Below are 144,179 nucleotides of genomic sequence, written 5' to 3' on the forward strand. Positions count from 1 at the left end.
AGCATTGCAATACTCATTCAGTACTGCGCTGGAGTGGCAACGTTCATACAGTCATAGAATCTACTGCAGGGAAACAGGCTCTTTCGGCCCAAACTGGCCCATGCTGACCAAAATGCACATCCAAGCTAACCCCATTTGCCTGTATTTGGCCCACACTTCTCTAAATCTTTCTTATCCATGTCCAAATGCCCCTTAAATGTTGCCAATATTCCTGCTTCAACCACTTCCACATGACTTGTCTTCACAGAATATTACGCATTGTTGGCAAGACAAAGTACCAGACACTGAAGTTCTCTCTAGAACAAGTCTACCATCAATCCACACACTGCTGATGAGAGCGCAGACCCGGTGGGCAGGTCATGTCATCCGTATGTCAGACGAGAGCACATACCCAAGCAGCTCCTTTGTGGGGAACTCTCTGCTGGAAGACGCTCGCATGGAGGGCAGAAGGAACATTTCAAAGACACACCCAAAGCCTCCCTGAAGTCGCTTGACATTTACACGACCACCTGGGAAACGCTGGCACAAAACCGCCCTACCTGGCGCTGCCTCATCCACAAAGGTTGTCAAGCTCACGAAGTAAGGTGTATTGCTGAAGCACAACTTAAGCACGAGCTGCGCAGGTCCAGAACCACCAGCACAACAACTACAGTGTCTACACAAGTCTGTCCAATATGTGGCAGGACATTCCATGCCCGAATTGGCCTGATCAGTCATCCTCGGACACACTGCAACCAGCCTCAAAATGACTAATGGCGTCGAGGTCCTCATCGATGACGATGGATGAACAACTTCCTCTAGCAGTTCATTCCACATATATATCACCCTCTGTGTAAAAAAAGTTGCTCCTCAGGTTCCCATTAATTCTTTCCCCTCTTAACTTAAACCTATGCCCTCTAGTTCTCGATTCCCCAACTCTGGGAAAAAGACTGAGTGCATTCACCCTATCCATGCCTCTCATGATCTCATACACCCCTATAAAATCACCCCTCAGACTCCTACACTCCAAAGAGAAAGTGTTCTATCCTGTCCAATTTCTCCCTATAACTCATTCCCTTGAGTCCTGGCAACATCCTTGTAAATCTCTTCTGCACTCACTCCAGTTTAAGTTGGGCTGAATTTTTTGGTCCCACACACGGGTGGGATCACTCAGTTTCACTCGACTTTCACACCCCCCCACGGCAGATCCCAAAAATCCCAGCACTTTGACTTTTGTGCTGCACCTCTAGAATGGAACCTGAACATTGAAATGTTGTGACACAAAATCAGGGATGATGGTTGAAACTTTGGAGTAAATTTTCCGCGCCCACTGGCCGCAGGAGTTGTTATGGGCAGGATGGAAAATTTGGCAAATCGCTAACAGGTCTATTGACCTCGGGCAGGAGGTTCTAGTGCAAGGCAGGCACAACCAGAAAATCCCAACCTTTAATTGCCATACTTAAAAAAAAAATTCATGGCTCAACCAGCATTAATTGCCCATCCCTAATTGTCTTTGAACTGAGTGCATTGCAAGAGGCTTTCTAGACCATTTCAGAAGGGTAATTTAAGAGACAATCACATTTCTGTGGGTTTGGAATCACACGCAGGTCAAACTGGGCAAGGAAGGCAGATTTCTTTTCCTAAAGGACATTCGTTTTAAGTTTAAGTTTATTTAATAGTGTCACAAGTAGACTTATATTAACACTGCAATGAAGTTACTGCAAAAATCTCCTAGTCACCACACACTCTGGTGCCTATTCGGGTACACTGAGGGAGAATTTAGCCAATGCGCCCTAACCAGCACGTCTTTCGGACTATGGGAGGAAACTGGAGCATCTGGAGGAAACCCACGTAGACTCAGGGAGAACATGCAGACTCTGCACAGACAGTGACCCAGGCTGGAAATTGCACCTGGGTCACTGGCGCTGTGAGGAAACAGTGCTAACCACCGTGCCACTGTGCAGTTTTATGACAAAAAGCAATGCTTTGATAGTTCCATCATTAGACAATTAATTCCAGAATTTTACTCATTTCAAATTTCATCATCTGCCATGGTTGGATTTGAATTGAGGTCCCCAGAACATCATATTGAGTCTCTAGATTACTAAGTCCAGTGACAATACCATGGCACCACATCTCCCCGTCATGGAAGAGCACAATGTGGTTTAAGTTTGATTGTTTAATCCATTTAACGGTCAGATGTATTCCATGAAATTTGACAATAACATAACATGGGGACAATGGGTACATTTTTGCGTTTTACTTCCAATTTGCACCCATGGACACAACTTTAGACTAAATTATGCACTTGTATCTTCTGAAGATCACATAGAGAATAAAATTCTTATTTTGAACATCTCGTTGAGCAGTTGTTTCTGTTTATCTTATATACAAAGTACTGAAGAAAAGGTAGAAGATTTGAGACAATATTTTGGATACTAGTACAGCATGAACATTTATGTCTAGCTGCTTGTGCATAGGGGTCCTGCCTCCTTGACCAACCATTTGATCACCTGTTAGAACATGCCCTTCCAGCTGATGGCAAATTTAATCCAATAATGTTCCTTAGCTGACTTGGGAGGTTTTGCTGTGTTACAAAAAATGCAAGTTGTTGATAAAATCTGAAGGTCCTTGTACATGACAATTGTGCGACACCAGAAAAATGGTTAAGTGGGTAAATGAAAATATGACCATGTCATAGTGACGGTCACAATTTCCATCAAATTTGCAGCTGACTTGTTGCCCAGTGACATTTGGAATCTTCCATTTGAAAGTGTCGCCATCTAGTGATTAGATGCTGTCATTACATTCAGTCGTTTGCAAAAAGCAGCTGGAAAGAGCCTTCCTATTCACAGACAGCATGACCTCACACATGCAAGCTCAAACACGTAAAAAGGCAGGCTCGCACATTCTGTACCTCTTTCTCTTTCCTCTGTCTCTCACCTTTCACGAATGCCTTACTTTCATTTCTTGCCCTAAAAATGAAGAAGACTTGCACTTATATCATGCCTTTCATTCAGTACGTCCCATTGCACTTTACAACCATTCATTATACTTTTTTGAAGTGTATTCACTGTTGTAATGTCGGACACCCTGACTATGAAGATTACTACATCTGAAGTTTCCCATCAGTCATATTGTTTGTATCCTCGATGTTACTTAGCATTAATCCTCGCTTTTGTTTTTCTTTCCTTGCTTCCCCAAGCTCTTCCTCGAAACTTTTCTTGAACTTTGCTTTTCTTCACTGTTTTCTTGTCCTTTCTCTCCACCGGGGATTTTTTTCTGGAGTTCTTCCAATAAATTCAGTGGGAAGATTGACGGAAGCCTGGCAATATGCCAAAATTGGGTGTTCTCCTGGGTTATCACAGATCTTTTTTACTCAAATTAAGGAAAAACAGAGACAATTGCAGAAATTCTCTTCCTTTCCCTATCTGTCCCACCTCACTTTCCCCTGCCCCTAACCATTCCCTTTCCTCTTGCCCTGCTTTGCTCTTCCACAACTCACTGCCTCTCATGAACGTAGTCCTCCATTGTTGATTCATCAGTTTATACCTCTCTGCACTGGACCACAGCCATATAAACGAGTTACATAGGAGTTGCAGCATGGAACGAGGCCGTTGAGTTTAATCAGTTGATGCTGCAGTTTATCCTCCACATGATCAGGTATCCTAATTTCATGCACCAGCCTTCGAAAATCATAGAATCCCTACGGTGCAAAAGGAGGCCATTCAGCCCATCGAGTTTACACTGAGCGCACTCCCACCCAGGCCCTAGCCCCTTAACCCCATGCATTTAAAACCAAAAGAAAAAATGGTGGAAAATCTCAGCAGGTCTGGCTGCATCTATAAGGAGAAAAAAGAGCTGATGTTTTGAGTTCAGATGACCCTTTGTCCATTTTACCCCCATGCATTTACCCTAGCTAGTCTCCCTGAAGCTAAGGGGCAATTTAGCGTAGCCAATCCACCTAATCCACATATCTTTGGATTGCAGGAGGAAACAGGAGGAAAGCCACACAGACACAGAGAGAATATGCAAGCTCTGCAGAGACAATGACCCAAGCTGGGGATATGAACCCAGGTCCCTGGCGCTGTGAAGTAGCAGTGCTAACCATTGTGCCACTGTGCAATTCCAAGCCTTGAACCATCAACCAGCCCAATTTCTTCGATCAGCAAAATCATGTATTCTTAAATGCTGACATGTCTCTGTAGCAATCATTAATTCTGACAGAGCATTCCACAGCCTCACAAGAGTTTCTCCTGCCCTCTTTGATAAAGATTTATATTCAATCATATTAATCTTTTGTGTCAGCCGCAACTCAGGTAATAGTGCTCTTGACTCTTTTAAAAAAAATGTATTCTTTCATGGGCCCTGGGCACCGCTGGTAAGGATGTGGAGATGGCGGCATTGGACTGGGGTAAACACGGTAAGAAGTCTCACAACACCAGGTTAAAGTCCAACCAATTTATTTAATATAAACCCACAAGCTTTCGGGGGGCAAACCCCAAAAGCTTGTGGGTTTACTATCAAATAAATTGGTTGAACTTTAACCTGGTGTTGTGAGACTTCGCAATTGCCACAGCCCCATCATTTCACAGGATAGCTAAGAGTCAACCATGTTACTTTGGGTCTGGAGCCACATACCAGGTATGGACCCCAGATTTCCTAAAGGATATTCCAGAAGAGTTTTTATGACTATTGACAATAGTTTCATGGTCAACATTACTGAGACTAACTTTCAATTCCAGATTATTAATTGAATTGAAATTGAATCTTTGCCCCCCTGAACTTTAGCCTGGGCCTCTGGATAGCTAGTCCAGTGAAATTATTGCTACAATATCACCCTCCTCTTCCCTATATCACCATGAATCTGAGGTTAGGGGTTCAAGACCCATTCCACGGACTAAGCAATCTAGGATGATACTCCCCTGCAGAGCTGCAAGGGTATTGCATTGTCAGAGTTGCCATCATTTAGATGATACATTAAAGCAAGGTCTCATCCACCCTTCCACTTTATGTAAATAATCCCACAATATAATTTCAGAGCCAGAGAGTTTTGCCCCCAGTACTTTTGTTGCTCCAGAGTTTTTATCCCTCAAACAATGTCACAAAAAATTATCTAGTCATTATCTCATTGTTTTTTGGGACAGTTTCCTTGTACACTAGTTGCTCCATTCTATTTTTATTTATAGACTGTGGGTATTGCACCGCCAGCAATTCTTGCCCATCCCTAATTGTCCTTGAGAAGCTGGTGATGAGCTGCCTTCTTGAATCACCATAATTCAAATGGAGTTGGCGCACCTAGAGTGCTGTTAGGGAGGTAGTTCCAGGATTTTGACCAAGTGACTGTGCAGTAACACAATATATTTACAAATTAGGATAGTGAGTAGGTTTGAGGGGAACTTCCAGGTGATGGTGTTCCCATGTACCTGCTGCCTTTGCCCTTCTAAATAGTAGCAATCTAGGGTTTTGAACGAACAATTTTGGCCTCTACGTTTTAAGAAGGAAAATAGGAGGCAGTACAGTGAAAGTTCACTCGATTAGTTTTGTGATTAGAGTTGGGATTAGCTCGGGAGGGTTTTTGTTTATTTTGGCGCTCCGTAGCGGGAGATAGGCGCGGGGGCTGCTGGGAAGGGAGCGCGGGAGTATAAAAAGAAGGCCAGGGTAGATAGCGGGCAGCGTCGGGAGCGGGCAGCGGAGTGAGGCGGGAAGCAGAGTGAGAGGTAAAAGGGCTTAAACTCACTGGGCTTGGGCGAGCGCAGGCTCGGTAACAGGAATTAATAGGACACCTTAAAAGGGGGCAAACATAATGGCAGGGTCTAGGGTTACACGTGTTCACTGTGTTCGTTGTCATATGTGGACATTTCTGGAGACAGCACATCTCCCGAAAGCCCACATATGCGGGAAATGTCTAGAGGTGCAGAGATTAAGGGCCCGGGTGAGGCAGCTGGAACTGAGGCTGGAGGATATGTTTTTAGTTAGGGAAAATGAGGAAATAATGGATAGGGACAGTAACACTGAGCAGATACCAGGACCTAGGAGGAGAGATGGATGGGTTACAGTTAGGAAGAGCGAAAAGAAAAGGAGTCATGGCACTAGGACCGCCCCGGAGGAATTACCCCGGAATATCAAGGGTGGGGTGACAGCTGGGGTAGAGAAGGCAAGGGAGGGAGATCAGAATACCTCGGAGGAAGGGAAGAGTGCAGGGTGTGAGATAGTGGTGGGGGATGGGAGAGTCAAAGGGATTGACAGGCGGTTCTGTGGGCAAAAGCGGGACTCCAGGATGGTAGTCTGCCTCCCTGGAGCAGGGGTACAGGATGTTTCAGAAAGGGTAGAGGGAATTTTGAAGGGTGGAGGGACTGAGTCTGATGTGATAGTGCACGTAGGAGAGAAGGATGTAGGAACAAAGTGCAGGGGGGACAGACGTAGGCAGCTCAGGGAGTTGGGGGCTAGGCTGAAATGTAGGGCCTCCAGGGTGGCGTTCTCTGGGCTGCTGCCGGTGCCTGGGGCTAGCAGGGCTAGAAATAATGAGATACTCCAACTAAATGTGTGGTTGAAGGATTGGTGTAGGGCAGAGGGTTTTAGATTCGTAGACCACTGGGAAGTTTTTATGAAAGAGGGGCAAATATACAAGAGGGATGGGGTACAGTTAACTGGGAAGGGCATGCATATCTTAGCTGGAAGGTTAGCTGGAGTGTTTCGGCAGGGTTTAAACTAATATGGAGGGGGGGTGGGGAGGTGGACGGAACTGGGATTGGGGATAGGGTAAGCCCGGAGGGTAGGAAGAAGGATCGGATTGTTTCTGAGGGTCTTCGGTGCATGTGTTTCAATGCTAGGAGTGTGATTGGCAAAACAGATGAACTGAAGACATTAATGTTCGAAAGGAAGTTGGAAGTGGTGGCGGTGACAGAGACTTGGTTAAAGGAAGGGCAGGACTGGCAGTTGAATGTTCCTGGGTATAAGTGCTTCAGGCGTGATAGGGGTGGGTCGCTGAGAGGTGGGGGAGTGGCGTTGTTAGTTAAGGATTGCATCATAGCAGTGCAGAGGGAGGGAGGTATAGAGGATATAGGAATCGAGTCGCTTTGGGTGGAGTTGAGGAATAGGAAGGGAGATGTTACTATGTTGGGTGTGTACTACAGACCGCCCAACAGCCCGAGGGCTGTGGAAGAAGGGATAAGCAGGGACATTCTAGATAAGTGCAGGAAGAATAGGGTGGTGGTAGTGGGAGATTTTAATCTCCCCGGGGTAGATTGGAAGGTGCCGAGATCAGAGGGTGCTGACGGGGAGGAATTTGTACAGTGTGTAATGGAAGGATCCCTGGAACAGTATGTGGATAGCCCGACCAGAGAGGGGGCTATACTGGACTTGGTTCTGGGGAATGAGCCTGGGCAGGTGGTTGACGTTGAAGTAGGAGAGCATGTGGCTAACAGTGACCACAACTCTGTCTGGTTTAAGATATTAATGGATAAAGATGAAGCCTGTCCCAAGGGGAGGGTGTTAAACTGGGGGAGGGCTAGATACAACCGGATTAGGCAGGATCTTAAAGATACGGACTGGGGTAAGCTGTTTGATGGCAGGTCGACGCTGGGTATGTGGGAGTCTCTCAAGGGAAAACTAAAATCTTTGCAGGAAAGACATATGCCGGTCAAGAGGAAGGATGGGAAGGGTAGGATTAGAGAGCCGTGGGTAACTAGGGATATTGAGGACCTGGTCAGGAGGAAGAGGGAGGCGTACATTAGATCTAGGCATTTGAGGACAGAGATAGCGTTAGAAGAATACAGGGAATGTAGGAGAGAACTTAAAAGGGGCATCAGAAAGGCAAAAAGGGGCCACGAAATGGCTTTGGCAGGTAGGATTAAAGAAAATCCTAAGGCATTTTACTCCTATGTTAGAAACAAAAGGATGGTTAGAGGGAAGATTGGTCCTCTCAGGGACAGAGGAGGGGAACTATGCTTGGAGCCTGGGGGAATGGGGGAGATCTTGAATGAATACTTTGCGTCGGTATTCACGCAGGAGAGGGGCCTGATGTCTGGTGCTGTGCTTGAGGAGTTTGAGGATCTGTTGAGGGAAATAGTCATCACGAGGGAAGAGGTGTTGGGACTTTTAGACAGTATAAAGACGGATAAATCTCCGGGGCCTGATGGCATCTATCCCAGGCTGCTAAGGGAGGTGAGGGATGAAATTGCTGGGCCTCTGACGCAAATCTTTGTCTCTTCTTTGGACACAGGTGAGGTCCCAGAGGATTGGCGGATTGCAAATGTAGTACCGTTGTTTAAAAAGGGTCAGAGGGATAACCCAGGGAATTATAGGCCGGTGAGCTTGACTTCAGTTATAGGCAAGCTAATGGAGAGGATCCTCAAGGATAGGATGTATGAACATCTGGAGTGCTGCAATCTGATCAGGGATACGCAGCATGGCTTCGTTACAGGGAGGTCGTGCCTTATGAATCTAGTGGAATTTTTTGAAGAGGTGACAAAAACGGTTGACGAAGGACAAGCCGTTGATGTCGTCTATATGGATTTCAGTAAGGCGTTTGACAAGGTCCCTCATGGTAGGCTGATAGAAAAGGTGAAGGCTCATGGGATACAAGGCCAGGTATGTAGATGGGTGGAGAACTGGCTTGGGAGGAGGAGACAGCGGGTAGTAGTAGAAGGCTCCTTTTCCAATTGGAGGTCTGTCACCAGTGGTGTGCCGCAGGGCTCGATACTAGGACCTCTTCTATTTGTGGTATATATTAATGACTTGGAAGAGGGGGTAGGTGGTGTGATCAGCAAATTTGCTGATCACACTAAGATGGTTGGATTGGCAGGTACTGAGGAGCAGTGCCTGGCAATGCAACAGGACATAGACAGGCTGGTAGATTGGGCAGATAGATGGCAAATGGAATTTAATCCGGAGAAATGCGAGGTGATGCACTTTGGCCGGAATAATGTGGAGGGGAGTTATACGATAAAAGGTAGAACTATCCGGAGTATAGATACGCAGAGAGACCTGAGGGTGCAAGTGCACAAGTCCCTGAAGGTGTCGGTGCAGGTGCAGAATGTGATGAGGAAAGCGTATGGTATGTTAGCCTTCATAGGAAGGAGTATAGAATATAAGAGTAGGAGTCTGATGTTGCAGTTGTATAGAACGTTGGTTAGGCCTCACTTGGAGTACTGCGTCCAGTTCTGGTCGCCGTACTACCGGAAGGATGTAGAGATCCTGGAGAGAGTGCAGAGGAGATTTACCAGGATGCTGCCTGGTATGGAAGGGCTGTCTTATGAGGAAAGATTGAACGAACTTGGGCTGTTTTCCCTTGAGAGACGTCGGCTGAGGGGGGATCTAATAGAGGTTTATAAGATTATGAAGGGGATAGATAGAGTAAATGGTGGTAAGCTTTTTCCGCTATTAGAAATGGATAGAACGAGGGGTCACGGGCTTAGGGTGAGGGGGGCTAGGTATAAGACAAATATTAGAGGGCAGTTTTTCACGCAAAGGGTAGCGGGGGTGTGGAATGCACTGCCGAGTAAGGTGGTGGAAACAGGCACACTAGGGTTGTTTAAGAGTCACTTAGACAGCCACATGAGCGGGCTACATATAGGGGGATATAGCAGGCCTTACTAAACATTGTAGGCTTGGGATTACGTTTTTGCCTCAGGGATGTTACAGTCTTTGCCTGTTTAATAATGAATTTTTTTGTCTCCACAGGCATTTAAGTCCAGCAAGGGGCATGCATGCGGCAGGTTGTAGTGGGCTGCTCTTGGACGTTGCTTCGGGAGTTGCCTATTGCTTCATGTCGTTAGTGTGCTTAAACTGGACCATCTCGAGGGCAACATGACAGCTCAGAGACTATCTCTGTTGCTGTGCAGACACATGGATTTGGGCCTGTGTCTGTGGGAGTTTGCACGTTCTCCCCGTGGTTGCGTGGGTTTCCTCCGGGTACTCCGGTTTCCTCCCACATCCCAAAGATGTGCTTTTAGGCTGATTGATTGGGTAACAAATTGTCCCTATATTGGACCTCCCTGATCCTCGCACATTAGGCGTAGACTAAAATCATGAATAGGTCACTGAGACAGTGGGATGGCGGCGCGGGCTCGTTGGGCCGAAGGGCCTGTTTCCCGTGCTGTGTTGTTCTTTGTCCTTTGTCCTGTGATGTGAGGCTGAGTAAATTGCACTTATGCTTTCTGCAGTTCAGAAGAATGAGAGGTGATCTCATTGAAACATACAAGATTCTGAAAGAGTTTGACAAGATAAAAGCTGAGTCATTGTTTCCCCAGGATGGAGAATCAACAAATAGTGGAGCACAGTCTCAGAAAGGATTTACTAGGATGTGACTGGGTCTTGATGGTTTGAGTTATAAGAAGAAGCTGGATAGACTGGGACTTTTTTCTCTGGAGCATAGGAGGCTTAGAGATGATCTTATAGAGGTCCGTAAAATAATGAGGGGCATTGATAAGGTAAATAGTCAACATCTTTTCCCAAAAGTAGGGGAGTCTAAAACTAGAGGCCATAGGTTTAAGGTGAGAGGGGAAAGATACAAAAGGGTCCAGAGGAGCATTGTTTCACACAGAGAGTGGTGAGTGTCTCGAACAAGCTAGAAGTAGTAATAGAGGCGGGTACAATGTTGTCTTTTTAAAAATATTTAGGTAGTTACGTGGGTAAGATTGGTATAGTGGGATATGGGCCAAATGTGACCAATTAGGACTAGCTTAGTGGTTAAGAAAAAGGGTGGCATGGATAAGTTGGGCCGAAGGGCCTGTTTCCATGGTGTAAACCCTTATGACTCTAAAGTGGGGTTAATCATTTAGTGCTGAAATGAAGAGAGATTTCTTCTCTCCAAAGATCCAAAGATGTGTAGGTTAGGTTGATTTGCCATGCTAAAAATTGCCCTTAGTGTCCTGAGATGCATAGTTAGAGGGATTAGTGGGTGAATATGTAGGGCCTGGGTTGGATTGTGATCGGTGCAGACTCGATGGGCCGAATGGCCTCTTTCTGTCCTGTAGGGTTCTATGATTCTTCACTCAGAAGGCTGTGAATCTTTGAAAATTTATATACCAGAGGGTTGTGGATGCCCCATTGTTGAAGACATTTAAGGCTGAGGTTTTTTTTTACAATTTTTAGTGAATCAAGAGATATGGGAGTTTAGAAGAATGAGAGGAGATCTCATTGAGACGTATAAGATGATGAATGGGATGGATAGGATAGAGGTGGAAAGACTCTTCCCGCTCAAAAAAGACAATAGGACTAGGGGGCACAGCCTCAAGATAAAAGGGGGGCGGTTTAGAACGGAGTTGAGGAGGAACTTCTTCACTCAAAGGGTGGTGAATCTCTGGAATTCTCTGCCCGTTGAAGTGGTGGAGGCTGCCTCGCTAAATATTTTTAAGACGCGGGTTGATGGGTTTTTGATAGGAGAGGGGATTAAGGGTTATGGGGAGAGGGCGGGAAAGTGGAACTGAGCAGCGACAGATCAGCCATGATCTTATTGAATGGCGGGGCAGGCTCAAAGGGCTAGATGGCCTACTCCTGCTCCTATTTCTTATGTTCTTATGTTCTTATGGGAGGTGGGTGAGAAAGTGTAACCGAAGCTCCAACAGTGCTTGAATTGAATGACTGAGCAGCCTCGGGGCTGAATGCAAGTCTTTCTTAATGCATCTCTGTGACATTTCTCTTCGTATTTCTTCAGCAGAGGCATTAACTGTTGGTTTTAAATGGGTTAACGTTTCAGAGAAAAGACACTCAGGTACATCATGTGTCTATATGCCATCAGCCATGGTAGCTGATGGAATTTAAATTCAGTTAATTATCTGGAATTGGAAAATTAGCCTCAGTGATGGTGACGGTGACCAGGAAATCTAATACTGCAAACAGTGGTTTTGAGGTGAAAGGTTTGTCAGGTTGCTCCAACCTGTTGTTCACCTTCACTCTATCATTAATGCTGGATTAATAGACTCTTAATCATGCACTTTTCTGTTGCATACTTCAAACAACACATTGCATTCTGAAAGGATTAAGTTTGTGCAGATTTAAAATCGGATTTCCATTTTTGCCTGCTAAGCAGTTTCTCTGAATTTGGAATTCTTCAAATTGAATAAATAAATCAATCCTTCGCTTGGAAAACTTCTCAACACGATATGCAAATTCAAGCAGTGGGATGTCTAAAGCTTGAGTTGCGCTTTCAGATTTTATTCAACGTGATTTTAAACTGCGGACTACGGAGATTTCTTATCTTCAATGAGAATTGGCATTTTCCTCAGAAGAAGGGAACACAAGGTAAACAAAAGAGAAACAAAGAGCTTTTAACATACAATGGTGTTACTCCAGCAATGTAGATTAGTATCGATCGTGTGTGAAGTGACTGTGCTCAATGTTTTAATGTTCGTTCCTCGAAAAGTAAGTTTAGGTATGTTTTGTATTTCTCCAGCCGCAATGTTATGTTGGGAACTTCCATCCGTGATCTTAGCTCATTGGATTGTGTTGCATTTTTATTTATTAAAAGTTTTAACTCTTAGTATTGCAGTTAGAGGATGGCATGGTAGCATAGTGATTAGCACTGCTGCCTCACAGCGTCAGGGACCTGGGTTCAGTTCACTGGGGCCACTGGCTGTGTAGAGTCTGCATGTTCTCCCAGTATCAGTGTGGGTTTCCTTTGGGTGCTCCGGTTTGCTCTCGCAGTCTGAAAGATGTGCTGGTTAGGTGCATTGGCCGTGGTAAATTCTCCCTCAGTGTACCCAAGTAGGTGCCAGAGTGTGGTGACTAGGAGATTTTCACAGTAACTTCATTGCCATATTAATGTAAGCCTGCTTGTGACACTAATAAATAAACTTTAAACTTCTATACCCTTCTCATCTCTGTTTCCTTACAATGTTGAAATCAAGGATGAGCCATATAAGATGATGAATGGGATGGATAGGAGAGAGGTGGAGAGACTCTTCCCGCTCAGAAAGGACAGTAGGACTAGGGGGCATAGCCTCAAGATAAAGGGGGGACAGTTTAGAACGGAGTTGAGGAGGAACTTCTTCACTCAAAAGGTGGTGAATCTCTGGAATTCTCTGCCCGTTGAGGTGGTGGAGGCTGCCTCGCTAAATATTTTTAAGATGCGGGTGGATGGGTTTTTGATAAGCGAGGGGATTAAGGGTTATGGGGAGAGGGCGGGAATGTGGAACTGAGCCACGACAGATCAGCCATGATCTTATTGAATGGCGGGGCAGGCTCGAAGGGCTAGATGGCCTACTCCTGCTCCTATTTCTTATGTTCTTATGCTCACTCTCTTCTCTAACTTATCCAGGGAGCTATAATTGAGGGATTCTTTCCTTCCAGGCTTTCACGAAGCCAGGCCTCAGATTCCTAATCATTTTCTTCTGAGTGAATACATATCCTTGCTTCACTTCTTAACTTTAGTGATATCAATAGAGTTACGTTCTATAAGTGGAATACAGTCTCTCAAGCTTTCTCAATTTCAAAAAAAAAGTCGACAGCATAACACAACATTATATTTATATCCACACTGTTATTTGATTTGATTTATTATTGTCACATGTATTAACATCCGGTGAAAAGTATTGTTTCTTGCGCACTATACAGATAAACATACCATTCATTGAGAAGGAAACAAGAGAGTGCAGAATGTAGTATTACAGTCATGATAGCTAGGACAGAGAAAGATCAACTTAATGCAAGGTAAGTCCATTCAAAAGTCTGGCAACAGCAAAGAAGCTGTTCTTGAGTCTGTTGGTACATGACCTCAGACTTTTGTATCTTTTTCCCGATGGAAGAAGGTGGCAGAGAGAATGTCCAGGGTGCGTGGGGTTCTTAATTATGCTGGCTGCTTTGCCGAGGCAGTGGGTAGTGTAGACAGAGTCAATGGTTGGGAGGCTGGTTTGCATGATGGATTGGGCTACATTCATGACCTTTTTGCAGTTCCTTGCAGTCTTGGGCAGAGCAGGAGCCATGCCAAGTTGTGATACAACCAGAAAAAAATGCTTTCTATGGTGCATCTATAAAAGTTGGTGAGAGTCGTAGCTGATATGCCAAATTTCCTTAATCTTCTGAGAAAGTAGAGGCATTGGTGGGCTTTCTTAACTATAGTGTCAGCATGGGGAGACCAGGACAGATTGTTTTTGATCTGGACACATAAAAAGTTAAAGCTCTTGACCTTTCTACTTTGTCCCCGTTAACGAAGACAGAGTCATGTTCTCTTTTATGCTTCCTGAAGTCGATGACAATCTCCTTTATTATAATATTCCCTTAAACACCACAACCATAGTAGATTTTATTTACAGAATATAATAACTTCAATTACTAGCCTGTCCCATTTGGCATGTGCTTTTTAGTTAGAGTGTTATGGCATAAATCAGACCACTTGCTAAATGTTACAAAGATCACAACTTCCAGCCAGAAAATATTTTGGTAGGAATTGAAAGGCAGAAATACAATGGGTGCAAACCACACTAATTTAGCAGTGATAATCAGTATTCAATGTATGCAGGAGTTGAATCTGCTGCTGGATTAAGGGGAGTCATATTTTAAGTACATGGTGAGGAGCCTAAAATATATTGACGAGGTTGGCATGGACAGTATGGGCCAAGTGGCCCCCTTCTATGCTATATAATTTCTATGGTTCTAGGGGCCTAATGCCTGTTCAAGAACCCTGCCAAAAAATGATTAGTTTCTACTCCACTGTATTTGGTTTAACTCTAATCTCTGTTTATGCTTCAAGCACAATATTCCTCCAAAGCTGTGAAACGTACCCAGCCTACAGACAGACGTTGTCCTCTTGCCACACTCAGCTGCAACATACACAATTACAATTGTGTTACAACATACACAATTACATTCACAATCAGCTGCAACATACACAATTACAATTGTCCTGCCATTAGTTTTAATCAACAGAGCGTCATAGGATTAAGCTCATCTATCTGGCTCACAGACTGGCACCGTGGCAAAGTGGTTAGCACTGCTGCCTCACAACACCAGGGACCTGGGTTCAATTCTGGCCTCAGGTCACTGTCTGTGTAGAGTTTGTATGTTCTCCCTATGTCTTGCGTGGGTTTCCTCAGGGTACTCTGGTTTCCTCCCACAGTCCAAAGATGTGCGCGTTAGGTTGATTGGCTGTGCTAAATTGACCCTAGTGTCAGGGGGATTATCAAGATAAATAAGAGGAGTTGCGGGAATAGGGCCTTAATGGGATTGTGGTCGGCGCAGATTTGATGGGCCAAATGGCCTCCTTCTACACTATAGGGATTTTATGATTCTTTGATCCAGATTTCTATCACACATGGCTTCACAGTTCTGTAAAAATTTACAAAATAAAATTATAAAGCCAGTTATCTTCTATAGGATGGAATCCCTGGCACAGTCCGGCAGCCTCCTGAAGCATGAGGAGACTGAAGACTTTTACACAGATATCTTCTGCTTGAGATCCTTTAGTTCAGAGTACAAACAGATAACAAAGGATAAAATAGTTAACTGCAGTCACAAGAAACAATGGAGACAATGGGTAATTCTGCACACCTGACATCGAACAGAAACAATAACAAATCAGTTGGAGATGAAACATTTTATAATGATTAGAACCAAAGCAGAAACTGGACAAGATGCTATACAGCCTCCTCAGCTCTTGTAAGCAAAGTGTAGGGCGCATCTGGATTGTTGCTCAGCGCAATTTGACTGCAGATTTGACTGGGTGGCATAGTGGCACAGTGGTTAGCACTGCTGCCTCACAGCGCCAGGCACCCGGTTTGATTCCTGGCTTGGGTCACTGTCTGTGCGGAGTCTGCACATTCTCCCAGTGTTTGTGTGGGTTTCTTCCGGGTGCTCTGGTTTCCTCCCACAGTCTGAAAGATGTACTGGTCGGGTGCGTTGGCCATGCTAAATTCTCCCTCAGTGTACCCGAATGGGAGCTGGAGTGTGACGACTAGAGGATTTTCACAGTAACTTCATTTCAGTATTAAAATAAGCCTACTTGTGACTGATAAGTAAACTTTAAAAAAACTTTAGGTATCACAATCTGAGTGAACTCAGATAAGGTAGCAGTTGCCTTCACTGTTTTTAATTTTGGAAAGGAAACTTTAGTATTTCCACACCCATGATTGCTGCCTGTTGAGTCCTGATGGAAATTATGGGATGAATTTTAAGGCTCCCCCCTCTCTCCTCACCAATGGCAATTTTGAAAAGGGGGGGCTGGGTGATGCAGGCGTGTAAAGGGAAGTGGGTGGCCAGCCCACCTGCCACCTTCCCACCCATCCCTGACCCGCCCTCCACATTACCAGGGGGTGGGTAAGATGTCAGACAGTCCACCGACCCTTGGGCCCTATTGAAGAGAGTTATTGGACACTTAAGGGCCTCAATCCACTTTTACTCCACTTTTTCAGTCTGCAGGGACAAGGCGAGCAGTGTGGCCTGCTGCTGGGCAGGAAATGGGTACTTCCTTTGGGAGGGTTCCTGAGCTCAATCTGTGCACCCTCTTCCCAGGTCATAAGCCTCCCCCTCCCAACTCCCATTGCAGTCTCCCAGCCAGGTCAACCCAAAACACTTGAACGTACCTCGGGTTCAGGAGACATCTTGTCTTCTCTTCTTTGCAACAGTGGCCACTATTCTCTTCTGGTGCTTCTGGGACTATATTGCTGTGAACCAATCTGACTGGTTGGCCGCTATATAGAACCATGGAAACTAAAAGTTGGAGTAAGTCATTAGGTCCTTCGAGCCGGCTCCACCATTCATTATAATCACATAGAGTGGTTCTTCGTCTTTGATGAGGGTGGAAGTCACATTCTGTCCCTATTAAGACCACTCTCAGCGTAATATCACCGTAGGCCAGCCAGACTTCCGGCTGGTGAGGTGCCAACCGACATTTAGGTTGGGATGAGAGGAGATGTTGGCGGCAGATAATCCATCCAGAGTGACCAACTCTCAAACAAATGAAGGACATTTTGGCATGTGGGTGCTGGTGAAACGTGAGAAGGGGACAGTGGAAGGAGGGGAGCAGGGGAGGAGGCTTTTCTGGGGAGCCTGTGAGAATGGTAGTGTGGTGGGTGGAGGGATTCTGGTGTTCTGACACTGTTGCATCAGATCTAAACCCCAGATTCCCACAGAGAGGTCCTGACAATAAGTTGCGACCCTGCTGTACTTGACGTGTGTAGAAAGGAAGGACCTGCCCAGGCAATAGAATTCCAGAACTGAATGTATCCCAGGAAGGTCTGACTGGTTGAAAATCGGGATGGTTGATCATCCTGAATCCATCATCCTGAAAAATCCATTTCTGACCATAGGACTTTTATAGTTGTTGGTCTGACCAATGATTATTCAGTGAGGAATCATATGGTGCTTGGCATCCATGACAATGTCATTCAGCAAGAAGTCTGCAGCTCTTTCAGAAGAGGGGAGGGAGAGAGGGTACAACAGAGAGTGGAGGGGGGTGGTGGTCTGTAGGGTTGGCTGGAGATCTGGGTGCTCTTTAAAAAACTACCCTGATCTCTGAGGAGACAACCTTGCTGGCGTCTTCAGGTCTGGCACATCTCTCTCCTGGTGGGAATCACCTAAACTTCAAAAAAAATGTCCAGGCGTGGGTGGAACTGGATCATGTTGACCCTCCCAACGGGAATCACATCGCTTTTCCCTCCAGGGACGACATTTTGAATTTTCTTGGCAGAATTGTGCCCACTGTCATTCAGGTGAGGTGTTAAACCTTCTGCAGTGAACGTGAAAGATCCCATGGCACACTCTCTCAAAGAAAAGCATGGGAGTTCTCCCTGTGAGGTGTCATTGTCATTATTCATGTCTCAAACAATATCACAAAAACAGATTAGCTGATCATTAACATTGCTGCTTTGTGCAGTGATAAGCTGTTTACTCCTATGTCCCAGGTTAAAAGGTCAATGTTCTGCTCCTGGCCAGGAACCAGAATCTTTGGATGGGCATTTTCTCTTCCTAGACTTAGGATGCTTTAGCTAAATATTCTAATATCATCCGAGGGATTAGCAAACCTAACACGGAACAAATGCTGATTCAGAAACCTAAGCGGTCTTCTACATATTGCTAAATCTATTAGCAGTACAAATGCACATTTATGACAATTTGAATGACAATATTGGTCTTTGTTGATATTGGTTTTGTGTGATAATGTCAAACAGTGATCATTTAGTGGCCCTTTTTAAACCTCGCTTAATATCACTTTTCATTGAAGTTGAAGGTGTGAAACAGACTGGTGATTCGTATGTTGCCAGAGGTCATTTTAACCTTTTTATTCCTTGTACTTTGTCCATTTTGTTTGCTTCAGCTCTTCGGATCCCTGATTGGTGGGGGAGTCCAGAACCAGGGATCACAGTCTGAGAATTCGGAGTAGACCACTTAGGATTGAGGTGAGGAGATATTTCTTCACCCAACGAATGGTAAGCCTGTGGAATTCATTACCACAGAAAGTAGTTGATGCCAAAACATTGTATGCGTTCAAGAAGCAGCTAGATGCACTTGGGACGAATGGAATCAAAGATTACAGGGAGAAAGCAGGATTAGGCTATTGAGTTGGATGATCAGCCATGATCATAATGAATGGCGGAGTAGGCTTGAAGGGCCAAATGGCCTTCCTTAGCTCCTATTTTCTATATTTTAGAACATAAGAACATAAGAAATAGGAGCAGGAGTAGGCCATCTAGCCCTTCGAGCCTGCCCCGCCATTCAATAAGATCATGGCTGATCTGTGGTAGCTCAGTTCCACTTTCCCGCCCTCTCCCCATAACCCTTAATCCCCTCTCTTATCAAGAACCCATCGACCCGCTTCTTAAAAATATTTAGCGAGGCAGCCTCCACCACTTCAACGGGCAGAGAATTCCAGAGATTCACCACCCTTTGAGTGAAGAAGTTCCTCCTCAACTCTGTTCTAAACCGCCTCCCCTTTATCTTGAGGCTGTGCCCCCTAGTCCTACTGTCTTTTTTGAGCGGGAAGAGTCTCTCCACCTCTATCCTATCCATCCCATTCATCATCTTATACGTCTCAATGAGATCTCCCCTCATTCTTCTAAACTCTAACGAGTACATGGTTCTATGACTCTTATTGATAGTGTGCTTTGTCAAATCTTCACATTGCTCCACAATTGAATGAGAAAGTGCATAGTGGAAGATTTTCTGTGCATGTATGTAGTCAGGGGACAGTCCCATCCCCAAGAGGTATTACTGGGATGTGTTCATCATTTACTTCCTTTGGTTAGAACATCAAGGGTAACATGCTTTTGCGATTCATGGTCACAGCTGCCAGCCAGTGGCACAAATCAGAAAACTGTCCTTAAAATACAAACTTAGAATTCTGCACAACGTGTTTGATTGGTTGGTTAAGTGTTAAAGGGTTAGGTTGTTGAATAATTTATCCAATAAAGTCAAATAAGGATGTGATTGCAGTGAAGGGGGTGCGGAGGAGATTCACCAGGTTGCTGCCTGGGATGGAACATTTAAATTATGAAGGGAGGTTGGATAGGCTTGGTTTGTTTTCATTAGAGCAGAGAACACTGAGGGGACGACCTGATCGAGGCGATCATGAGGGACTTGGACGGAATAGGTAAGGAGTAGCTGTTCCCCTTAGTTGAAGGGCCAGTGATGAGGGGACATAAGTTCAAGGTGAGGGAGGGAGGTTTAAGGGGGGTGTGAGGAAAAAGCTTTTTACCCAGAGACTGGTGACAGTCTGGAATGTGTTGCCTGGGAGGGTGGTAGAGGCAGGTTGCCTCACAACCTTTAAAAAAGCACTTGGATGAGCACTTGGCACGTGATAACATTCAGGGTTCTGGGCCAAGTGTTGTCAGATGGGGTTAGGTGGGAATTCAGGTGTTTCTTATGTGTTAGTGCAGACTCGATGGGCTGAAGGGTCTCTTCTGCACTGTATAATTCCATGATTCTATGATTCCATGATTCTAAATCTAAATTTGTCCATCTGTTGACTCAAGTCAGCAACTGATTTTCACTCTTTAATCTGTCTTGGATGCAAACAGCAGTAAACATGCACTAATGAGGTAAATTATTTTTATCAGGTTTTCAAAATATGAGCTGTGATTTTATCCTGTGACATTTTAAGCAACTAAACCTCCTGGAGAAACGAGGTAAGTGATTCTCATTTTCACAGGGCTGTAATGTTGGGTACAGATTTTTTGGCACACTGAAGTCAGAATTTTCCTGGTTGTGAACTGCAGTTGTGAAGATTTCCTGTGGTATTCAGCATGAAGTCACTACAAATTTCACTCAATGCTCAACAGACAGGAAAGTATTGCAACAACACTGAAAATAACTCTACCCAAGGTGACATTATAACCCCAATAGTTCATTCCTCATGGCAATATCTTGATCAATCAGAATCAATCTGCCTGGTTTGAATGTAAACAAAAGTTTGGCAGTTAACTGTTCCGTGCTGCATTCTCTAGGACAACGCCTCTACCGATCAGAGTCCACTTGCTAATCAATCAGCACCCTCTTCTCTTGCAGTGTAAAATGTTGTTCTCTTTGAGATTTGATATTAATGTGAATCTGACCTGATGAGTACAAGACAAAAAGCTTTGACGGTCTATTTTTTTAAACCAATAACCCAAATACGTACTGTAATAATTTACTCAAATTATCCGATTTGCTTCAACGCAAATTAGACACAACTTGTACAAGAGAAGATAACATTTTAAGTATTGGAGTTTATTTCCAAGCAATACTGCCTGTGAAATTGAATAATGTTGCCATCACTTTTGGCTATGACTGTCTATTGAAAGTCTAATTTTATGCAATTATATTGTAAAGAAGCTTCAGTCCAGAGGACAATAACATTTTCTTGGGGTCTGCATTGGGCAAATCGGAAGAGATCAGTTTTGGTGGCTTTTAAATGGTTTGGATAATACAGTTTCCAGTGAATTGGGATAAAGTCTGTCAAATATTCCTGTATCCTTCAGATCATAGGGACATCATATTTGTTCTACCTATTGCTCTGCTTATTAATTCTGCTGAAGAAATCAAAAGCGAAGGGCCCAAATTGATGTGATTTGATTTATTATTGTCACATGCATTGGTTTACAATGGAAAGCATTGTTTCTTGCACGCTGTACAGACAAAGCATACCATTGATAGAGTACATAGGGGAGAAGGAAAGGAAAAGGTGCAGACTGTAGTGCTAGGGTGTAGAGAAAGATCAGCTTAATGCAAGGTAGGTCCATTCAAAAGTCTGAGGGCAACAGGGAAGAAACTGTTCATTAGTCAATTGGTACTTGATCTCAGACTTCTGTTTCTTTCTCCTGATGGAAAAAGGTGGAAGAGAGTATGTCCAGGGTGCATGGGTCCTTGATTATGCTGGCATTTTTTCCAATGCAGCGGGAAATGTAGAGGGAATCAATGGTTGGGAGGCTGATTTGCGTGATGGACTGGACTACGTTCACAACCCTTCGTTGTTTCTTGTGGTCTTGGTCAGAGCAAGAGTCATACCAAGCTGTGATACATCTGGAAAGGATACTTTCTATGGTGCATTTGTAAAAATTGGTGAGAGTCGTAGCAGACATGCTGAATTTCCTTAGCCTCCTGAGAATGTAGAGGCATTGGTGGACTTTCTTAACTATAGTGTTGGTGTGGTGGACAGGTTGCTGGTGATCTGGACACTTGGAAAGTTGAAGCTCTCGATAGCCAGGTGTAAGGAGTGAAATCAGAGAGTCCTTCCACACAACAAGGAAAATGAAAATATATTATGTCATGCTAACATACAAACATTCCACATGCTTTAAGTCACTTTTGCTATAGCTGCTAACTTATTTAAAATAAATAAGTTAAAATAATAGTAGGAGATATTTCAGATTAACGTGCCAAGTATTTACATTGTTTGACTCAATGTTACAATTGCAAAGCCAAAGAGTAAGATATGCATTTTGTAACAATTAAAGCATTGTGGAGCAGTGAAAAAAAAGTTCTGATATCTCGTACTTGACCAGGACAGCTGTGATTAAATCAACAAAAATGCTTTCATTTCCTGATATTTTCAGATCTTTACAGCTAAATGTTGTAACCTGATTAAGTTGTCAGAAAGTAGCACATAACTGACTTTGTCAGCAGATTCATGTATCGTGGCATTAGTTTTCACTTGCTTCATAATTCTTCCTTTTCTGTGTTGTTTTCTCACCAGGATGATTTCCTGTGCTCCAGTCCAATCATTTGCTCAATGCCTTGTTCGGAGAAAAGTAGTGACAGAGGATAGCACGCAAGAGACCAATCTCTGTCGCTGTTTATCGACAATTGACCTCATTGCCCTGGGTGTTGGTAGCACTCTGGGTGCTGGTGTATACGTGCTGGCTGGAGAAGTTGCCAAAACACAGTCTGGACCCAGCATTGTAATCTCTTTCCTAATTGCTGAACTTGCATCAGTGTTAGCAGGACTATGTTATGCAGAGTTTGGTGCAAGAGTACCGAAGACTGGATCAGCTTATCTCTACAGCTATGTAACCATTGGAGAGTTTTTGGCTTTCATTACTGGTTGGAATTTAATTCTCTCTTACATCATTGGCAAGTATCCACCTAATATCCTCTTCTTCTTACCTTTGTAGCAAGATGGTCCCTCAGCTGTTAATGGTGTGAATGGAATTTTGGTTGTTCTATAAACAGTTTTGGAGAGTCAACCCAGTAAATCTTTAACTGATTGACAGCCTGGATTGATAAAAGAACTTTTCAGCTCCTGGGGAAGATGTTTCATTAGTTCTTTGAAGTTTGGTGGATGGAGCTGTGCATATTTAGAGTAAGGACAAGCTAACAGATTCAGTGTTATCCATAGAAGGATATTCCTTGCTCTCCAACAGGACTAATGTCTGCAATAGAAATGTGCCTGGCATTGACTGACAACGTGACATATGAACATGACTCTGTGCTCAATGGATGTCCAGACTCAATGTAAACAATTACTATAAGGATTAGATGTCTAGTCATTATTCCACTGTCCAGGGCTCTTTCTGATATATTCCCATTTACTGTCACCTCAACTGAGTTTCTCACTATGCATTTTATGCTAATAAAAAGTTACATGTTTACAAATTGGATTTCAATGTGTCGATCACATTTCTGTCACAAGGGGATTTCTCTGATAAATGGGTAAGTGTATCCAATGAATAATTGAACCATAATAATTTGAAGGGTCCCAGAATCAGTTAGCTGATCTCCATGAGAGTAGTAAAGAGTATAGCACATCTGGATTATTGGAGGAGAAAATTAGCCAGGATATCTGCTTTCATTCCCTTTCTCTTGTTGCACATGTGGAATGGTGGACATTAGGAAAGGAGTGGACTGGATTTGGTAAATAATCACTGTCAAAGCTGCAGAATTATGTTGAAATTACAACATGGAGGCAGATATATCAGTCCACAGAGTCTGTATTGATGTATATCTTCCACCTGAATATTTATCCTAATCCCATGTACTCCAACACTTTTCCCATGCTCCTTTGATTCAGTTCAACGAGCTACCTAACACACAGTCTCTGCCTGGAATATTCAACCCCTGCCTCCCCCACACCCAGTCTCCCCAAGCCACCCCAAGACTGGATTGGCAGGAAGGGGATGGAAAATTAGGGAACAATCTGCTCATTTTCTACCCATCCCTGCTGGACTCTGATCACCAGGGGATATGGGGGAAAGAGGCGATAATGGCCACTTGTGGGCATCCTCCATTGCCAAAGGGATTTTAGCCACAGGAAGGAGATTGCAACATGTGACAACTGGTGGCCTTTTTAAGGCTTTGAAGGGAAGAGAGAATCATTCCTGCTTGGACATACTGCTCAAACAGATGCCCGCCAGAGAATATTTTCTCTTCTGGATTTCCTTCCTCCCTCGCCCACTGCTCTGTTGAACCTCGTTCCTGTCCACCTCCCTTACTGAGGCAGCCTAGTCCTGGTGAATCCCTGGATTTACCTTGAAGTCTGGGAACATGGCATATTTCCTTCAGTCACAGCAGTGACTACCGACATAGTGGGACTTGTTTAAAATTCATTTTAATGGGATCTAGGCGTTGCTGGCTAGGCCAGCATTTGTTCTCCATCCTATGAGAAGGTGGTGGTGCCTTCCTTAACCGCTGCAGTCCTTGTGGTGTTGATCCACCCATAGTACTGTTTGGAAGAGAGTTTCAGTATTTTGACACAGCGATAGTGAAGGAATGGTGATACATTTTCAAGTCAGATCGGTGAGTAACTTGGAGGGGAACCTTCAGGTGGTGGTGTTCCTAGGTAACTGCTGCTCTTGTCCTTCTACATGGTAATAGTTGTGGAAGGTGCTGCTGAAGGAGCCTTGGTGAGTTCTTGCCGTGTGTACCATCTTGTAGATGGTACACACGGGTGTCACTGTGCTTTGGTGGTGGGGGAGTAAATCTTTGTGGATGGAGTAGCAATCAAGCAGGGCTGCTTTGTCCTGATGGTGTCAAGCTGCTTGAGTGTTGTTGAAGTTGCACTCATCCAGGCAAGTAGAGTGTTCTATCACAATATTGACTTGTGCCATGTAGAGGGTGGACAGGATTTGTGGAGTGAGGAGATGAGTTACTGCAAGATTACTAGTCTCTGACCTGCTGTCCTAGCCAGAGCATTTATCTGGAAAGTCCAGCTCAGGTTCTGGTCAGTGTAACCCCAGGATGTTGACAGTGGGGTTTTCAGTGATGGTAATGCCCACTGAAAGTCAAGGGATGATGCTTAAACCCTCCCTGTCATGGAGGTGGTCATTGTCTGGCACTTGTGTGGCATTAATGTTACTTATCACTTGTTAGCCCAAGTTTAGATATTGTCCAGGTCTTGCTGCATTTGGATATGGACTTCTTAAGTATATGAGAAGCCGTGAATGGTGCTGAACATTGTGCAGCCATCAGCAAACATCCTCACTTCTGATCTTTTGATGTAGGGAACTCCTGCAATGATGTTCTGTAACTGAAATGATTGACCTCCAACCACTACTGCTCAGTGGCAGCATTGCTGATCAAGCTGGTTGGGTCCTAAAAGGTATAAGAACATAAGAACATAAGAAATAGGAGCAGGAGTAGGCCATCTAGCCCTTCGAGCCTGCCCCGCCATTCAATAAGATCATGGCTGATCTGTCGTGGCTCAGTTCCACATTCCCGCCCTCTCCCCATAACCCTTAATCCCCTCTCTTATCAAAAACCATAACTGATAGACTGGGTCTGCAATAGGTGGTGCAGGAACCAACAAGAGGGAAAAAACATACTTGACCTCATCCTTACCATTCTGCCGGCAGAAGATGCATCTGTACATGATAGTATTGGTAAAAGTGACCACCACACAGTCCTTGTGGAGATGAAGTCCCACCTTCACATTGAGAGTAACCTCAATCGTGATGTGTAGCACTATCACCATGCTAAATGGGACAGACTTCGAACCAATCCAGCAACTCGAGACTAGGCGAGGCACTGTGGACTACCAAAAGCAGCGGAATTGTACATCAGCACAATCTACAACCTCATGGTCTGGCATATCCCCCACTCAACCATTACCGTCAAGCTAAGGGATCAACCCTGGTTCAATGGAGAGTACAGGAGGTCATGCCAGGACCAGGCATACCTAAAAATGAGGTGTCAACCTGGTGAAGTTACCAAACAGGACTACTTGCATGCCAAATGGCAAGAACAGCAAGTGAGAGAGAGAGAGAGAGCTAAGGGATCCCACAACCAACCGATAAGATCTAAGCTCTGCAGCCCTGCCACATCCGGTCATGAATGGTGGTGGGCAATGAAACAATGGGCCCTGATAACATTCTGAAATAGTACTGAAGATTTGTGCTCCAGAATTTGCTGCTTCCGTAGCCAAGCTCTTCCAGTACAGTTACAACACTGGCATCTACCCAACAATGTGGAAAATTGCCCAGGTATGTCCTGTACAAAAAAAGCAGAACAAATCCAACCTGGCAAATTACCATCCAATCAGTCTACCCTCAATCATCTTAAAGTGATGGAAGGGGTCATCAACAGTGCTATCAAGCAGCATCTGCTCAGTGACACCCGGTTTGGGTTTTGCTCAGGGTCACTCAGCTCCTGACCTCAAACATGGACAAAGAGCTGAATTCCAGAGGCAAGGTAAGAGTGACAGCCCTTGACACTCTCCACCGAGTGTGGCATCAAGGAGCCTTAGTAAAACTGAAATCAGTGGGTATCAGGGGGCAAACTCTCAGCTGGCTGGAGTCACACCTGGTACATAGGAAGATGGTTGTGGTTGCGGAGGGTCAGTCAATCAGCTCCAGGACATCTCTGCAGGAGTCCCTCAGGGTGGTGTCCCCGGCACATCAGTCTTCAGCTGCTTCATCATTGACCTCACCTCCATCATAAGGTCAGAGGTGGGGATGTTCGCCGATGGTTTCACAATGCTCAGCACCATTCGCAATTCTGCAGATACTGAAGCAGTCCATGTTCAAATACAACAAGATCTAGACAACATCCAGGCTTGGGCTGACAGGTGGCATTCATGCCACACAAATGCCAGGCAATGATCACCACCAATAAGGGACACTCTAATCACTGCCCCTTAACATTCAATGGTGTCACCATCACTGAATCCCCCACTGTCAACATCCTCAGGGTTACCATTGACCAGAAACTCAACTGGACTCACCATATAAACACAATGGCTACAAAAGCAGGTCAGAGCTTGGAATACTGCGGCGAATAACTTCCCTCCTGACTCCGCAAAGCCTATCTACCATCTACAAGGCACAAGTCAGGAGTGTGATGGAATACTCCCCACTTGCATGGATGGGCGCAGCTCCAACAATACTTAAGAAGCTTGACACCATCCAGGACAAAGCAGCTCATTTGGTTGGCACCCCATCTACAAACATTCAATCCCTCCACCATCAGTGCTCAGTAGCAGCAACGTGTGTACTATCTACAAGATGCACTGCAGCAATCCACCAAAGATCCTTAGACAGCATTTTCTAATTGCATGACCACTTCCATTCAGAAAGACAGGGGCAGCAGATACATGGGACCACCACCACTGTAAGTTCACCTCCAAGCCACTCACCATCCCGACTTGGAAATATATCGCCATTCCTTCACTGTCACCCAGTCAAAATCCTGGAATTCCCTCCTTAATGGCATTGGATTAACCCACAGCACATGAACTGCAGCTATTCAAGAAGGTGGCTCACCACCACCTTCTCAAGGGATGGGCAATAAATGCTGGCCAGATAGTGACGCCCATATCCCAGGAACGAATAAAAAATAATCTTCCTTTGTGGCAGGTATCACTCCAACCAGCAGAGGGTGCTCTTCCTGTTGGGACTAGAAAGTTGCTGGCCAATCATATGGGTAAGGAGTCCTGCCTTGGAGCCAATTTCTAGTAACTGAGGGAATCCAGGACCAGCCACCACAGATTCCAAGGTTCAATGTAAGAGATTTAGAACAAAGGACAGGAGAAAACCATTTACAAAAGGAATCATAGAATCAAAGAATAATGGATTCCCTATCGCGCAGAAGGAGGCCATTGAGGTTTGCCCTGGACATTTGGAGGTGTAGGAGATGAGAGGTGGTGGGGGAAGACAAGGTCACAGCCTCCAGATAAAATTGCTGCCTCTATTTCAATCATAAAGTCTGGCATTGGATTCCATAGCATCACAGTCATTTATGTAAAAGAGGTTCTTCATCTGTCTGTCCTAAATCTCTTACATTTAATCTGATATCAATGCCCCCTTGCTCTAGGCCCCAGCAACTGCCACTTATATTTATCCTGTCACATCACTTCATAATTTTGAGGGAGCATCATAACACAGCTGTATCTATGTGATTCAAACGTCTGTTATCCACAATCTCCTGGTTTTTATTCCAAGTGTCTTCAATGGGAGGGAAAGTCAAGCAGTGTGCAAAATGGGCTACCAATCCATTATTCCCTATTTATATTATCAGCAAAAGTCAAAATAACTCTCAATTAGTTCCTGAAAAAGCTATACTTTTTTTCCTTGTTCTCCTTTTACCCTTGTTTTCCCGCTTCAGGTACTTCTAGTGTGGCGAGAGCGTGGAGTGGTACCTTTGATGAGCTGTTAGGCAAACGCATTGAGAATTTTCTCAGCAACAATGTCAGAATGGATGCCCCAGGATTGGCTGAATATCCCGATTTCTTTGCTGTATGTTTGATAATGTTATCGGCAGGTAACAGTCATTTATAATATCATTAATAATTTGGGTTCAGTTTCATATTTCTAGAAATATTTAGAAGTTCTAACGTGGAAACAGCCCATCTTGACCTAGCTGGTTGGTGTCACAATTTACCCTTAACAAAAGCAACTAATTCTAGTCGTATTTACCCACCCTGTTCCCATGTTTTTTCAAACCTTTTCTCGCCATGCATCTATCCAATTTAATCTTCAATGTTGACATTATTCCTACCTCAACCACTAATCATGGAAGTAAATAGAACAACCTCAGAATTCTTGGGTGGCACAGTGGTAGTCTCACAGTTGGCTCACAATGCCCGGGAATCAGTTCCAGCCTTGGGTGACTGTCTGTGCCAAATTTGCACCTTCTCCCTCTGTCTGTGTGGGTTCCCTTCTGGTGCTCCAGTTTCCTCTCACAGTCATAAGAACATAAGAAATAGGAGCAGGAGGAGGCCATCTAGCCCTTCGAGCCTGCCCCGCCATTCAATAAGATCATGGCTGATCTGTCGTGGCTCAGTTCCACATTCCCGCCCTCTCCCCATAACCCTTAATCCCCTCTCTTATCAAAAACCCATCAACCCGCGTCTTAAAAATATTTAGCGAGGCAGCCTCCACCACTTCAACGGGCAGAGAATTCTAGAGATTCACCACCCTTTGAGTGAAGAAGTTCCTCCTCAACTCCGTTCTAAACCGCCCCCCCTTTATCTTGAGGCTGTGCCCCCTAGTCCTACTATCCTTTCTGAGCGGGAAGAGTCTCTCCACCTCTATCCTATCCATCCCATTCATCATCTTATACGTCTCAATGAGATCTCCCCTCATTCTTCTAAATTCTAACGAGTACAAGCCTAGTTTATTCAGCCTCTCCTCATAGCTCAACCCCCTCAACTCCGGTATCAGCCTAGTAAACCTCCTCTGCACTCCCTCCAAGGCCAAAATATCCTTGTGTAATTATGGCGCCCAAAACTGCACACAGTACTCCAGCTGCAGCCTCACCAATGCCCTATACAGCCGCAGCAAGACCTCCCTACTTTTATATTCAATCCCCCTCGCTATGAAGGCCAGCATCCCATTCGCCTTCCTGACCACCTGCTGCACCTGCAGTCTGGGTTTTTGCGACTCATGCACAAGGACCCCAAGGTCCCTCTGCACCGTCGCCTGCTGCAGTTTTTCGCCACGTAAGTAATAATCCTTCCTACCATTATTCCTACCAAAGTGGATCACCTCAGTCCATGCTAAATTGCCCCTTAGTGTCCAAAGATGTGTAGGTTAGATGGCTTAGCCATGTTAAATGTGCGGGATTACAGGGTTAGGACAGTGTGGGATAGGCCTGGGTACGATGTTCTTTTAGAGATTTGGTGCAGACTTGATGGGCCAAATGGCCTCCTTCAGCACTGTAGGGAGTCTATTGTTCTTTGGTTCTATGGTTCTTTTTGTAAATAGTTTTCTCCTGTTCTTTGTTCTAAATGTCTTAAATCGAACCTTGTATCTGTGGTGCCTGGTTCTGGATTCCCTCAGTTACTGTAAACAGTCTGCTTCAACCTATCCTTTAACTTTGATAAGCACCAGTGAGGTACCTTCTTGAATTCTGTCTATCTTATATTTGTTACCTCCTAATGAATTCTGTGAGGTTTGCCATACTGGCTCCTTGTAACCTTTATTTAGATACATGACAGTTTAATATCAATTAAACCCTAAATCTTTCCTTTGCACAGATGTTAGGCTGATTGATTTGAATTCAGATTAATTGAGTAATTGCAATTCAAATGCTTAGTTAGCCAAGGAGTGTGTTGGGAAGATCTGAGGTTGTGAAAGGCGTTTTGTATATACAAGTCATATGAACATTGCTGATGGAAGCTCCATAAAGAATATCCATTTTCTTCCCAGAAAGTGTTGAAAATTTGGAACTTGCTGCCTCATGAAGTGGTTAAGATGAATAGGATAAACGTATTTAGAGGAAACTAGATAAATGCGAACATTGGATCACGGGAAATAGAAATGGGGTAGGCCATTCAGCCCCTCCAGTCTGCTCTACTATTAAACCTACTATCTCAATGCCATTTTTCTGCACTGTGTCCATTTCCCTTGGTATATTTAATATCTAGAAATCTATGCCTTGAACATACTCAGCGACAAAGCCCCCATAGCCCTTTAGGGTAGAGAATTCCAAAGCTCCACCACGCTCTGAATGAAGAAATTCCTCCTCACCTCAGTCCAAATTGGCCTACCTCTCACTCTGTGTCCCCAGGTTCTAGATATGCTAGACAGCGGAAATATCCTTCGTGCATCAACTCTGTCGAGTGCTGTAAGAATTTTGTAATCTTCAATACTTCTTCTGAAGTGTATGATTGAGAAAGGAATAGAAGGATATATTGATAGGGTGAGGTAAGGTGAGGTGGGCAATGGCATGTGTGGAACCTAAATACTGGCAGACGGAGGTTGGACCAAATAGCATTGATTCATCCCTGTAACAGTTTGGGTAATTTTATGTATCGAAGTGTCCTCATCAACAGATAATTGAAATGTTCATCCCACTCTCTCCTTTTTAGGTCTCCTGTCTTTTGGTGCAAAGGAGTCAACAACAGTGAATAAAATCTTTACAACCATTAATGGCCTTGTTCTTGTGTTTGTCATTATCGGAGGTTGCATCAAAGGAAACATTTATAACTGGCACATTCCGGCCGAGCTGCTGTTGAACATTACTGCAGAAACACGGTATGTATCAGCCTTCACCTGCTGGCCATTAGACATTGAAGGTTGTGGAATGAATGTTGGCCAAAGCAATGGGTCAACCTGTGAAGGTTAAAAAAACCCAATGCCTGGTGCTCTACTGACAAGCTCTTATCCTATTCCCTGTCACCTTCAATTAATCTTTGCCATTGCTTGAAAAACATTTCATAAAGTTTAAAGCTGATTTATTATTGTCACAAGTAAGCTTACATTAACACTGCAATGAAGTTACTGTGAAAATTCCCTAGTCACCACACTCCAGCGCCTATTTGGATACACTGAGGAAGAATTTAGCATGGTCGATGCTCCTAACCAGCACGTCTTTTAAACTGTGGGAGGAAACCAGAGCACCTGGAGGAAACCCACGCAGACACGGGGAGAACATGCAGATTCCAAGCTGGGAATTGAACCCGGGTCCCTGGCACTGCGAGGCAGCAATGCTCACCACTGTGCCCCTGTGCTGCCTCAGTTAGTATTTTCACAAATGTTAGCAAAAATTAACATAAGCTAAATAGTTAATAGGGAAAATTGTATTGGGCTACAGGGTTTGAGTTGGGGAAGGCGCATAACTGGATTGGTCTTTGAAAGAGCTAACATAGTCTCAATGGGCCAAATGGCTCCTTCTGTGTTGCATTATGCTATGATTCTATAACAATAGAAACATAGAAAATCGGAGCAGGAGTAGGCCATTTGACTCATCGAACATTCCAACATTCGACATGATCATGGCTGAACCTCTATCTCTGTGCCATGCTCCAGTGTTCTCCCCATCTCCCTCGACACGTTTAGATTATATGGGCGGGATTCTCTGATTTTGTTCATCCCTACCCTGCTGCCAGCGAGCATGGAAAATTTGGCACTTAGCCAAAGTTCCAGTCACCGCAGCAGCACCAGAAAATCACAGCCTCGGACGAGATCGGAATCTCCAATGTAGAAATCCCTCTATTTCCTTCTTAAATATATTCAGTGAGTTGGTCCCCACGGCCTTCTATGGTAGAGAATGCTCAGAATCGATGTAAATTTCCTTGGTTAATTCAGTTACTTCCCACTGAAAGAGCGAACTCTCTGACTGGAGAATTATACCAACTCCAACTGCCAATGACGTCATGGAGAAAAAGATGCCCAAAGTGGTCGGGGACATGATCAGGCTCAATCATGATAGTACCCATAGCTGAATAGCATGCTAATGCCCTCTGTCTGAATTCGTGGGCAAAGAATAGCCATTTCTTGATGTATTGGAGGGCTTCTATCACCTGTGAGACTATACCACAGTATTGGTCACAGGAGGGGGAGAACATGGGTAAAGAAAGGATGCTTTGATGTATATTGTGTGCTGATATTTTGTTTTATATTCTTTAGAAATCTGTCCTCAACTGTAAATATAACCAGTGATTACGGAGAAGGAGGGTTCATGCCATTTGGTTTCAGTGGTACCCTGACTGGTGCTGCCACTTGTTTCTATGCCTTTGTAGGATTTGATTGCATTGCGACCACAGGTAGGTTCTTTTGAAGCTGAAGAATAAGCTCTGAATACTGACTATCTGTAGTAAAAGCAGGTTGTTGAATATGCTGTCTTGTTCAGTAAAAGGCGTGTCATATTCTTAACTTTAAACATGAACTGTGCTTGTATGGAATCCTTTGGAAGAACCTTTATTTTAAAGTTAAAGTTTATTTATTTATTAATTGCAAGTAGTCTTACATTAACACTGCAATGAAGTTACTGTGAAAATCCCCCAGTTACCACACTCCAGTGCCTGTTTGGGTACACTGAGGATGAATTTGGCATGGCTAATTCATCTAACCAGCACATCTTTGGATTGTGAGACGAAATCAGAGCACCCGGAGGACACCAGGAGAATGTGCAAACTCCACACAGACAGTAACCCAAGTCAGGAATTAAACCCGGGTCCCTGGCACTGTGAGGCAGCAGTGCTAAGCACTATGCCACACCATTTATTTATAGTCACAACAGTCATGAGGCCTGACTTCATGACCCTCCTGTAGTAATCCTGATATTTGTCCGCAGCTTTCTGAACTTATCTGAGCTACAACTTAAGAATGCAGTAGACCTCCTGAAGCTGGCACCCTGGGCGCTCTGCCTCAGCCAGCTCCTCATGTGACTGTGATGTACCCTCACCACAGTACACTCCAGACTGAGCCAACACGCTGTAGCCCACTGACGTGCCTGTATCTGCACCAGCGCTTGGTTTAGAGAGCAGATGTGGCTTGATGGTTCCTCCTCAGATGTCAAGGGAAGGGGTTTCTGGGGTCAGCTGTACATTGTAAGGCTGGTGCTTCCAAGGAAGAAACAGAACGTTAGTTAAGAACATCATGACTAAAGATGTCTGTGCGAGCTTGTCAGTTGCTTGCCAACATGGACACATACCTCACTGAGGCCCTGTGAGTGGCCTAGCAATGAGTTGGCTGGTCTGATTCAAGCCCACACCTGCCTTAGCCCCTGCCCGCCCAGGCAATGAAGGTCATGCCTCTGTGGCCATTGTCTCCAGAGTCAGGTAGAACAAGCCAGGAGTTTTTCAAATTTTCACTTCCTACCTTGTGAATGAAAATTTAGATTTTAGCCTCCATATTTAAGAAGGAATGTGTCTGCATGTGGGGGGCGCTACATTGAAGTTGCTCCATGGTGATTCCTTGGATGAAAGGGCTGCCCAGTATGAGAGGCTGAGGAAATTGGGTTTTTACTTTACAGGCTTTAGAATAATGAGAGGGAACCTCAGTAAAACATAGAAGAATCAAAGGGGATTCCAAGACAATGAGAGGTTGTTTCCTTCTCTGGCTGATCTAAACCATGGAGGGGGTTTGTGGGTAGGGGTGGAGGGAGGTGGGGTGTGGGTGCGCACAGTCTCTGGATAAGGAATCATAGAATCATAGAAACGTGACAGTGCAGAAGAAGGCCATGGGGCCCATTAAGATGCATCGATAATAATCCCAGCCCAAGCCATATCCCCAGAATCCCACACATTTACCTCACTAATCCCTCTAACCGACACATCCCAGGACACTAAAGGACAATTTATCATGGGCAATCAACCTAACCTTCACATCTTTGGAGTGTGGGAGGAAACCGGAGCACCCAGAGGAAACCCACGCAGACACGAGGAAAATGTGCAAACTCCACACAGACGTGACTGAACTGAGGATTAAACCCAGGTCCCTGGAGCTGTGAGGCAGCAGCGCTAGCCACTGTGCCATCGTGCCACCAAAGTAGAAAATCCTTCACTGAGAGGGATGTAGATCTGTAGAATTGTCTAACCCAGAGGATTGTGGAAGCCCCATTATTGAATATACTTCTGGCTCAGGTGGACAGATGTTTAGTCTGTCTCAGGGAACTAAATGAATGGGTGCAATGTGGAGTTGAGCTGTGATCATATTGAATGGTGGAGCTTGCTTGAAGGATCAGTCCAGCAGATACTCCCCAGCCAGATTCTAGTCTTCTCACTAAAATTCAATATTTGATCTTGAATCCAGCCCCATGAAGTGTAATTGCGATTGGAAATTCAGTGGAATATGGGAGCAGAAGGTGGATTTTATCCATTTTAAATGCACATGCAATGAAACCATCTCACTGACCACACTGAAATAATTCTTTAAATTATTAATGGTAGACTCAGCTTTCACTATCGACGTTACATCATTTTTAAAGCTGTTATTTTGCTCTGATGGCCACATTAGAAAATAAAGTGAAATGATCATGGTTGTGCTCCATGGTAATTATTTGTGAGCACCGTTTAGTGTGTTTGTAATAAAAGCAAATTCCTGTGGATGCTGGAATCTGAAATTAAACGAGAAAATGCTGGAAAATCTCACCAGGTCTGGCAGCATCTGTAAGGAGAGAGAAGAGCTAACGTTTTGAGTCCAGGCGACCCTTTGTTAAAGCTAAAAGGCAGAGAAAGTGGGAGATGTTTATACTGCAGGGTAAGGGAATGAAAGATGAATGAAAGGCTCGGTACTTTACAGCTTTCCAGTCTCAACATTGAATTCAACAACTTTAGATGATTTGCTCTACCCCACCTCGGCCCCTTTGTTTTCATTCGATTTTATTTAATTTTTTACTGTTCTTTACCTTTTATTCCTTTATTGTCTTCCTTCATTTTTCTTCCCCCCTCCACTCTTTCCCCCTACTGTATCCCCCTCCCCTTCCCTTTCCTCCCCCTTTGCTTCTCCTTTTCTAAATCTTACCTCTTTCTCTCCCAGCTCCTCTGCTGTTTGGCCATTCACACCCTTTATCCTCTCTGTGGACAGCCATTAGCAGTCTTTTCCCCTGGTTTCTGTAGCTATGACTCATCTTTCATTCCCTCCTCCTGCAGTGTAAATATCTCCCACTTTCTATGCCTTTTATCTGTGACAAAGGGCCATCTGGACTCGAAACGTCAGCTCTTTTCTCTCCTTACAGAACTCCCAGCCACCTGATGAAGGGACAGGCTGTCCCGAAAGCTTGAGGCTTTTGCTACAAATAAACCTGTTTGGACTTTAAACTGGTGTTGTGGGATTTCTTTCTGTTTTACCCCAGTCCAACGCCGGCATCTCTACATCATTACAGATGCTGCCAAAACTGTTGAGATTTTTCAGCATTTTCTCTTTTGGTTAGTGTGTTTGTAATCTCAGACTGTAGATCTACATTTTGTTTGATAAGCTTGGGCTGGGGGAGAGTGTGGGGAGTGGGGAGAGGATGGGGGTCACAGTGCAGTCTATTGATTCTTCACCTGTTAATAGAAATGATTGGGGAAAAAGGTGTTGAAAAGAACTGGAAAGAATCTCATGCGATTTTCCTCTGATGTAATCTGATTCTTTGTCTCAATTATTTCCCCAGGTGAGGAGGTGCGAAATCCCCAGAAGTCCATCCCAATTGGGATTATTACCTCTCTTCTCATTTGTTTTTTGGCCTACTTTGGGGTTTCTGCTGCGCTTACACTTCTGATGCCTTACTACCTCCTCGATATTAAAAGCCCACTTCCTCGGGCCTTTGAATATGTTGAGTGGAGTGTTGCTAAATACTTCGTAGCTGTGGGCTCTCTGTGTGCCCTTTCAACAAGGTATTATATGAAGAGAATGCAAGCGACTTCACAATCCAACATCACTGTCAATTTGAACCATTACTTTTATACACAGCAAGTCCATTGCTCCTTCAAGTGCATTAACAGTCTATGTTGTTTCTTGCAATTCATATTCAAGAAATGCATTTATTACTTTACTTTATATACTACACATTTTGCTATGACAAAACTAGACAGACCCATATTATCCTCTTCACATAAAGTTACATGGTGGCACATTGCCTCACAGTTCCAGGGACATGAGTTCAATTCCGGCCTTGGCTGACTGTGTGGAGTTTGTACGTTCGCCCTGTGTCTGTATGGGTTCCCTCCGGCTGCCCCGGTTTTCTCCCACAGTCCAAAGATTCGCAGGTTAGGTGAATGGACCATACTAAATTGCGCCTTAGTGACCCAATATGAATAGGTTAGTTGGATTAGCCATGGTAGATTTGTGGGGTTACGTGGACAGGGCAGGGGAGAGGACCTGCTCTGTCAGGGAGTCAGTGCAGATTTGATGGGCTAAGTCGCCTGTTCTGCATTGAAGGAAAGCATGGGAAAAAGTGTGCAGAATGGAAACTACTATAAGTCTGTCCTTTCAGTTAACTTCCTCAGAGCTGCTTTATTAGTATTTTAAAACTTAGTTCTCCATATTTATAAACTGCCACTGTAGAAATATTACAAGATGAAGGGGAAATGTGTTATGAGCTGCTTGTTAATTTTACAATTGTACTTTTAGCACAGTAGCAGTTTATTCGTTCTTCAACATGGGCATCCTTTTGGGATCTGTTGCCCCTGAATGGATTCAGGGGACCTCTATGTATTAAATCAAAGTTTTTACATCAAATCGTTATTGGAAATCAAGTAAATTTGCAGTTCACATTTTATGCACGCACAGGGAAGTAGTGGGCCTGTTCGAGGCCCCTTATTCATGGAATAGATACCAGGTTAAAGTCCAACAGGTTTATTTGGAATCATGAGCTTTTGGAGTGCTGTGACTTCATCAAGAGAGTCCGAAAGCTCGAGATTCCAAATAAACCTGTCAGACTTTAACCTGGTGTTGTGAGACTTCCTACTGTGTGCCCAACCCAGTCCAAAACCATATCTCCACCTCATGGAATAAACACTATATTCAACAGTTTCCTATGCAGGTATAACTCCATTCATCTGTCAATAACTTCCAACATGTACTTAACCACTTGACTGGCAAGAAATTTGATGAATGTTTCATATCTGTCTCTCATTTTGCTTTTGGTTTGCATTTTTTTTTTAATTCTGATTTATTTCTCCACAGCCTGCTGGGCTCCATGTTCCCGTTACCCCGCATTCTGTTTGCAATGGCGAGAGATGGGTTACTGTTTGACGTTCTAGCAAAATTGAGTAAGCGTCAGTCTCCAGTTGTGGCCATAACAATTTCAGGAAGTGTTTCTGGTGAGAGGCATCATTTTCTAATCTTAAACAGGCCGAATATTTCCAAGTGTTATTTTGGTTCAAAGTCTAATTGAATATCTCTCGGTGTTTAATAACATATTTCAATCCATCAGTTCTTTAACAATTTAAATAGAACATAGAACATAGAACAATTCAGCGCAGAACAGGCCCTTCGGCCCACGATGTTGCGCCGACCAGTTACAAAAACAATGACCCACTAGCCTATACCAATCCCTTTTCGTCCATAAACCTATCCATAGATCTCTTAAACGCCCCCAAACTAGGCGCATTTACAACTGCAGCAGGCAGGGCATTCCAGTCCCTCACCACCCGCTGGGTAAAGAACCTACCCCTGACATCCGTCCTGTAGCTACCCCCCCTTAATTTAAAGCCATGCCCCCTTGTGCTAGCTTTCTCCATCCGAGGAAAAAGGCTATCACTATCCACCCTATCTAAACCTCTAATCATCTTATATGTTTCAATAATATCCCCTCTTAGCCGCCTTCTTTCCAACGAAAACAACCCTAAATCCCTCAGTCTCTCCTCATAGGACCTCCCCACCATACCAGGCAACATCCTAGTAAACCTCCTCTGCACCCTCTCCAAAGCCTCCACATCCTTCTTGTAATGTGGGGACCAGAACTGCACACAGTACTCCAAGTGCGGCCGCAACAGAGTAGTGTACAGTTGCAACATGACGCTGCGACTCCTAAATTCAATCCCCCTACCAATAAACGCCAAGACACCGTACGCCTTCTTAACAACCTTATCTACTTGATTTCCAACTTTCAGGGATCTATGTACACATACACCTAGATCCCTCTGTTCATCCACACTATTCAAAGTCCTCCCGTTAGCCCTATACTCGACACATCTGTTGCTCCTACCAAAGTGAATTACCTCACACTTCTCCGCATTAAATTCCATCCGCCACCTCTCGGCCCAGCTCTGCAACCTATCAAAGTCTCCCTGCAGACTATGATACCCTTCCTCACAATCTACCACACCTCCGACTTTGGTGTCATCAGCAAATTTACTAATCCACCCAACTATACCCTCATCCAGATCATTAATAAAGATTACAAACAACAGTGGCCCCAAAACAGATCCCTGAGGCACACCGCTCGTAACCGATGTACTCGTAACCGATGTACGATTAACTCGTAATGTACATGAAAGAGAATATTTCCAATGTTGCACTTCCAGCATTGTGCAGTGAAATCTTGGGGCAACATTTTTGGGCCCCGATGTGGTGGGAATGGAGGCAGATGTGGTCCAAGGATATGGGTGTCAGTTGGTCTGCTGGTTTGCCGACCCCATTGCCTGCACCCGCCACTTGGCTGAGTGGGTGGGCAGCCGATTAGGCTGGTTAAAAAAACTTGTCAACTCAAAGTAAAGAAGGCTAACCAGTGTTTCTCAGTTGGCCTCCAGTATCCCATGTTGTGGGAGGTAGGGTGGTGTGGGGGGACATTTAAGTGTCCTGATGTAAGCAATGGCCAGCAGCCAGGAGTGGGAAATGTTCCAGGCAGGCTAAGAGGCCCTTCCTGCTTGTGTGAGTGCCCATGTTGTAGACTGGCAGCTCCTTTGTAGGCTCCCCTCCACAGCAATGGCGTCCTCTTTTCAGGAACCAGGGGGAAAAATTTAAGGCCCCACCTCGGTCAGGAATGGAGGCGGACAAGACCCGAAAATATCAAACTGTCAGGCATGCTGGTCTCCCGATCTTGTTCCTCGCATCAACGTTTCAACCACAAGGTTGGGAGCTGATTAGGCTCAGTAAGAGCTTCGTTAAAAGTACATTTACGAGGCTGGCTAGAATTTCCTAATTAGTCTCCAGTTTCTGACATAATGGGGGAACAGAGAGCAGCAGATCCGTTGCTGGAGGCAGGCATCCAGTGGCAGGGCTGGGAAACAGGCAAAAGAGAAAATGCTGGAAAATCCCAGCAGCTCTGGCAGCATTTGTAAGGAGAAAAGAACTGACGTTTCGAATCCAGATGACCCTTTGTCAAAGTTCAACATTGTCTTTTGGTTTCAGATTTTAGCATTTGCAGTCATTTCCTTTTATCCTGGGAAACTGTTCCCCAGGTCACCTTGTACCCTTTACCACCCGCCCCCATCCCCAATTCTCCCTAACAGTGTTGACCTGACTGATATTTGTGCTTTATAAATAAATGTTTATAATTAGCAGAGATGGTACCTTCTTGGAAGGAACTTCTCAGTTACTTCTCCTTTACAGCAGCCCCCTGAAGCTGGAAGGTTTCTGAGTGGCCTTCCAGCTTCAAAAGGCCTCCTTTAATTGGACAGGAAATCTACCTCCCTGCCAATTAGGGGAGAGCCTCTGTCCAAATCCCAATGAGGACCTGTTTCTCCCCTGGGGAGGGGTTGGGGTGGTGGGGTGCAGGATAGGGAAAATTTTGATTTGATTTGATTTATCATTGTCACATGTGTTAACATACAGTGAAAGGTATTGTTTCTTGTGCACGATACAAAGCATGCAGTTCATAGAGAAGGAAAGGAGAGAGTGCAGAATGTAGTGTTACGGACATAGCTAGGGTGTAAAGATCAACTTAATTCAGGATAAGTCCATTCAAAAGTCTGTTATTACATGACCTCAGACTTTGTAGGGAGTGTGTGGGATCCTTAATTATGCTGGCTGCTTTTCCGAGGCAGCGGGAAGTGTAGGTAGAATCAAAAAATGAAACAGTCCTGACTTCTTTTCAACACTTTTACAGCATAACCACTGCCCCCGTTTTTTTTTAACATTGGTTTTTTTCTCTTGTTTCTTTCTTAATCCTTTTTCATTTTTGGTCGGATGGTTAATATCTTGCCATGGACCTTCTCTTTGTTTCTTCTTCTCCCCCTCCCCACCCCACCCCTTTCATTTACTCAAAGATTGCCACATTTCCAACTTTCCTCAGTTCTGATGAAAGGTTGCTCACACTGTTTCTTTCTCCATAGATGCTGATGAACCTTTTGCTCACTTTTCTCTGCTTTTATTTTTGAATTCTGTCCCTTGGCCCACACTCTGTGACCCCGCACCCCCAGTCTTACTGTGGGGAAAGTCTTGTCCTCTATGTCACATCACTACAGTCTCTGGAGAAAGTCCCAGACAGGAGCTGTCAAAAAAAAAGATTCATATTCTTTCCATGATGATGCTGACTGGTTTTGGCCTCTGCCTCCATGGAAATTCCCAATTCTCCAGTACCTCATTCAAGTTGTCATTATTCAAATGTGAATTTATTCAGCAAGTGTTTTTAATGTTCAATGTGGGTAGTGATGGTCATCACAGAAAAGCTTAATGCTGTCTTCTCCCTATATATGTACATTTTGTAGGTAGGAACACAGGACGATACTGAAGAAGTAAGGGTGCAGGGTGGGGGGGTTCTAACTATTTTAACATTTCTCAGGCTCATTTCAGTGGAGAAAGGGAAACAATCTCAGAGATCTGAAAAGTAGGCAATTGATAGTGGTTGCAAGGAAGTCTTTGATGAAATAGTCACATATGGACAATGAATAGAATAGATTTTATGGGCCGAATAGCCACCTTGCTCCAGACTACCTTATATTTGTATATATTGAAGAGATTTAAGAGTTCACAGAGAAAGAGGGAGAGAATTATCCTCCATACAATCAAAAAATGTTATTTTAACAAAGTCCAAAGATGTGCAGGTTAGATGCATTGGCCAAGCTAAATTGGCCCTTAGTGTTTCAGGAAGTGTAGGTTACAGGGATTAGTGGGGTAATTATGTGGGGTTACAGGGATAAGGCTGAGGTGGAATTGTTGTTGGTGCAGGCTTGATAGGTCAAATGGCCTCCTTCTGCACAAGACGGTTCTATGAAACCAAGTGAAATAGAAATGATTTTTCAATTATTGCTCGCTTTTCTTTTTTAGCGGTAATGGCATGCCTTTTTGACTTGAAGACATTGGTTGACATGATGTCCATCGGAACACTTCTGGCCTATACATTGGTGGCAATATGTATCATTATTTTGAGGTAAAAGTACTGTAACTGAGGTAACTGAGAGATCAATCTATATATTGTATGGACAGAGATTTCATTCATCAATAAAAAACATTCTGTTTATTCAATAGGTATCGGCCAAAATTGAGTAATAATGTTGACATGGAGCTGAATGAAGAGAAGCAAAGTCAACTGACTGCAGAGGTCCCAAAGAAAGGTTTCAGAGTTAGCTTGTTGGTCATTCCCCTTCAATTCCCCACACAGCAATCATCAAATATTGTTACATGTTGTGTCGGACTAATAGGTGAGCACTCAAAAAGTTTTTGAAAGTATAAGGGTCACTTCAGATTCAGTAGACATGATAAATTGTGCTGTATTACTTGGGCCATGCTGCAGTGAGATAGAAGTGCTTGCATATCACCACTGATTCTCCCGGCAGCTCCAAGGGAAGTTTGAGATGGAAGTTGAAAGGCTGCTTTGGTCGTCATACCTGGTTGTAAGCAGCAGGGTAACTGTTGCAGTGCCCTGCTCACTTCTCAGCTGGGATGATGACTGGACTCCACTTTGGATGGATGATTTTCACCCAGAGGCTGGTGAATGTATGGAATTCACTTCCACAGAAAGTAGCTGAGGCCAAAATGTTGTGTGATTTCAAGAAGAAATCAGATATAGCTTTTGGAGTGAAAGGGATCAAGAGATATGAGGAGAAGGGGGGATCAGGATATTGAATTTGATGATCGGCCATGATCAAAATGAATGGTGGAGCAGATTCAAAGGGCTGGATGGCCTACTCCTGCTTCTATTTACTATGTTTCTAATCCCACCCTGCGTACTCACTCACCAGTTACAATGCCTTAGATGTCCTATCAGCATCTGAAAACCCTGATTATCATTTATACATCAGGGTGTTGCCTGAGTCTACCAGGTGCCAAGTCCGACATCATCACCATTAACATTGCGGACTGACGAGAGTAGCGCAGGAAAGAGACACGTGGTGGGACTTTACGGCCTAGCTCGACCCGAGACTGGAAAATCCTGCCCGAGCCCAACAGACATTTCCATTGTCTGCCCCTCGCCCGCTCTGATTCCATGGTGGGTGGGGTGGCAGAATTCCGGCAATGGCCTTTTTAGCTGCTCATCCACTCTGTTTCTTGCAAAGTTCAGATATTTAAATAAAATTGTGTACTTCTTAAACAGTATTGCAATGAAGGGATTAACTTCTGCTGTGCACTATTTCTAGCACACAGTTACTATGTTCGCAATAAATCCCTACTGCATGAATTACAGTTAATGCATTCAACTAAGTGCACAGGGGGAATTAAACACTTAGAAAGCTATCTCTAAATCATTGTTCACCATGACGAAGATTTTATACTGACTTTTAACTTCTCTCTTGTTCAGTTATCCTATGTTGCATTCTAAGTGGCATGGCCAAATTCCAGCTGGAATCTATCATGGCAGCACAGACTGGGAGCATTGGCTGTTTGGTGCCTGTCCTATTGCTATCAACATTTACAGTGTTTATCATTTGGAGACAGCCTCAAAACCAGATGAAAGCTTCGTTTATGGTAACATGATAGTGGGGATAAATAAAATTACTGAGCGCTTAGTAGGAAAGTAACTCTTAATTAAACATTTTAATTATGCAGTAAATTATCTTTGGATTGTCCTTACCAGTTTTATTTTTAATAGACACCATTAAAACATTTTGAAGAATGGTGACATTTCAAATAAATAAGAATTTACCAGAATGTACAATTTTCTTATTTCTTTCTTGGGAAGTGGACATTATTGCCAAGGCCAGCATTTGTTGTCCATCCCAATGGCGATATATATCCAATTCTCAATGACTTGGAGGGAAAATCCAGGTGGCCGTGTTCCCAGGTATCTGCTGCTCTTGTCCTTTTAGATTGTGGTGGTCAGGGGTTTGGAAGGTGCTGTTCCTGCAGTGCATCTTGTAGATGGTAGACACAGCTGCCACTGTTCATCAGTGGTAGAGAGGTTGAATGTTTGTGGAAGCAGTAGCGATCAAACTGGATGGTGCCAACCTTCTTGAATGTTGTTGGAGCTGCACTCATCCAGGCAAGTGGAGAGTATTCCATTACACTCCTGACTTGTGCCTTGCACATGGTGGACAAGCTTTGCGGGTGGTGGGGTGGGGTGGGGTGGGGGCAGAGTCGGGAGGGGGATGGTTTGCCACAGGATTCCTAGCCTTTGACCTGCTTTAGTAGCCACAGTATTCATGTGGCTAGTCTAATTCCATTTCTGGCCAATGGTAACCCCCCAAGATGTTGATAATGGGGGATTCAGCAATTGTAATGCCATTGAATGCCAAGGGGCGATGGTTAGATCTTAATTTGTTGGAGAGGGTCATTGTCTGCTACTTGTGTGGCGCGAATGCAAGAGTTCCTCAGGGTGCACAATGTTCACGGCTCCTCAGATACTGAAGCAGTCCATTTCCAAATGCAGCAAGACCTGGACAATATTAAAGCTTGGGCTGATAAGTGGCAAGTAACATTCACAATGATTTTTTCCTATGATTCTTCTTTTCTCTACAATTCAAAACAAAACATTGTAAATGTTACTTGCCACTTATCAGCCCAACCTCCCACTTTGCACCCTCTGTGAATGTGAGTTCACCTCAAACTCTGCTGCCCATTCTTCAATTCAAATCAAGTCCTGCTCACCCCTCAGCCTTGCTGACCTACATTGGTCCTGGTCTGGCAATGGCTCAGTTACTGATATATTCAAGTTAGAGAGATTGATGAATTTTTGGATACTGAGAGAATGAAGGGATATGGGGATAATGCAGAAAAGTGTAGTTGAAGTAAAGTAACCCTGATCCTGTTGAATGGTGTAAGAGGCTCAGAAGGTGGAATGCCTTCTCCTGTTTCTATTTCTTAAGTTCTTATGTTCCCTTATTGAAATCCCTCCAAGCCTTTGCCCTTTCCTATCTCTGCAACCTTCTCCAGCCTTACAATCCCTTGAATTCTCTATGCTTTTCTAATTGTAGCTTCTTAAGTAATCCTCATTTTCAGTGCATTCCCATCAAGCCAACTAGTCCCCAAACTCTGAAACTGCTTTCCGAAATCTCTTCACTTGCCTCGTTTTCTGTTTTCCATTAAGACACTCCTTAAAATCTATCTCCAGGAGCAAAGTTTTCATCACCTACTGTAATATATCCTTTGTGCCTTGGCATCAAGTTATGTTTGGTAATGCTTTTCTGAAGTGCTTTGGAATGTTCGCTGCCTTAAAGGTGCTCCATGAATGCAACTTATTATTGTTGAGTGATTTGATAGCAGTTACAGATTATATTTAATTGGGTACTATGGTTAGAAGCTATCACAGAGAGAAAGGGATACTCTTCAATTATAGAACTAGCATAGAATCTACAGTGTAGAAAGAGACCATTTGGTCCATCGAGTCTCCCACCCAGATCCTATCCCCGTAACCTCATATATTTACCCTCCTAATTTCCCCTGATACTAAGGGGAAATTTAGCATGGCCAGTCAACCTAGCCTGCACATCTTTGGGCTGTGGATGGAAACCGGAGCACGCAAAGGAAACACACGCAGACACGGGGAGAATGTGCAGACTCTATATAGACTGTCACCCGAGGCCGGAATTGAACCCGGGTCCCTGGCGCTGTGAGGCAGCAGTGTTAACCACTGTGCCACTGTGCTGTTCTATGTTTGGTTGCACTAGTTTAGGTTATGTCACTCCTTGTTTTTTTTGTTATTCATGGACGCCCTAGGAATATGAAATTTATTTAGAAACGAGCTAAGTAACTGAGGAATACCATAAATGTCAGACAGATATCTATAACTTTTGTTTCGATGCTTGTAGCATTAACTAAAAATACAAATTTACCTTTATTTATGACCTTTAATAGAATGCTTTTGTCTTAATTTTAACACGTCAATCATGATTTGATTTGCACATTAAAAGATCTATGTTTCATCGCTATCAGGTGTAGTTAATCTATCCTGATTTGTACGTTTTGCTGTATTGAAGGTACCCTGCTTACCATTCTTGCCAACACTCAGTATCTTCGTAAACATTTACCTGATGATACAGTTGAATGCAAGCACCTGGATTCGACTCACTATTTGGATGGCAATTGGTAAGATCATTACAGCTTAAATATTTAATATCGCAATTTAGTGAATCTGCAATATTTCACAGCTTTTAATTCTGCAGCCACAGCTGGAGAAGAACAGTCATTGGTGCCCTGTAAATAGCTGTACTTTATCAACCCTGACCATTTCTATGTTGAAATTGCAGTTAGGGTCTTATATTAATCACAGTGTTTCAATCTTCATCTTACAGTTAGTCTCCCGTCTGCCCATCTCAGTAACTCCCAAGATGATGGTGGATGCAGCAGAGTAATTCCGGTTGTAAGTGACACAAGGTCATGAGGGCCATTGCTGTTTATCGCAGAATCATAGAATCCCTACAGTGCAGAAGGAAGCCATTCGGCCCAACAAGCCTGTACAATCCCACCCAAATCCTATCCTCATAACCCCACATATTTACCAGGCTAATCCCCCAACATTAAGAGACAACTTACCATGGGCAATTAACCTAACCCACACATCCCTGGAATGTGGGAGAAAACCGGAGCACTCGGAGGAAGCCCACGCAGACACGGGGAGAACGGGCAGACTCCACACAGAGAGTCATCCGAGGCTGGAATTGAACCTGGATCCCTGGCACTGTGAGGCAGCATCGCTAACCACTATGCCACCATACTACCCACGATGTTGGAAGGAGAGTGTTGAAGTCAGCTCTTTGACTGTTGACAGATTGCCCCTTCACTAAACACTGATTTATTAATATTGAAATGTAAACTTTTTATATTATTTGACAGGTTTACTGGTCTATTTTTGCTATGGCATTCAGCACAGTGTGGAAGGCCAGCATCACCAAGACTGCTCTGTCCCAAGTCCATTTGAAAATGCCAAGGCAGCTGAGGAAGTACCAACAACTAAGCGCTTTGAGGAACCAATGGCTTAACAAGGACAAGTCAGTGATGACTACTTCTCAACAAATTGAATATGATGGCAACACAATTCCTCTGCAAAAACAATAACAAATTCCGTTTAGATAGTGTCTCAAATGTAGTTAAACACCCATAAGGCTCTTCATAGAATTGTTGTTAAACAAAATTTGATTAAATGCCACTACCACAGAAATATTACACAAAAGCCTAAGGTAGGAAGGCCAATGTGAATCTACTGCACTATAAGAATTCTCAACAGTCATACAAAGGACACCTGAGGTATAAAAGAGGACTACTTTGCAAGAAGCCTTCAAATTTTGATTTATTTTTGTTAATCAGCAGGTTTGGTTTTCTCAAAAAGTCATTATGTGAGCAAAGAACCTTCAATGTTTTGTATTTAAAGTAAATTCTGGAAGAACTGTGAAGCAATCAGCTTTTTCATCAAATTAGAAAGACTTGCATATAATGATCGCAACTTTCCCAAGCTCAAGTGGCTCCTGTTGTAATGTAGGAAATTGCAGTAACTAATTTCTGTACAGCAAGCTCCCACAAACAACAATGTGCTGGTGAGCAGTGAATCTATTGTAATGATGTTGGTGAGGGATAATTATTGGCCAGAACATCCTTATTCTTTTTTGATCGAGTAAAAGCTGATATTACAAATCCTAACTTTTCTTGCACAAATTGTGGAGAAAACCTACTAAACAAATTCACAGGAGCCTGCTGATGAACTTTTAATGCAAAGAATAAAATATTTATTAAAACAAGAAACTATTACACCAGACAAAAAAGTTAGAAAGGTTTGAAGAAGATTCAAATTCCCACTATCCCTTTACCCCAGCAATATCATTACAGACTCATAAACCAGTGAAGAGTTACCATTAGCTTGACACAAAGAGTTCTCACTTGCAACTGAAACAGTGGCAAATGGTTTAATGCTGGTGAATTCTTGAGCCTTCTCACCCAACTTCAATCTCCACTCGAAACACTCAAAACTGCACTCTCGCTCCAGCTGTATAGTACTTTGGTTAGGCTGCATTTGGAATGTTGTGTGCAGTTCTGGTTGCCATATTACTAGAAGGACATGGATCCTTTGGAGAGGGTGCAGAGAAGGTTTACCAGGATGATGTTTGGTCTGAGGTTTTTAGGTATGCAGAGAGGTTGGATAAACTCAGATTGTTTTCACTGGAAAGATGAAGGCTGAGGGGTGACCTGATAGATGTCTACAAAATTATGACAGGCATAGATATGATGGATTAGTCAGAGGCTTTTTCCCAGGATGGGAAGGTCGACTGTAAGAGGGCACAGGTTCAACTTGAGAGGTGGAAAGTTTAGGGGTGCTATGCGGGGAAAGTTTTTCATACAGAGGTGGTGGGTGCCTGGAATGAACTGTCCGTGGAGGTAGTGGAAGCAGGCATATTAGCAACATTCAAGGTGTATCTTGATAGACAAATGAATGGAGGGGGAGGCAAACAGGGGCTAGTAACTGGGTAGGGGCAATAAGCAGTGGGCCTAAATAAGAATTTGGAATCAGTGCAGGCTTGGTGGGCCAAAGGGCCTGTTCCTGTGCTATATTGCTCTTTGTTCACTCTTTCTTCAACTGCAGAGCAAACATGGTGGCAAGTGTTTAGCACTTCAACCGAGCAGCAGTTCTGAAATGGGTAACTTCACACTTGTCCAGATTATACTGTATCTGCAATATATTTGCTCACTCATTCAACCGCTGGAATTTTACCACCTGCTCGCCACAGGGATCGGAACAGGCGAGAGGCAGACAGTGGGAAGGTCCGTTGACCTCGGGGAGGATTTTATGGTTTTGGGACAAATGAGGCCGTAAAATCCAGCACAATTTGTACAAATCATCTTTTTACTTCCTTCTCATCACTCATTATTCCACCTAGTTTTATGTCATCAGCAAACTTGGAAATATTTACATTTGATTCCCTCATCCAAATCGCTGATATATTTGGACTGTCATTTTAAATTCCATGCAGTGCAACATGGCACAAGGCAAAATGAAGATTGAGAAGCTAACTTATGAAAAAGAAAGTTTAAAATGTATTTATTTACCCCGTACAGTAGCAGTCAAAGTAGATTCAATGTTTAGATAATAATGTTGAAATTTTTCTCCTGTAAGATTTCACATTGTATCCTGTGTAAAAATTCTAGGTGCTATAAGATCATAAGACATAAGAGCAGAATTAGGCCACTCGGCCCATCGAGTCTGCTCCACCATTCAATCATGGCTGATATTTTTCTAATCCCCATTCTCCTGCCTTTTCCCCATAATCCATGATTCCTTTATTAATCAAGGACCTATCTATCTCTGCCTTAAAGACAATCAATGACCTGGCCTCCAGAGCTTTCTGTGACAAAGAGTTCCACAGATTCACCACTCTCTGGCTGAAGAAATTCCTCCTTATCTCTGTTTTAAAGGATTGTCCCTTTAGCCTGAGGCTGTGCCCTCTGGTTCTAGTTTTTTCCTACTAATGGAAATATCCTCTCCACGTCCACTCTAACCAGGCTTCGCAGTATCCTGTAAGTTTCAATAAGATCCCCCCTCATCCTTCTAAGCTCTAAAGAGCACAGACCCAGAATCCTTAACTGTTCCTCGTATGTCAAGCTCTTTGTTCCAGGGATCATTCTTGTGAAGCTCCTCTGGACCCTTTCCAAGGCCAGCACATCCTTCCATAGATATGGGGTCCAAAATTGCTCACAATACTCCAAATGGAGTCTGACCAGAGCCTTGTCCAGCCTCAGAAGTACATCACTGCTCTTGTATTCTAGCCCTCTTGACATGAACGCTAACATTGTATTTGCCTTCCTAACTACTGACTGAACCTGCACATTAACCTTAAGAGAATCTTGAATAAGAACTTTGTGTTCCTGATTTCCTAAGCATTTCCCCATTTTGAAAATAGTTGATGCCTCCATTCCTCCTTCCAAAGTGCATAACCTCACGCTTTTCCACCATCTGCATTCCATCTGCTGCTTCTTTGTCCACTCTCTTAACCTCCAAGTCCTTCTGCAACTCCCCTGCCACTTCCTCAATGCTACCTGTCTCTCTACATATCATCTGCAAACTTAGTAACAGTGCCTTTAGTTCCTTCTTCCAAATCGTTCATGTATATGGTGAAAAGTTGTGGTCCCAGCACCGACCCCTGAGTCACACCACTAGTCATCGATGCCATCCTGAAAAAGACCCCTCTATCCCTAGTCTCTGCCTTCTGCCAGTCAGCCAATCCTCTATCCATGCCAGGCTCTTACCATTAACACCATTGGCCCTTAGCTTATTTAACAGTCTCCGATGCGGCAACTTGTCAAAGGCCTTTTGGAAATCTAAATAAATCACGTCCACTGGTTCTCCTTTATCTAACTTCCTTGTTACCTCCTCAAAGAATTCTAACAGATTTGTTGGACATAACCCGCCCCTTGATGAAGCCGTGCTGACTCAGTCCTATTCTTTCACGCACTTCCAAGTACTCTGCGATCTCATCTTTAATAATGGACTCTAAAATCTTGCCAATGACTGAAGTCAGACTAGCCAGCCTATAATTTCCCATCTGCTGCCTCCCTCCTTTCTTAAACAGCGGTGTTACATTAACTACTTTCCAGTCCTCTGGTACCCTCTCTGCCTCCAGTGAATGCTGAAAGATTGCCACCAATGTCTCCACAATTTCCTCAATTGTCTTTTAGAGTCCTGGGGTGTATTCCATCCGGTCCAGCTGATTTATCCACCTTCAGACCTTTCAGTTTCCCCAGAACCTTCTCCTTTGTGCTGACAGGATTGTAAGCAATGGATATTTGTGTTTGTAAAATACAGAATCACAAGTACCTGCTCTCTACACCTCATGAACAGACTTTAGATTTTCTTCTGACAATGGATCAGATGAGGCGGTTTTTCTTTCACCGGTGACATTTCTGAAACTAGGGGTGGAAAATGGCGAGAATACCAGAGCAATTCACACTGGTCTGTTAGGTGCGTGCCTTACCGCAATTCTCCCATGCTTAGTCACTTTTTGGCAGAGTGGTGAGTTGAGTGCCAGTACTGGGAGAGGTGGGGCCTGAACACGCTCCACTCCTGCACAACTCCCCTTGCGTAGCCCCTTAACGTAAACCCCACTCAGCAACCCCCCCCCGCAACTCTGGCCCCATTCTTTTGGCATTGCTCTGGTACAATGGGCACTGCCGGTCTGCCCAGTGGACACTACCAGGTGGGTACCACCAGTGTTTCAGGTGGGCACTGCCCAGTCATGACCCTGGCCACCTGGGAGCATCATTGATCTCCAGGCCCTCCAGAATGGCCATCGTACATGTTCTTCTCCAGTGAAGACCAGTAGAGATTTGCTCCCATGTGATGTGGGAGGTGGGAACATTCCGAGAGGGGGTAGGATCACGTGCTGAACTTGCCAATGAGATTGAAATCCAATCAATCTCATGCTAATCAGCTCTTGCCCTTTCTGGGCATAATCAAATTTGTGCCAATAGAAAGGGGCTGAGACAATTGCAAACTGTTTGGCATTGGGAGTGGAATTAATATTCCAGGATCGGCGCAATTTGCACCAAATGCATTGGGGTCGGAAAATCACCCCCAAGATTCTTACACAGTGTTCAGGTGGAGTGTTCGGATAGAGTATTGTCGTTTCACTACTGGGTTCTGAATCCAGCCCTGACTCTGAAGCGGAAAAGACCTCAATGAAATGAACTTGGGCACTCTTGACTGTAATGTATATTTACACAAGAGTGCAAAACATCAAAACAGCCTTTGGTACTAATTGGCATGAATGAATGTCAGTGAATGAATGATCGTGAATGAAGGTCAGTGAATGAATGCTAGTGACTAAAAGTTAGTGACTGGATGTTAGGGAATGAATGTTAGAGAATAAATGTTAGTGACTGAATGTCAGTGACTGAATGTCAGTGAAAAATGTCAGTGAATGAATGTCAGTGAATGAATGTTCGTGACTGAAAGTTAGTGAATGAATGGCAGTGAATGAATGTTAGTGAATGAATATTAGTGAATGAATGTATGTGAATGAATGTCAGTGAATGAATGTTAGTGAATGAATGTCAGTGACTGAATGTCAGTGAATGAATGTTAGTGAATGAATATTAGTGAATGAATGTCAGTGAATGAATGTCAGTGACTGAATGTTAATGAATGAATATCAGTGAATGAATGTTAGTGAATGAATATATGTGAATGAATGTCAGTGAATGAATGTTAGTGAATGAATGTATGTAAATGAATGTCAGTGAATGAATGTTAGTGAATGAATGTCAGTGAATGAATGTCAGTGAATGAATATTAATGAATGAATGTCATTTGTGGGATTTTTTTATGACCTGCATTGTGAGGAGGAAGATTGATTGACAAGTCAAAGTCAGATGGTTCCTCCCAGAAGAATCCAAGGATTCATTTTCAGTTTTGGTTTAGAGTCAGAAACTGTCCTGGTTGTTAAGTGGCAGGCAGATTTTCTCTCTCTCTCCCTGGGTTGTAAATGTTGCTGTGTAGCTGGAATCAGGTCTCTTGGCCTCCCCGGAGTGAAAATACTTCTGTTGGTGGTTTGCCAATTTGTACTCTCTCTCTATCTCAATGGACTTCTTGGGAAGCTGTTCTGACTTCAAGATTGTATGTGTATGTATCAAGAGAACTGCAGCATCCAACCGAAGGACAAAGTCCCAGCATCACGTGAGCATTTGTATTTTCTGTGTTAAACCTGTGGCAAAGATTTTGTTTATGGGACCTGTTTGATTGAAACATTTCAAAGAGTTGTTAAGGTTTTTACAATATCATGGTTGTTTTGTTCATTGTTTGTAATAGGTAAATGTTATTGCTATATGATAACTGTGTTCTAAATAAACTTTGTTTGATAAAAGCTCCCTAGTGGGTCAGTTGAATCGTACCTGAAGTGAAACATCTCATGCTCACCCTAGCCAAATTCAAACTGCAAAACTTCTGATCTGGGACAACTGTATAACATACTCTGGAGCTTCTGATCTGAATTATAACAGAATGCTTATTAAACTGTAATACTAATCTGATTTGTAGAGCAGAATTTTACTGGCACGTCTGCCCGAGGTTCATACAATCCTATCCGAGATCAACGGAGAATGCCATTGAGCCTCACCCATCATCAGAATTGGGGCGGGTACATCGGTGAAATTCCGGCCTTAGTATCAGGGGGATTAAGAACATAAGAACATAAGAACATAAGAAATAGGAGCAGGAGTAGGCCATCTAGCCCTTCGAGCCTGCCCCGCCATTCAATAAGATCATGGCTGATCTGTTGTGGCTCAGTTCCACTTTCCCGCCCTCTCCCCATAACCCTTAATCCCCTCTCTTATCAAAAACCCATCAACCCGCTTCTTAAAAATATTTAGCGAGGCAGCCTCCGCCACTTCAACGGGCAGAGAATTCCAGAGATTCACCACCCTTTGAGTGAAGAAGTTCCTCCTCAACTCCGTTCTAAACCGCCTCCCCTTTATCTTGAGGCTGTGCCCCCTAGTCCTACTGTCTTTTTTGAGCGGGAAGAGTCTCTCCACCTCTATCCTATCCATCCCATTCATCATCTTATACGTCTCAATGAGATCTCCCCTCATTCTTCTAAACTCTAACGAGTACAAGCCTAGTTTATTCAGCCTCTCCTCATAGCTCAATCCCCTCAACTCCGGTATCAGCCTAGTAAACCTCCTCTGCACTCCCTCCAGGGCCAAAATATCCTTGCGCAGGTGCGGCGCCCAAAACTGCACACAGTACTCCAGCTGCGGCCTCACCAATGCCCTATACAGCTGCAGCAAGACCTCCCTACTTTTATATTCAATCCCCCTCGCTATGAAGGCCAGCATCCCATTCGCCTTCCTGACCACCTGCTGCACCTGCAAGCTGGGTTTTTGCGACTCATGCACAAGGACCCCGAGGTCCCTCTGCACCGTCGCCTGCTGCAGTTTTTCGCCACGTAAGTAATAGTCCTTCCTACCATTCTCCCTACCAAAGTGGACCACTTCACACTTGCCAACATTAAATTCCATTTGCCATTTCCTGGCCCATTCGCCCAGCCTATCTAGATCCTTCTGCAGACTCTCCACACCCTCCGCACAATTTGCCTTTCCCCCAATCTTGGTGTCATCAGCAAATTTCGACACCCTGCACTCGGTTCCCTCCTCCAGATCATCTATATAAATGGTAAATAGCTGAGGCCCCAGCACCGACCCCTGGGGCACCCCACTAGTCACCAACCGCCAATCCGAATAGCACCCATTGACCCCCACTCTCTGCCTCCTATTTGACAACCAATCCTCTATCCACGCTAACACCCTACCCCCAACTCCATGTCCCCTGACCTTCTGCAATAACCTCTTGTGAGGTACCTTGTCAAACGCCTTCTGAAAATCCAGAAAGACCACATCCACCGGCTCTCCTCTATCCACTGCCCTAGACACATCCTCATAGAACTCCAGTAAATTTGTCAGACACGACTTCCCTTTAATGAAACCGTGTTGCGTCCGCCCTATCAAGCAATTCCCTTCAAGGTGCCTCGCAATTTCCTCCTTAATGACGGATTCTAACATTTTACCTACCACAGACGTTAAACTAACCGGCCTATAGTTCCCTGCCTTTTGCCTGGCACCCTTCTTAAACAACGGCGTAACATTAGCCGTTTTCCAATCTTCCGGCACTTCCCCGGAATCCAGCGACGTCTGGAAAATAACCACCAAGGCATCCACTATCACCTCCGCCATTTCTTTCAGAACCCTCGGATGCATTCCATCCGGTCCTGGGGACTTGTCCACAATCAGCCCCTCCAGTCTGTCGAGCACCACCTCTCTAGTAACAGTAATGTCATTAAGACCCTCCATTCCTACCACCTTTCCATCGCTAACACCCGGCAAGTTATTCATGTCCTCCTCCGTGAAGACAGAAACAAAAAAGTTATTCAAGACCTTAGCCATATCCCCATCCCCTACCACTAGCTCCCCTTTCTCATCCTCTAAAGGACCAACGTTCACCCTAGCCAGCCTCTTCCTTTTTATATATTTATAAAAACTCTTGCTATCCTTTTTTATATTAAGTGCTAGCCCAGCCTCATAGCTTCTCCTACCCTCCTTTATCAACTTCTTTGTCAATCTTTGTTGACATTTAAACCTTTCCCAATCCTCTTCTCGCCCACTGCTCTTAGCTACTCTAAATTCCTCCGCTTTTAATTTAACACTTTCCTTCACCTCCTTCGTTATCCACGGCTTATTACCTCTCTTCCTACTGTCCTTTTTAACCATCGGAATAAATTTCTGCTGAGCACCAAGAAAGATCTCCTTAAAGATCCTCCACTGCTCCTCAGCAGACCTACCTTCCAACGCACTCCCCCAGTCCACATTCGCCAATTCTTCTCTCATCCTACCATACTCCCCTCTATTCAAACAAAGAACGCGTGTCCGGGAACCCACTTTCTCCTCCTCCATCTGCACCAGAAACTCCACCATACAATGATCACTCTCTCCAAGAGGATCCTTCACCGCAAGGTCCCTAATTCTACCCGCCTCATTACATAGCACCAGATCCAAGATAGCTCGCTCCCTCATCGGCTCCAACACATTAAATTTGTGGGGTTATGGGGATAGGGCCTGGGTGGGATTGTTGCCGGTGCAGGTTTGATGGGCTGAATGGCCTCCTTCTGCATTGTATGGATTCTATGATTCTATTCTATGAAGAATGAATGTCAGTGAAGAAATGTCAATGAATTAATGTTATTAAATCAATGGATGGATGGAAAATATATGAGTAGATGAACAAGTGAATGGGTAGGCTGCCAGATTGGATAAGTGGATAAAAGATATGGTGGGCTGGGGGTTAGTTTGTGAGTGGTGGATGGGTGAGGTGTATGTGGCGAGGTGATCGCGGGTGAGGTTGTAGTTGGGTAAGGTGGTGGGTGGGTGAGGTGGTGGCATGTTGGTTTCTTCCTGGGCAATTGCGACACAATTGCAAGTCAGGATACTCACAGGCTCCCGATGCCCACCTTAGTTTGTGCATCTTTGTCTGATGAATCAGGAACAAGAATATTTGTGTCTTAATATATTAAATTGTAATATTATTTACATTGTGGCTTAATGCTCCAATTGTAGAAGATCCAGGAGGTACCAGGGAACACCATGTTCCTTCTCTAGGGACACTGACAGTGTGGATAATTCCAAGGCAGTCAGAGCAAATGCCCTCATGTGCTATATCTAATCTGGACCTGCATTCAGCAACCTTGGCTGATCCTTAGGGTCAATCCAGGGTAGGCCATTGCAGAAGGAGGCCATTCAGCCCTGTACTGACAACAATCCCACCCAGGCCCTATTCCCGTAACCCCACAAATTTACCTTGCTAATCCCTCTGACACGAAGGCCGGAATTTTACTGGCATGCCTTGGAGACTGCGACTGAAGTGGAGCCAAAAACCGAACAGCAGCCAGGAATGGCGGGCTGCAGTGTTTCACATTCCAAACCTGCATGAAATCAACTCTTCCAGGTTCTGGAAGTTACAATCAACTTTCTATAGCAAAGTTCAGCTTTCCATTGGAAGCTAATCTTCCTGTGGCATGAATTGTTGTAAGTCTACACTTAATGAACATGTTAGTCAGACAAGCCATGATTAGTAGTACATCCCATAACTCTAGATTTCCAACAAGCCATTTCAGTGCTCTAGTGGCTGCAATATTCATGTCCTCTTGAAGGTAAAGAGAACAAAACTGCACAACATATGACATTTCCACAGAGACCAACCTTTAGTTGATGTAGGACAGTGTAGAGGAGGTGATGGCCTAGTGGTTAACACTGCTGCCTCACAATGCCAGGGCCCCAGCTTCAATTCTGACTTGGGTCACTGTCTGTGTGGGGTCTGCATGTTCTCCCCGTGTTTGCCTGGGTTTCCTCTGGGTAATCCGGTTCCCTCCCACAGTCCAACGATGTGCAAGTTAGGTGGATTAGCCATGATAAATTGACCATTAGTGTCAGGGGGATTAGCAAGGCAAAAATATGAGGTTACAGAGATAGGGCCTGGGTGCGATTGTTGTTGGGTGCAGGCTTGATGGGCCAAATGGCCTCCTTCTGCACTGTAGGGATTCTATGATCGTATGTTCTCAGGACCCATGTTCGTATTCCACCATGGCAGATGGTAGAATTTGAATTCAATTTAAAAAAAATTGGGATTAAGGATCTGTTGATGACTATCAAACCATTATTGGTTGTTGGAGGAGTCCATCTGATTTGATTTATTATTGTCACATGTGTTAACAACAGTGAAAAATATTGTTTCTTGCACACTATACAAAGCATACCGTTCATAGAGAAGGAAACGAGAGAGTGCAAAATGAGGTGTTACAATCATAGCTAGGATATAAAGAAAGGTCAACTTAATGCAAGGTAAATCCATTCAAAAGTCTGACTGCAGCAGGGAAGAAGCTGTCCTTGAGTCGATTGGTACGTGACCTCAGACTTTTGTATCTCTTTCCCGACGGAAGAAGGTGGAAGAGGGAATATCTAGGGTGCATGGATCCTTAACTATGCTGGCTGCTTTGCCGAGACAGTGGGAAGTGTAGACAGTCAATGGAAGAGGGATGGGTTTACGAATCTGGTTCACGAATGTCCTTTAGGGAAGGAAATCTGCCGTCTTTACCTGGTCTGGCTTATATGTGACTCCAGAACCACAGCAATGTGGTTGACTCTCAACTGCCCTCGGGCAACTAGGGATGGGCAATAAATGCTGGCCAGCCAGCAACCTCCATGCCCCACCAATGAATTTTAAAAAATCAGCATTAGGCTGGTTTGAAGGATGGAATTTAAACCTTTGTATTTCTTTTGGCTCCTGTTTCAGCAAGTTGAAAAGCAGACCCTTCATTTTCTTGGGTTCATAATGTCTTTTCAATTGCCGTTGAGATATATTTGGCAAGGTAGCCACCACACTGGATGGAGGGAAAGGGAAGTATGAGAAGCATGTGAATATTTACTAAGCGCTCGGAGTAGTTGAATGGTTTCTATTGAGTTTGCCCTCACAGCTGCCAAGCTATGCGGAGTTGAATCCCAGCAGCCTGTGAGGATACTTTGTAAGGGTAGCTGACTCCTTTGATTCCCTTTGAAGAAAAGCAGTTCCCCTGGGGCCCTGGACGTTTCACGGTGAAACTGCCGAAACGACGCATTGGTGTGAATTGGGTTACTCCAAGTGTGGCTCAGCACTTTTCTCGCAAGGCTGTAAACATTTGCGGACCTTTGCGAGATATTTTTTTCAGTTTTAAATCTTTCACGATGAAGCCGGGTCTTATTTTCCTGCTGATTTGCCTGAGTACTTTACTCCTGGAATTTGGTAAGTAATATTGGAAGGAACTGGGTTCGAGAAACTTGAGAAAATACTTTTGATTTCCATAGAGTTATCCCATGATCTTTCCAAACCACGTCCCTCTAACTAATGTATCCTTCCTAAAGCCAGCTTAAAGTCTCTTTATGTAGAAAGATCAACCAGTTAAAAGTCTTAAGTCATGTGGTTGTAAGTTTAATTATTACATAAAATCCGATGGATAAGTAGCTGGCAGATTCAAAGTCATCCGAGCTGCAGTGTTCCAGTTTGAATAGATTAGAAACTATGTAGATTCATTGATAAAATGCACAATGAAGTGTTGGGATTTGCGGAAGAAAGATCTTGCCTTAATTTAAAATGTTACCGTTTGGATAGTGGGGCAGAGGAGTGTGATAGGATTCTTTTCATTGAGATTTTTTAACAATTCTCTCATGGGATGTGGTTATCACTGAGCGGCCATTCATTACCTATCCCTAAATGTCTCTTGGACTGAATGGCTTCCTCCACCATTTCAGAAGGGCAGTTAAGAGTCTTTGAGTCTGGAGTCGCACATAGGCCAGACCAGGTAAGGGTAGTTTCCTTACCTAAAGGATATTAGTGAACCAGAGTTTTTTTTCTAATGACAATTGATGATAGTTGTCGTAGTCATCATGACTGGGACTGGCTTTTAATTCCAGATTTTATTAGTTGAATTTAAACTCCTGCTGTGGTGAGATTCGAGCCCATGTCTGTCCAGTAACATTACGTCACTGTCTCCCCATGTCTTTCAAAACCTCAGGATGTCTCAAAGGCTTTTATGACCAAGGAAATATTTTCTCGAGTGTGGTCAATGTTGTAATGCGGCAAGTGCGGCTGCCAGTTTGTGCACAGCACAAACAGCAATGCCATAATCTGTTTTGGTTCAGAGGTTTCTCTTTAATGACTTTGACAAACTGAGTGAATGGGCAAATACATGGCGGATGCGATATGATTTGGATAAAGTGAATTTTTCCACTCGGACAGAGAAACAGAATGGTAGAGTAAAATGATGGCTGGATGGTGACATGTGATTCAGAATGATGCCTAAAGAGCAGATTCAATCCCCCCACTGACTATAGTGGTTCATGGAGTCTGCCTCCTTACTTTGCCCCATGCTTATGGAATGGTGCCATTTTAGCTATGGAAAGAGGTGTTTGTGGTCTTTTTAAAGTTTATTTATTATTGTCACAATTAGGCTTACTGTAATGGTTTTGCTGTGAAAGTCCCCTTGTCATCAAACTCTGGCGCCGGTTCGGGTACACTGAGAGAGGATTTAGCATGGCCAGTACATCTAACCAGCACGTCTTTTGGACTGTAGGAAGAAATCAGAGCACGTGGAAAAAATTCGCGCAGAGCCAGGGAGAAATGTAGAATCTGCATAATGACCCAAGCTGGGAATCAAACCCAGGTTCCTGATGCTCTGAGACAGTAGTGTTAACCACTGTGCCACCCTATGCCTAATTATTGGAATGATATCAATATTTAAGAATAGTTTGGGTAGATGATTAATGGACAGTGGGGTTAGGGGATAAAAGAAAATATGTGTACATGGAATTAGGAATGCTGCTTGAGTGTTAGTTACTCACCAAAGGGACCAGTTTGGCTAATATCTGTTTCTATACTATAATTCCGACACAAATAGTTGGATTAAAGATTAAGGATGGAGAGCCTGGAGTCTGTAATTTCAGGCATTTTCTCTTGTGAATTAAGCAAATACTTCATACTTGTACAACACACCAGGGCAAAGATATTCTGGAAATGTTTGCTGTAACTACATTGCTTCTTTTAGTGGAATGCCAGAAGGATCAAAAGGGCATCAAGAAAATTGCCAAAAGTAAAAAGCAAAATGTTGAGAAGAAAGTTAAAGCTGCAGCCGCTGCAAAGTCGAAAAGCAAGCGAAAAATGAAGAAGGCCAAGGTACCTGCAAAGATCTCCATCATGACTCATTTACTAGAAAAAGGCAAGTTGCAGAAACCATCTGATACTGTGGTCATTCCATCTGGAGAAAGACTTGTGCTTCGCTGCAAAGGGAAACACATTAGCTGGGCCTATCCCAGTTACCTGGATGAGGAAAACGACGGCAGATTCAGGTATTTTTGCATCTGTTGAAATGTTATTGTCCCCATATTCAGTTAATCTCTAGAGGTGTTTTTGAAGTATTTGTGTGACCTGTATGAGGGTTGTTTCCTTATTAAATGTTTACTATTCTGGAGAAAATATTTGTTTACGTGCACCAAGTACAGTCTCTGGGGTGAGGTTTTTGAGGCACAGTGGCACAGTGATTAGCACTGCCTCACAACTCCAGGGACCCAGTTTGATTCCCAGCTTGGGTCATTGTCTTAGCGGAGTTTGCATGTTCTCCCCGTGACTGTGCTGCCAGTCACATGTTATGAGGATATCCCACGTTGGAATATAACAAAGTTCCCTGATTGATGACTGTTCTTTCTGTTGTTAGCCTTAAACTCTGCAATTTCCTTCCCAAAACTTTCCTCCGGGTGTTCCGATTTCCTTCCACAATCTGAAAGACATGCTGGGTAGGTGCATTGGCCATGCTAAATTCTCCCTCGGTGTACCCAAAGAGGCACTACATGTGGCGACTAGGGGATTTTCACAGTAACTTAATTGCAGGGTTAATGTAAGCCTTCTTGTGACACTAATAAATAAACTAAAACTTGTGTCCCAGATGTAGCTCATCCACAAAAACCAATTATACTCCCAGGTAACAGATTTAAAGGGTGTAATCTTACAGCCCATCCATGCCAGGCTCCAGCTGCAGCGATGTTGGAAATTTGGCAGCCAGCCAAATCTCCATTCACTGTGATGGGATGTGAAAATCCTGCTGGCGTGAACAGTGATGAGATACCAGCCAAAGTCAATCACAATGATCCAAAATCCAAGATGTGATCTTGTAAACCTCTTGCCCGAAACATGCAAGATCTTTTGTTTTGCTCGTGCCAAACACAGCAATATTTGAAAATCAATTTCACATGAACTTACACCCAATCATTCTTTAATAATTGCAACATTGCAGTTTCTATTTAGTGCACAGTGTTCATGTTTTAATTTTGAATGTCTAAAAAGACTACATAACAATGTTGTTATAACATTGAAGAAAAAGTCATCTCTTCATGAAGCTGCCAGTCATATGTTAGGAAAATATCCCATGTTGGGATATGACAACACTTCCTGATTGATGACCATTCTTTCTGTTAGCCTCAAGCTCTGCAATTTTCTCCTTAAAACTTTTCTCCTCTTCCTCTTCCTCTGAGACATTCCTTAAAATCTATCTCTCTGACCAAACATTATTACCTGTCCTAATATATATTTATTTCAATCATGGGATTTGGGCCTCGCTGGCACTCATTGCCCCTCCCTAATTGTCCTTGTGAAGGTGATGGTGAACCGTCTTCTTGAAGTCCATGCGGTGAAGTTACACTCACTGCGCTGTTAAGGAGGAAGTTCCAGAACTTTAACCCAGCATGTTTGGTACCAAATTTAGTTTAATATAATTCCTTACATGGAACATTTTACTGTGCTAAAGATGCATGAAAGTTATTATTGGTATCAGACCTTCTTTATTGTCACTGTCTTGTGTACAGGTCAGGTGAGTTAGTATCTTGTAGACATTCATTGGGGTAAGATGGGTACAATAGCATCTAGTATTGTTGAACACAAAATCTTCCACAAACCAACACAATTGAGCAGTTTTTGAAAATGTAATTCTTAAAAAATTTACTTCAAAAATATTTGCTGACATATAAAATAAGTGGTGACTTGGTGCAGTTTTATTAATTCAGCTGAGAATAGGTTTAATTACAAATAAAACACTTTTAATCAATGCCTCATTCAGCACCTATGAGTGATTAAATTTTAAATTAAAGAAAATTACTTTAAAAATATGCAGTCCAATTTCCTAGTTACGTTGAAGTATCAGTTTCCTGCTAAATGAAAAATAATACTTAAAGATTTTTAAAATCATGCTTTCTTGTAACCAAAATAAAAAGCATATTTTTTGAGTTTAATGATGGTTAATTTATCTTCTATCACGGCCAGGTTTGTGGTGCCTTCTCCTTGCTTAATACTTTTTAAATTAGTGCAATTAGTCCAATGCAAACTTGAGTTGCACTAAGCACTATTTGTGCTTAAAATCCTATGATCTTTCGTGCAGGTTGCAATGACTGGGCGAATTATGGGAAGAAAAACAATGCAACTGAGTAGAAACACCAACAGTGGGTTAGATAATGCTTCACACACAAGCAGCACAGCTGGACTGCAAAATAAGTTTATAACAAATCCACAGATTGCTCAGAGCTGAATGAGACTAGGGGTGGCATGGTGGCACAGTGGTTAGCATGCTGCCTCATGGTGCCAAGGAACGACGGTTCAAATCCCAGCTTGGGTTACTGCCTGTGTGGAGTTTGCACATTCTTCCCATGTCTGTGTGGGTTTCCTCTGGGTGCACCATTTTCCTCCCACAGTCCAAAGATGTGCGGGTTAAGTGGATTGACCATGTTCAATTGCCCATTAGTGTCAGGGGGACTAATTAGGATGTGGGGTTATGGGGATAGGGTCTGGGTGGGATTGGTGCAGACTAGATGTGCTGAATGGCATCCTTTTGATAATACTATTGTCACATGTATTAGTATAAAGTGAAAAGTATTGTTTCTTGCGTGCTACACAGGCAAAGCATACCATTCATAGAGAAGGAAACAAGAGAGTGTAGAATGTAGTGTTACATCATAGCTAGGGTGTAGAGAAACATCAACTTAACGTAAGATAGGTCCATTCAAAGGTCTGATGGCAGCAGAGAAGACACTGTTCTTGTGTCTGCACTGTGGGATTTTATGATTCTAAAATATGAAGCAATTATATGCTTAAATTATGATGTTATTTCTGGCACAAACATTTTAAAACAATAGCTAGGTTGGTTGGAACCGGGTATGATTAAGTCAAAAATGAATGAATGTGTAAGTTTGAGTTGAGTTAGAGCTGTGGGCACAAATATGACAATGTTATCAATTACTGCATTATACCCAGTAATAATATGTAGTATTTGTATCATTGTTCTGAACATCGCCACAAAATCTTTTGCCTTCTCCTTTTTCTGTGCATTTTTTTTATTGACACTTGCCATTTGAATGATATTTTAAGGCTGCTTTTTCTCACTTGACAGCATTGCCCAACGGAAAAGGTATAGCCAGCTGGTTGTAGCGAACAGCACAGGAGCAGACACTGGTGAATATAGTTGCTGGGCGTTGGATTGTGACACTGAGACCTGCAGAAGGGATGATTCCAAAACTGGCAGCAGCTACGTGTTTTTCACTGGTGAGGACTGCATTCTGATACTAGGTTTACTGAAGGTGCAAGAACAAGCTGGCCAACTGAGTGTTGGGGTTGGATTTTGAACACTTAGGTGGAGGAATGGCTCAAATTTAGCAAAGAACAGAACGGTTTTTCTTTGTCTGCCTTATGTAAAAATGTCATGGTCTTTTTGGGGCTAGAATGGTGGCGGTGGAAGGGTTAACACAGTTAGCTGGAGGGTGAAGCCAACAGCAGGGTTTAATCTACTGGCCTGCTTTCATGTCTTAAACCACACTTGATGTGGAGTGATGCTTTTCATGTTATATAGCCAATTATCTTTAGAGAAATGCCTATGATCTTTTATAGACCATAGCTAATTACTTTACCATGCGATAATCCTGAATTCTGCGATCTCGCATAACCTACAACCGTTGCCAATGGAGAATTTAACACTCAGCCAAAACTCCATTCATTGCACCAGGAGCGGAGAATCCCAACCATGGGTGAGGTTGGAGACTTCCAGCCCAGATCTCCAAGGAGAAGAAACCTCGTGTCTCCAGTGTAACATTCTAGCTAAATTCCCTCAGCCTTGAAAAACATTCTGGTAAACTTTCTTTGCTCCCTTACAGCATAGACAACGCTTCGATATAATATTATTTATTTTCTCTGTGACTGGTAAATGGCAAGTTGTTTCTTGATAAAAAAAAGTGACCTTCTGATTGTCAGATTTCTGCTTCAAGAGGGAGTATCAGAATGTTAAAATCTGTTGTATTCTTCCTCCTATTGTCAAGGTGTAGATGCAGTTCAGTTTTTCGGTTCAGATTGGATAATACATGGAAGCGCTTTCTGTCTGAAAAGAACAGGGCCCTGTGTATACCTATCTTCTAGTACGTGCACCTGTGCCACAGTGCAAACCAATTGATAATCTTAAATTAGTTGTCAGCATAATTCTTTACATAATGAACATTATTTAGCAAATGTTGTCCAACTGTGGAATCACATCTCATGTTGGACACTGTGTTTTGAGTTTTGCAAGCATGTGTTGTTTGGGTGTGGTCTGTATCCTGCCCATTGCGAACATCCGTAGGGACTTGCTGTTTGATACAATTCGGCAGTCTTTGGGACGTATGGTCCATATAGCTAACACTACCCTGGCGCTAACATTTGTATACTATGTTATTTATCTGTGTGATAAGCAAAACATCTTTCTGGCTTGATGTCAGCATCCTGCTGGCGAACACCACTTGTGTTGCTCCTGCAGCATAGCAGTGAGAAATGGCTCGCTTCCCTGTTGCTCAAATCTGAGATACCTTACTCTTCCAGAGTAATCTGATGTAGGCTGTTTAGGATGAAAGTGGTGATACTTGCATGAATTTGTGTGACACACAGTGAGTAATTATCTGATCAGAGCTATTATTAGAGCTTTGATATGTTCTCTTTCAACATGAAGCTTAATGGTAAGCCCTACTTATGAGGTTGCTGATAAGCTCAGTCTCCTAGAGTGTGGCGTTGTAGGAATCCTGATGTGTATATTTACCAGAGAACGCCTGGCAGGTTCTCAATTTGCATGTCAAAGAAAGGGAGCTTGTTCGACTGCTCCATTTAAAAGATGAATTTGAGCACAGGAGGAACCCATTAAGGTGTTTAAGGAAGTTCTTACATTCAAATATAGCAAGCAAATCATCCACACATCAAAAATATGTCAGGAATAGGAGGTGGGGTGCCAAAGACACATTTCTCATGGAACCCAGCAAAGGTTTTGTGAGAGCTGGGCCTTGGAGGAGGTCCCACGGCAACACCATGTATTTGGGTATCAACGGTATTGTTATATGTAAACTCAACTGTGTGAATTGCTGAGTTCATAAGTTCAGTGAATATTGATTCACTCAACGGCAGTGGGTCTATACTGTTGTGATTATAGGGTGGAATTGTCCAAATCTTTCTGCCAATGGGATCTTGTGGTCCCTTCGAAGTCAACCTCCGCTGCCAGTTCCCTGACATCATCAATGGGTGAGGAATGTAAATCTCTGCTGACTTTGCTGGAACTGGGAAGTCTCACTGGTGGTTGAGGGTGAGCCCCCTCCGCCAGGGGAAAACCTGCTGTGGAGTGGCTGGAGAAGTCCGTCCATAGTTTCTTCAGCAAGAAGATTTGGTTGTCATCATGCTATCACTTCGGCTGCAGAACTTTAAGTGAGGAGATCCTCAAGGCAGCATCGTTGATCTGATTGCCTTGAACTTCTTTATCAACGTGTTGGAAAGTCAATAGTAGGGTATTCACTCCTGATTCTGTTCACAACATGCTGCGAAATCCTGATTTCTATTGGACATAAGTTACTGAACGGGTATAAATGCTTCAGTTTTGATGAGCAAAGCCAACAATTTGGTTTCTCTCTGCAGATCCACGTGAACTATTTGTCCCAACGAATGATTACTATGAAGCCATTCAGCTCCGCACTGACCGACCCACAACATTGCCGTGCCAAGTGACAAACCCTCTCGCCCAAGTCTCTCTGCATCGGGAATTTCCACCAGAGGTGATTCCAGTGGATGGGAAATTAATCACATTCCATGTGAAAAAAGGTTTTGTTATCCACAAGGCCTTACCGTTGTTTGCTGGCACAGTGTACTGCGTGGCGAGTTATCGGGGATTAATGCAGAGCTCCACAAAATACCTCCTTATATATACCAATTGTGAGTTAATTTTAAATAGTTAACAATACATGTTTCATTCAGTAATCATATCTCATGTTATCTAACATAAGAAATTAGAACTGATAGTTAAAAATATGTGCTTAAAAGGCTAATAAAATTGCTGACAATATTTGTACCTAAATAGCAACAGGAAATCATCATCCACAAATTATTTCACTATATTTTAAGAACTATAGTATCAGTGGGCTTCCCCTAAACATTCCATCCCAAAGAAAGAAAAAAAATACTGAAAACTAATTGATGAGATGCGGGTGTCACTGCCTAGGCCAGCATTTATTGTTCTTGTAAAAGTGGTGGTGAGCTGTCTTGAATCACAGCAGTTTGTGTGTTGTGGGTATACCCACAGTGTTGTTCGGGCAGTAGTTTCAGGATTTTGACCCTATGACAGCGAAGGAATGGTGATATATTTCCAAGTGAGGTGTGGCTTGGAAGGGAACTGCAGGGAACTGTGTTCCCATGTATCTGCTGCCCTTGTCCTTCTAAATGGTAGCGGTCATGAGTTTGAAAGGTGCTGTCTAGGGAGTCTTGGTGAGTTTTTGCAGTAAACCTTGTAGATGGTACACGCACTGCTGCCACTGTTGATGGTGGAAGGAGTGAATATTTGGGGATGTGGTGACAGTCAAGTGGGCTGCTTTGTCCTGGATGGTGTTGAGATTTTTGAATGTTGTTGGAGCTGCACCCATCCAGGTAAGTCTAGAGTATTCTATCAGACCTCAGACTTGTGCCTAATAGATGGTGGAAAGACTTTGGGGTGTCATGAGGTGAGCTACTCACTACAGACTTCCTAGCCTCTGATCTGCTCTTGTAGCCATGGTATTAATATGGCTATTTGAGTTCACTTTTTGGACAATTGTAATCCCAAGGATGTTAGTAGCAGTGACGATAATGCCATTGAATGTCAAGGGGTGACAGTTAGATTCTTTCTTGTTGGAGGTAGATATTGTTTGACACAATTTTATGTAGCACCTTCCCTGATCAGAAGATGACCAGAAGCATCAGAAGTGCTTTATTACTTTTTGAAGTTTTACCTGTCCTGTAATGTGGTAGCCAATTCTGTCAATCATCGACAGAAACACTTTGCCGGGAAGTTCCTTGGTCCACACATTTGTATCTGGTTCACCCAATGGGAGATGTATCGATAATGAGGTCAAACAGGCTGATCTTCAGCCTGTCGATCCTTCCAATGTACTTGATGGCAGGCAGTACGAGTGGGGGACTTTCCTGGTTAGCCAACACTGCAGAAGGCAATGGCAAACCACTGCAATACTTACCCATAAACATAGGCCAATCCAATGGAGGTTGATGATTACCAGTGCCCCCTTATGGCATGATAACTGGAGGAGGAGGATGTAGGTGTTACCCTATTATCCATAAATAGAAAGAAACAAAAGTTGATTTTTAAAGATACATGAATTGTAGATAGCCTTTGGAAGTAAACTTTATTTTCTTTCTCTCTCAGATCCATCTGCCCCTCCATCAGCTAAGATCTCAGCCTCTTCCAGCTCTGTACCTGTGGGTGTAAACTTTAATGTGACGTGTACAGCACTTGGAGAAACCGATATTGAGGTGGAATTCACTTGGGAGTTCCCTGGCCAACAGGTAAGCCTTGTCCTTCTGTATGATAATTCATGCCAGTGAGTTGGCATGAACTTTGGACAGGAACTGATCACTGCACACACACCGGGCAGGGCCAAGCCACATTCAACGTTCAGCCTGGGATCTCATTTAAATTAGATTAAGGACCTGTGGATACCTTTTGGGCCTCTCTTGGCAGCTTGCTGGCAAAGGTGGTTTGAATCTTGCTGCATTGGCAGCATTCCTTATTCAGGTGCTTACAAGGAAAGACAATTGCATGAGGGTTGTGGCCAGTGGGGGAGGTGGGCTGGTTGGGAGGATGCAGTTCAGATATCTGGAGGGCGTGGGGTGAAATGAAGAATGGGAGTAGGTAGTGACATTGAGCTGTGGATGAGGGCAGGATTGGAGGGGGAGGGGTGGGTTGGGGGAAGGTGGGGGGGCTGACATGGGTGGTGATGACGTTGGAGGGACGGAAGGTCAGGACAGTAGAATGGTGATCAAGGAAGCATTTGGGCAGGGTGAGGAATTATGAGCGTACAACAGTGCCATATCAATAAATGCAAAAGAATAGGCATGCAGATCTCACAGCTTAACCAGGCATTAGCTTCTTTACACTTGTAAATAAAAGGTCTAATGCTTACTTAAATCCTCAGAATTAAAATTGGGTTGTCAGATTGGACTGTGTTCAGACAAGCGAATTGTTGGTCTTTAACGGGACCACTGCAGGCAAGCTACCATCAGAAAGATAAGTTTGGAAAAAGTACCGACCTGAATATAAAGCCGGGAGCTGCAGCATTGCTCCTCCTGATTCCATCCGGAAATCATTCTGATTTATTGGATTACGTCTCTGTGAAGTGACATGAGGCTGCGATCTCAGCTAATGGAGGGGCAGATGGGTCTGGGAGAGAAAGAAAGTACTGTTTACTTTCAAAGGCTGCTATAATTCATGCATCTTTAGCAATCAACTCTTCTTTCTTTCTATAACTAAGGTCAAAATTTAGGGATCGTAGGGTAACACCTACATCCTCCTCCTTCAATTATCATGCTATAACAAGGCATTGTTAATCATTGGGACATTGCTGTACACAGTTCTTGTCATTCTTTACCACCTTCATTCATATATTTCCCCAGACCAGCAGCTGGCCACCCAGACTTGCTGTAAATGTTGAATTTCTATTCTGAGAGAAAAGATGCATCACACTTGAGAAAACTCATTAATCTCTGTTATTGTTTTTCAATAGTAAGTGTTTCTGATTGGCATGCAGAATTGAAAGTGTAGTTCTCCATATTAATACCAATTGGTGCTGCCCATTCCTATAAGTTTATTGGTCCCTGTGGTTTCTGGAGACAGAGAACAAGCAATATTTGTGGGAAGAAATGTGATGTATTTCTTTCAAAGAACAAAGATAATTACAGCAAGGGTACAGACCCTTCGGCCCTCCAAGCCTGCATCGACCATGCTACTTGACTGAACTAAAACCCCCTACTCTTTCAGGGCCAAATCACTCTATGCCCATCCTATTCATGTTTTTGTCAAGATGCCCCTTAAAAGTCACTGTCGTATCTGCTTCCACTACCTCTCCCAACAGTGAGTTCCAGGCACCCATTGCCCTCTGTGTAAACTTACTTTTACATCCCCTTCAAGCATTACCAACCGACTCAGGAACAGCTTTTTCTCTGCTGCTGTCAGACTTTTAAATGTACTTACCTTGCATTAAGTTGATCTTTCGCTACACCATAGCTATGATAGTAACACTACACTCTGCACTCTCTCGTTTCCTTCTCTATGAACGGCGTGCTTTGTCTGTATAGTGCACAAGAAACAATACTTTTCAATTTATATTAATACATGTGACAATAACAAATCAAAACAAATCAAATAAACCTTTCCCCCCCACACCTGGAACCTATGCCCCCTAGTAATTGAGTTTTCTACCCTGGGAAAAAGCTTCTGACTATCCACTCTGTCCATGTCCATCATAATCTTGTAGACTCCTATCAGGCAAACCCTCAACCTCCGTCATTCCAGTGAGAACAAACCACATTTCTCCAACCTCTCCTCATAGCTAATGCCCCCCGTAACCGGCAACATCCTGGTAAATCTTTTCTCTACTCTCTCCAAGGCCTTCTGGTAGTGTGGCAACCAGAATTGAACACTATCTTCCAAGTACGCCTAAGGTTCTATAAACTGCAACATGACTTGCCAATTTTTAAACTCAATGCCCTGACCAATGAAGGCAAGTATGCCAAAAGCCTTCTTGACTACCTTCTCCGCCTGCATTGCCACTTTCAGTGACTTGTGTACCTGAAGGTCATGGCTTTGCCAACACATTTCTTATTCATGCTCAGGGAGATCACTTTTTATTGATATGATGATGAAAATACATTCAAACAGCTCAAAGTGACTCTACTGTGTTCAAAATAATTTTAAAAAATCGTAATTGACCCCTACTGTTATTTTTTTCTTTATTTCCTTTATGCTGTGACCAGCTGGGAAGGCCAACCTATACCAGGGAAAGCCAAGAACCTGTATATGCAGATGGCCAGATGCGGCAATTGTCTCAAAGTGTTCTCCTGGTGGATGAAGCACGTCCTGTTGATGATGGCTTGTACAAGTGCGTCACTCAGAACCTGCAGGGGAAAACTACCGTGTCCACTCACGTGAATGTTCTTCCACGTACAAGTTCTAGTCAAACATAATCAGGAGCGCAAGACCAAAATGTATCCCTCAGTTTACTGATAATAACTCCGAAACGCAAAGAAACCAACTGCTATATATTACTTCTTAAATCTGTGCTAAGTATATAGTTGTATATTTGTCCTTTCTGTTTTAAATGAGTATTATTTTACTGTTAAAAGTTTCTTTTATTTTTGACAATGTATCCTTCACTCTTGCATCAGGAGCCTGATCTTTCGTTAAATGTACTGAAGGTTCAAATCACAATCATTTTAAAGTGCAGCAGATCTTCAATACACTTCAGTTATGTGGGCACAGAGATGCGATTGGCAATACATTGGTATCATTTGGGTCTGCAAATATGAGTCTGAGTTTAGCTTTTTAATAAATTGAGAATTATTTTAAAAACAGCTACATTTTAAGACTGCAATGGTGGTTAATGTGGCAGGATTGGCAGTGAGTTTCTGTTTGATCTAACCCACTGAGCCTACAATCAGCTGTGGCTCAGTTGGTAGCACTCTTGCCTTTGAGTTAGAAGGTTGTCTGTCCAAGTCCCACTCCAGCCAATCTGAGTGCAATTCTAAACTTGAGGGAATACTGCGTGGTCACTTGGATGTAACCAAGACCATATCTACTTTTGCAGGTGGATGTAATGGATCCTCATGCACTATTTCACAGAAGTTTAGGCGAGTTTTTCTCTACCATCCTGGTCATTATTTATCCTTCAATCAACATCCCAAAAGCAGATTATTTGGTCAGAATCATACCGCTGTTCTAGGTGCTCTTGATGCTCAAATTGGCTGCTGCCTTTCTGACATTAAAACTGTGCTGATATTTCAGAAAGTCAGTGGCTGTGAAATATTTGCCATGTCCTGAGATTATGAACGGTCATGATGTGGGTATGCCGGCGTTGGACTGGCGTAAACACAGTAAAAAGTCTGACAACACCAGGTTTTAGTCCAACCTATTTATTTGATAATATACTCACAAGCTTTCGAGGGACACCCTCTTCATCAGGTTGACGAAGAGGGTGTCCCTCGAAAGCTTATGAGTATATTATCAAATAAATAGGTTGGACTAAAACCTGGTGTTGTCAGACTTTTTACTTTATTATGAACGGTGCCATATCTTCCTCGCTTATTTTAGTGAAACAGAAATGTCTTTTAAGAACATTTCCCAGTTTGCTACATTTCAGAGCACAAAGCCAAACTGAATCTAATTTTCAGCATTTTTTTTACCTCAATACAGATTTGAGAGTAAGCATGTTACCACATTGCTTTGTTTGCGCAGAAGATGTTGAGGGAGTTGTATGGATTGAGTGCTGTGTGAAACAGGTGACAGCAGAGGGAGCCAATAGATTGAGTTCTTTTGTGCTGTATTATATGTGCAGATTACTACATGAATTGAGTATTGTTACAGCATGGATTGAGCTATTTGCCATAACCAGGGAACACAGTAAGAAGTCTGACAACACCAGGTTTAAGTCCAACCAATTTATTTGATAGTAAACTCACAAGCTTTTGGGGTTTGTCTCATTCAGGATCTTGGGTTCATGTCGCACTATCTGTAATCCCCATGACTTGCCTGAGTTGGCAAAACCTCACCTACTGTACTGCCTGGAGACAATACACATCTCTTTAACCTATGCATAATGCTCTTTCCACTCACATTGTCGGCATCTTTAAGACTTGAATAGCAGGTTAGTTGTAAAGACTTGTATTCTAATCAGTAATCTGTAAACTGTCTGTGCTGTTATATGCTCTGTCCAAGGCCAGAAATCTCCATTCACCTGATGAAGGGGCAAACCCCGAAAGCTTATGAATTTACTATCAAATAAATTGGTGTTGTCACACTTCTTACTGTGTTTACCCCAGTCCAATCATAACCAGGGAACAGCAGAGGGAGCTGATCATACTAAACATCATGTGGTATTACATCGGAAGGCAATATAGTTGGATGGTTGGAGCTGTGTGAGGGTGTTGCTGTTTTACATGGCTGCACAACAGGAAGACACGGTTTGTGGATTGTATTTGTACGAGAAGACAGCAGAACAAACTATATATTAACTGAGTTAGATAGCTGGAAGCTGTATGGTCTGAGTCTAAGTCTTGCATTAGAGAAAGAGAGGGGCAGAAAAAATGTGAAGTTCTGGAAATGGTACAAGAATCAGAAGGAGATCAATACAATACACAATACTCCAGATGTGGTCTCACTAAGCCCCGTACAACTGAAGCATAACTTCCCTCTTTTGTAATCAATTCCCTTCACAATAAATGACAGCATTCTATAAACTTTCCTCATTACTTGCTGTACTTCTATGCTAGCCTTTTGTAATTTATGCACCAGGACACTCAAAAGCTTCTGAATCTTAGAGTTCTGCAATCTCTCATTTAAATAATAACTTTTTTGTTTTATTCTTCTGAGAATGGATAATTTCACATTTGTTCATATAATACTCCATTTACCAGGTATATGCCCATGCACTTAACCTATCGCTGTCCCTTCATAGACTCCTTATATCTTCAATATAACAATATAAAACAATATATAACACCTCAACTAAACTGCTACAATCTCAACATCTCCCTAAAAATGTCTCCCTGCATCCTTACTCTCTAGTTCACTGCAATACAATCTCTCCTCCTCCCCACTGTCTGCTCCATCTCCATGACCATCCCTGCCTGCAGTCACCCCACAATCTTCCTTCATGATCTCTCCAATTCTGTGATCCAATCTCCAACCCTCTTTCTGCTTGGCTTTTCTCTAAGCTTGAATCATCCTGATTTCCAGGGACCACCCTCAAAGGCCCCTTGGCTGCTACCTCAGGATATGGATTTTCCCATCCAGCAGCTCGATAGCCTTCAATCTAGCTGGCTAATGGTGGGGAAGTGTGTAAAAACAATTCTAATAAGGACCTCAGTCTTTCTGCAGGCAGCCCTGCCCCGTCCCTATCTCTCTGTTCTCCCCGTTCTCTCCAAGTTAGTCTTACTGAGGGATATATGTTAAGAGCATAGAAAAAGTTAGTCTGGAATATTAATTTAAATTAAACCGTAGGACTAAGAGTTAAGAAACACGAGTTCAAATACTTTGCGAACAACATCTTCTGTTTATACAGTGGGTGGGATTTTCCGGTCTTGTCCTTCTGAGTCCGGAAACTCTGCTCGAGGTCAATGGACCTTTCGATGATCCATCAAATTTTCTGACCACCTGCAATGATTCCATGGGCAGGCAGGACCAGAAAATTTACCCCATTATCCTCAATGTAGTAAAACGTCCCAAGGTTTTTTTTAGGAGAATGATTGCTCATTCGGAGAGCTGGAGCAGACACAAAGGACTGAACAGCCTCTTTCTTTGTGCTAATGATTCTGTGATTTCTGTGATAATGAACCAAAGGACACATTAGAGCATGTGACAAAATGCTTGGCCAAGGAGTTAGACTCTAAGGAGCATCTCAAAGGAAGGGACAGAACTGTAAATAACCATGAGTGATGGATACATGATACAATAGCAGGTTAACAGTTTTGTTTTTGGATAACTTTAAGATGTTACCTAAATACAAAGTTTACAATTGATGCCTTGCTTGCAGTTCAGAGAAAAACGTGCATTTATGCAGTGCTGTATCATATCTCTTTCAGCAACGTCTCAAAGCGTGTCACAGTTAGTTTGAAGTTTGGTTGCTGTTGTCCAGTCAAATAGATCAGCCATTTTGAACATACCAAGATTCTATAAGGAACATGTGATGAATGACCAGTTAATTTGTTTCAGGTGGTGTTGGTTAACAGAGACATGTTGATCAGGGCCCTGGGAGCACCCTTTTGCTTTTCTTTCAACAGTAATGGCATCCTTAATGTCCATCTGAACCAACTCACAAGAACTTGGTTAATGTCGCATCAGAAGAAGAGTACATGCGGCAATCCTGCTTTGCCTGACTATTGCACTCAGCCCAGGTTACATGCCCAAGTAGAGCTTGAATGCATGACCATCCAACTCACAGTTGAGGGATTTGTTCCAGGCATGTGCGGTTGCTATGTTTCTAAAGACAGAAGATGACTATATTTAGTTTTTTATTGCAACTATGGTCTTCACTGAATCAACTCTGGCTATCAGCAATATATAGAGAGGACTGTAATTTGGAACATAGAAAGGAAGCCATTCAGCCTCTCAAACCTGTTCTAGCATTCAGATAGATCATGGCTAATCTGTATCTTCACTCTCCAACAACTAACTACTAGAAAATAGAAACTGCTTTATGAAAGAAGTTCATTTAATTTGTCTTCTGCAACCCTACTAATTTCACAATATAATGATAGGGAAGTCATTGACTAATCTTAGCAATTAATCTACAACAAACACAAGTGCTTTTCTCTTTAGAAAACTATATGGGTCAGTTGAAGGTGTACCATTGCAAAAGTAGAAACATGCTCATTTGTTCTGACACTTACCCATCTTCTCCATTTCTGGTCATATTAGAGAATCCCTACAGCGCAGAAAGAGGTCATTTGACCCATCGAGCTTTGCACTGACAACAATCCACCCAGGTCCAATCCCTGTAACCCCACGTATTTGCCCTGCCAATCCCCCTAACACTAAGGAGCAATTTAGCAAAGCTAATCAATCTAACCTGCATATCTTCGGGGTGTGGGAGGAAACTGGACCACCTGGAGGAAACCCACGCAGACACGGGGAGAATTTGCAAATTCCACACAGTTGCCTGAGGCCAGAATTGAACCCAGGTCCCTGGCGCTGAGGTAGCAGTGCTAACCACTGTCACCATGTCACCCATTTTAGATGTAACCTTTCATTTTAAAGTGTCCGAGAAAGTGAGAACTAAGTGCTGTACAAAATTGAAGGAAATACAACCGCGGCAGCCAATTCATCATTGGAGCTCCATCATTGAATCTTTTGGCATTCATTTATTTTAAATACAAATTGCTAGCAATCAAAATCTGACACAATATTCTCTGGAAGGCAATAAAGTGCTTATTTTTACATAAGTTACCTGCTTCATATAATTTTAAATTCACCTCTGTATTCTTCTGATTTCTTGTCTTCTTTAATATTTCACTGTCCATTTAGCTTGCAGAGGACTGCTTTTTCTTATTCAAATTCTGTCTTATTCAAATCTGTGTAATTTACAGAAGTATTTGCACAACCTGAGTTTTTTTTTATAGTAAAGCTCTTTGGAAGGTTTTATGCTACATTGTGTGATAGCCAATAGAAATTTGGATTCCATTGTTTGCGCAGGTATTATAGGCTCGCTAGAGTTAGGATTGGAAGCTTTCCTCTAAAGCTCTTACAAAGATGGTGAGGATGTCTGTTACTTCCATTAGTAGCACAGGCTGTCGTCCATAATTACCAAGAATAACACATTTGGGGTTGTAGGCTATACTCAGTAACACCCAAACACAATGCAGGCTGTTTATAATTAGTGTGAACCCTCCGAGCTCCAGTTGTTTCGTTGAAGACACTTTTCACAGAAAATCCAAAGATTTTGCAGTAATAATTGAACACTTCTTGAATTTTTGAACTAACTTGTCAAACTGTTCACAGTAAAGACAATTGTTATGCTACAGAGTGCATGTAATTATATTTTGAGATACAAGTAAAAGTTGTAATCTGTAGCTAATGCATCAAGCTTTGGTACAATGGCTTACTCTGTATTTTACAAGCCACGATTTAATCACAAATAAACTTTTCACATTAACTCCTATTTTTATTTGTGCATAATGCCAATTTCCAATTTGTAATATTTAAGAATTTCCACGTATGGCTATTTACTTCTCGCCTTGTAGCTGATTAGACAACCTTTCTCCTCTCTAAGCCAACTAGGTGTTCTAACGATCATCATTACTTTCAGAGGCTGTTGTGGCATTTCATCCAAGCAAAGGTCATGGTTTATGTAACTACACTGATTGCAGGGATTAACTGCAACATACTTAAAACGAACTCTGCTTTGTTTTTCTTAAATGAAATAAAGAGTTTGTGTCGAAGACTAATTCCGCTAAGCAGCACAAAATGGTGCCATTTTGATAAAGCCAAGAATACTTTTATCTGAAATTGTGAAGAAACAAAACAAACAGCAAATGTCCTTTACTAAAAAGTGTCTCAGAACTACGCTCTATATCTCTTTTGCTTCATGAGCACAGTTTCATAAGTGTACAGGATGAACCATATAAAATCCAAGTTCTTTTACTTTTATCTGAAATTGTGAAGAAACAAAACAAACAGCAAATGTCCTTTAATAAAGTGTCTCAGAACTACGCTCTATACCTCTTTCGTTTCATGAACACAGTTTCATAAGTGTACAGGATGGACCATATAAAATCCAAGTTCAGTTATCCTTTCATCCAAATCGCCTACTGATACTTCCATGTGGAGAATGGTAACATTGCAAAGATGCACCCTTCAAAAATCCAATGCAGTTTTATTTTTCAAAATCAGCTGATGATGTCTCAAATCAGTTCAGGGCCAAAATACATTGAGACTACCAAAATCAAGCACGCTGAGGTAGATGCTTCCAACTTGTCTCAGAGGGGATTAACATCAAAGTTGTTGAATTGTGATGTGAAATTGCTGTCCTTCCAATACTTTAGTGTCACCTTAATGATAATTCCAGAGACTCTGAGTGAAGTGGTTTCCATGAAGTCTCTACAGTAGGTGACACATTGCCATTTTGCAGTTTCCAAATAAGTTCATCTTTCTCCTGACAAAGTCTTTCTTTGATCATAGTTTCTTTCTCCAAAGTCTGTTGCAGGACCTCATGTTCCATAGATAGTTGCCTGAAATAGAATGATTTACAATAAGATTAACACTGATATAGTTTTAAATATTTAATGTGTCTATTTTTTTTCCATCCACAAATAAAACACATTATTATTCACTTTCTCTTTAGGGTCTCCTCTCCTCATCTTTCCTGAACACGATTCCACTAGTGCCATCTGTTCTCCAGTTCCTTAAATTACCGTTCTTTACACTTGATCCCGGACAATAACAATTGATAAGACATCAATGAGAAGAGAGAGAAATTACAAGAAAATCCCATCCTATTCTCATTTGATGTCTACACATTCATGCACACAGTTTGAATTCACTCAAAACCCATTCATTTAAAATATTCATTTTGCAACTGGAGTCAATGGAATGCAATAAAGAGATCGGAATTATTTTCCCATGGGAACACTGATTCTGAGAATAATGTCTGCCCTGCAACACCATTTGTGACTAGTTAACTTAAGCCTTTGGCTCCATTGCCAAGAGCAGCATCTACAGTGTGGAGTTTGCACATTCTCCCTATGTCTGTATGGGCTTCCTCCAGGTGGTCTGGTTTCCTCCCACAGTCCAAAGATGTGCAGGTTAGGTGGATTGGCCATGCTGAATTGCCCCTTAGTGTCCCAAGATGTGTAAGCTGTGTGGATTAGCCATGGTAAATGTGCGGGAGTAGGGTGGAGAGGAGGACTTGGGTGAGATGCTTTTTCAAGGAAATGGTACAGACTTGATGGGCCACATGGCTTCTTTCTTCACTTTGGGGATTCTATGGTATTTCCACCTGCTCCTCCATTACCAGCAGAACCTCAAACCATCTCCCAGTGCCTAAGTTGCTGATGTACAATGAGCTTCCAGCAGGATTCCCAACTGTAAGAGTTAGTTCACCAGAGTCTAGTCAAGAAATCCTAGATGCTGCAGCACTTACAAGAAGTGGTTAGACCGCGATGGCTAAATTCATAGAATTACATAGAACTCTAAACGACAGAAAGAGACCATTCAGTCTGGCGGATCTATGCTGTGCTTTAGGCTCTACAGGAACACAAGGAGCATACAAAATACAAGCAGAAGTAGGCCCCTTGAGCCTGCTCCACCATTCATTAAGATCATGGCTGAGCTGTTTGTGTTTCTATCCACATTCCCATCTTCCCTGATGACCTTTTATTACCTTGCCTAATAAAAATCTATTGAACTTCGTCAATATATTCACCGATCCTGTCTCCAATGCCTACTGAAACAGCGATCCAAAGTTGCACAACCCAAACAAAGTCCTAATTTCTGCCCCTAAAGGGTGACTCACCCACAAGAAAAAACATTCATTCCACGTCCATCTTGTCAAGACCTTCAGGATCTCATATACTGCAATCAAGTCTCACCTCACTCTTCTAACTTCTTGATGGCCTAACTACCCCACAAACCAACTTTCCTTTTGACCCCCTGACTGTCCCACTGAACTCATCCCAAGAACCTGACTAAACCTCTGACATACGGACCACCTACCTAACTCAACCACACTACCCCCACAAACACCCAACTACCCCCTTGATCCAACCTGACTACTCTTCCTCAACTGACACAAATCCCTGACCCAACTGCCACCTCACTCAACTACCACTCTACCCACCTACTATCTTACCAACCTGCCACTCTGCTTACTTACCACCTCAACCATTTGCCATTGTACCCATCTGCCTCCTCACCAACCCTATCATCCTTCTGATTCACTCACTCACCAACTCATCTGTTCAGACATTTACACTTGACCTTCAAACTTATTGTATGGCTGCCAGTGCCATAAAAATGTCATGTCCCGTCTTCCTCTGACTCTCCACTGCTGCGATGGGGTTCTTTGTGCCATGCTGTGCTCCACATTTCTAGGAAAGCCAGGATCGGAAGAAATGCAGAGCTACATCAATCAGGGGAAAGTTCCGACTCAAATGACAATCGAAGGACGACTGCCACTCTTTGGAATAATCTGGTCATTATATTTAACACAGTGGTTAGCACTGCGGTATCACAGCACCAGGGGCTCAGGCTTGATTCCGGTCTTGGGTCACTGTCGGTGTGGAGTTTGCATGTTCTCCTCTTACTGCATGGATTTTCTCTGGGTGCTCTGGTTTCCTCCCAAAGACTTGCAAGTTAGATTGATTGGCCACTTTAAATTGCCCCTTTGTGTCAGGACGATTAGTAGGGTAAATGTGTGGGGTTACGGCGACAGGGCCTGGGTGGGATTTCTGTCAGTGCAAGCTCGATGGGCCAAAGGGCCTCCTTTTGCTCGGTATTGAGGGTAAACTGATGGGTGGATTAGGTTTATGCTTCTTTTTTTGGACAGGAGATACCAGACAATTTTCAGCATTGTGGGGTAGATGCCAGTGTTCTGGTTGCTTCCTAGTTTCCAAACAGAATCAAATATCAATCCAAACATATTCTTTGCCAGTGAAATTTTAATCAATATTCTTAATTATGTTAACTGCATCAATGTACCCATTCCTGGGCATCATGAGAGTTCACATACCACTAATACAATTGGCTTTATGAAAATACCTTGCAAAGGCCTGTTGATTTGAGAGACGAACCTTCAAGTCCTCATTTTCTTGTTGAAGAAGTTTAACTTTCTCCTCGAGCAAGTTATTGACTTCAATCTGATGACAATGAAATGTTTGTGTTAGTCAGAAAATCAAACCACAGCAACTGCAAAAATCACTTCTTATCTCAAACAGGAGCTCTTTCTCTACTGCCAAATATATCAATGTACCAGATTCTTCGTCTGTAACACTTCCTTATCCAACTGATGGATTCGTTCATTCTTCATCTCCACCACAAAATGTAAACTCTCCAGTTCCTGTTCCCAGAATAAGTTCGGTGGGCGCGATTCCTACAGTTTTAAGTACAGAGTTCTGAAGGGTTAGCTGTCAGTTTGCAGTTTTAAGGAAACAGAATTAATTTTTAATCTAATCAGAGCAAAGTATAAAGCAGAATTGTTTCTTGGATGCCTACATTTTTAATGAGGTGTAACTGCTCCTATCCATCTAGATCTAACTATGCCTTCAGCATTGAGCCTCTAAGCATTTGTCTATAAGAGCAAATTCATCAAGATCATTGCAGACTTATCACCAAAACTATACTTGCTTCGAATGGGACACCTAATGAACCAAACAAACTAACTAATGCATTTGTAACAGCGATAGGATCATACTGATACAGGAATTGCTAAATTGAAAAGGAACAAAATCCTTCTGATTCTCCTTTTAGCACCCTGATAGTCACATAATACAATGATAAATGACTAACCATGGCTATTGGACTCTTAACAATTAGCCTACAGCAGATCCAGACAAGAAGCAGAGAGAACCAGTGGTCTGAAATATTTTAGGACTATAGTTACCGGTTTCTCCCAAGCATGCCATATTTAGCACTTGCCACATTCCCAATTACTGATATGCTGGTTGGAATTTTACTGCCCCACCCGTCATGGGAATTGGAGCAGGCAAGAGGTGGACAATGGAACGTCCATTGACCTTGGGCAGAATATTACAGTTTTGGGAGAAGCGAGATCGTAAAATCTTGCCCACTGCATCTGAGTGAAAATCTATTGAGTTTGTATTTCAATGAATTAATAACAATTGTCACTATATTCTAAGGAACATATAAACAAGGAACAGGAGTAGACCTTTCAGTCCCTTGAGCGTGCTTCATTGTTTAGTACAATCATGACTGATCTGATAGTAACATCAAGTCTGCATCCAACTTACCCCCGCTAACGTATCACCTCCTCGTTTACAAGAATCTATCCACCTCTGCTTTAAAAATATTCAAAAACTCTGCTTCCACCACCTTTTGAGGAAAGGAATTCCAAAGACTTAGGGATTTTGCTCCATCTCCATTTTAAATGGGTGAGCCCTTATACAAGCACCATCCTGACAATGTAGTTAGTGCTGCTGCCTCGGCAACAGGGACCTGGGTTCCAATACAGCCTTGAGTGATTGTCTATGTGGAGTTTGCACATTCTCCCCATTCTATGTGGGTTTACTCCAGCTGCTCTAGTTTCATCCTATTCTAAAGAGGTGTGGATTAGATGGATTGGCCATGCTAAATTGCCCCTTAGTGTCCCAGATGTGCAGTTTAGATGGACTGGCAATGATCAATGCACAGGATTACGGGGTTCGGGTGGGTGTTGGGTCTAGGTAAATGCTCTTTTGGAGAGTCGGTGCAGACTCAATGGGCCAAATGGCCTCTTCTGCACTGTAGAGATTCTAAGATTTTTATACAGTGAGCCCTTAGTTCTAAATTCTTTTCAATGGATTGAATATTTGCTTACTGAAATATTGCTTTGGCAGATTAGTCTTTAACAGAACACCTCCCTCCCCTCCCCAGGCCTTAAGTTCTACTATTCAGGAAAATAAATTGTAATGGTCAACACTAGTCCCTTTGGAATTCTAAAAACAGTATCAACTTTCTCTTTTCCATTGAGGACATGCTTAGGAGTGATTCTCAAAGTGTCATACCATTAAAATAAACCAATTAACGCCTGGCAAAATTATTACACAATTGAGCCAGATTCTCCGTCCTCGCCCGTCGCTGGCATTCTCCAGTCCCACTGCAATGAACTGAGATTTGGCTGAGTGTCAAATCTTCCATTCTCATTTGCAGGGGTGGCAGGGCATGAACAGCCGGAGAATTCCGAACATTATGTTCGATTTGTTGATCTGAGTTTTACCCTGTAATATAGTTTATTTATTAGTGTCACAAGTAGACTTTCATTAACACTGCAATGAAGTAACTGTGAAAATCCCCTGGCTGCCACACTCCAGCGATTGTTCAGATGCACTGAGGGAGAATTTAGCATGGCCAATGCATCTAACTAGCATATGTTCCAGACTACGTGACTAGATCTTGTTGGATTTGTTAATTCACATGGCTAAAATCTGAAAATACCTGATTGTCTTTGCTGAGATCTCTTCTTAATATTGCATCCTCAATTTTCTTTGTCTTCTTTTGAAATGAGTTGATTTGGGCAGTGAGTTCTTGGATTCTTTCCTTTATTGGAACAGGGATTGTCAACTGGATCATAATTATGTCATTATGGAGACCAAACAATTAATTAGCATTAGAATACTTAAGATTTTCGGACTCGAATGAATAGAATACTTTGTGTATCCTTTCTGATTTTAAGTAAACCAGACGTATTTTCCAATCTGCCTGCTTGCTTTTTCTCTTCCAATAAGAACCAAATTGAGACCCCTCCATCTCTCCCTCCACCGTACCCCTCCCGACAGTTGAACAAATTTCTACAGTGAATAAATGGACTATGTAAATTAGCAAGGTTGCTAAGTTGATCCTCTTTTGTTCCAAGTTAGCTGACTTCATCTGGTCAGTGCCAGTGGTGTAACAATCGGCCTTAATATTCTTACATTGAGGAGGGAATATCATCCAGGGTTTTCACGTTTGATCATTACCTTTGATCGCTATGTGCATCCGTATACATGGTGACTGAGGGCAGGATCATCCTTGATTTTGATTTCTGCATGACGTTGGCCTGAATTTAATATTCCCCTGTCAGCATGCTTGCAGGCATATAAATTTTATACGCATCTGGTGCGTATAAAATTCCTCAAGTGGACTTCTTATTGGGTTCCTGCCCCCACTGACCTCTTTACAATCTTACGCTTGCGTGGACGAGGCCTCAGTCAACCTGCCCACACTTTCCCCAGTTGAGGCTCTTAAGTGCCTAATTATTGACCATCTAAGGGCCATTCCCCTCTCAGCCTCAACTTTTAGGCTGGCGGAAGGAATTCCCGGGTATGGGGGAAGCCTGAAAATACTTAGGTTCAGGTCTCAAGCACATGTGGCACCTCCATCAGCAGCCCCCTTTAACTTGGGCACCACCTTCCCCCTTACGATCTGGTAACCTCAACCCCCACTGGTCACACTCTGCTGATCTCCCCTACCCTCCCTGCTATGAGGCCCCAAAATCATAGCTCTTTCTGGGTTCCCAGGGCTCAGACTCTGGGGACTACATGCAGTACCAGTCCCATCCACTGTAGCTTTTGGTGCTGAAGGGACCTCAGAGCTCCCAAGCGTGGGGGGTGGAGGGGAGGGTAGTAGAAGTCTCGCCTGCAGCGACATTTGTCAGAGTGTGAAATCACTGCAGGGCAGATAGTCTTGTCAGGAAGTCTTCAGGTGGCAGGCAGGCAAATGCCACCGTCTCTTAATCCTGGCCATTATCTTACGGCACTTGTTCTGTAAGCTTACATGTGAATCATAGGAACCTGGCCATGGTACATGAAGGTATCCTGGAATCATGGAATGGTAAGCTGGCAAGAAATCAGCTTCTCCAGGAGGGGAGGGCAAGGCAGAAAACGGTGTGAAAGTAGGTACATTTGAAAAAAACTAACCTGAAGGCACTCGTTAGTTTTTGTAAAGGATTCAGTCAATGCTTTCTGCTCTTGTTGATGTAGTTTGATGAGCCCTAGTAAAAGCAAGGGTAGTCTCTCATATTATAGGACAGTGGCTAATAAAATATTGAATTTTAAACATAATGATTCAATCAATTAATTTATTGACTCATATCAACATAACACTTTTGATCAATTTCCGAATCAAACAATTTGTAGACAAGACTACAAGTTATAATGCCAGATTTATTGTTCAATCCCCACCCAAACACAGGGATGCCAACTAGTTCCCCTTTTTATTCTGCACAGTTTAAAATGGAACACACAAGTTCCAGACCTAGAGGTCAGTGTTGAGTTCACTTTATTTTCCAATCTCCAAAACAGGATGAAGAACATTGCCTCATTTAGGTTCAATTCAGAGCTGGCAGTTTAATATGGAGGACAATACGCTGCCTCAGTCCCGTTACAGGGAAGGGATGTTTATTACTTCCATTTGGAATTATTTATCATCATGTTCAAAATTTAGATAGAAAATTGAGAATCAGTTCTTTTGAATCTTATCCATATCAGCCTGCAGAAGGTTTTGTCAAACATCAGGTTGGCGTCTTTAGATTGGCACAAATGTTTAGTGGCACACCAGCCTCTTGCTGAGGAGCGAACTCAGTAACTCCATCAGATGTTGGGGGCAGAGGTCATTTTGTTGCCAAGGTATTCTAATCAATCAGCAGGCACTGTCTGTAATACTTGAATTTCCATCTGTTGAGGTCAACTCTGCGTTTAGAATTCAAATGATCCTTGGCTGCCTATTTTCACTTATTTGGAAGAAGAATAAACCATCAAATTGTAAATCTGTGGAACAGAAACTGCCTTATTTTCCCTCCCATTATTGGGCAGTGTGTATGGCGAGTGGCCAAGATCAGATAAAGCTTACAAAAGACAGGGTAAGGTCACAGAAGCATGTTGTTGTCAATAGATGCAAATTGTGAAAATATTTCCTCCTGAGGAACTATAGTGTATTAATGTGGGATGGGGGAGGGTAAAGATAGGGATAGGGTTGGGGGTGTCAGTCAGTACAATATCCTGGCTCTTTACTGCTTTATGGCACGGTCAATCACCAAAATAGCATGATTTAGTTCTTCACACGACTTTTTCTGAAGTATTGGAATCAGTAATCCTAAAGTAAAGCACCGCTTTTGGTTCTGTTCAAATTAAGTCAAATAAATCACAGATTCTGGACTCAAACCTCTTCTGTTATGAATACATACTTGGAAAGCAAATTCTATTTATGTTAAAGAAAAGGCTAACAGAGAAGATTAATGATAGTAGGATCACAAAGAAGGGTGGTAATGTTGAGAGCTAGATTCCTTTGCTAGAAACATGAAAGAGTGCCAAAATATTTAAACGTGACACAGGACCAGGGCCTTCTTTGTAACTTTGCCATGGAAGGGGACAGAATCCAAGTCTGTGGCAAGGGTGTAAGACCGTGAGCAAAGGACTGGCAGTGAGTACAATTTGTGGAGGCAATAAGCATGAATTGCCAAATTAGTCCAGAGCATTAGGCTTTCTTAAAGAAAAACTGTGTAGGGGTGTGACCTGTTTCAGGTAAGTGTAGGGTAAACTCATTCTGTGGACCAACAGATTACTATTGCTATGGGAACTGTTGCTAAGCAGCTTTTATTAGTCAGGATTACATAAATAGGCTTTTCTCTTTCCAAAGCTAGTTTACAGATTACTTTTTTGGGTTATTTCACAAGCAACCTGAATTTTGTTCTTTTTTTAAAAAAGGGATTTGGTATATTTTTCTTGTCTTTTGTGGAGTTTTCTTTAATTTTGAATTAATTGCAATGGAAAGTGTAAATACCTACCTTGGATTGCAGTGTGTTCTTTTTGAATAAATGGAAAGCAACAAAGAGTGTCATTTGTATGGAAAATAAACCTCGCCTTAACTCTCATTCAGAGAAGCATAAATACACTCCTGATGGAACCGTTACCTGCTATTGCAGCCTCACACTCTTCCTTGAGGACCTTGACGTGTTCAGAATGATTGGCCTCCAGTTCCACAATCCTGGAGTCCAACTGTGCTGCTTCTTTCTAAAGAATTCACAAAACAACTTGGTAATCATTTACTTTTAAACAAATACTGTCCTGTTGCCAAGGTACAAATATGACATAAGTGCTATTCAAATGACCGTTTGGCAGACCAGAACTTGGGCAGCTCAAAAGAGATGAGTTTTGGACATTTGTTGCTTAAGCCCTTGAAAGGTGGAAGCCCAACATGAAAGAGTGATGGTTTTCTTCCCAAGAATTAACAAAACCCTTCTAAAGCAAAGTTTGGCTGAAAGATGGACAGCCAAAGGGCTTTTTGATGGCTCTATGCACTTCCAATATTTCCTATTTCAATTTCCTGCTGTGGAGTTTTCTTTTCATTCGCTCGTGCAATGTGGGCATTGCTGCTGGGGCCAGTATTTGTTGCCCATCCTTAATTCATAGAATCCCCACAGTGCAGAAGGAGGCCATTATAAATTCAGAATTAGGCCATTTGGCCCATCGAACCTGCTCCGCTTTTCGTTCATGGCTGATATGCTCCTCACTCTCATTTTCCTGCCTTCTCCCCATAACCCTTCAACCATTACCAATTAAGCATCTGTCTAAGTCCTTCTTAAATTTATTCACTGTCCCAGCACCCACCACACTTTGAGGTAATGAATTCCACAGATTCACAACCCTTTGGAAGAAGTAGTTTCTCCTCAACTCTGTTTCAAATTTGCTACCCCTTATCCTTTCGTACTACAATGCCCCATCAGCAGAAGCATCTGCTCCACTTTATCAGATCTTTTATCATCTTGTATGCCTCAATTTGATCTCCCCTCATTCTTCTAAATTCCAGAGAGTATAGGCCTAAAATCTCTCTTCATAGAACAAATCTCCGATATCTGGAATCAATCTAGTGAACCTCCTCTGAACTGCCTCCAATGCCACTATATCATTCAACCAGTATGTCTGCACTGACCACAATCCCACCCAGTCCCTATTCCCATAACCCCACATACTTACCCTGCTAATCCCCCTGACACTAGGGTCAATTTCACATGGCCAATCAACCTAACTCGCATATCTTTAGACTCTGAGAGGAAATGGGAGCACCCGGAGGAAATCCCATCAGATACAGGGAAAACATAGAAACTTCACAAGACATTGACCCAAGGCTGGAATTGAACCCAGGTCCCTGGTGCTGTGAGGCAGCAGTGCTAGCCACTGTGCCACCTTGCTGCCCCAATTGTCCTTGAGAAGATAGTGATTAGTCCAACAAATCAGCAAGGCTGATCAGCATGGAGATGCAGAGAGAATTCATATAGTTGCTGATGGAACACGTGGGCTCATGATAAACATTAGCATAACTGTGACCACAGCATGTTACTCTTTCTTGGTATCCCTCGAATGCAATTAAAACTATACCATTCTCCTCCAATGCCTTTATTCCATTGTCCAGGTAACTGCGATATTGTCCTCTCATTCTTCCTCCCTGAGTTATCTGATTATTGCCAATGGCATCTCCAAATCCAAGTCCCCTGTGGATCTGAATCACTGATCTGATTTACTGCAATGTTAAACAGTGAACCAAAATAGCACCTTCCACCTTCTCAGCTGGATGCAAAAGATCCCATGGCTTTATTTTGATGTATCGGGGAGATGGCTCTGGTGTCCTGTCCAACATTTACCTCTGATGATGTCTTGAGTTTGTGATAGGCTCTATATAAATGAAAGTTTAATTTTTGCCTGGTGGTAAACCACATATCCTGTTGACACACAGTTCTACCCCTAAACCTCCGCTCTCCATCTCTGCATCACTTGCCTGACATCCAGTTTTGGATAAGTCACAAGTTCTTCCAGCTAAACGTTTGGGAAAACGGAGTACATAAGGCAACAAGCTCAATTTACATGGCACCCAATATCCTTCTTATTATAAAACAACTTGTATTTATACAGTGCTTTTAACATAACAAAATGTCCAAAGTTGCTTCACAGGATCATTATATACAAAATATGATACCAAGCCATATAAGGAGAATTTAGATCAGAGTGAACAAAAGCTTGCTCAAAGTGGAAGATTTAAGCATTGTCTTAAAAGGACACAGTCCAAGATGTGCAGGTTAGGTGGGTTGGCCATGATAAATTGACCCTCGTGTCAGGGGGATAGCAGGATAAATATGTGGGGTTACGGGAATAGGGCCAGGGTGGGACTGTGGTTGGTGCAGAATCGATGGGCCGAATGGTCTCATTCTACACTGTTGGGATTCTATGGCTCAAGGTATTTTTTGTGGGCAGCACGGTGGCACAATGATTAGCACTGCTGCCTCACAGTGCCAGGAAACCGGGTTCATTTCCCAACTTGGGTGACTGTGTGGAGTTTGCACATTCTCACTGTGTCTGCGTGGGCTTTCTCCAGGTGCTCCGGTTTCCTCCCACAATCCAAAGATGCGCAGGTTAGGTGGATTGGCTAAATTGCCTCTTAGTGTCAGGGGCACTAGCTAGGGTAATTGTGTGGGGTCATAGGGATAGGATCTGGGTGGGATTGTGGTTAGTGCAGTTTCGATGGTCCGAATGGCCTCCTTCCGCACTGTAGGATTCTAGGATTCTAAGAAAGTGAGGTGGAGATGTGTAGGGAGGATAGACCAGAGCTTGGGCCTAGGCAACTGAAGGTACAGCAACTGAGGATGGATCAATTCAAATTGGAGACACACAAGAGGCCAAAGTTAGAGCATAGATAAATTAATTCAAATTTACCTCTTAAAAGTTGTACAATTAGGCAGAGGCTGCAAACTTGCATGTACCCCAGGTGCCATTTGTACATCATCCATAATCTACTTGTAGAATAAACTGAAACTATTCACCAGTGTTTTTGCTTTTATTTATGATTCAAACCTTTTGCAGTTCCTGTTTTAGTTTCTCGATGTCCTCTGCATGTATCTGCTGAAGTTGTTTTTTCTCTGCACTATGCGTTGAGTTTAGATCCTCCCTCAGTCGGGTAACTTCCCTCTCATGCTCCTCTTTGATCCCTTGTAGCTCTTTCTCGTGTCTCCCGAGAAAAGCAGCTTCTGTCTTCTGTAGTGGATCAGGAACATTTCTGAGTAAATCTGGGGAGGGAGAAAAATAAAACAGGGTGATTATTGAACGTTCAAAACTATTGGAGAAGGAGTTTTAGTGGGTGACAAATCTGAGCTGTGCATGTGTCATTTCACAATATGCATTCCAAGCATAAAATTTCCCCGTGCTCCACAAGCGATATAAGACTGCAGACCTTCCTGTTGGACAGGAGGAGATAGAAAATGAGCTAGTAACAGTAATTAACATGCTGAACATTCAGCAAAGTTAACCTGGCACAACAGCCAGACCTAAATGGTTGAGGTTATCTGGATTATAGAATCCTGTAGTGCAGAAGGAGACCATTCACCTCTTTGAGTCTGCACCGACCACAATCCACCCAGGCCCTTTCCCCATATATTTACCCTAGCTAGTCCTCCTGACACTAAAGGGCAAAATAGCATGGCCAATCTGCCTAACCCATACATCTTTGGGCTGTGGGAGGAAACTGGAGCATCCGGAGGAAACCCATGCAGATACGGGAGAACGTGCAAACTCCACAGATAGTGACCATTCCGGGAATTGAATCTGGGTCCCTGGTGCTGTAAGACAGCAGTGCTAACCGTTGTGCCACCGTACCACCCCAATCACTACGTGATCATTACATTTGCAACTGTGAGAAAATTCTTAATGCTGGTGACTTCTCCTTTCTGTGGATTAGTAAGGGGTGACTTTAATCAAGTTTACACAAGGAATTGACAGGATTGGAGGCAGAGCTTGTTTTACACATTGTCTGTTTTTATTCTCCATTGAAGTCAATGGGGATTAAGGGGACGGATTCCATTGAAAGGAACCTGGTTAATATGGTCCTGATATGGTCAGTTACTGATAAGCAGTAATTGCTCCAATTTAGATCAGGCTTCCTGCTTTCTATTCGGCCACCTTCTCTGTTCAGAAACAAATATTGTTCCTCGGATTAAAGCATAGAATCATGAATACAAATGAGAAATCTGAGCCTCCACACCAGATGTCGATATTCCAGCACTGATTTAGTTGTGGTCAATGCAGCAGAGTTCCACTGTAAAACCAGAGGGAGATTCTGATATCTTGTGCACTTATGCCTTTACTAGGAAGACTGTTAATTATTTATTGTCTTGTGGTTTAACATCATTTTAATTAGATGGTTACACACCATGCAGCATGGGGGCGTCACAGTGGTTAGCACTGTTGTCTCACAGCACCAGGGACCTGGGTTCAATTCCGGCCCTGGGTCACTGTCTCTGTGAAGTTTGCACATTCTCCCCACATCTGCATGGGTTTCCTCCCACACTCCAAATGTGTGCAGGTTAGATTGATTTGCCATGTTAATTTGCCCCTGAATGTCAGGGAGATCAGCAAGGTAGATTTATTGGGATGGGGCCTGGATGGGATTGTTGTTGCTGCACATTGCTTGATGGGCCGAATGCCCTCCTTCTCAGTGGCAAATTAACTACCACCCGGACCCCTAGGCTCAGCTTTAGTAAGGACCCCTGACACTGCCCCCATCCCCGCCCCACCCTTCACTGAATAGAATAAAGTGACGTTCGATAACTTATATTATTGAATTATGTACTACATATATAATACCATAAAATTATATGCATCAGTTACAGTCCTTTTATTCGTTTATTTTTCATTTTCTTTACATTTGTACTTTAAAAAGCTTCCACATTTTTTGGTTTTTAGATGTTACATTGATAGCACTGGAGGCAGTGGTGACAGTCATCATGCTGTGGTGTGGTTCTAATAGTATTTAAAAAGTACTTCTAAATATAATTAAGCATGCACTAAAATAAGTATGTATACATGTTATAGCATGACAATAAACTCTTTGTTGCATTTATTTTATATTTATTTGCATGTAGTACAAGTCCAGGGGTGAAGCTCCTCTATTTATAGGTATTTGTTATAGTAATTCATCCATGGGGTATAGTTATGAAAACTTATTTACCCTTAAAAAGGTTAAACCAATTTTTTTTGTTCCCAGGACCCCCTCCTTTCCAGGGCTTAAGCCTACTCAACCTAATGATTAATCCACCACTGCTCCTTCTGCACTGTAGGGATTCTATGAAACCATGCCATTTTAGCCTTTTGTAATAATTCCTTTTCACCAGTTAGGTACATAACAACTGAGATATTTATTTATTTCTAACCATAATACAGAGGCTTGCAGCCTCATGGCTGCCGCTCAGCCCCTGAGGAAGTTCAAAACCCAAGCTCACCAAGCTGATCCTCAATGCTGCTCCCCAATTGGTCCCCTGGGTCACATGACCCTGCAGCTGGAATCTTAAAGGGACAATCACCTCACCGTTCAAAGCATGTCAATAATCGAAGCCAAGAACAGGAGTTCCCATGCTGATTGATGATGACCTGGGCCTCCAGTAAGAGGAACAAGCTTGAAGCATGTTGATTAGTTTTGTTTGTAGTAACTAAAAATGGCATCAGTCATGTACCAATGTGTTGAGGATTGATTGTCGTTCTTGACTCAAACATTTCCATCAAAGGCCATGCTCACAGTTAACATTGACATTACAAAGGATACTGTGCTGTGGAAAGTGCACCTATGGGTTCTCAAATCTCCAGACGTCCCCACTTTTCAACTCCCAAACTATGGTTATATTTTTGGCCCATTCGTGTTGCTCCCCTGCTCCACAAACCACTGTGTTCTGTAAGCGATGTCCTCACTGTTGTTAGCAGTCCCTATCGATGTGGCTATAGGCCGAGTAAATGTGCACGGCACACAGAGAATTCAGTCTCCAGTCGTGATTATGCCAGTCGAAATGTAAACATGCGTCAGCTGGCCCAGAAAGCCAGCTGCACACAACCTTTGTACACATTTTCAGCCTTTTGGCCTGCTTCCAATTTTAGTGTTTTTCAAAACTTCACAAGTAATCTAAAAATGGAATATAGTACAGAATAGAAATAACTTGTGCAAAGTGGACACATCGACAGTTCTCAAGGGCAGGATATTGTGGGCGCAATAGGATCTCCGCTGCCAAAGGCCAAGACCCCCCGAGTTGCCCCATTTCAGGGAAGTCTGCCACATCTTCTGCCACTCAGACAGACAGGCCAGCTGCAGGCATTGTCCTGTGACCAAGGACCTGGAAGTAAAAAAGACCTGCCCATCAAGAGGTGTCAACAAATCCGAGGCAAACAGATTTTCTATAGCAATGCCACTGCAAAGGCAATGAATAATAACCCAAAGCCTCAAATTGAAGAGGGACCCTGGCCGGGGTGAGTAATGGTTCAAGAGGTGGGTCACAGTGAGGGTGACCAAACATCCTGGACCTTCATGTAATTTGGCCTTTCATCATCTCCCTTGGTCGAGGTCTCCCCTAGATGTGTTATGTCCTGGGTTCCTATTGCTCAACAGGCATTTGTTTCTGCTCATGTGTTGGACATTCATTGGACGTAGGTACTGCTGGCTGGGCTGGGCATTTAAGACTCAACTCATTGCTGGGGGTTTGGAGTCCACAAGGAGGCCAGACCAGGTAAAATCTAGATGGGTCTTTATGACCCATGGTCATCAATAAACTTTCAGATTTTTATTGAGTTCAGGTTTCACCATCTGCCACAGCGGGATTTGAACTCAGGTTCTCAGAAAATTGCCCTAGGTCTCTAGTTACTAGTCCACTGACAATACTAGTATGCCACTGCTTGGCGATGGGGGTTGATCTGGCAGGGGGCTGCATCAGGACTGCAGAATCTGGGTAAGTTGTGCAAGCTGTGCACACTATCCCACCACTCCCGCACCCCCCTAACCCTGTCACAGAATTCCTGCTGCATCCCTAATCTCACAGACATTCCACCCCCCCAACCCATCACTCTCAAAATCTCACAAAGGCAAAGGGTCCCTTTTTTTTGGCAAGTGTTGGCCACTTTGGTCACAGGGTAGGGAGTATGGGAAAGAGGGTGGCTTTCAATTGCACATCCCATTCTTCATACTGGATTTCTTGTTCAGGCTCAGACTGCCTTTGAACAAGGAACCAACACTACTGAGGAACCTGCAAACAAAACCAACAGGGCTGGTTTGTCCTGCTCCTTGTTTGGCAAATCTGCCCATCCCCACCCACCTCACCACCCACACATCCTCTTTCTGCCACAGAGTTAACCCCAGCAGGGGTGGGATGATGGGATGAGGATCAAAAGTAGGCACTCATTGCCCACTTGAATGCCTCGATGGGTGGTGGGGTGAGAACGGACCTTCCCGCCACTGGCCTAATCATCAACAGGAAGGTGGTGGAACTCCTACCCACCACTCTCCTATCCAATTAAATGCCCCCAGCCACCAAAATTCCCACAGGAGAGGGTACTGAATGCCCCTCTCAATCTGACAGCAGTAGAGTTGAAGTGAGAGACTAGAGCAGGGAGCTGAGGCCATGATGGTAAGCTTTCAGGGACTGAAGGAAGAAGGAACAGAGAAAGGGAAATAAGGAAAGGGAAAGAAGCTTCAGTACTAGAATACCAAGTGAATAAATTGTGAAAGGCAAATTGAATAAAATAGGAACTTGAAGCAGCGAGAAAAGTAAACTTTGCTCCGAAAATGAGTAAATCTGCTGATGCAACTGTATCAGAATAATAAAAGGAACTGTGTGTTACAAGCGCAATCATTAAAACTTCAGTCATTTGATACTTTTTTTGAACAATCTATGCTAAAACAAAAGTTTGACTTACAGCACTCTTATTTTATTGTCTGACCTTGTTCTGGAATTTCAGGATTCCAATCAACTAGATTGTCTGGTCATGCATTTAATACAGAACTACAGAATCTAAAAACTTACTTTACATAATGGAGTAAGCATTCACATGCTTCAAGTAAGAACCGCAGCTTGGTCAGGAGAGGTCTTGTGGCACAGTCCCTTCCTCCAGACTGGAAATTCTGGGTTCAAGTCCCACATGGTGACCATGAAAAGTATGGTTATAACATGGACAAACAAGCTGACTGCGAGAATGTTAGAATTCCTACAGTGCAGAAGGAGGCCATTAGCCCATTCAGCCTGCACCATCAACAATCCCACCAAGGCTCTATCCTCATAACCTTACATATTTACCCTGTTAGTCCCACTGACATTAAGGAGCAATTTAGCATGGCCAATCCACCTCACCTGCACATCTCTAGATTGAGAGATAAAATCAGAGCACCCGGAAGGAACGCACGCAGCTCTGGAGAGAACGTGAAAACTCCACACAGTCACTCCAGGTTGAAATTGAACCCGAGTCCGACACTGTGAGGCAGCAGTGCTACCCACTGTGCCACCTTGCCACCCAAATTAGCCTGCAAGTCCTTCCAATACACCTGAAGGGAGGCAACAAGAGTGTTTCCTGATCCAAAAGGCTACAGCAAACAACTGTAGCACAACTTGCACCAATCCAATGGAAGTCCAGATAAGGTATGGTACTTAAAGGAGCTGGGTCAAAACTTAAGCTCATCCCTTTCTGAACCAGTAAACAATTTTACTTAGAATTATGCCGAAAGAGACAAAAATCAGTGCGGTAGATAGCAAAAAGAATAAGCTAAAGCAAGCTGATAATTAAAGGAATAATCTACATACCCAATAGATAGTGAGGACTAACATTGAAAACTGCAGCTAACCTTTGTGACAAATCAAGCTAATTTAGTAAACAGTTTTTCCAGCAACATGCTGTATCATGCTATTGCTTGTGTATATTTGCATCGATGTGAACAATTCAAATAGTGAGTGCCTAATGTGCTAACAGCGAATAAAGTCAGCTTTAGTTCAAATTTACTTGTTTATATACAATCTTGGTGCAAAGATCATAAGAAACACCTATTGAAAGCAAGTGAAGGCAACTGGAGGCACACACGTTGAATATGACATTTTGGAAGCTTTTGACTGTCACGAGGAATCTCCCAGTGATTACTGCAGACATTTCACCATTAAACATTTCAGATTAACTAGGTCAATTTCACCTGCTCTGTTTATCTGCTAATAATTATTCCATTGAAAAAAAAACTAATGTTCTTTTTTCAATGCCATCATTTTATTTATTATTTTGTGAATAGATAATCTATCTTCACAAAGTGGTTTATATACAGCTCCTGCATTGGCCTCCTGTACTGTAACAACAGTTGGCCAAATCACTGACTGTAAGGTTGAATAGCCAGAACCCCTGTTACTATAACCAGGAATACCCAGTGCTTCTATTTTCTTCATTCTTTCAGAAGATGGGAGTTTTTCTGGCATAGTTGTCCATCCCTAATTGTGCTCGAGAATGTGGTGATGGTGAGGCATTCATGAACTCACCAAGTTTTGGCAGGTCAAATAGGATGACAGAATACAATATTAAGGGTAAGACTCTTGGCAGTGTGGAAGATCAGAAGGATCTTGGGGTCCGTGTTCATAGGACGCTCAAAGCAGCATCGCAGGTAGAGGCTATGGTTAAGGCAGTGTATGGTGGACTGGCACTCATCAATCGAGGAATCGAGTTTAGGAGTCGGGAGATAATGCTGCAGCTGTATAAGATCCTGGTCAGACCCCACTTGGAGTACTGTGCTCAGTTCTGGTCGCCTCATTACAGGAAGGATGTGGAAGCCATTGAAAGGGTGCAGAGGAGACTTACAAGGATGTTGCCTGGATTGGGTGGCATGCCTTATGAGGATACGCTGAGAGAGCTCAGTCTTTTCTCCCTGGAGAGACGAAGGATGAGGGGTGACCTGATAGAGGTGTATAAGATGTTGAGAGGTATTGATCGCGTGAATTCTCAGAGGCTTTTTCCCAGGGCTGAAATGGCTGCCAAAAGAGGATACAGGTTTAGGGTGCTGGGGAGTAGGTACAGAGAAGATGTCAGGGGTAAGTTTTTCGTTCAGAAGGTGGTGGGTACATGGAATCAGCTGCCGACAGTGGTGGTGGAGGCAGATTTGATTTAAGAGACTTTTGGATAAGTACATGGAACTTAATAAGATAGAGGGTTATAGGTAAGCCTAGAAGGTACAGACACATTTGGCGGAACTTGTGGGCCGAAGAGCCTGTTTGTGCTGTAGTGTTTGTATGTTTCGATGTCTCTAACTGCTGCAGTCCATCTGGTGTAGGAATACCCAAAGTACAGAAGGGAGCTGGGAAGGGAGTTTCAGGTTTTTGATCCAGCAGCAATGAAGGAACAATAATATAATTCTCAGTCAGGATGGTGTGCGAGTTCGATTGAATTTACAGGTGCTGGTGTTCCCAAGTGTTTGCTGCCTTTGTTCTTCTAGGTGGCAGAGGTTGTAATTTTGGAAGGTGTAGTCAATGGAATATTGGTGAGTTGCTGCAATATATCTTCTACATGGTACGCACTGTTACCACCAGGTGCTGGTGGTGGAGCAAGTGAATGTTTAAGTTGGTGGTTTTGGTACCAATCAAATGGATTGCTTCTTCCTGGATGATATCAAGCTTTACGAGTGTCATTGGAGCTGCACTCGTCCAGGCAAGTGGAGTGCATTCAATCACACTCCTGACTTGTGCCCTGTAGATAGTGGACATGCTTTGGGGAGTCAGGAGATATGTTAAATGCCTCATAATTTCCAGTCTCTGACGTGCTTTTGTAGCCAAAATTTTTTTTTAAATGGTCCTGTTCAGCTTCTGGTCAATGGCAACTCACAGGACGTTATTGGTGAGGGATTCAGTGATGCTTATGCCATGAATGTCAAGGGAAGATAGTTAGATTCCCTCTTTTTGGAAATGTTCATTGCCTGGCGTTTGTGTGACGCAAGTGTCCTGCAGCCATGCAATCTAAAATTACAGCGAAACCATTTGTAATGCAAGACTATGAGTGAATACAGAGACACAAGCAGATGAAGAATGTAGGATAAAAGGTGACCATCTTTGTATTATCCATGCGTTTGGCATGTTATATAATGCAACATAATTTGGAGGGGGTAAAATCCAGAATGGTATATCATTGTTGAATCATAACCAGCAGTATAACCAGAGCAAATGGAATCCAACAATTGAAGCCAGTTCCAGCCAATGCTGATCAGTCCTACACCAACTCAGTGGGCGATATTTTATAATATGCATCACAGTCTCTTGGAAATATCATAACCAAATCAATTTTAAGCAGAAATTAGAAGGTAGAACCAGGAACAAGGTTAATTATCAAAAGAACATTTGAAAGAATCTCAGCGAATTAACATCAAATCTATTTAAATTACTGGTGTTGCCTTATCAATAATTTTAAAGCATAAAATTTTTCATGCTCAGAGAAAAGCCACTTGGCCCAAGGATTATATTCAATCATGCTCATGACATAGGCTGTTAGATTTCTGGGTACTAAGGGAATTAAGGGATATGCAAATGTTGCAGGATGGCAAAGTTGAGGTCGAAAATCTGCCATGATCCTGCTGAATGGCAGAACAGAAGAGACCTGAAGGGCCAAATGGCCTATTCCTGCTCCCATTTCTTATGCTCTTAAGTTTAAACCTATCCCTTCATATTAACAGTGTCGCCCCAAGTTAAATTACTAGCAGTTTCTTACCACCATCTTCGTGGAGAGCTGCTAATTCTTGAGATAAATCCTTGTGTTGTTTTGATGGAGTTTCTTTCTGTTTAAATCAAAAATGAGTTATTGACTCATTCCATCTACTTTGCAATCTATAAGCAGAACACTAACTGCAATCCATTCCAAATCACTCAGAATGGGCTGCAAGATTCAGCAATGAACAACAATCAAACGTGATTATTTGTCTCTGAAATTACTAACTTCCTATTCTAACTTGTCTTTGTCATGCATGCCACACGCTCATTGTCTTTTAACATGCACCATCCTCCTACCAATCTGCCTGCCTGGGCAGAATTCAGGAGCAGCAAGTGTCACGAAGGTTTTAGCAATGTGAGTGCAATCCTCCATAGGCCTTGTCAAAAAAACTTAACCCTACTAACAGAAGATGCAGCATGATGGCTAAAATGCACATCAACCATCATCTCCTGAGTCTTTCCCATGGACTCCAATATAGACATTTCCATTGGTTGAGTTGAATGAAATGCTTTGAAATTTTAACCTGTTTCTTGATGTGCTGCCAAAGGATTGCAGCTCCTATGTACCATCTGATTAGAGTGTGTTGACTACAGGGCAGCACGGTGGTTAGCACCACTGCCTCACAGCACCAGGGAGCCAGGTTCAATTCCAGCCTTGGGTGACAGTCTGAATGTTCTTCCCGTGTCTGTATGGGTTTCCTCCAGGTGCTCCAAGTTCCTCCCACAGTCCAAAGAGATGTGGGTTAGGGGGATTGGCCACGCTAAATTACTTCTTAGTAACAAACAAAGAACAAGGAACACTACAGCACAAGAACAGGGCCTTCAGCCCTCCAAGCCTGCTCCAATCATGTGTTCCTAACTAGACCATCTGTTTATATCCCTCTATTCCCAATCTGTTCATGTGGCTATCTAGATAAGCGTTAAATGATCCTAGCTTGTCTGCCTCAACCACCTTGCTTGGAAGTGCATTCCAGGCCCCCACCACCCTCTGTGTAAATCACGTCCCCCACATATCTGTATTGAACTTTGCCCCCTTTACCTTGAACTTGTGACCCCTTGTGTTTGTCATTTCTGACCTGAGAAAAAGCTTCCAACTGTTCACCCTATCTGTGCCCTTCACAATTTTATAAACTTCTATTAGGTCGCCCCTCAACCTCCGTCTTTCCTGGGAGAACAACCCAAGTTTACTCAATCTCACCTCGTAGCTAATACCCTCCATACCAGGCAACATCCTGGTAAACCTTTTCTGCACTCTCTCCAAAGCCTCCACGTCCTTAAGGTAGTGTGGCGATCAGAACTGGATGCAGTAGAACATAGAACATAACAGCTCATTACAAGGTCTCCATGTTAGACGATATCTCTGTTTTGTGAGCAGCCCACGAGAGTTTGTGATGCAGATCAGGAGCACTTAATCATCTTGCAAACAGCAATGAAAAAGCAAGCAGACAAACATGCCAGAGCTTGACCCCTTCAGCCAGGAGACTTTGTGCTAGTGCTCCAAGGCTGGTGGGCCTAGGTAAGATGCTCTTTCGGTGGGTCAGTGCAGACTCAATGGGCCAAATAGCCTCCTTCTGCACTCTGGGGATTCTAAAATGAAGCTGAAGCGGTAAGCCAAATCCTGCCCAATCCCCCACCTGGAAGACTGCATAGACAAAGCAGGTAACATGGCCTGCATTACTAAAATAGAATTATTAAAGGGCAGTATGGTGGTACAGTGATTAGCACTGCTGCCTCACAACACCAGGGATCCGCGTTCAATTCCCAGCTTGGGTCACAGTCTGTGTGAAGTTTGCACATTCTTCCGATGAGTGTGAGTTTCCTCCAAGTGCTCTGGTTTCCTCCCACAGTCCAAAGATGTGCAGGTTAGATGGATTGGCCATGCTAAATTGGCCCTTGGATCATAGGACTAGCTAGGGTAAATGCATGGGAAATGATGTTAGGACCTGGGTGGGATTGTGGTCATTGCAGACTCAATGGACCGAATGGCCTCCTTCTGCAGTGTAGGATTCTATTGTCCTATGATACTGGCAAGTGCCAATTGACCATCCAAGCAAAGAAGATCTCTGTCCCTCTAACACCAGATAGGGTACTCCAGTGTTCAGTTATGCCGTTTGGTCTCAAACACACCAGCCACTTTCCAGAGACTACCCAACTGTGTAGCGTACCTGGACAATCTATAGGCATGCAGTGACAGCTCTGAAAGCCATCTGGAACAACTGGAAGCCTTCTTCCAATGATTACAGTCAACTGACCTCGTAGCCAATCTAATAAAAAGCATGTTTGCTAAGGCTCGCTTGACCTCGGCTTGTGGTGGGTTGAGGACAAATACTGCCCCGAGCAGCGAAGATACAGGAAATAATGAATTTTCCCGTCCATACAACAACACGGGAAATAATGAGATTCCTAGGGATGTGTGGTTACTACCCTCACCCTCAACTTCAGTACTATAGCTGCCCCACTAACCAACCTGTTACAGAAAGAAGTGAGTGTTGTATAAACAAAGAGATGTCAAAAAGCTTTTGAGAAACTGAAAGCCATTCTAGCAAACAAAGTGGTATTAGCAGCTCCAGACTTCAACAAGCCATTTAAAATAGCCATCAATGCTAGTGATCGCGAGGTAAGGCCTATCCCCCAGGAGGATGCATCAGGCACACAGAACAGATTCATTTTCTCTCCAAGAGATTGAGACACACTAGAAACTCTACTCAACCGAGGAGAAAAAAATTCTTATTGCTCAAACACTTTTTCTCCAACTACATTCAAAATGGCGACACAGAGATCATAATCTACACAGACCACAATTTTTTAACCCTGGTGGAAAAATTCAAAATGAGAACTGAGAGACCATTTCATTGGAGTTTGTTTCTCTAGCTAGATCACTTAAAAATGACCCACATTGCAGGAAATAACGTGATTGTGGATGTTCCATCCGGAGTAAAACTCGCCCCAGAACAGCAGTCCAAATCTCAACACAGCAAAACCAACCAAGTGAAAGGGAAGATGTGAAGGCATCAATGGATGGGTCTCTTTTCTTTACGGTTATTTATGATTCTCCCAGTCTTATAATGACTCACGGAGAGGGGGTAACATATTGGCATGGATAGAAGAATGGCTAACTAATAGGAGACAGAGAGTAAGCATAAATAGGTGGTTTTCTGGTTTACAAAATATATAGAATGATTTGTTACAGCAATCAGTGCTGGGGCTTCAATTATAAGAATTTATATAAATGACTTGGATGAAGTGATTGAAGGTACATTTGCTAAATTTAGAATCCCTACAGTGCAGAGGGAGACAATTCGGCCTATCGAACCTGCACTGACCACAATCCCACTCATGTCCTATTCCCATAATCCCACATATTTACCCCGCTAATCCCCTGATGCGAGGGTCAATTTAGCGTGGCCAATCAACCTAACCCACACATCTTTGGACTGTGGGAGGAAAGCTGAGCACTCGCAGGAAACCCACGCAGATACAGGGAGAATGTGCAGACTCCACACAGACAGTGACTCAAGACCAGAGTTGAACCCATTTGCAGATGATAAAAAGATGAGTTGAAAATTAAGTTTTGAAGAGGACATAAGGAGGCTACAAATTGATATAGACAGATTAATTGAGTGGGAAAAGATCTGACAAACGTAGTATATTGTGGAAAAATGTGAACTTGTCCATTTTGGCAGGAAAAATAAAAACGTAGATTAACTAATTGATGATAAAGTGCAGAGCTCAGATTGAGAGGGATCTGGGTGCCTTAGTGCATGAATCACAAAAGCTTTATTATGCAGGTACAATGGAAAGCTAAAAAGAAAGTCATCATTTATTTTGAGGGAAGTTGAATATAGAAGTACAGATATTATGCTACATTTCTATAGGTCAGGATGTAGAGATGCTAGTGTTGGACTGGGATAGAAACAGTAAGAAGTCTCAGAACACCAAGTTAAAATCCAACAGCTTTATTTGGAATCACGAGCTTTCGGAGTGCTGTTCCTTCATCACCTGATGGAACAGCACCCCAAAAGCTTGTGATTTCAAGCAAACTTGATGGACTTTAAGCTGGTGCTGGGAGACTTCTGACTGTGCCATTTATACAGGGCATTGATGAGATCACATCTGGAGTGCTGTGTACAATATTGGCCTTCTTATGTAAAGATATAAATGTGTTAGAAGCATTTCAAAGAATATTCACTAGATTAATACCAGGAATGGGAGGGTTGCCTTATAAGGAAAGGTTGAACAGGCTAGGCTTGTGGGAGAATCTAGAACTGTTTAAAAATAAAGGGTCATCCATTTAAAAGATAGTTGAGGAGAATTTTGTTCTCTGAGGGTGGTGAGTCTTTGGAACTCTCTTCCCCAAAAGGCGGTGGGAACAGAGACTTTGAATTTTTTTAATGCAGAGTTGGAAATTTGATAAGTAAATTGGTGAACATTAGGAATAGGTGGAAATGTGAAATTGAGGTTATAATCAGATCAGCCATGATCTCACTGAATGGCAGCGTAGGCTCAAGATTCCTGCTCCTGTTTCTAATTCATGTGTTCATATCTATGGACTGAGAGTGAATCTCATTTCATTCTGCCTGGTGCAGAAGCTTTCCAAGGATGTGCTTTTCTCTAAAAACGATACAATTTCTAACTTTTCATCTTCTGGCTGAATTTGAATAATAAACTCATTTAGCTAACAGTTGTAACTGCACATAAAGTTCAGTCAATTTTGGGACAGCAAAGAGGAAATAAGCGTGTCACCTAAAACGTGGGGCCATTTGGACCAGTGTTAAATTGTATTGTAAACTTGCCCTTTGCCTGATAACAGTTAGTAGCGACCCAGACGCCACTTTAACATTGCTCCTTCCCCTCCTTTACGGTATCCTACAAACTCTACGTGCATCAAACTTTCTGTCTGAGAAAATGCTGCAGCACAGAATAAACAGCAAATAGCCCAGGGTGAAGAAAATAGACTGCTTGCTTCCACCATGCCACAACAGCTGCATGCACAGGTGCAAACTACTTTAGTGTCCAGATAATATATCCATAGTTTATTTGTGTGCATCTACCTTGTGCAAGGAGTTAGAAGTTTTTAGTACTGAACCCTCTATTATGGAGGTTTATTTGGACATTTGATGATCAGGAAGGGTCCAGCAGAAAAGCTCAGTTGAATCTGGAGCATTTGAAGACTAAATAACTCAATTCAGCAATTTATCAGTGTCGCCTTGTCCCAGTCATCCTTCATTGGCAGTGACGCACAAATGTTCAAAGTGGAAGGCAGACAAAAGATGCTCAGTCTTGTAATTTTATGGTTCTGGAAGATATTAGCCTTGGTTTTCCCATTCCCAGCAACATCTGTGTTTTAAGTGACATGTCGCCAGTCAAGTTGTTGTGGGTCAGTGAATCAGTTCACAGTGCTCGCGGCTGATTGCTGCACAGTTCTAGCTCACTGGGTTGTTCGACTCCTGCAGAATACTACAGTGCAGAGGAGGCCCTTCAGCCCATTAAGTCTGCATGAAAGGCCATCTCCTGCCCACTTAATCTCACTTGCCAGCACTTGGCCCCTAGCCTTGAATGTTATGGTGTGCCAACTGCTCATCCAGGTACTTTTACAGACTCGCCTGTTTAACTTCTGATGCGGCTTTTGTCTTTGTGCCAGTTAACATTTCACTGGGGCAGGCAAATGCCAGGAGCAGCCTGAATATTGAAGGATATGGCTATGTATATGCGGACAAATATTAAGGTCAATCTCGAACCACACGATTAAGATTAATATTAGGCCGTTTATCCCAGTTTCTGGCACCAAGCTAGCCAATGGCTAACAGCGTGCAATTTTACCTGCTCATTAGAATAATCATCCGCATACCTTCGCTGGGAGCTGGGAGCTAGCTGAACAGGACATGTTAAAAAAAAAAATCTGGACAATAGTTTCAATTTAAAGGGGCTTGTACACGTAAAGGTAAGTGGTGATATGTGGGGTCAAACATTAATCCATAAGACATAGATTGTCAACATTGTTAAATGTTTCAGCGCTTAGAAAGATGTGTGTCAAGCTTTACCAATACAAAGATTAGCCTCAAATACGGATTCACCAATTGAAATGGAGGTGAAGCAATACAATCAAAGTTCTCCTATCAATCAAAACTGAAGGAACACTGTTCACTTTTAACAAGCCTCGTCCTGCAGACCAGACTATCCACACACTAAGTTTCAAACGCAATCCAAGTTCTGGTGAGACAGTGTGAGAAAGTTATAAAATCCAAAAAAAAAATCACCATATTAAATCTACAGATATATAGTGGGATTTTACTGCCTCGCTCATCCCGAAACTGTAAAATCTCACCCGAGGTCGACAGATCTTCCCATGCTCCGCCCCTCACCCGCTCTGATACCCGTGGCGGGCATAGGGGGAAAATCCTGGCAATAAAGTGAGCATCTATTTTTACATTTGGTTACTAGTGCAGGGTCCAAAATCCAGGCGGTCTCCATCATGAAACATGGCATCTTGTAAGCTTTTGACTATTTTCCTGCCCCAGGTTTGGCCTGATGTGCGTACTGTAACTATCTCCGGAATGCCCATAGATTTTGTAAACTGCCCGATAAGACCCAAGGGCAGCCACAGCCTCACAGTCTGAGTAGCATCTCGGCCAGCTGCAACAATAGTGGAAGGAGGAGACCAGGTGACATAAATAAATATAGAAACAAGAGCTGGTGGGCAGAAACAGTGTCTTTTCAATCACTTTCAGCAAATGGCCATAGGCAGATTGTGTATACACCCATACACCAGTGGCAAAAGGCAAAATCAATTTGTTACTAGTTTTATTAAAGAAACAGACAGTGGGAAACAGCTGGGAGACCAGATTATATAGGGAGGGGGTGAATGGTGCTGAGCTATCTTGAGGCTTCCAGGTCAATGGCCTTAGCCCAAAGATAGAAAGAAATGTTGACATCAATTACATACTTCCACATTTTACCATGGACATAGTTTCACACATGTACAAGATGATATATGTAGTGCCATTACATGCCTTGTATGCTATGTGTGGTTGAGTGTTGTATAGGAGTTATGAGAGCGTGCTATATTTTATGGTCACCCTCCCACCCCAGTGAAGTGTTAACCATCCATTGGTGCTAAGCGACCGACTTAACAACTTCTGCTGTAAGTTTATCAACAGTGGAGAAGAATAGGGTGGGTGACCCACCCACAGGCCAGGCCAATTGAGATCCTCATGTGGCCAATTTACTTAAGGGCCTCATCCCAGCAGAACCGGGATTTAACTCATGGCGGGAGAAGCCCACCTCAAACATCCAGTCCTAAAGCTTTCACTATATAGGCTGATGTTGGATAAAGCCTTCTTAGTGGTCCCCAAACCGCTCCCCCCCCCCCTCCAATCCCAGCATGTTTATGCCAACCCTCCACCCACTTGTTGAGACCCACCAATATGTCCCACATCGAGCTTTTGCCGCAGTGCCTCCAGGTTGGGAACTGGATGCAATCCCAGCAATGGCCACCACTGCGACCAGAGAACTACCAGCCTCTGATTGGCTGGCAGCTGCCCCACTTCCTCCCAGATGGGGGCAGAAACCTCACTTTAACGTAATTCATGCCTCTCTGAAGGTGAGCCACCGGAGCCAGGGTGAGGCCACCCCTGACTTTTTCAGCAGCAGGGAGGGACTGAGAACCTTGCCACCTGGTAAACTCCAACCCCGTACTTGTATGAGCTGTTACTTGGATGTACAAGATGCTATTTGCATGTTTGTGAGGACATACACGGCACTGTGCATGTGGTAGCATAAGTGTGTATGTAGGTAGATTTAGCATTCTGGGAAAGATTCAAGTACGTAGGGTCTTGCTGTTGGTACAGTTGCAATGATAGCAATGAGGAGGAGACAAAGAGATGGTGAATTTTGCTATCTCGAAGCCTCCCCTTTATCATCTGCCTAGGTTGCCAGATACTCAACTCTGCTGGTGGAAGATGCTGGAAGATATTCCTAAATTTTTTGAAGCTAAGCTGACTGACTCCTGGACCCCAAAATCCTGAACCAAAAGTTCTTCAAAATCTCGTTCAGTTTTTGATCTGTTAGAAGCAGCTAGCTGACCAATTGAAAGCACCTGACACTGAAATTGTTCATAGTGACCCTTGGGCATGAACCATTCTCTCCCCACCCCGTCTGTGCTCCTGCCCTCAGGCAAACTGGATGACCCCTTGTGGTCCACATAAACTCCACCAGGCTCTGACACTGTGGATGAGCAACACATCCCACTACAATGCCCGAGTCCGTCCCCAGTCACACAAAAAGGCAGCTTACTACTCCAATCTATCATTCTTATCAGCCACAATGTGTATCAAGGCATTCAAGTCAAATAGTTAAAAGTCTGCCTGAGTGAGAAATACCCATCTCCTTCCAGTGGGTGTCTTCTTTAAGCTGGGAATTGATGGAGAATTAGTCACTTTCTTTATGCAGGAAGGAACTGCAAACATCCTTTGAAATGACCCACTAGGTATGTTTGCATTGCAGATAACTGACCTTGACAATAACAGGAAGATCTGTCCCATCCTGACATGTTGTGCAGTCAGGCTCCAAGAGACTGCACAGGATAAGAGCAAATTACTACGGATGTCAGAACGTGAAACCAAAAGATAAAACGTTGGAACATCTCAGCAGGTCTGACAGCATCTGCAAGGAGGGGAAGACCTGACGTCGAGTCAAAACTTTGACAAAAAGTCATTTGGACTTAAAATGTTAGCTCTTTCCTTACAAACGCTGCCAGACCTGCTGAGATTTTCCAGCATTTTCCCATAAGAGACTGCGCAGTTTGTGGATCTGATTGCACTAATTTAATTATGGTGGCGTAGACTTGAAAACTTTGGCACGTGCAAGCTCCAGTGCCAGAGTTTAATGATATATGCCTACTGCATCTGAGGCCCTGCTGCTGTAGAAGATCGTTGTCTGTCTGGTGTATGTAATTTTGTGTGCACGTTAGTAATGGTACATAAGGTGGCATGTGCTTGTCTGCATGGGATATTTGCAGTTCATTCCTACATCAAACCAATGGTCTGTTTAAGGAAAAAAAACTTCTGACTTCAACAGAAGAGAAACCACCCACACAGGTTAGTCTTAAATGGGAACAGAAGAAGAAGGAAGTAAAACCGAGTGGTTCAAGGGGAATGTGCGGTGGGATTGCCCAGAAAGAGGAGGCTGAAATTAAAGAGCAAATAGTGGCCCCAAGACATAAAATTGATGAGGTTCCTGCCTTTTTTTTGGACTCTAAAGCCAGTTGGCCACTCTAAAAGGAACATTATTGGGTTTCATCATTATTCCAGTCTGGATTTACATCCCTAAACTCCAACAGGGAAGGCCATCAGCCTTACCTTCAACCACTGCCCTACACTTGGCAAATGATGGCAAGTAGATAGAGACTGCAGCCTGCATGATTTCCCTGCCTTCCATTTCTGACCCCATGGACTGCCAGAATAGAGGTGGCAGTAGTCATTGAGTTGGTGATGGAAGGCTTAAGGATGCTACTTTTGGGGGATAAAGTATTGGCTGCCTTTCCCTCTGCTTAGGCCCCTCATATAAAGGCCTCAATTCACATTTCTGACTTTTGGAGCACACCTTTCACTTTAATAGTGACGTTTCTCTCTCTGGTATCTTACAATCATTACAGTGCAAAAAGAGGCCATTGAGCCCATCCAGCCTGCACCGACAACATCCTACCCAGACCCTACCCCCCGTATCTCCACGTATTTACCCTGACATTAAGGGGCAATTTAGTTTGGCCCATCAACCCAACTCACACGTTTTTGGATTGTAGGAGGAAACAAGAGCACCCAGAGGAAACCCACGCAGGCACAGGGAGAATGTGCAACTCCACAGAGACAGTCACCCAAGGTTGGACTTGACCATGTGTTTCTGGTATCGTGAGGTAGCAGCGCTAACCACTCTGTCACCATGATTTTAACTTCAGGTCCCTCTTAGTGCTGGGGATTCTGCTGGGAGCCTTGACCCAGGAAAATGGACTGAGGTGTCAGCAGGGTCCAGTCAGCAGACAGATGCACAGCTCTGTCCTGTTGGAGGGAGGGAAATTCAGGCCAGTTTCATCAGGGCAGTATGAAAAAGCCAATTCACAACATGCAGGACCATTTTGGCACTCCAAACATAATTCCAATGCAGTGACACAATTGCACGGCAGAAATGCGCACAAACATGCTATCAGCTCAGTAGAGGCAATCAAAAAGTAATTGCTAGGAAACAAAATAATATTTACAGTTGTGGTTACATGGTGTTGCTTCATGTGCACTTTTAGCACAATTCTAGATCGAGGATAAATGTGGTGCAAAAAGTGCCAGGGGGGCAATGCTCGGGCAGTGCCAGGAGAAGTGCTGGGGGGGTTTACTGTGGGAGTGTTCAGTACGGTGGGGTGGGGGAGAGGGGTGGTGAGGGGAGGGGGCTTGTTTTGCGTGGGCTGTTCCATGCAGATGTGTTCTATTTTTAATTTGTATCAGAGGCACCCTTTCTCTTTTAAAAACTAGGCTGCTGGTAGGACGGGACTTAAGTGAGCCCTACCCATCACTGTGATGTTGTGAGAGCCACCCACTGTTATTGTTACACTATTTACTGAACCACAAGACACCCCCCACCTCCCCGTTCAGTGAAGAGATGGGGAATATGAGCATATTGTTGCATTCCTTTGCACTGCACAGGTGCTGGGGGTGACCATCTCCAACAACGCTTGGGAACACCATCACCTGCAAGTTCCCCTCCAGATCATCCTGACTTGGAAATACGTCATCGTTCCTTCACTGACGCCAGACCAATATTCTGGAACCCAATCCCTAATAGCACTCTAGGTGCCCCTAGCTGCATCTATTTTTGATCATTAAGAGAATCAAGGGGAAAGGGCAGGAACATGGACATGAAGGATCGGCCATGATTCTACTGAAAAGCAGACCTAGCTCAAGGGGCCGAATGGCCAACTCCTGTTCCTATTTCTTACGACCTTACATGGAAGGCAACTGTTCAAGAAGGTGGCTCACCACCGTTTTCTCAAGGGCAATTAGGATTGGGCAATAAATGCTGGTCCATCCAATGATGCCCAGGTCCCAAGAACAAGTTGGGAAAAAAAAGAACAGCTTCGTATCAATTTCAATTACTGTGAATATTCCAAATTAATTCTCTTGAATATGTGTGTCCGTCTTTGATGGGACATCAGCTCACACAATCCTTCACAGAACAATTGCCCAGTGTGTGGCTCTTCTGCTTTTCTGGCTTTCTAAATGCGATCATGGACGAATTGAGAGAGGAGGCTGCTGACCTACATTCTTGATTAGACAACTGATTATAGATCAACCATGATCTAATTGAATGGTAGAACATTCTTGAAGGGCTGAATGGCCAATTGTTCCTATAATTGAGCAAGGCCTAGACTAATGAGTTCACATCGCCCTTTGTCATTGGGGGAATTGAAATTCAATTAATAAACCTGGAATTAAAAATGACCATGAAACTATAGGACCGTTGTAAAAACCCATCTGATTCAGTAATGTTCTTCAGCAGAGGAAATATGCTGTTCTTAACTGGTCTGATTAATTTGGGACTAAAGAACCACAATGTGGTTGACTCTTAACTGCCCTCTGGAATGTTTTACCAAGCCACTCAACTTCATTAAACTGATAAAGAAAATATTAATAAGAATAAAACTGGACTAACAGCCCCAGGCACCAAAAACAACAAAGGCACATCCTGCCCAATGGACCCCTGCAAAGACCTCATCAATAACAACGGTGGACTTGGGCCAAAATTGAGGAAGTGCCACAGACTGGCCAAGCCAGAGTCTGACATAACTCACCAAATCAAACCTCACAGACTCAGCAGAGGTGTACAATGTTCACTTCCATTTGCAACTCTTTGGATGCTGAAGCAGCCTGTGCCTATACGCAGCGAAACCTGGACAATATCCAGGTTGTGCCAACAAGTGGCAAGTAATATTCATGCCTCATAAGTGCCAGGTAATGGCCATTTCCAACAAGAGAGGATCTAACACTCTCCCTTTGACATTCAATTCATTAAATTCTCCAGTATCAATATCCTGGGAGTTACCATTGGCCAGAAACTGAACTGGACCAGCCATACAATTACAGCGGCTACAAGAGAGAGGCTGGGAACTTGGATAACTCAGCTCCTAGCTCCTCAAACCCCGTCCACCATTTACAAGGCACAAGTCAGTGTTGCGATGGATTACTTTCTACTTACCTGGATGAGTGCAGCTCCAACAACATTTAGGAAGCCCAACATCATACCATAAAGAAGCCCACTTAATTTGCATCCTATCCACTGTTTTAACCATTCCCTTTATCCACCACTTATACAGTACCATCAGCAAGATGCACTGCAGTTCATCAAGACCCCATTAACACCTTCCAAACGTGCTGCCTCCACCATCTAGAAGGGCAAAGTTAGCAGACACATGGGAAAACCATAGAGTCACAGAGCTTTACAGCATGGAAACAGGCCCTTTGGCCTAACTTGTCCATGCCTCCCCTTTTTTTCAAAACCCCTAAACTAATCCCAATTGCCCACATTTGGCCCATATCCCTTTATACCCATCATACCCATGTAACTATTTAAATGCTTTTTAAAAGATAAAATTGTACCTGCCTCTACTACTACCTCTGGCAGCTTGTTCTAGACACTCACCACCCTCGGTGTGAAAAAATTGCCCCTCTGCACACTTCTGTAATTTTAGACTCCCCTACCTTTGGGAAAAGATATTGACTATCTACTTTGTCTGTGCCCCTCATTATTTTATAGACCTCTATAAGATCACCCCTCAGCCTCCTACGCTCCAAGGAAAAAAGTCCCAGTCTATGCAGCCTCTCCTTATAACTCAATCCATTAAGTCCCAGTAGCATGCTAGTAAATATTTTCTGCACTCTTTCTAGTTTAATAATATCCTTTCTATAATAGGGTGACCAGAATTGGACACAGTATTCCAAGTGTGGCCTTACCAATGTATTGTATAACTTTAACAAGATGTCCCAACTACTGTATTTAATGTTCTGACTGATGAAACCAAGCATGCCGAATGCCTTCTTCCCCACTCTGTCCACCTGTGACTCCACTTTCAAGGAGCTATGAACATGTACCCCCAGATCTCTTTGTTCTGTAGCTCTCCCCAATGCCCTAACACTAACTGAGTAAGTCCCGCCCTGGTTCAATCTACCAAAATGCATTACCTCGCATTTGTCTAAATTAAACTCCATCTGCCACTCGTCAGCCCACTGGCCCAATTGATCAAGATCCCGCTGCAATTGGAGATACCCTTCCAGACTGTCCACCATGCCACCAATCTTGGTGTCATCTCCAACTTACTAACCATGCCCCCTATATTCTCATCCAAATCATTAATATAAAATGACGAATAATCAGCATATGCAATTCCCCAAAGCCACACAATATCTTGCCTTGAACCCATATCATTGTACCTTCGTTGTCATGGGTCAACATCCCGGAAATCCCTCCCTAACAGCTCTGTGGTGTACCTGCACCACATGGAATATAGGGCTTCAAGAAGGCAGCTCACCACCACCTTTTTAAGGGCAATTACGGGCGGACGATGAATGTTGGCCTAGTCAGCAAAGCTTAGATCGCAAAAAAGAAATAAAAAGCCCAGCTCACTGAGTGTCTGCTGGAGAGTTGTTAATACTAAATTGACCCATCATTCGATTACCAGCAAGTGGTATTCTCTGCAAGCAAGATTGCTCAATGGTCACAAGCCACTACTTGCAGCACAAACACCCTCTTGAATAAAGGTGTCTTGTTTCTTATGATTACATTTAATTTTTATCTCAGTTGAAAAAAAGTCACATTATTCAGCTATCGTTTGTGCACACAATTATGAGGAAGGGTGTAGCATCAAGTTTATCAATAGCAAAACAGTTTCTATTTCAAACTGCACTCAGTTTCTCAGTCACAACCTACTTCATTATTAACAGGAAAAGAGATTGCTATGAACATTGCAGAGTTACCAAGACAGTGGTTGTGGCCAATAAGAACCAGACAACGAAAGGAATAGAAGGGTATATCAATCGGATGAGATGAAGTAAATAGGCCCTTGAATAAATAATCTAAAACAAAAATTATAGGAGCATTCACGTAAGAGCAGCACGGTAGCACAGTGGTTAGCACTGCTGCTTCACAGCTCCAGAGTCCTGGGTTCGATTCCCGGCTCGGGTCAGTGTGTGTGTGGAGTTTGCACATTCTCCTCGTGTCTGCGTAGGTTTCCTCCGAGTGCTCTGGTCTCCTCCCACAGTCCAAAGATGTGCGGGTTAGGTTGATTGGCCATGCTAAGAAATTGTCCCTTAGTGTCCAGGGATGCGTAGGTTAGAGGGATTAGTGGGTATAATACGTAGCGATATGGGGGGTGAGGCCTGGGTGGGATTGTGTTCGGTGCAGACCTGATGGGCCAAAGGGCCTCTTCCTGCGCTGTAGGGTTCTATGTTCTAAGAGATAATAGTACAAAAGCAAAATACTGCAGATGCTAGAAATCTGAAATAAAAACAGGAACGCTAGACATAGCGACAGGGCAGGTAGCATTTGACCTGATGAAGGGTCATCGACCAGAAGCAACGCTCTGGTTCTCTCCACAGGTTCTTCCTGAACATTTCCAGCATTTTCCATTCTTATTTAAGGAGACGTTCAGATAGGTGATTAAAGGCTAGTTTTTTTCTAAGATGGAAAGAACAGTAGAATAGCAGACAGGTTAAAGAAGGAAATTTTAGAGCTTAGCCCCTCAGCAATTGAAGGCATGGCTGCCAATGGTGGGGCAAAAAAAAAATCAGGGATGAGCAAAGAGATAGAATTGGAAGAACACAGAGATCTTGGAGGATACAGATGGAGGAGATTAGAGATGGGAGCTGAAATTGGAGTCTGTATCATCCATTCTCTGGGCTCAATGAGGCCTTCATGTTACATGTGCGTATCACAGGAAAGAGGACCACTTTTACAAAGGGTTATGCATGTGTATGTAACCTGTAGAGCAGCCAGATCATGTCCTCAGTTAGTATGTAATATCGATTTAAAGGCTACACTTCCAGTTTGAAATTCTATGGGTCTTGATTAACTCCACACAGCTGAACACAGTTCAACGGTATGAAAGACACCACACCAGAATTATTTAAAGGGATTATCAACTACTTACTTACATGTTTGTTACTAGAGCTCAGTTATTGCCACAATCCTCAGAAATTTGGAAAATATTTGCGCATTTGTTTAAAGTTTCAGTAAGTGACAGAGTGGTCCGGTTGCCACTGAAATACTTTTTGGTGACTTCAAAGAATATGCACAAACCAGTTGCTTCTAAAAATAAGTGCTGAGTAAGACTTTCTCTTGATGTTCAACATGATTGGATAGGATAAACATAGGCCACACAGAGCAAGACAAGCAGTTAGAAGAGGGAGGAGGAGCAGGAGCAGTGGATGGGTTCTCAAGAATGCTCCTTCCCAAAATGACTGGCACTATCTCTCCCATAGGATTTAATTTCTTCCATCTCCAGTGTACACCATCTTGTCCTACAAGCAAGAGGGAGGTGGATGAGTGAGTATTGTTCAATATGTTTGAGTGATGTGGCTATCATGATGAATAACTGCCAGTGGTAACAAGCTTTGAAATGTGAATGCAAGGCTTGCAATAGTGCTGAAGTTGTGACTCCTGGTTGTTAGCAGTTGTTGTGGGGGTGTGCAGTGGATGAGTTGGTAGGATAAGCCATTTAAAATACAATCCCGGCCTTGATAACTCGTGTGAGATCATTCAATTTATTGCACTGAATCTGTCAGATCCTTCTTGCGGGTACAGGAATTCTCTCTTTCCCATCTTCCCTCCAATGGTCAAGCATTGTCAGTTCTTCCAAAGCACATCTCAGATTCAGAAACATCTCAGCCACAAAGTCTCTCCTCTTCAAAAGATGCAGGTGGGATTTAAGTAGCCTGGGGCACTATATGACATCAGTCCTCCAAACAACAGTGCAGGAAGCACTGAAGGCACCAAAAAAAAAAGCATGGAAGTGAACAGGCAGCATGATGTTGGCATCCTATCTGTTATCAATGGGTGTGGATTCACTGCTGTTCACCATCTGACTGCCCAGGTTCAGAAATAAGAAATAGGAGCAGGAGTAGGCCATCTGGCCCTTCGAGCCTGCCCCGCCATTCAATAAGATCATGGCTGATCTGTCGTGGCTCAGTTCCACTTTCCCGCCCTCTCCCCATAACCCTTAATCCCCTCTCTTATCAAAAATCCATCAACCCGCTTCTTAAAAATATTTAGCGAGGCAGCTTCCACCACTTCAACAGGCAGAGAATTCCAGATATTCACCACCCTTTGAGTGAAATGATCCAATTTAACCTCCAGGGCACAGCAAGGCCATGACAGATTTGAGTACAAAGAGGTGAATTATACATTCAGGAATGGCCTTTCCTGATAGCAAAGTAAGCCAGTGAGCTCAGGGGTGATGAGTGAGCTGAACCTTGTACAAGTTAGGATATGGGGTAGCAAAATTTAGGGTGGAGCTCAAGCTTATGGAGAATGCAAGGGGGCAGGGCAGCCAAGAGTGTATTCTTTGACCCTGAGCTTTTCTCTCTCCGCAGATGCTGTGGCCTGTCGAACGCTCCCAGCATTTTATATTTAAACAGTCGCATATCTTTGGAGTGGGCCTGACAGGGAAGGAGTAAGTATCATTACCAGCTACCTAATCTGTATTGCGGTATTGACCACAGTGTAAGGGTCACCTTTAGGTGCTTCATGGCCTGGGAGAGTCCACAAGAACGACATACTAAATACCTTGGCCAGAAATAATTTCATCAACAATTTAAGTTTTTCAGGGCCAGTTAGTTACAAGGAAATGCTGCATTTTTATTTGAAAACAAATGTTAATGTAGAATTTATTACAAGAAAACAGTTGTTCCAAACTTTGTACTATAAACAGTTGTTCCAAACTTTGTACTGTAAATCTAGAATTCTTGCTCCAGCTCTACTCATTTTCCTGAAAATGCTAAATGCATCACTAACTCATTATTGCTACCTAACTGATTTTCATTTAACACCCCTCTTTCTCCATTTTTAAGCAGTACAGAAGGAAGCCATACAGCCCATCAAGTCTGCACTGATAACAATCATACCCTATCCCTGCGCTCCTACATATTTACCCTGCTAATCCCCCTGGCACTAAGGGTCAATTTAGCATGGCCAATCCACCTAGCCCGCACATCATTGGACTGTGGGAGGAAACCGGAGCAAACCCACACAGACACAGGGAGAATGTGATAACTCCACACAGACAGTGAGCCAAACCAGAAATCGAATCTCGGTCCCTGGCGCTGTGAGGCAGCAATGCTAGCCACTCTGCCACCACCTACTTCCTCCCTCCTTGTCAGCTAACTTAGTTACCTCATTTGATGAAGTTGCCTCTTCCTCCCATCATCATTTGCTAACTGGTTTCTAACACCGCCCCCACCCCACCCCACCCCACCCCACCAATTCTATATACTTCATGCCAGTATCTGTTTGATTGAACTAATTGGCTCCATTTAGAGCCCTCTAGTTATCTGTATTCACAGGGGCTCAGTTTGCCATCTGACCTCTTTAACCTATCTACAAACAGGAAACTTCACAACCAATGTTGGGTCCACGTTAAATCTCTTAAGAAACGTCAGTACCCATCGCTAAAACAGAGAACAGCGATTGTTACTTTAAAAACATTACAACATTGCTTCCTTAGTATAAATGAAAATCACTTATCGGAAATATTATCTACTGATGCACCTTGTGGTGTGCGATTTGCTGGCTACCAAAAAAAAACGCATGAAATAACGTGGCCAGCACGTTGCTATTGGACACAACTCTCAAAAGTACAGCAGAGGGTCTAGATACTGGGTAGAGAGATAACATGATGTGGAGATTTACAGAGAGATAACAGCCAGACAGATCCATGAACATTTAAGACAACACTTATTGTAGATTCTCTCTGCTCGTTGGTAACTGAAATCGGAGAAGTGTAACGAGGTGCCAACAGCTCGCCCCGCTTCCTCAATTGAGAACAAGTTCCCGGAATGAAGGAATCTGAGGCTTACCTTTTTTGTAGATTTACAGCAGCACAACTTGCTGCTGCCGCTGCCCATTCTCCAGAGTTCCTGCCAGATATCTGCCTGTGAAAAGCCTGCTGTCTGTAACACTGGCGGCGAAACATTAAACCTTCAGCACTTAGTAACCCAATTGGTTTGAACTGAGCCCGGGTCTGCTGTTTGGACTTGTGGTTAGCAGTTAGAGTTACCATACTCCCTGTAGTGAACACGCCTTCAGAAAGCTGTCAAACTGCTGGAAGTCCCATCTCTCCAGACTTTAACAGCATTAAGCAAAACAAATGACAGGCGTGGAAGTGAAATGTTATTTGCATCTTTTTGGGGGCAGAAATCTTTTTGAATAATTGTTAAAAGTGTGGTTTATTAATTATGCGACTCTCAATTACAGGGAATGGTTGTGGGAGGTGCCCCGCAGACCTCAGGAGGCATCTGTTGCTGAAGATTAAGTCGAATGAATAACATATAGGGCACTGAGCTTCACTTTTGCTGTTTAGAGTGCGTGGCCAATACCAGTTCTTGCGGGTCGAACCAAGTAAACGAACTTAAATTACGTTCGGACAAAGAAAAAGGGGGCAGCTCCCCAAAAGTAGGGGGAACGGCTCGAACAGAAACAAAAAGTACAAAGGAAACTTAAGACGAGTCAAATCAAAATGTGATTATCAGGGTCTATAAGGCACCTCAGCTCCTGCGGTGCCCAACGGGCATGGAAGGGCCAATACCAATTCATACGAATCCAAGGGTTTAGCAAGGATTAGGAATGTATGGGTTAATATCAGATCAACAATGATGTAACATTGAGAATAATGTAAACTGCCTTCTGTCTGACAAAAGTACATAATCTGACCTTGGCCATAGAAAGGTTAAAGATCAAATGATCTGGAGTGAGATTTAGGGAGAATCCAAGCAGGGAAAGGTTGCTACTGATTTGGTTAAGAGGGTAGGAAGAATGGTAGAAAGGTGAGTGAAAGCTATTGGAATTGGACTCCAGGGAGCTATAGTGAAGGTGCGTGGGGCAGATGAAGGGATTAATAGAGGGAATGATGGTGAGGCATTAAGTGGCCAGGAGATCAAATGAGGATAGTGAGGAAAAAAAGCAGCAACCTGTCATGAGATGGGAACAACTACCACTGCAAGAACAAAGGGAGTGAGTCTGAAAGGGAAGTTACAGGTGCAAGAAATTCACAGGAAGTGGGAGCTGAAGAGAAGAAGAGAGACTTCCTGTGGTAGGAAGTCAGCATGTGGGTTAGGCCGCTAAACAGGTAGTTGCGATATCTTAGAAAGTGAAGGAATTTAAAAACAAGTTCAAAAATAAGATAGAAAGCGTTGAGAGCAGCACATCATGCAGTGGTGAGAGCTGCTGTCTCTCAGCTCCAGGAACCCAGTTTCAATTCCGGCCTAGGGCGTCAGTCTGTGTGAGGTTGCACATTCTCCCCATGCCTGCGTGATGTTATGTCTGATACTCTGGTAACTGCCACAACTCAAAAATGTGCAGGTTGTGCACATCATCTGGCTGTGTGAGTGTGGGCCCTGTAATAGACTGGTGTCCTGTTTTAAGTGTATTCTGCCTCACACCCATTGTCTGTCAGGATAAGTTCCTGAAATAACTCTTCAGAGGCTGGTACCCTTTCACCAGATTCCCTTTATTTACAAACTCTATTTCACTCATTGAGTGCTTCTGGTCCAACATCAGAATCCAGAGTGCCAGAAGACTTGACACTCCCAGTTTTATGTACACATGAGACTCCTTGATTGGGAAGGCAGTGTGACCTCAGTCAGGGAGTTCATATTGCAAGAGGCCAACCCAGTGCCTCACTGAAGTCATTACAACTTTGACTCCCCACTGCTCTGAATTGCAATATGTTGTTAAGTGAAAGTGAAGTAAATAAAGTTGAAACCATGTAAAATGTGAGCTATTAGTAAGGAAAAGGATCCAAGCATTCACCTACTCAGGCCACTAGAGTGACAGGTGACTATAAGCAATGATTCCATGGTATCGTTGGATTTCTGGACTGGGGGTAATAAACTCCTTCTAAATGAAAATACACAGACACATTTCTTCCCTGCATTACAAAAGATGCCATTATTTCAATAAGCAGCAAGTTAAAACTGTTGAATATGAACTCCAGCATGTGACTGCAATTTTGCATTTCTCTGATCCACAGATGATTGGCTTTATGAAAGCTCTTTTGACTGAAGAGGCTCCATGAATAAACCACTTCTTTGGGAGGCAATAGCTTCATCTGAGGAAGTGCAAGAATAAAAAGGCACATTCAGCAAAGTGAAAAACATTCAGAAGAAAAGTTCCATGATTTTGATCACTCTGATGATGACCTCCTTCATCCAACTCAATAGTCATACAAAATATTTATAGGGCGCGATCTTACCGGCCATTCACGCCATGCTCCCGCTGCAGTGAGGTCAGGGAATTTGGTGCCCAGCCAAATCTCCATTTATTGCAGCGGGATGGGAAAATCCCTCAGTCTTAAATGGTGATGACAATCCAGACATAGTATTTATAGTACCCAAGAGAAGACAGTGGTGTAGTGGTCTTGTCTTTGGACTAGTAATCCAGAGATCTAGGTTCAAATCCCACCACAGAAGATGGTGAAATTTGAATTCAATAGAATGGGAATTAAAAGTCTAATGATGACCATGAAACCATTATTAATTGTTGTTAAAAAGCCTTCATTAATGTCCTCTAGGGAAGGAAATCTGCCATCCTTACCCAGTTTGGTGTACATGAGACTCCGAATCCTCCAGGGGCAGGATTTTTTGGCCACCTCAAAAGCAGAAAATCCCGCCCGTGCTAATTAGACCTTTGCATTGTCTGCCCCCTCGCCTGCTACAATTCCCGTGGCAGGTGGGGCAGGAGGATTCCATGGTCTTAATGACTATTAAATGCTCTCAGGGAAATTGATGTGGGCAATAAATGCTGGCTCAGCCAGCAATGCCCCCATTTCATTAATGAATAAAGGACTCTATAATGTTTTCTCCTCAAGAACCATACAGATGTCATGAAGGAGAAAATATTTTTATATTGTTGAACCTAGGCTCACAGTGTAGAACTTTAGGCAAATCAGGGGGTGATGTTGAAGTGTTTCCAAACTTGGCTTTAAAGAGGAAAGTTTGAGAGAAATTGAAATTCTGCACTTTGGAACGATGACCAATAAGTTTTGCTTTTGATACAATAAGGATTTTGGGATAAAGAAAAGCATTCCCAAAATTTTCAGCTACTCCATTTTCAGATATCCCTCTACTTCATCACAACACTAGTACCACCTTCTCAAGGGCATTTAGGGTTGGACAATAAATGTTGGCCTAGCCAGCAAAGCAAAATTGCCCTGGAATGAGTTAATAAAATTGTGGGTTGTCCTTTTTTTATTCATTCGTGGGACATGGGTGTTGCTAACTGGCCAGCATTTATTACCCATCCCTCGTTGTCCTTGGAGGGCAGTTGAGAGTCAATTATATTGCTGTGGCTCTGGGTTCACATGTAGACCAGACCGGGTAAGGTTGGCAGATTTCCTTCCCTAAAGGACACTAGTGAACCAGATGCATTTTTTCAACAGTCAACAATGGTTTCATAGTCATCAATAGATTCTTCATTCCAGATCTTTACTGAATTCAAATTCTACCATCTGCCATGAAAGGAATTGAACACCAGTCCCCAGAACATTAGCTGAATTTCTGGATTAATAGTGTAGTGATAATACCACGAGGCCATCACTGCTCTAATCCCAATTTCTCCAGTCATGAAACATCCCATGTCAGCTCGCCAATATCCATGCTTGTGGTACAAAGCAATAGACATCATTTGAACCATATAAGTACCGGCAATGACTATATCCAGCAAGAAAATCCACAACCACCTTCTTCTGGCCTTCAACAACTACATTTGTGCTGTGTAGCTGCCATCAACATCTTTGCGAAAGAGAGGTGGTGGCACGGAGGCCGAGTAGGATTACTGTTGACTGGAAGGGTTACCTAGCTATGTCAACAACCAATCTAAGTGATCAGGGAACAGACATAAGTGACTCATCTCCTGAACCCTCAAAGTCTTTCCATCATCTCCAAAAATCAGATTAGGATTATATGTGAGACAAGTAGAGAGAGCACTCATTGGAATGTATTACCTCTGCCATGTTGTGTTAGTGTTGTGGTGATGACAGCATTGGACTGGGCTGGGAGCAGTAAGAAATCTCGCAACACCAGGTCAAAGTCCAGCAGGTGCCACTCATTTGATGAAGAAGTAGTGCTCCGAAAGCTCGTGATACCAAATAAACCTGTTGGAGTTAAACTAGTGTTGTGAGACTTCTTACTTTGTTGTGTGAACTCAATGTTGTCACAATTATGTAGCTCTTCCTTGATCTTTTATCTACCTGGTTGATGCTTTGTAACTATAAATCTGAAAAAAAAATTTTATTAAAAGGTTCCAATTCAGTGAGAAGCTTTCAGCAATCCATATCCAACAACCTGCTTTGAAAAATCTGCTCATCTTTTGACAAGAAGTTGTGACAAATGGACGGCCCGGTGGCACAGTGGTGAGCACTGCTGCTTCACAGCACCAGGAACATGGGTTCAATTCTGGCCTCAGGTCACTGTCCATGTGGAGTTTGCACATTCTCCCCGGTTTCCTCCCATATTCCAAAGATATATGGGTTAGGTTGATTGGTCATGCTAAGTTGCCCCTCCATGTCAGTCAGATTAGCAAGATAAATAGGACTTGGGTGGATAGTGGTCAGTGCAGACTTGATGGACTGAATGGCCTCCTTCTGCATATAGGGATTCTAGGAGAAGCACCCCAGTTGAGGTAACGTTCTAAAAAAATCAATAACATTCTAAATAAAACAACACACAATATTCTAAGAAAAATATAAATTAGCCCTTTCTCCCAATATTAATGGATCCTTAATAATTTCCAGAATCCCAACACAGATTTGCACCTTAGCCAAAACCATGAGGTGAAAAATTTAGACCAAGATATATCTTCTGTGATCTTTGCCCCTTTTACCCACTGCATACAGTGCGGAAGATGGAGTACGTATCAGCTCTGCCAATCCATCATGTGCAATTAGGTTGTGCTGAATATTTCAATATATTCTCTTGTTATAGGTGGAGAAACACCACACTGATTGACTATGTATTTCGTATTTTAGATCTTACATTGTTTGTTACCAAAAAGAAATTTGAACAGAAACCAAAGAAATGAGCAGATAATGGGTGAAAATTCTGTTTTTTTTTCTTAATTTGTTTCCAGGTGATAAAAGTAACAAAGTTTTAGAATAATGTTATCCTTCTATGATTCTCATGGGACTGAATTTCATGGAGTGGGGCGGTGTATTACTCATCATAAAAAAGCTATCCCTCCAATGGACTATGCAAGCTGAGATTGGGGCTTCCTCAACGGGAGGAAGTCACACCCTCCAGAACTCTCAGCCAATCAAATTGGTTGGTAGCTCCACCGGTTCCCACCATTTCCAAAGCTAATCAGTGGGCACTGTTGGGACTACACGTATCTCCACAATGAGGAGAAGATGGATGCCAGCACTAGGTATATCAGGCCATTTTGAAGGGGGAGGGGATTGGGAAACTGAGGGAAGCTGTGAGGAGTGTGAGGGAGGTGTGCTTTGTTGAGGGGTGGGAGGGTGGGAGGGTAAATCTCGTGGGAGGGTTGTGGGTCATGTGCCTCTGTGAAAACCTTTTTTCCAAAGTAGGCTCCTCACTCCCAACTACACTTCAAGCATTTTCTGGTGTGAGCAATGTGAAATATCGGTCAGTTGGCTTGGTAACAAGCTGAATTGCCATTAATATTTTTTGGGCCAGTTGACTTGGTAACAAGCTCATTTACCCATTAATAGTATGTTAAAAAAGGATGGGCAGCCTGCTGATTTCAGCACTTGTCCACCCACTGTGATATGGAGACCAGGTTGGGAGTGGGCGAGAAGGTGGTGGGCTTGCCACCCCTCTTAGTTTACATGCCATCCTTCCCCCTACCCCTACAGAAAACACAACAGGTGGGCTGCATAGGGAGGGGCAGAAAAATCTAGACCCCAGTGCATATTAACTCCACTGTATATTCAACACCACAAAATAAAAAGCAGAAGAATATTCTGTGCCTGCCTAGGTTATTTGCCTTTCCTTTCTGTGCTATCCAAGCTGACATAATGGAAGATAATATTAATCAAAACTGCCTAACCTTGAATGATTTCCTGCTGCAACATATGAGAGGCAAAAGGAACTTGCAGATCTCAGTAACTCCAACAAAACAAAGCTCCTCGCCAAACAACACTTGATGTCATTGGTTCAGATGCCAGATACTTTTTGTCACTGTTCTCCCTTTTTCATTCAGAAAACAATTTCTTCTCTTTATTAAAAACATACTAATTAGCTGACATGTGCCATGATTTTAAATCTGAATGTCCTAGCCTGAATTAAAACAATATGAGCAGAGAAAGCACAACAGTACTTTATGATCTGACTCGGGGCAGAGTCTTCTGTCTGGCACAGCCAAAAGTTTCCATAAAAACATCAGCTGATCGATGTGTATGACATCTGTACTTTCCAAAGAGGATCCATCTGGAGGAGAGAGCACAATCTTTATTTCCCGTTTTCTGTGCCTGTGTGTTGAGCTTATCAGCGTCTGCTGCCAACAGATACACAGAGAATTCTGCCCAACAGCTCCAGGTCATGGAATATCTCACATCAATACAGTCCGCAAACCCTTCCTGAAATCACTGGGAAGGCAATTAGTAAATAAGCATACGCCTTAGACACAGCAGTAACAAGGATTTAGTAAGGATGCGATCTCCAAGGATGGGGATGCGATCTGCCCAGCAACTGGTTAAAAATCTGTGACAGCAGTAGCCCGCATTCAAAAGGCAGGAGGGTATGTGACTTCCCCAGTAATGAGGTGAGCAGGCACCTAGAGAGAACCAGGTGCAAATCACCCTGTTAACAGGATTCAGTTTACCTAGATGACTGAGAGACCAATGGAGCGATACACATGCTAATTTCTAGAGTCAAGGAATTTGAGCGACGTAGGCAGCAAATACATGAAGTGAAGAATCAAGGAGGAAAAAGATGTATGATTTCCAGCACCCTCAGAAGCAGGGGTTGGGGCGTGGAAGAGCATGTATATATTATTTATTCATTTGTAGGACATAGGCATTACTGGCTGGCCAGCATTTATTGCCCATCCTTAGTTACCCTTGAACTGATTGGCTTACTAGGCCATTTCAGAGGGCAGTTGAGAGTCAACCATATTGCTGAGGCTCTGGAGTCACATGCAGACTCGACTAGGTACGGACTCATGTTTCTTTCCCTAGATGACATTAGTGAACCAGATGGTTTTTTTCCTGATAATTGACAATGGTTTCATGGTAATCAGTAGATTCGTAATTCCAGATTTTTTAAAAATTGAATTCAATTTCCACCATCTGCCGTGGTGGGATTCAAACCTAGGTTCCCAGAATTTTATCTGAATTTCTGGATTAATAGTCCAGCGTTTATACCAGTAGGCCATTGCCTCCCATAGCAACAAAGAGGCCAATTGGTATCTAACCAGTGTTTCAAATTGGGACACCCTTGCAGATGACATCAGCACGGTTAGTGACACATGAGATTATAATTTGATAACATTCTGTTCAAATGGGACTGGTCTCCTTAGTATGTTCAAAATTATGAGGTGTCTGGACAAATTAGGTAAGGAGAAACTGTTCCCGTTGTGGAAGGATCATGAAGCACGTGTTAATGACTTAAGATGAATGGCAAAAGAGTTAAAGCAGCAATATGAGGAAAAGATTTTTCATGCACTATAGTGTCTAGCATCTGGAAAGCACTGTTTGAGATTTGATGGAAGTAAACCCAGTTGGGGCTTTCAAAAGCAAATTACATAATTTTCTGAAGATAGAAGAATTGTAGGGCTATGGGAAAATGGTAGGGGCGTGGGGCTAACTGAGTTGTTCTTGCAGAGAGATACAACAAGCTCAATGGACCTCTCCTGCACTGCAACCATTCTATGATTCTAAGCGTGCTTTTCATTAGATTGCCCTCTTCGCAAGCATTTTGATCCATGTAAGATTGGTATCTCTGCTTCACATCATTGTCTGGTACTCTGCACCCTTTGTAAAAACAAACCATTTATGACTCATTCTTAACTAACAACCTGTATCTTTAATTTGAGGATCACCATCTTCAGTGAATTGAGAATGCTCATGATGTTTAAAGTTTATTTATCAGTGTCACAAGTAGGCTTACATTAACACTGCAATGAAGTTGCTGTGAAAATCCCCTAGTCGCCACACTCTGGCGCCTGTTTGCATACACTGAGGGAGAATGCACCTAAACAGTGTGTCTTTTGGACTGAGGGAGGAAACCAGAGCATTCGGAGGAAACCCATGTAGACACGGGGAGAATGTGCAGACTCTGCAGAGATAATGACCCAAGCCGAGAATTGAACCCAGGTCCCTGGCGCTGTGAGGCAGCAGTGCTAACTACTGTGCAACCCACAGTAAAGATGGTAAAGATGGTGCTGATTGCCCAGATGTACATTTCACTTGTGCAGACTCCATTGATATGACGTTTTACAGTGATTTGCAACCCTGGGACTATTAGGTTCAGTAACTTTGGATGGCACGGTGGCACAGTGGTTCAGGAATCCTGGTTCAATTCCAGCCTCGGGTCTCTGTCTGTGTGGAGTCTGCATTTTCTTCCCATGACTACGTGGATTTCTTCCGGGTGCTCTGGTTCCGTCCCACAGTCCAAAGGTGTGTGGGTTAGGTTGATTGGCCATGCTAAATTGACCCTAGTGTCAGGGGGGTTAGCAGGGCAAATGAGGGCTACAGAATAGGATGGGAATATGGTTAGTACAGACTCGATGGGCTGAATGGCTTCCTTCTATACAGTCAGGATTCTATGATTCTACGAACTTAAATCTCTGTGAAGAAAAGACATGAAGAATTGTGCACTATAAAAGCCCAAACTGTTTATTGTTCACTATTTACATTAATGACCTGAAGAAAGGAACAGAATGTAAGGTTTCCAGATTTGCCGATGATAGAAAAATAGGTGGAAGAGCATGTTGTGATGAGGATATTGTGTAACAAGATATAGATAGATTGGGTGACCTTCGTCCTAAATGGTGTATCCTGAATCCTCAGACTGTGGTTCCGGATTCTGGACTCTCCCACCATCTATCCTGTCTAGTCCTGTTAGAATTTTCTAAGTCTCGATGAGATCCCGCCTCATTCATCTGAACTCCAGTGAAAACAATTCTAACCTAGGTGAGGCCTCACCTAGCATATTATGTACAGTTTTGGTCCCCTTACCTAAACAAGTAACACTGAAGGGCAACCCAAAGGAGAGTGACTAGGCTAATTCCTGGGTTGACTGGGTTGTCCTATGGAGAGAGACTAAATTGTCTGGGCCTGTATTCCTTGGCATTTAGGAAAATGAGGGGTGATCTTATTCAAACATATAAGATCCTGAGGGGGTTTGACAAGGTGAATAGTGAGATGTTTTCACCAGTGCTAGTGTCTCAAACAAGGGGATGTAGCTACAAGATAAAAGGCCAGTCATTTAAAACAACGGTATGTGGAAATTTCTTCTCGCAGAGGTAAAGTAAAAAGTAATGTTTATTTATTAGTCACATGTAGCTTACATTCACACTGCAATGAAGTTACCATGAATCCCCTCGTCTCCACACTCTGGCACCTGTTCAGGTACACTAAGGGAGAAGTGAGCATGACCAATCCTCCTAACCAGTACATTTTTTGGATTGTGGGAGAAACCAGAGCACCCGGAGGAAACCCACAGAGACACAGGGAGAATGTACAAACTCCACAAAAGCAATGACCAAAGCTGGGAATTGGACCCCGGTCCCTGACACTGTGAGGCTGCAGTGCTAACCACCGTGCCACTTCAGAGGGTGATGAATCTCTGGAATTCTCTACTCCAAAGGGTAAAAGTGGCTGGATCATTAGAAGTATTTAAAGTGGAGGTGAATAAACAGTTGACATTTATTCACCGCACAGTAGCACAGTGGTTAGCACTGCTGCTTCACAGCTCCAGGGACCTGGGTTCAAATCCTGGCTTGGTTCACTGTCTGTGTGGAGTTTGCACATTCTCCCTGAGTCTGCGTGAGTTTCCTCCCATAGTCCAAAGATATGTTGGCTAGGTTTGTTGGTCATTCTAAATTGCCCCTTAGGCTCCCGGGATGCATAGGTTAGAGGAATTAGTGGGTAAATATGTAGGGATATAGGGATTGGCCCTGGGTGGGATTGTGGTTGGTGCAGACTAGATGGGCCAAATGGCCTCTTTCTGCACTGTAGGATTCTATGATAGATTGAGGAATAGAGGGTGATGTGGAATGGTGCAGAAAAGCAGTTGAGGCCGGCATACATCAGCTATGATCATATTGAATGGCAGGCCAGGTTTGAAGTCTGTTCCTGTTTCTATTTTTTGTTCTCCTTGTACACCGCCACATTACAATGGAAGTCATTTCTTCTACAAAAAAAAACACAAACCATTCAATTTGTTCTCCATGTTGTTTCTCCTTTCTGTCCTTCTGTCATAAAGGTATTGACTATTTCTGTTTCCATAAATACTAACATTCTCACAGCTCTTGTTCATCATTATTAATAGAATCCAAGCCAGTTGGTGAAGTTAAAACCAAGACACAGAGCTTTTCTTTGCAGAGAGAGTTAATTGACTTTGTGTCATAGCCCTCCTCACTCCCAGTGTCTCTCTATTTCTCTCAAACTCTCTTGTATCTAAAGTGCTCAAAGAAATTAATTAAGCAAAGCCCTTCATCTGTGTATCCTAACAATATGATTAAATCCAATTAACAAGAACATAGGAAGATATGAACATGGAAACATAGGACTTGAATCAGGAGAAGGCCATTCGGCCCTTTAAACCTGCTGTGTCATTTGACAAGACCTTGGCTGATCTGATTCATGGGCAGCACATTGACACAATGGTTAGCATGGCTGTCTCACAGAGCCAAGGATCTGGGTTTATTCCCAGCGTGGGTCACTGTCTGTGTGGATTTTGCACATTCTTCCTGTGTCTGCGTGGGTTTCCTCTGGGTGCTCCAGTTTCCTCCCACAATCGAAAGATGTGCTGATTAGGTCCATTGACCCGAACAGGCACCAGAGTGTGGCAACTATGGGATTTTCACACTAACTTCATTGTGGTGTTAATGTAAGCCTACTCATGACTAATAAATAAACTCTACTTTTGATTCTGGTCTCAAGTCCACTTTCCTGTTGAAACTCCCCACCTCTCCACCCATAAACCTTAACTATCCCATCTACCAAAAAGCTCTCTAACTCAAGCTTGAATGGATTTAATGGCCCAGCCTCTACTGCTTTCCAGGTAACAGAATTCTGCGGACTAAAAATTGTCTGAGAGAGAACAAAAGTTATTATCTCCAGCTTAAATGGGAGATCTCTTATTTTTAAACTGTGTCTCTTCATTCTCCCCCACAAGAGGAAACATTCTCCAAACATTAACCTCATCAAGTCCCCTCAAGATTTTTGACTAAGGGTCATCTGGACTCAAAATGTCAGCTGTTTTCACTCCTTACAAATGCTGCCAGACCTGCTGAGATTTTCCAGCATTTTCTCTTTTGGTTTCAGATTCTAGCATCCGCAGTAATTTGCTTTTATCCCCTCAGGATCTTATATGTTTCAATAAAATCACCTCTTATTCTTCTAAACTTCTAAACCAAAGGGTGTAATTCCAACCTGATCAACCTTATATATAGGATAAGCTCTTTGTCCCAGGAATGAGTCAAGCGAACTTTCCCTGTACTGCTTGTTACGCAACATTTCTTCAAATAAGGAGACCAAAATTCTACATAGTACTCCAGCTGTGGTCTCATCAATGCCCTGCAGCTGGGATACAACTTCCCTACTTCTTTATCCCATTCCCCATACAAAAAAGACCAACATTCCACCTGCCTTCCAAATCACTTGCTTCACCTGTGTTCCGATGTTTTGTCATCCACGTACCAAGACAACCAAATCCCTCTGTACAACCAAATTCTACAAACTCTCTCCGTTTAAATAGGATATCGCATTTCTATCCTTCCTGTTAAGTTGGACAAGCTCATATTTTCCCACATTATACCATCTGTCAAATTTATGCCCACTCGCTTAACCTGTCTACATTTGTTTGTAGACTCGTTACTTCCACTTGACAACTTATTTATTTACCGAATGTGGGCATGGGTGGCTGGGTCTGCATTTGTTGCCCACCCATACCCCTCCATTCAGAGGAGGGCATTTCAGAGTCAACCACACTGCTGGAGTCACATGTAGGCCAGACCAGGTAAGGATGGCAGATTTCCTTCCCTAAAGGACACTAGTCAACCAGATGAGTTTTCCTTTGACAATCGACTATTGCTTCACGGACATCAGTTCCAGATTTTTTATTGAGTTCTGATTTCACCATCTGCCGAGGTGGGATTTGAATCCAGGTTCCCAGATCGTGCCCTGGTCTCTGGGTTACTAATCTAGTGACTACACCACTTAATTACCTACCTATCTTGGCGTTATCATCAAACTTAGCTACCTATTTGCTATTTGGTTCTTTTTAGAAATTTGTTCATGGATGTGGGCACCGTTGGCTGGTCCAGCATTTATTTCCCATTCCTGAGGTCATTTAAGAGTCAACCATGTTGCAATGGATATGGGGTCACGTAGTTCAGACCATGTAAAGACGACAGATTTCTTTCCCTAATGGACATTAAGTTCATCTGAGTCATTGATATAGATTGTAAATGGTTAAAGGCTCAACAGTAATCCCTATAGCACCCCAATAATTACAGCTTGTCTATCTGAAAAAAATCCATTTCTCCCTACTCTCTGCTTCCTGTTAGTTAACCAATCCTTTAGCCATGCTAATATATTACCCCCAATATCATGAGCTCTTATCTTTTGGAGTAATATTTGATGTGAAATTTTATCAAATGCCTTTTGGAAATGCAAATACACTTGAGGTGAGATTCTCTATCCTTCCTGTGGCATCTTTCTCGTGACCAAAGATGGCACATTGGTCAGTGGCATGATCTACTTGTCCTGTCATTGTCAATGGGATTTCCCTTTGACACCACCCCATACCTCCAAGAAACCCATGGCAGGGGTGCGCCATTGATGGGTCCAGAAGATCCTGCTGGCTTGAACAGCTGGAACAGCTGGGAAGTGCCAGACCACTGGTTCACTTTCACCCACCTTGCTTGTTACTTCATCAAAGAAATCTAATAAATTAGCTATATGTGATTTCCATCACATTTTGATTATGATTTTCTAATTATAACTCCCCCAGTAATGGATTTTTGCAACTTCCCCATGATGGGTGTCAAGCTAACTGGCCTAACATCCTGCTTTCGGTGCCCCTCCTTTCTTGAATGAAAATGTTACATTTTGTTATTTTTCAATCTGTTTGAACCCTTCTGGAATCTAAGAAATTTTAGATAATTATATTGAATGTGTCTGCTTATTTTAAGCAGCCTCTTTTAAGCCTCAAGGATGTAGGCCTGAGAACTTGTCAACCTTTACGTCTGCTTATTTCCCCAATACCTTTTCCCTGGTGATAGTGATTGTCTTAAGTTCCTCCCTCTCACCTCTTGAATTTTAAGTAACTTTGTGAAATTTTCTAAGTCATTGACTGTGAAACTAGATACAAAATACCTGTTCGATTCATCAGACACACAATCTTGAGGACCACCACAAGCTTTAGTTATTCTTTTCCTTTGTAAATCCTTGTAGAAATTTGTACTGTTTTAGTATCTCTAACTAGCTTTCTCTGATATGCTACTCTTGCCCTTGTTATCACTTTTTAGCTATTCTTTGCTGGTTTTTCAAGTCTTCTAAACTACCATTAACCTTTGAAAAATTGTACAGTGTTTCTTTCAATTTGACACTGTCCTTAACTTTCTTATTTAGCCATAGATGATTCAGCCTTCTCAAACATTCCTTCTTTCTCACTAGGATAAATTTTTGCTGAGAATTATCAATCATTCCTTTCAAAAAAATACTTCATCTCTACTATTGCCTGTTAACCGAGTTTCTCAGTTCGCTTTAGCCAACTCTGCCATCACACCCTCATAATTATAAATATCTCGGTATAAAATAGCAATTTTAGACCTACACCTTTCAACTGAATGTCAAATTCTATCATGTTATGACCCTTGTCACTTTGAGGCTCCTTTATTACGAAGTCACTAAGCATTCAGGTGCAATAGGCAGTAAAGCATGCAAATGGTAAGTTGGCTTTCATAGCGAGTAGATTTGAGTGCAGGAGAAGGGATGACTTTTTACAATTACATAGGGCATTGGTGGGACCACACCTAGAATATTGTGCACAGTTTTCGTCTCCTTAACTGTAGAAGGCTGTTCTTGTTGTAGAGGGAATGCAAAGAGTTCACCAGACTGATTCCTGGATTGGAGGGGCAGACATAAGAAAAGAGGTTGAGTCAGTTATATTCACTGGAGTTCAGAAGAATGAGGGGGAAACCTCATAGAAATTTATAAAATTCTAACAGGACTAGACAGGGTATGTGCAGGAAGGATGTTCCCAATGGTGGGGGTCTCTAGAACCAAGGGGGTCATAGTTTAAGGATACAAAGTAAACCTTTTAATGTTTAAAGTTTATTTATCAGTGTCTCAAGTGGGCTTACATTAACACTGCAAATGAAGTTCCTGTTACTACACTTTGGCACCTGTTCAGGTACACTGAGGAAGAATTTAGCATGGCCAATGAACCTAACCAGCACACCTCTCAGACTGTAGGAGGAAACCGGAGACCCAGAGGTAACCCACGCAAACACAGGAAGAACATGCAGACCCTGCACTGACAGGCACCCAAGCCAGAAATCAAACCTAGGTCTGTGGTGTTATGAGGCAGTGGTGCTAACCACTGTGTCAATGTGCCACCCTGGACTGAGATAAGCACTGAGATGAGAAGAAATTTCTTATACAATGTGTGGTAAACCTATGGAATTCACTACTACAGAAAGCAGTTAAGGCCAAAACATTGTATTTCAAGAAGGAATTAGATATGCCTCTTGAGGTGAAGGGGAGGCAGTGGTTAAAGGATATGGAGGGAAAGCTGGATCAGGCTATTGAGTAGAATGATTAGCCATGATCATAATGAATGGTAGAGCAGGCTTGAAGGGCCGAGTGGTCTAGTCCTGTTCCCATTTTCTTTGTGTCTATGTTTCATTGCACATTACCAGGTATAACATAGCTGACCACTAATTGGCACTAGAACATACTATTGTAAGAAATTGCCCTAAATACACTCTATGAACTGATTTTCAATGCTGCCTTTGCCAATTTGATTCACTCAATATACATGTAGCATGGCTTTGTCAGAGGGAGGTCATGCCTAACAAATTTAGTCGAATTTTCTGAGGAGACGATTGGGTGCATATGTGAGGGCACTGCAATTGAGGTTATTTATTTGGACTTCAGCACAGCCTTTGACAAGATCCCACATGAGAGACCAATAAAGAAAGTGAAAACACATGGGATCCAGAGTAACTTGGCAACTCGGATTCAAAACTGGCTTAGTGGTAGGAGACAGAGGGTGGTTATGGAAGGCTGTTTGTGTGGCGTACCACAGGAATCATTGCTAGGCCTCTCTTTGTTCATGATATTTATAAGTGATATAGTTGAGGAGGGAGAGGGATGGTGTGATGGTAAGAAAGTTTTTGGATGACAAAGTTTGGTAGGATGGTTAATAATGAAGAAGAAGGTCTTACATTACATGAAGATATAGAAGGGTTGGTCAGATAGGCAGATTACTGGCAGGTGGAATATAACCCTTAAAAGTTCAAGGTGATGATGCACTTTGGAAGGAGCAGAAAGACAAGGAATTACTCAATGAATGGCAGGACTCTAGGAAGCTTAGATGAATAGAAGAATCTTGGAGAGCTTGTCCCTGAAGGCAGCAGGATAGTTTAATTGTTTTTGATAAGCGAGGGGATTAAGGGTTATGGGGAGAGGGCGGGAATGTGGAACTGAGCCACAACAGATCAGCCATGATCTTATTGAATGGCGGGGCAGGCTCAAAGGGCTAGATGGCCTACTCCTGCTCCTATTTCTTATGTTCTTATGTTCTTATAAGATAGTTAAGAAGGCATATGTGACACTTGCCTTCATCAGTCATTGCATAGATTATAACAGCAGGGAGGTTATGTTGAAGCTGTACAAAAGTTTTGCTAGGTCACAGTTGGAATAATATGCACAGTTCTTGTTTCCTCACTATAGGAACGGTGTGATTTGATTTTGATTTGATTTGATTTATTATTGTCACATTAGTATACAATGAAAAGTATTCATTTGCACTATACAGACAAAGCATACTATACAGAGGAAAGGAGAGAGTACAGAATATAGTGTTACAGTCATAGCTAGGGTGTTGAGAAAGGTCAGCTTAATATGAGGTAGGTCCATTCAAAAGCCTGATGGCAGCGGGGAAGGAGTTGTTTTTGAGACGGTTGATAGGTGACTTTTGTATCTTTTTCCTGATGGAAGATGGTGGAAGAGAGTATGCCTGGGATGCGTAGGGTCCTTAATTATGCTGGCTGCTTTGCGGAGGCAGTGGGAAGTGTAGACAAGTTAATGGATGGGAGGCTGGTGTGCAAGATGGACTGGGCTTCACCCTAGTCCAACGCTGGCATCTCCATATCATACTATACTATTGATATCCTTAAATAACAGAGCTACCTCACCAACTTTCCTTATCTTCCTGTCTTTCCAGAATGACAAATACCCTCTATTTTCAGATTCCAACTTTAGTCCCCATGGAATCATGGTGATCAGGATATACATATTTATTTGTTTCTTTTAGCGCTGACGATTCAGTCCAAAGATGTGTGGGTTAGGTTGATTGACCATGCTAAATTGACCCTGAGTGTCAAGGAGATTAGCAGGATAAAAGTGTGGGGTTATGGGAATAGGGCCTGGGTGGGATTGTGGTCAGTACAGACTTGATGGGCCAAATGGCCTCTTTCTGTACTGCGAGGATTCTTTGATATGAATTCATTCACTGCGTTATGACTGCTGTGCATATTCAGATCCAGCATCTTCAACTCTGTCTTTTCACCATTTTAACAACCTCTGGCTTTCTTTGCGGGTGTACTCTGTTATGGCACAGCAGATGGTAAATGCCAAGCTACTTAAATCCCAGTGATTAGGCAGATCAGCACTCATCATGGGTAAACCTGAAGCTTTCCTGTTACATACTGTTCAATTCTCCATTTCCTCAACAAGCAACTGCGGAATGTTAGGAAATATTTAATTTTTTTTAATAAAGGATGAATATCAGGAATCTGTGTTATGCTTGCACTCGCAGAATTCCAGGGAGGGATGACCTCTGCCACAACTCTTATTGAGGTATTCAGTTTTCTGATGAATAAACTCTCTTTTTTTCAATTTTTCACATCATTGAATATCCTGCATCTATCCTTTCAACCCTGGACATGGTACGCAATCTCCTTTCAAAGTTCAATGACCAAGAAAATTGCAAACGCTGGCAATTGTAAATAATTAAAATATTGCTGGAAATACAAAGCTGGCAGTGTCTGTGAAGGAAAAGTAAGAGTCCCATCATCCTGACTTGCTAATCTGCTTTTCTGATATTGGCTGAGGGATCATCTCTGACCAGGATGCTACACTAGTTCAAAACACTGACATGGAATCTTTTACATCCACTTGCAAGGTTCAACGTCGCAGCTGAAAAATAGCACCTCTGACTCTGCGACATTTGTGTGCCGGCCATCAATGTGTGCTCACGTGCCTGCAAAAGTGCAATTGGATTCCTGTAGCAGAGGCAGTAATGTTAATACTGAGCCTTGGCTGCTGCTGGGAATAAGAAAGATAGATGCTGGTATTTTGCCCTAGAACCCTTTGATGTTACTGAGCAGAAGAGGTACAGACTGGCTAAAAGCAAACTTGCAAACAGGTTTGGCTCCACCCAAGATCACCACAGATGGGCTGAACTCCAGGATGGGGTTGTGGTGAGGAATAACAGCTTCTATTTTAATATTAAATAAATTTAGGACAAAAGGCTCTCTCATTGCGATAAGCATCAATCTTGCTTTATTTCGGCAGCCAGCGTAATTGCAGTGGATTTAATCTACCTTCTGTGACAAGTGAAACGTTCAGGCTTCTATCTCATGATGAAGTCTAATTGCCAGTTGCATTTTGAAGAGTCAACCCCCTTAACCCTGTTTTTGCTGGAATCTCTTAGCTGTGTACATCTCTGTTTCTATTCTACAAGATTTAAAATCACAGAATTAAGAGTTAAACATCACATTCACTGTTCGCTGGCTGCAGTATTATGAATAATATGGGAATTAGCAATGCGTCCTCATTGATAACAGGGTGTAGTGCCAGTACGCTCCAAACTTCAGCTTGTCTTAGTTACCAGGTCCCAAAGATGGTTTGTATTACAGAAATTAAGGTTTTGCAAATCATATAACATTACAATCTGGCAAAGTTGAGCAACTCCATGCGCAGGAGACTATACAAAACAAGTTTATTTGACCTTTGCTGTTAACAGAGTGATGACAAAGATAATTACCTTTAAGAGACTGGCATTACGAGAAATACAATTTATAGCTCCCTCGATGAACACAAAAACAAAGAGATATGAGCAGGGGCAGGCCATTCAGCCCCCCCAAAGCTGTTCAAGGATTCAATAAGATCACTATTCAGTAAATTCATGTGAATGTTACAGCAATAGGGAATCATAGAATCATACAGTGCTGAAGAGACACTTGAGCCCATTGAGTCTGCACTGACACATTCGGAACACCTGAACTCCCACCCAATCCCATCTGCCAGCACTTGGCTCATAGCCCTGAATGTTTTGACGTGCCAAGTGCTCATCCAAGTACTTTTGAAAGGATGTGAGGCAACCCTCCCAGGCAGCGCATTCCAGGCAGTCACCACCCTCCGGGTAAACAAGTTTCTCTCACAGGCTTGATCCACGGTCAGTGATGAAATGATGTAATCGCAACCTCAGAGTGCAGCTGGAGGGCCATAAAGTGGCCATAAAACTATCTTTGGGAGGTTGCCACTGCATTCTGATCAAATGACTGCCCCTGTAATTTCCTCTATTATTTTTATTAGATTTTTTGGTAGTGTTAAAGGAAACGTTTCGATGTGCAATACTAACGTGCATCTTTTTTTGTTGTTTGATGGTTAGACTCATTCACAATGGTTCATACAATGATGTACGAAGAAGGTGTTGTCCACTCAGATAACAAATTTAACATTCCCATTCATGGGGCAGGATTTCCCAGCCGCGCTTTCCCTGAGACTGGAAAATCCCACTTGAAGTCCATCCATTGCCTGTTCCTCACCTGCTACAATTCCTGTGGTGGGAGGAACAGGAAAATTTGCCTCATGTGGTTGTGTGATAACATGAGTGCTCAGTCACTGCATCCTGTTTGTATGAAATAGGACTTCCATGCTGAAATCAATGGAAAGAAAGTTCAGACATGGTGTGTGCCACACAACTATACTGCTACTGCCTATTTTACACCACTGTTAAGATTGAAATTCAACCCCTTATGTCTTGTTAAGGCATTTCACTTCTTAATTACGTTGAAAGGTGCTTAGAAAATCTCAGGTAACTATCGAACTAGATTGGTTTGAAAATTGGTCCCAGTTGATGAGATAAAGGTCATTTGGTCTGTTTCTATTCATCCACCAGTGAGACCTGGACATTCCCTTATGTGACATCCAATTAGTTTGAAAACGATTCCAGAATTTTATTACTATAACACCCTCAGGAGTTGGCTGTAAAGGAATAATGACTTATTGCACAAAATAAAGTAAAGCAAAACCACAAGCTTGTGGTGAACACAAACAATTCCCAATCAGGAGAATGCAGTAATGGACCCACTCAGGGTCCTGCTTTATACAGGGCTTGTATTACGAGCTCCACCTGGTGAGTTAATTACCAATCCCCAGGGAGCTTGTATTCAATGAGTCCGACAGGGAAGTCAATCAGTGATTCCCCATTCAAGTCCTGGCAGTTACCATAATTACTACATCTGAAAGTTTATTCCAAATTCTGATAACTGCGAGCGATCCCCTAAGAATCATAGAATCTCTACAATGCAGAATAAGGCTATTTGGCTCATTGACCCTGCACCGATAACAATCTCATCCTTGCCCAATCCCCATAACCCCACACAATTGCCCTACTAATCTCCCTGGCACTAAAGGGCAATTTAGCATGGCGAATCCACCTTTTTGGAGTGTGGGAGGAAACTGGAAGATCTAGAGAAAACCTACGCAGACGTGGAGAGAACGTGTAAGCTTCAAACAGGCAGTGACCCAAGACCTGGAATTGAACCTGGAGCTCTGGAGCTGTGAGGCAGCAGTGCTAACAACTGTGCCGCTGTGCTTGCACCCTGTTCTTCCTCATAGCCAACAGCTATTGCACAGTGTGTGGACTTCTTTGTCACATTCTTCCCCTTTGCCATTCCCTCAACTACCAAGTAATTTGTCAAATTCTTATTAATTATATTGTTAAGGTTTGTAATTGTCAATTACATTGTTAAGGGAACTGGTTGATGGGTATTTAAATCCATAAATATAGGGGATAGCTAAGACACTAGATTTAGAGATTTGCTATAAAATAGAGATCACAGGAAAACTTCACAGTTTGGTTCACAGTCTCACTGCTGATACTGAGAAGAGGAATTCTTGCCCCATGATGTCTGTCATACTCTTACAAACCCAGTTGTTGCTGTCAGTTTCAGATTCTATCTCATTCCCGCCCCATCTGCCCGACATCTGTCTGGAATCTCAGCCACCCCCATCGAGGCCTCGATCCCCTCTCCTGCATATTGATGGCTGCTCTTGCCTTTGTTTCCATGCTGTGGACACTGCTATTTTCTGTTACTTTTGCCATACCCCCTCCTTTCACTGCATGAGAGAAATGGGGGGAGGTTGTACCAGCATGCAGAACGGCTGTGTAGGCAGCCAACCACTTTCAGTCTCATTCAGAGTCCTGCAGTGGTCTAATTGAAACAATAGTGTTATTCCGAGAATGAGGAAAGGCTCTAAGCTACAGTGAAAGGTGAAGTTGGTGACAAAACAGGCAGAAAGGTGCTCCATGGCTCGGAGGTAAAGGGGTGAAATTGACTACTTCCATTTCACATTATGTCTGATTTTCTCTATCATTGACTATAGCGTACAACAGCTGCTGATTCACTGTAATGCAAAAACAGAACTTGCATTTCTTTTTTTATTCATCCGTGGGACATGGGTGTCACTGGTTTGCCAGCATTTATTGTCTATCCCTGGTTGCCTGAGAGTCACCCACATTCTGTGGCTCTGGAGTCACATGTAGGTCAGATCAGATAAGGATGGCAGATTTTCTTCCCTTAAGGACATTAGTGAACCTGATAGGTTTTTCCGACAATCGACAATGGGTACGTAATCTTCAGTAGATTCCTTTATTCCAGATTTTTAAAAAATTGAATTCAAATTCCACCATCTACCACAATGGGATTTGAATCCTGGTTCCCAGAACATTAACTGAGTTTCTGGATTGATAATCTAGTGATAGTACCACTAAGCCATTGGCTCACGAAGTGTGCCACTTGGTGCAAACTCAGGCTGTTCCCAAATTATTTTTATCATTGAAGCAACCTTGCAGTTGCGGTTCTTATGTGTGTTATGTAGGAAAGAGTGGCACGGTGGCGCAGCAGTTAACACTGCTGCTTCACAGGGACCTGGTTTCGATTCCGGCCTCGGGTCACTATCTGTGAGGAATTTGTACATTCTCCCATGTCGGTGTGGGTTTCCTACAGGTGCTCTGGTTTACTTCCACAGTCCAACGATGTGCAGGTACAAGGGATTAGCCATGGGAAATATGTGGGGTTTCGGGGATAGGGTTTAGAGAGGGCTTGGGTAAGACATCCTGTCAAAGAGTTGGTGCAGACTCGATGTGCCAATTAGGCTTCCTCTGCACTGTAGGGATTCTACAATTCAATGAAATGCAGCAGTGAATTTGCACACAGTCAGCTGGCACAAACAGCAACGTAACAATGATCAGGAAATCTATCAACTCTTTTTCAAAATAGAACAAAGGATACTTTTATGTTCACCTGAGGTTTGATGTCTCATCCAAAACATGGTGATTGGACAACGTAGCAACGTCGTGTTGTACTGATGAGTCAGCCTGGATTTTATGCTTACGACTATGAGTTAGTATCGTATTACAGGCATAAGCCAATTTCAGCCTCATAGTTTCGCCTTGTGAGCTATAGGAAAGTCCAATGTCGACCCCAAGTCTCAACTAGATCAATGCAGCAGTAAGACTACAACAACTCACAATGTCTCTGTGCTAAGGAAGAGGAAACCATACAGGACTCCTGCTTCTGACCATCGTGCCTCATTGCACCATCCCTCCAGCTTCAAGTGGCCATGTGAGGGGCTGGGTGAAGCTAATCTTCTCACAATTGGATAATTTGACTCTGATCACTATCAAGGTGAGTATTTCTGTGAAGTAGGAGCAACCTTAATGGTACCTCAACAAAAAATCAACTCCTTCAGAAAAGGAAGAACAAAAACTCTGTTGGAATCTGACTTACCCTGGTGGAGAGGGTACCCAATGCACCAAGGTTATTCTGGAATTTCCAGGAGTTAAAGGTTAATCCTGGACACTGCCAGGAGACAGTCAGGGGAAAGAGGGGAGGTGGGATGCAAAAGTTGTGGTTTTGCTTTTTTTTCAGAAAGGTTTCATTTAAAAATATTGGAGATGGGACAAAATGGATGGTTGACAAGATGGGCTGATTAGAGGCAGGCGGTCATGGGATATTGGAATCAGATACATAGGAGGAGGGAATAACAAGGTGAAAGGGGACTTTGACAAATGGGGAATGGGAGCCAGACACATGAAGTGTCGAGAGATGATCTTGTAAATGTAAGGTGCGCAAATGTAAATCTGGGAATATGAAATAGGTAGAAAAGGGAATTTATGGAGCGAGTGAGAAGGAGAAGGAAATGATTTGTCCTGATGATTCATCGTGATGTTGAAATTCATGAAGAATGGATGACTCTCATGTACAACGCATTAAGGAATGTGTGGTAATGCTCTTCACAAAAGGGGAGGCAGGAGTGGTATTTTCATTGGATTAGTGATCCAGAGTCCCTGGGGACCTGGGTTCGAATCCTACCATGGCAGATGGTGAAATTTGAATTCAATAAGAATCTGGAATTAAAAGTCTAATGATGACTATGAAACTACTGTTGATTGTTGCAACAACCCATCTGGTACACTAATGTCCTTTACGGAAGGAAATCTGTCATCCTCACCTGGCCTGGCTTACATGTGACTCCAGAGCCACAACAATGTGGTTGACACTCAAATGCCCTCTGAAATGGAGGGCAGTTAGAGATGGGCAATAAATGCTGGCCCAGCCAGCGATGCCCATGTCTGGTAAATGAATTAAAAAACAACAGATATGTATGTGGCATCTTTCTCAAAACATTTTAGCTTGTCCCTTCCTGTCAGGGGTGCAGTATGTAATTCTATTTTCGGAAAATATCCAGTATGCCAACCTATTTGAGATTAGACCGTTGCCATGAACAACCTCCTTTGTGTGTTGGAAACTCACTTGTTCTCATGGTTGTTGCTATTTCTGCCAACTTAGGTCGGATGCAATGAGCTGCAAAGTAAAAGTTATTTTTAGCGCATTGCCGTGGGGACGTTGAAGGAAGGATGGAAAAGCCAAACTATTTGATAATTCCAATTGCTATTCCTGAACTGTACATTTTCCTGTATGTTATTGGTGGTGATTGCATCCCCGTGAAGCAACTCTCTTTGAGGAAATGCCACAGTCATTGCTGTCCCCAGACTACCAAACTTTCAATAGTACAGTCTGTTGATCCTATATCAGCAGCCTAACTATTCAAAAATTCTCCTCATCGTGATAGATTTTTCAAACAAATGATACTACACAGCAAAGAATGCTTAGTAGATCCACATTTTTTTTGGCGCTGCAGTTGTGCCTATGCTCAGTGTTTCTCGTTCACAAAGCCAGCCTCCACAGCTGTACCATACAGCTGTGTCAGAGCCTCTGTAATACTGCACCGTGGTGCACGCCTCTGGAGTGTACATCCTTCCAGCTAAGTTACCCAGACAGCTTAGTGGAGCATTATATATACAGAGTAATCATTCTGTCCCCTGGACACCTACGTCGGGATGACAGATGAAATACAGATGTCAGGAGCCAAGAAGGAGATCTTACTGGACAGCTCTTCTTTTGTAAACAAGTGTAGTGCGGTGCAGGCAAGGGGCAATGGGGTGGTGCACACAGACAGGATAAGAGGAGGCAGGCTGGGAATGCCTGGAAGGAGGAAAATGAAAATAATAGAGAGAGAAAAAGAAACAGAACTTTCCTGCAAGTCTACCACTAATGGGAACAGACACAAACAACAAGTTGCATTTCTATAGTGCCCAGAATGTGGTAAAACCATCCCATTCTCATTAATAAGCCTTGACACCAAACCACCTAAGGGTATATTAGGACTGGTAGTCAAAAACGTCGCCAAAAAGGTAGGTTTTCCAAAGCATCTTAAGGGAGGGGAGAGAGATTTGAGGAGAGATTTTCAGAGGTTCTGACCCAGGCAGCTGAAGACATGGCTAAAAATGGTAGTGTGATGAAAAACAGGAATGCTATAACTTTCTTTTTATAGTTCTCTGTCTTGTATTATTGTGTTAATAATGTTTACAGGTTATCAACTGATGGTAAGAAATGCAGCAACGACTAAGGGAAGGCATGTCACCGACAAGATGGCCATGGGTTAAAGTCACTTTTATTTACCACACAGGGGTATCAATTGGTGTCTACTCAGCACAGCTCTTAGTTGCTGGAGCCACTCAGCATCCCCCCACATTCCAGCCTGCATAGGGTGTGGACTCACATACAGGCTGTAAAAAGTAGCAAATCTGTTCATGGCTCTGACTATATGACTAATGGCAGACAACATTTCTCCGACCGACTGACTGACTGCGAGGGAGTCCTCGGGCATCTGCTTCCTTTTATCTAAGTAGGTGGAGCAATATTGATAGCACAACTGTATCTTAGTCCCTCAGGGAGACAGGCATAAGATTAAATTCTTTCCATAACACTAATAGTAACACAGGACTGTTAACTCCTTAAACAGAGTCACGAGTCTATTAATGGTCATCCCGCAGACTCGTGTGGCCAACAAGCACTGTCTCCATGAACAGGCCGGAGAAACCTTTAATATTTTCCATATGTTACTGATGGCAGTTCAAATGGCTGTTATTTAGAAAAAGGATTAGCGTCTCTTTAGGGCTCAGAATGTTTAACTCGCTGAATGATTTCATCGTCAAATTTATTATCCTGCAAGATCAGAACACTCTATTCTGCAGATTACATAAATGCAGCTTTATCTAAAAATTGCTAACAAATGGGTCGAATGTAATGAAACTGCGAGTAGAAATGTCTGTTTACGGATTAAAAGCTTTATTCAGAGCAAGTGTATCTATATTCCTAAATTGTTAATGTTGAATTGAGAGAAAGCTGCCAAATATTAGCAGTTTCCCTCTTCTCTATATCCCCTCCCTATTATCTTATATTCAGGAACAGAAGGAAAATAAAGGCTTGCATTTATATAGCACCTTTTAAGACCTTAGCATTTTCCTTTGGAGCCAATGAGCATTGTTGCAATGTAGCAAGTTGACTTGCAGGAAATGTGGCAGTGAATTGGAGCGCAGTAAGATCCCGCAAAGAGCAATGTGATATTGAAGATAATCAGTTCTCGTGATCTTGACTCAGTGATAAATATTGCTCAGGGTACATGGGTGGCATGGTGGCATAGTGCTTAGCACTGCTGCCTTACAGCACCAGGGGCCCGGGTTCGATTCTCAACTTGGGTCACTGTCAGTGCGGAGTCTGCACGATCTCCCTGTGACTGTGTGGGTTCCTCTGGGTGCTCTGATTTCTCCCATAGTCCAAGAGACATGTTGGTTAGGTGCATTGGTCATGCTAAATTCTCCCTTAGTGCACCCGAACAGGCACCACATGTGGCGACTGGGGAATTTTCACAGTAACTTCATTGCAGTGTTAATGTAAGCCTACTTGTGACTAATAAGTAAACTTTGGTACGGGGTCTTGTTTTTATTTTCAAAATGTTGACTTTTTTTGCTAGTTTTCTCGTTTTACTCTCATTGATATGTAAATGTATTTAGACAAAAAAGCCTCAACCCTCCCAAGTATGGTTTATAAATATGATGACACTAAACAAATTCTGCTGTGATTTACAGAGGCAAAGATTCATTTTTGATTTGACTTGATTTAATTTCATTTACTTTTGTCACATGTATTAGCATATAGTGAAAAGTATTGTTTCTTGCACATTACAGACAAAGCATGCTGTTTGTAGAGAAGAAAACAAGTGCAGAATGTAGTGTTGCAGTCATAGTTAGGGTGTTAAAAAAGATCAACTTAATGCAAGGTAGGTTCATTCAAAAATCCGATGGCAGCAGGGACGGAGCTGTTTTTGGTACGTGACTTTTGTGTATTTTTCCTGATGGATAATTCAACGCAAAAAAAAAAATTTAGAGGAATTAATTCAGCAGTTATGCCCTCTTATCACTCACTGCCGTGCCTTAGAGAAAGATACTAAAGCTACAGAACTGTAACGCACTATTCCTAGCACAGAATCATGTCAAACTGGAACATAGATTGGAGAAAGGATACTAAGGTCAGGGCCCCTGATTGGCATTGCTTACAAATTTCTGGACTGGAGTCTCATAATTTCAGAAACTAAATGGTAGCTGAATGTTTCAATGTGTTTGTATGATGTACTTCTGTTCATGTCATGCGCAGAGGAACGTAATTAATTTCACTGCTGTTGGAAAAAAAAATCATTGTTAGCCACAAATTACTAGGCAAATTCACTGAATATTGAAAGGTACTCTATTGTTTGAGGAGAACATTCTGATTAGTGGTGGTTCCAAAAGTTTGTGGCATGAGTACCTTTTATTTCAAGATGAATACAATAAATAAAACTAACAGTCATACATTGCAATGAACTCCCCAAGGTTATAGTGACCCTCAGTTATCGGGTACTTAATTTGCTATTTGGGAATTGCATGGTCCCACTGTTTAATCAGATTGACAGTACACAGGCTTGCCTCGAGTCATTTAGTAGCTTGGGGAGCTGACACATTTCTTTCAGCTGTAGAATCAAATTGCATATTTAGAATTGCAGTGCACACAGACACTATTTTCCTGTAATCCTTCGAAAGAACAAACTGATTCAAACTAACTGCAGATGCGAGTTCCAAACATTTCATTTGGAACAGACTTTTAAGGAATTCCTTACATGTTCACGCATAATTGGGAAGACTCCTCCAGCTCTTCTCTTAGACATTACAGAAGAAAAGGCTTGTCTTTGATAGGCAAAGTTGCTTTCACCTCTGACCTTCAACCTTTCACTCTTTTTACCAGCAACACTATAATAATCATTGGTCCTTTGAACTATCCTCTTGTGTTCCTTCCAACATACTCTTGATCCTCTTGTCTTTGAGATTGAGTGCACCATTTCCTACTGTAACTCATTCACTTCAAGAACTCATAATGGAAATATTCTTCACATTCCTCAGCCTTTTCTTCATTTGACAATTTGTAAGTTTTGAAAGTTGGAGCCTGGCCATGCCACCTCAAACCAAGGCCCAGTAGCCGTGCTGTTGTTGGCCATGAGAGAACATTATTGGCTTTTGAACCCTGAAAAGAATTCAAGGTTATTCCTGCCAGCTTTCCCGGTGCTCTTCGTTTTACCTTGGTGTAAGCTCAGGTTTAGTTTTAAAGACGAGGATTTAAACAGCTATTACTCAAGATTTTTACAGAGGACAGGTGTCATAAAAACAAACTTACTTGCAAAATCTTAATAATTAATTGCTGAAGCTATTAATTTCCAGCTCCCTGAATTATCACTGTGTCCCTTTCACTCTACTCGCATTAAAACACTTCAGCTGGGCCATCACACCAGACTGATCTCTACCTTGTCACAGTAACTGTATGAATGATTCTGATATATATTTAAAAGTGTTGCATATTTGCTTTAAGAGCTGATCACATGATTCAATGGTGATGTCATTAAGGTGTTGCCACAGGCTGCTGTTTTTCTTTCAGTTTATACTCTATACAGGCAAGAATCCCTAGAATAAATCTGTTCTTACTTTGAATCTACATGTGCAAGCTACATTCTTTTCTTTTCGTCGAAACCCACAACCCCTAACATGGTTGAGACATGACAGATTTCAATAATCGTTCCGAGTCATAGAGGTTTACAGCATGGAAGCAGGCTCTTTGGCCCAACTTGTCCATGCTGCTCTTTTTTTTAAATAAACACCTAAGCTAATCCCAGTGGCCTGCATTTAGCCCAGATCCTTCTCTACCCATTTTACCCATGTAACTGTCTAAATGCTTTTTACATAAGAACATAAGAAATAGGAGCAGGAGTAGGCCATCTAGCCCTTCGAGCCTGCCCCACCATTCAATAAGATCATGGCTGATCAGATAACATCATACCTGCCTCTAGTAGTACCTCTGATAGCTTGTTCCAGACACTCACCACCCTCTGTGTGAAAAAAAATTGCCCCTTTGGACACTTTTGAATCTCTCCCCTCTCAATTTATATTATATATATATATGAGCACTCAGCTTGGGCAGGATGAATACCCCTTCCCCTGATAGTAATGAATTCCTAAGAGCAGTCATCTACAGCCCACCTGTCATTACGCGGGAAATTCAAGAACGAAGTATACTAATTTAAAACTAGTACACCTGGAACAAAACTTTCATTTGAGGCTTCATGAACGTATAATATCTGAGTTTGACGTCAGAGCTTAAACCCTCGGGCCAATGCAGCAAGTCATTATACAGAACTTGATGATATAATGTACTAGAAATGAACCATTACATACTGTTCTTCAACACACAGAGAGGCAATGACTCGATTAATATGTTCAGTGGAAATTTTGCTATCCCCAGTGGAGTAAAAAACTTTTCAAACTATATACATCTGTCCTCATTGCATGGAAACGCATTTATTACAGCCAATTATAAACAACAAATACGAGCAGTTCAGTTGAATCCATGTAGGAAATCAAACCAAGCAGCAGAAAATTCTAATCATTTCACAACAACATTTTAATGGATCTTAGCTAACAATAACTTGAATTTATGCAGAATTGTAGAATGCAAGAATGGAGACTTGAGCCAAAGAAAGAGATATTGGCTGGAATTGCCCCGCTCGCCACGGGAATCGGAACAGGCGCGGGGCGGGCAATGGAAAGATCTGTTGACCTCGGGGAGGGTTTTTATGCTTTCGAATCGAGCGAGGCTGTAAAATCCTGCCCATTGGGGGAGATA

At 43.0% G+C, this 144,179-nt stretch overlaps 3 protein-coding genes across 5 annotated transcripts; 2 read left to right on the top strand and 1 right to left on the bottom strand.

Moving 5' to 3' along the window:
- Nucleotides 1-12,078: 12,078 nt before the first annotated feature.
- On the top strand, nt 12,079-52,043 carry LOC145351733 (cationic amino acid transporter 2-like). 3 transcript variants are annotated; one of them, XM_080201324.1, is made up of 14 exons: nt 12,079-12,225; nt 18,233-18,314; nt 19,971-20,039; nt 22,085-22,461; nt 27,925-28,080; nt 30,632-30,797; nt 32,172-32,308; nt 35,641-35,863; nt 37,155-37,291; nt 41,181-41,283; nt 41,382-41,554; nt 42,652-42,818; nt 45,266-45,374; nt 46,122-52,043. In XM_080201324.1, exons 4-14 carry the CDS (start codon nt 22,086-22,088, stop codon nt 46,265-46,267), a joined length of 1,893 nt encoding a protein of 630 aa, XP_080057450.1. In that variant the 5' UTR covers nt 12,079-12,225; nt 18,233-18,314; nt 19,971-20,039; nt 22,085; the 3' UTR covers nt 46,268-52,043. The 3 variants fall into 3 exon arrangements, with proteins under 3 accessions (XP_080057450.1, XP_080057452.1, XP_080057451.1); XM_080201325.1 differs by lacking the exon at nt 12,079-12,225 and adding an exon at nt 13,562-13,632; XM_080201326.1 differs by lacking the exon at nt 18,233-18,314.
- A 5,490-nt stretch (nt 52,044-57,533) lies between these two features.
- LOC145351462 (platelet-derived growth factor receptor-like protein) lies at nt 57,534-70,758 on the top strand. The gene is made up of 6 exons (XM_080201054.1): nt 57,534-57,591; nt 59,390-59,690; nt 62,774-62,925; nt 65,299-65,592; nt 67,073-67,212; nt 69,679-70,758. Exons 1-6 carry the CDS (start codon nt 57,534-57,536, stop codon nt 69,886-69,888), a joined length of 1,155 nt encoding a protein of 384 aa, XP_080057180.1. The 3' UTR covers nt 69,889-70,758.
- Nucleotides 70,759-74,758: 4,000 nt separating this feature from the next.
- On the bottom strand, nt 74,759-114,839 carry LOC145351734 (coiled-coil domain-containing protein 69-like). Its single transcript, XM_080201327.1, has 9 exons — nt 114,725-114,839; nt 96,619-96,685; nt 87,946-88,157; nt 85,014-85,113; nt 83,023-83,096; nt 81,563-81,664; nt 79,383-79,502; nt 79,172-79,269; nt 74,759-76,644 (listed from the first exon to the last, which is right to left on the bottom strand). Exons 1-9 carry the CDS (start codon nt 114,770-114,772, stop codon nt 76,461-76,463), a joined length of 1,005 nt encoding a protein of 334 aa, XP_080057453.1. The 5' UTR covers nt 114,773-114,839; the 3' UTR covers nt 74,759-76,460.
- Nucleotides 114,840-144,179: the final 29,340 nt, after the last annotated feature.

This window comes from Carcharhinus amblyrhynchos, chromosome 13 (assembly GCF_965287045.1).
Source record: "Carcharhinus amblyrhynchos chromosome 13, sCarAmb.v2.hapA, whole genome shotgun sequence".
NCBI classification, from domain to species: Eukaryota; Metazoa; Chordata; class Chondrichthyes; order Carcharhiniformes; family Carcharhinidae; genus Carcharhinus; species Carcharhinus amblyrhynchos.

Excerpts from the sequence above, each read along its gene's own strand:
- LOC145351462 (XM_080201054.1), top strand. The coding sequence starts at position 57,534 with ATGAAGCCGGGTCTTATTTTCCTGCTGATTTGCCTGAGTACTTTACTC. Across the intron at positions 59,691-62,773 it reads GAAAACGACGGCAGATTCAG|CATTGCCCAACGGAAAAGGT; the intron begins GTATTTTTGCAT and ends CTCACTTGACAG. Across the intron at positions 65,593-67,072 it reads CCTCCTTATATATACCAATT|ATCCATCTGCCCCTCCATCA; the intron begins GTGAGTTAATTT and ends TTTCTCTCTCAG.
- LOC145351734 (XM_080201327.1), bottom strand. The coding sequence starts at position 114,772 with ATGGGCAGCGGCAGCAGCAAGTTGTGCTGCTGTAAATCTACAAAAAAG. Across the intron at positions 85,114-87,945 it reads TAAAACAGGAACTGCAAAAG|AAAGAAGCAGCACAGTTGGA; the intron begins GTTTGAATCATA and ends TGAATTCTTTAG. Across the intron at positions 76,645-79,171 it reads AATCAACAGGCCTTTGCAAG|GCAACTATCTATGGAACATG; the intron begins GTATTTTCATAA and ends ATTCTATTTCAG.
- LOC145351733 (XM_080201324.1), top strand. The coding sequence starts at position 22,086 with ATGATTTCCTGTGCTCCAGTCCAATCATTTGCTCAATGCCTTGTTCGG. Across the intron at positions 32,309-35,640 it reads TGATTGCATTGCGACCACAG|GTGAGGAGGTGCGAAATCCC; the intron begins GTAGGTTCTTTT and ends TTATTTCCCCAG. Across the intron at positions 37,292-41,180 it reads AATTTCAGGAAGTGTTTCTG|CGGTAATGGCATGCCTTTTT; the intron begins GTGAGAGGCATC and ends TTTCTTTTTTAG.